Consider the following 135,902-nt stretch of genomic DNA (forward strand, 5'->3'; position numbering starts at 1 on the left):
TGTTTCATCAGAGTGGTTTTAAATTTTATCCTAATATGTTATAAACGTTCACTAAATTATTAATCTTATTATGTTATTTATAAATGACACAAAATTTATAAGGTCGATTGAAAGCATTCTAGACTATATACCTTTTAATTGAGGATACAAAACGTAAAAACCCTTTTAATATTATTACGTCAGTAAAACTTCATCGCAGAGATCGGCAAAGAGGATCAGTTACTATTTCATCAAACATGGTATATAAGCAAAGTGGATTTTTGATTCGACATCTTATGTACGAAAATTCAAATGAAATGTTTTATGACTAAGAGAAACATAATAACTTTTATTCATTTGATCATAGAAAATTCTAAGTAAATAAAAATTTCCTATGTTTAAGTGATGTTTTGAGATTAGTCAAAGATTTTTTTATATATTATATTATGATATCGATAAGGAAATGCAAATCGGGATAATAATATCTATAAGCACCGGAATTCCGCAGTATATTTTCGAGATTAATTTTGTACTAAAACTGTGCAGAATCCCAAGAGATTTGTAGGACTTATTTATGGAATTAGCATCAGTAAATTCTATAAATTATTTGGCACCATTTTTCTATCCGTACCCAAAAGGGCACAAAACGCCGCATTATATTATTTTTGTTACATGGATGGTAAGGTGATCAGTCCTACGTTTCAGGTGTAAGTCCAGAAATAATAAAATATTCCATTTCAGAACTATTTTAATACCATTGTTTCGCGTTCATCCTGCCAGATATCAAACCTAAGATTCGAAACAAGGTTGACAAACGCGCCAAACACTACTCAATGAGGCGAATTTATCTTCGTTCTATTTCCTTTTTCAGGTTTTTTTTTCTGAGAGTAGGTACTTATATTTTTTGTAAGTTCCCCCATGGGCGTATTGTAAAATAAAATTAATAGTATTGCAGTTGATACGAAATTTGATTTTCAGGTTGAAGATTGAATTTGCACGATTATGGAATTTGCCTCAGTGACTGTTAAGGCTGAACCCAGGACTGGATATGAGCAAGAAGATATTCTCCATACTGGAGAAGGGCCGCCTTGTCCCTACAGAAGCGGCGGGCCAGATTTCGCCACCGTGAAAGCTGAACCGGGGACCAGTGCCAAACAGCAGTATATAATAGATAGTGATATACTGATCTTTACGGAAATAGACATTGATTATCCTGATATAAAACAGGAATGTTTAGAATCCTCTACTAAAGGTGATTAATACTTTTTTCCACATTTATATTATGGTTGATGTTTGTTACCTACCAAACGTCGGATTATGTCGACTGCCTAGTAGGTTCTACATAAATTGCTAAATATTTATCTGCGTTGATATCGTTCCGTAAAAATCGTCTCGTGAGAACGTTTTTTACTTCACGCTCGTTTTGGATAAATCTTCAGACTAACATAGTATGTGTAACGCACAGATAGAGTTTTTACTCTGTATTGTACTTACAGTTTTATTATCTTTTATTAATACAAAAAATACAATATATAAACTTAACTAAACTTAAAATAATAGAGAATGGAAACACTTAAAAATAAAAAGGAATCTAATTTGTAAAACGTAAAATAAAGCAGTTAAGAAAAAGTATGAAATCGTAACAATTAAAATTATCACCGAACACAGCCAAAACGTTTCTCCTCCTGACCGTCGCTCGGACCTGGCGCGCGACGTCGCGTGTGACGTCTATAGTTTTGCCACAATATTCAGAGATTCCACGCATTGTGGTTTGTTTAGTTAGTTTTCATATCAGTCTGAATTCTGAATAAATGAACACAGCTATTACGTAATTTAATATGCCACCTATAACGCCCTGTAATTGTTTTTACTTCAGTGCCCAAAGGCCTATTTCACATAGAACATGTTTCTGATTTTACTTCAATATCTTCAGTAGGGAAAGCTGCGTAAAACATCATATTCGCTTTAGGTCTGTTGGAATAAATTGTTTTTCTTTTAAGGTCCTAGGAGTGGAGGTCAACCTAAATATTCCGAAGACAGTAAAACACGTTCATCGCATGTTTCGTACAACACACCCAATACTGTAGAGAAATCACAACGTTTAAAGAAGCGTAAATTAAAAACCCGCATTCTCAGTCATGCTGGTGAGAAAGAGTTTTCATGTTCAGAGTGTACTTATTCACGTATTCGTAAAAGTAAATAGAAAAATCACTTTTTTACTCATACTGGCGAGAAACCGTTTTCATGTGCAGAGTGTAAATATTTATGTACTCGGCAAAATAATCTGAAACAACATATTATCACTCACACTGGCGAGAAACCGTTTTCATGTTCAGAGTGTAAATATTCATCTACTCAGAAAAGTCATTTTAAACAACACATTCTCACTCATACTGGCGAGAAACCGTTTTCGTGTTCAGAGTGTAAATACTAAAGAGTGTTAATATTATGAAAATACACGTTTTCACTCATACTGGTGAGAAACCGTTACGTTCACGTTAAAATGACTTGAAAATACGTTTTATGACTCTTCATCATCTACTGCGGGAAATAGCTCCCTCTCAAATGTGTAATAAGCTTTCAATCAAACAAGCAACACTTTAGGAAAAAAAATAGTAATGTAATTAAATTTGATGTTATATTCATGTTCATGTAAATGTCATCTGCAAACTGACCATGTATGATCGTGTGAGTTCTTTGTTACCTACCACCGATGGGACGTCGCGTAGTTCCTTCACCCAGGCTTCTGCATCGCGCTTCCAGCTGTTGTCTTTGAAAGCTGAAAAGGGGGCAATGCATCGTTTCACCGTCGTATGGGCAGCTGTCGATCTCGGATAGCTCGAAGAGATACAGGTAGCTCATGAACCCACCGTGAGTCGTAAGCATCTGGGTGAGCTCGTAGCCAGCATTCTGCATTCTCCTGAAATCATAGGCTGGACTGGCTTCAGGACCGAGGAGCAGATTTTCCGGGCAGCACAGGACAGAGAGACTTGGCGGAGAGATTGCCAACGTCGGGGATAGCTGACAGGGCTAGTGCCCTAGAGTAGCCTTAGTAGATAAGAAGAAAACCATCTTTATTTAACAGAATGTTTATTTCGATATGTGTAATTATTAGTAGGCGTGGGAATAATTTGACAAAAAATACATCAAATGAATAATTTAAAGAAAACTAGGACTGCATTTGATTATTTTTGAATCAAATCATTCGCACGACTCATAATGGGACTCAACATTTTCTAGACTCTACGACAGTATAATACATAGTAATGGCATATTATAAACGTATAAAAAAACTTACATCTACTTTCTATACAAATTATGATAAATAATTTACTTAACAACGAATATCATTGGTGTATTAAGTATTAACATTCATCTACTAGAGAGGCTTCTTGTAAATGCGAGATTGGTAGCCTCCTCAGCAGAGCCAGCGATAACTTCAGATGTACACACATCCAGAAAAGTGATAGTTACTTTGTGTTCAGTCATTCTGGGGCGTTCAGTTTCTCAATCACAAATAACTATCGACATGCCAATAAGCGACGTGATAACAATTTCTCACCATGGTTGTTTATCATATTCGCGATCACAATGGAACATCCGTGAACACCTAATATTAAATGTCAAAATATTTATGTTTCGCGACATATAATCCTGCTGCGCAAGCACATATTTGAATTTTACCCGTGTAAATATGGAAAATATTCCAAAACTGCTATTTTTATTTATTTATTATTTACCATGCTATTCATTGCATTCAGCCGGCTGTTGGCAAGCCAAATGTCTAGAAAAGCAGTCCCCGTAGCAATTGTAATTTAATTTTCTCTTTTTTGTATTAGATACTCCTTACTATTTTGCAAATACAATATATTGTATTATTTTTTATAGTAAACGCCGATTTTTCGCTAGTGAACTGTATTTATTTACGAGGAAAACAAAAAATAAACCAATACAAGCGTTGACTTAGAGATTACACACGCGTTGACTTATGACTGCGGTAACTTAAGCATTTTCATTTGTTTATTGTGATCGTTCAAATGTTTTTAAGCACGTATCACGAGTTTATTTGTGATTGAGCTACTGATGCTACGTTTCCTATCACTGTTGCCCATAAAGGGGTTTAAACTAGGTGATGAATTTATTTATTTATTTTATTTCTACTTCCCTTGTCCCTACCTTGTAGACGATGAGAGGGGGGTTTAGAGCGACAGTGAAAGTGATATTAAAAGTTGTAAATGTAAATATTTGTACGCGCTTTTCCTTACTGAATTTGGTTAGTAGAGGAAGAAATATGATCAACTCCATGAGGTGGGAACACTCGAGGTGGGCCGGCCATGTAATTAGAATGGGCGACGAAAGCCCCATAAAACGCCCAACTCTCCCTGCGTCACAAGGACGACGGAGACCAGGAAGGCCCGAAATGCGAGGATGGACTGCATCAGTGCAGATACGACAACGTTGGAAGTGAGGAGCTGGAGAAGAAGGGCAGCAGACCGGCGAGAGCGGAGGAGACTCCCGGTTCAGCAGAAGCCCACCCGTGGCTGTCGAGCTTATGAGAATGATATTCTTATTTTCTAAAAGTCATGAGATTAAAAAATCAGTATGCTAAGTTTGTTAAACAAATGGGATACTTATGTTAAATTTTACTGTGTAATTTTCACTACATTTATGATTTGTCATTGTTTGAGGAGTGTTTTATTTCGTAAGTTTATTTTAGAGGTTTTCAAGAAATAAATCGCCATTTGCAGGCTAAAATCTACACTTTTCTAAACATTCCCACAAAAACACTTTTAGCGTGTCTATGGTTGATGTTTTGAAAGAAAAATATTCATCCCTAACATTATTATTTCTTACCTCGAGAAATTCACATTTTTACACAAGATTTAAAAATAAAATTGCTTAGATATATCACATTTCAAGATTTTCTTAAAAGTATTCATTTTAAACAGAATGACCGAGAAATACTATTAATATTACACCGGAACCTTTTTTTACACTGAGGATAAATTCTACACAGTGCGGTGTTAATTTGTTCATGTAAACAGCAGCTGCAGTATGAACAAAATGAGCATTTGTAGTTGGTGTGCCTTGGCCGACCCTGGCCGACCCTGGCTGATGGCGGCGCTCCGATCGGTGCGACACAGTACTTAACTGAATTTTATCTGGCACATTTTTTAAATTTTATAAATAGCTACATTTATGATTTGTCATTGTTTGAGGAGTGTTTTATTTCGTAAGTTTATTTTAGAGGTTTTCAAGAAATAAATCGCCATTTGCAGGCTAAAATCTACACTTTTCTAAACATTCCCACAAAAACACTTTTAGCGTGTCTATGGTTGATGTTTTGAAAGAAAAATATTCATCCCTAACATTATTATTTCTTACCTCGAGAAATTCACATTTTTACACAAGATTTAAAAATAAAATTGCTTAGATATATCACATTTCAAGATTTTCTTAAAAGTATTCATTTTAAACAGAATGACCGAGAAATACTATTAATATTACACCGGAACCTTTTTTTACACTGAGGATAAATTCTACACAGTGCGGTGTTAATTTGTTCATGTAAACAGCAGCTGCAGTATGAACAAAATGAGCATTTGTAGTTGGTGTGCCTTGGCCGACCCTGGCCGACCCTGGCTGATGGCGGCGCTCCGATCGGTGCGACACAGTACTTAACTGAATTTTATCTGGCACATTTTTTAAATTTTATAAATAGCTACTCGCATATTTTACATTATTTTTTGTTATTGTTTCAATGAAATTTTAAAAGGGTAGGCCACTGCTTATGTGCCTATATGGAACGCACGCCAGTAGGAAACTCCAAGCGCATAATATTAACCATTGTTTATTATTTGTAACTGTGTAAAATAAAGATCCGGCGTATTCTTTTTACTAGATATTGTCAAAAAACATGCCTCCTGCTATTTTTATTATGTAATGTTATGGTTTTATAGCAATGTTTTAAAAATAATGTTTCAAAAATTGTAAAATAATTGCTATAAATATATCAAATAACCCACCTATAAATACGTACAGTAAAAATATTTACAAGTATTAAAACTTTGTACAATTATTATACAAACTAGTCTAATTGATTACAATTTACTAAATTAATAGTCACAGAGAAACATTTCTTTATTTCAAATAGTTTACTACGTACAAAACGTGGCACCACATTCAATGACAGTAGGACTCCGATTATCCGAATCGATTGGGACTGAACCCCATTCGGATAAATGTATTTTTCCCAAACACGGTCTATTTGAATTCATTTTGTCACATTAGTGGGTCAACGATCCACTGACTGACATTATACTGATTACGCATTTCGCGGAGGGGAGGATAATAGCGCGCGTAGACAGAATCATTATTTTGCAAACCACAGTATGTTTCCGTCTTAATTCTTTTTTTCTGGAATCCTGCAAGCGATTCGGACAGTCGTAGTTCGGATAATCGGAGTTCCACTACATTATTACTATTACTGCATTATTCATTACACTCTATTATTTACAGTTTACAATGTTGGGTGTTGACATAAATTCTCCCAATTTGTTTTCTCCTTTATTCTCTCGATCGAACGCGAACACTTCTTGTCTTTGTGTCTTTTCATCCGTGCTGTTGTATGGAGTGTAAGGTTGGATTCTCAAAATCTCACTGATAAATACAGTCGGTTGAACAGGAGAACTCTGCGTATCTCATGGGCTGATCTGTCTGTCTGTCTGCCTGAGCAATCGAGATACTGAATATATATACCACTATCAAAAGACGAAAGGCCGCACGCTTTCGCCACACGCTCCGCGGAGACACCTACGCCCTTCTGCAGCTCATAGCTGAAGGAAAGATAGAGGGTCGACGGCGTATTGGACGTAAACTGGCATTGTGGCTCGAGATTCTCGGGCAGTGGTTTGGAATACCAGCCCAGATGCGGCGATGCTCATCAGAAAGGCCCGGGATCGAGAGGGATTTCAAGTGATGATCACTATGAGGAGTTGACGCCATTGTGAGTAAGCTGACTGTTGCGAACGCTTCGTAGTGCTTGTTTGAAATGCCAATTGTGAGATACGGTCTGTAATTCGTTTCCTGAATGCGAAGTGCACAAAACCGGAGCACGTTCATCGAAAGATCTGTGGGGTGTACGGAGAAGCTTGATAATGTCAAAAAGATCTTTAGAATTTCTATCCCATTTGTAAATTCAATGAAGTTATGGTTAAGTACCTTAAAAAAAATTTAAAATGGCTGATTTGTAATACAGATTAGAACAATAAACACAACCTCCAAAATGCCACTGTAATCACAATATTAGTTTAATGCATAGAAGTAAGAATAGTCCAGAAACCGCATACGCACACCAAACAGAAGGCGACTTAACTACTCATAAATGAGTAGGTTTACGTTTTGACCCATAAGTTTCTTTGTAGACGTCGCTCAGTACGCAACTCCTGATTTGAATTCAACTATGCCGTGTTGTGTCCTTTCAAAGTGAAGAAATACTGCTAGGATCTTAAGAAAACAGGATGCAATCACATTTCATGTGTAATTTGCTAATGAATGTGAATATAACGAATGCATTATTAAAAAAAAAAAATATTTTTCCATCTGTCAGATTATCAAAAAAACAAAATGGAAATTTCGTTAGTGTTGCCAGGGTAGTAAATTTTTTTACCCTACTTTGCTCATCTAATGAGAGAATTAATGAAAATTGAATTTCGAATTAAACAACTTTGTGGTGGGCGTTTGACCGACATTATCTTCAAAATATCAAATATTAATTGACATGATATAAAAATATCAGTTTCATGTCAAATACAATTTGTTTCATTTTTTAAGTTTAAAGTTATAAGATCGTTTAATAATGACCCTTTACTTATCTACTCTGTTGTGTCAATCAATGTTTCCGCGTGCACAATAAAATTTTAGAGAAATTAACAGATTGCTTTTTTTTACCTTACATTTGTGTTATGGTTATATTCTTCGCGATCTGGCAATATTACACGGTGACTTCAAGTATGCGCGCTGCGAAAGTGTGTCTAAGTGGGGGAATTATTGGACACAGTTCGATGTATACAAATATGATTCTACGCTCCTTCTAGACTATTCTTAATTCTATGGTTTAATGTATCTCATTTGAGGGTTCAATTATTACACATTTCCATACACTCGTAATTATTTACACTCAACATACATTGGCAAATGTAATGACATTAAACTCGAGAGTTAAGGATTCATTTCTGTTGTATACTATGAACATTTCTAATGCGGGAATATTTCTAGAGTTTTATTTCATTTTTGTAGTTTAAAGTCTCCTACAACTATTGTTTCCCAAAAAATGTAATAAGCTTGGTCAATTTTAAAACAGAATTTTGATTGCGTAGGATTTCTTCTTCTTCTTCGTTTACTAATGGCCTTTTCAACTCTGCCTAGGATATAAAACTACTCGAAAGGTCAAATTTTCGTGAGCGGCGTTCCGGCTATGAAGGCTGATCCCGAGTGAAGTTGGCTTGGATTTGAAGACGAATTGGTCATTTGTCTGTTGGCGGAATATCCCTGGCGATTTTTATCTGAAAGAAATTACTATATATTAATTTAAAGGCCATTATTTGAAAAATTCTTTTTTTTCTTTTTTTTTTCTTTATATTTATAATTCCTCTGTAGGTGTGATCTCACCGTACTCCTAAACGGCTTTACCGATTTACGTGAGGTTTTCAGAGAAATATAGATGTTTGTGCTGTGCGTGTTCGTAGATACTATAAATATAAAATCTTCAATCGAAATTGTAAAAAAAAAGTTAGGAGCATAAATGTTTTATTCATCGATCTACCAGGGTTGCATTCGAGGAGAATGCATTTGCAAAAAAATGGAAAGATGTTGTTTTTTTGTGTATTAAAAAAAAATTTCTTTTTGACTGTTTACAAACAGAATTCGCTTTTTGTGGATCTCATCAGATCTTTTTCTTAAATTCCTTATAATTTCTACCCATTTATTTCTTTTTATTAGATTTTTGGTAACACTAAAATAATACCATTTATTTATTCATATTTTTTGCTTACAAACTATGGTTAATATTAAAAATAATGTGACCTCACCGGGGTTTCCCGTGCCAAGGACACTTAACAATATACTTTTTTAAAATTACATTTGAGAATAAACAAAGAAGACTAACTTAAAAAAACGACAGTTTTAAAAACAAGGTATTTATGTACTTACATCTATATTATTTATATTACAAAACACACACTGAAAATAAAAAAAACCTAACATGAGCTGTACACTCGTGGAGCAGTTGGTTCAATATTGGTATGGGCGAATGAGACAATCCATTTTACTTCTACCTAGCTCCACTATCCATTTTTTTATAGCCTTGTAAACATTTTCTCGTTACTAATTGTTTTAATAAATAGTGGAAGTAGGTTAGAGATTTTAATTGAATTCAATACATTTTTAAAAATAGTATTTCTACATAAGAACACCACTTTGTTGGTGAGTCGACCGGAGTTTGACGTTTGCAAAAAGAATGCCATATTTGAAAAAATATTTATTTTATGTTTTAGAATTCAACCATAAACAAGTACCCACTTAAATTCAATATTTTTTGAATATCAACAATTTTTAGTTTTGGAATTTAATCACAAACAAGTACCTAGATGAAAAGTATTTTCCAAGATGATAGCAGGCAAGCCAACGTTCGGGCAGGACAACGCCTGTCGTGTTCGCTAGTTTAGTATATTTTTTTACAAACATAATACAGTCAAAATCGGTTGTAACGATTACGGAAATGGTGAGGTCTTATTAAAATTTACAATGTTTATTGATTGATTTGGTGTTTATTTTGTAGAACTCCATATTTAAACTTATAATTAGAAATCAAACACTGAGTTGAGTCTACTGAACACTTTATTTTATTTTTACAAATATAAACATATAAAAATAAAAACTTCGTGACAATTGTTTCGATGTTTGAAAATGCCCTAATAAGGCGAAACAACTGTCACGAAGTTTTTATTTTCATATGTTTATATTTGTAAAAATAAAATAAAGTGTTCAGTAGACTCAAATCAGTGGTTGATTTCTAATTATAAGTTTACAATGTTTATATTATTTTCTTAAATTCTACGGTCAACGCATAATGAACATTACTAGTGGCTGATGTCAGATAAGTTAAAACCCAACAACATTTTGAGTTTGTCCAAATTTTTGCAGACAAGACTGGATTCAACTCCCTGGGCTGATAATATTGACCCTTTGAGCACTGGCCGAATACACATAGAATTCACTCTGTGCGTGCCAGGCCCATTTTTGTGAAATTTCATGCTTTGTGAAGGTTTCTTAAACGTGTCATAACTATAAAAATACTGAATTTATTTCAACAGAGGGGAAAACATTTTTGAGAAGGGAATATGGAAGTCTAGGCATTTACAGGGCTTATGACCTGTCATTGGCTGGTTTGAGTGGCCACTTACACGCTGTGTAACATTCTGCCCGTATTTGAACATCTATATCCCTTCAATTCTTTCATATGCTGATGTTTGTGAAGTTAAAGAGCTGAAACCTTTATTTATGCGGGTGAGATTCGTGTAATTGAATTGTTTTACCCTCATACTAGGCAACGCCTGAAAATTTTATTTCTACAAAAATTTTGACAAACTCAAAATATTGTTGATAAATCCACCTGGTCCATGAAGAAGAATCAAGGTAATATAGAAGTTTAAGCATCTACAGGGCTTAAGACCTGTCATTGGCTGGTTTAAGTGGCCACTTACACACTGTGTAACATTCTGCCCGTATTTAAACATCTATATCCCTTCAATTCTTTCATATGCTGATGTCTGTGAAGTTAAAGAGCTGAAACCTTTATTTATGCGGGTGAGATTCGTGTAATTGAATTGTTTCACCTACATACTAGGCAACGCCTGAAAATTTTATTTATCAAAAATTTGGACAAACTCAAAATATTGTTGATAAATCCACCTGGTCCATGAAGAAGGATAAAAATTGAAAAAATAACATTTCAATACAAAGAAATCCCCCGAGTGCGAGGTGCGCGCTGATATGACAGCCTTGTGAGGTTCCTTCTCGCGGAAGGAAAAACTCCAACTTTGCATGGATCAAAACCGTTTATGGCAAAGGTGCCATGGAATCGAACAAATGTGTTTAAGTGGTGTCGTGAGTTTAATGAAGGAAGAACGAATATTCATGACGAGCAAAGGAGTGGAAGACCTTCAATTGTGACCGATAAGTTGGTGCGAAAAACCGACAAAAGTGTTTGTGAAAACCGTCGATTGACAGTAGATGAAATGTCTGCGATTTTCCCACAAATTTCCAGATCTCTGTTATACAAAACAATTACAGAAACGCTGAAATATCGAAATTCAAAACAAACGGAGGGGAATGTTGACAAAGGGAGTGTGTTTGTTGCACGACAACGCTCGCCCGCACACGGCTAACGCCACCATGGCGCGTTTTAACTCGTTTGGTTGGGACATTTTGAACCACCCTGCATACTCCCCTGACTTAGCGCATTCAGATTTTCATCTTTTCACGTTCCATGAAGACTCCTTGAAAAAATTCTAACCGATGAGGAAGTAAAACAAGAGGTCTCGAAGTGGACGAAGGAGATTGCGGGAGAGTTCTACGAGGATGGCATCAAAAAGCTTGTTCCACGACTTACAACCTGCATAGAACAGGCAGGCGACTACGTGGAAAAATAAGTAATGCATGTACAAACTATGTACTGTAAACAAGCATGTTTACTAGGGATGGAATGACTGAGAAAGTATTCAAAAGAGGGTGAGTGCCGGGAACAGAGTAAACGGTGCATTTAAATCAACCTTGGCAAATAAATGTTTGAATAAATGTTATGGGAGCGAAGTATGGCTTTGGAAAAACAGGGATGAAAGTAGGCTGAATGCTGTTGAAATGCGAGCCCTCAGGCAAATGTGTGGTAAAACTATGTACGATAGATGCACAAATGTAGAGATCCGTACATCATGTAAGGTCGAGATAAGCACTATTGACAAAATCAAGAAAGGAGCTCAGCGTTGGTTTACACATGTAGAGCGAATGAACAGCGAAAGAACGGCTAAGAATACTTACAGTGCGAATGTTGATGAAAGCCGAAATAGAGGAAGACGGAGAAAGACGTGGCATGACCAAATCCGACAAATACTTGAAGATGGACATGTCAAAAGTCGGAATAATCGGCGCGCATGCATGAGATGATGTTTGAATTCATAAATGAATGAATTGAACTGAGTGAATTCATACATCTTCTCATGGATGTATGGAAGCGAGATCTGCATGCAAAAAAGATCTCATCTAACCAATATAAATAATAAATTCGGACGGATTTACCTCCTAATTTTTTCTTTTCGCTAGAAGAGTTGTATTCCTTCTTCTCGGAGCTCCTCGACCTCGAACTCTTGCCGCTCCCGTGGCTTCCCCGCGAGGAGCCCACCCCCGGACTCTTCCCCCTCCCGCTCCCGCCGCTCTGCGCCCTGGCGTTGGCGTAGTCGCTGTCCGGATACGCGGGGTCTGCGCAGTATTCCGAATAGTGCGGCCTGTTCTGGTCGGGCCTGTCACCGCCGTGGGAGAACTGCGGCTGAGGGGGAGGAAAGCCGTTCTGGGGAGTCAGATCGTCGAGGAATGGCTCCGGATATGGGGCTGTCGGCGTTAATTGGGAGCAGGGCATCGGCGATGGACACGGAAACTGTAATATAAAATAATAAATATTTTAATTTATTTTGGAAACCAACAGTTCACATACATATTTATACTAAACTGAGAATATGAATATGGATTGTTGTCTCACTGCTATGCAGATGATACACAGATTTTTTTATTGTAAACCGAGCGATAGAAATGTGCTCGTTAATTTGATCAATGGGCATTGAGAAAATAGGACACTGGATGGCTGAAAATAGACTAACACTTAACCCATCTAAAACGGAACAACTATGGATGGCTTCAGCCAGATGACAGAATTTGATTCAGGATACGGCACTGCCCGATGTAAGGAGTACCGCTTTACCCACCATTAAAGTACTGGGAGTCTTCCTTCATTCTGACCTTTCTCTTGACGCTCAAATTAGTAGAACGATAAGTTCATGCTTCTACTAGCTGAGACAAATTAAATGCATACGCAGAAATTTGCCAGTTGATGCTGCCCATCAATTAATAAATACGTTTGTAGTTTCTAGAGTCGATTATTGTAATGGTATCTACGCAGGTCTACCAACGAATAAAATGACTCGCCTACAGTCTGTGTTGAATGCCGCAGCGAGACTTATTTTTGGAATCTCTAAGTTCAGTCATATCACTCCACTACTTCAGAAATTATACTGGCTATGTTTTTCACAGAGGGTGGAAAAATTCTCTAGAAAAACCCTTAAGCTCTATTGCATAGGACAAAAGCGTTCCAAATTTTTTGGTTTGGTTTTTAGTTTAACAACAAACGTGTAATGGACGGTTTCGGTTTGTGCTCAAAATTCTCAACCCAAGCACCTACGGCGTGTTGTATTGCTGCGAACTGTAGCTTAGTTCGTGATCAATAATCATAGAATGGACCCTATCAGGTTATTACTCTAATGGTAAAACCATGTTCGACTATATTCTCATAAATCATCAAGTTTCCGTACCTGGTCCCCGGCACAACTGCTGCTGATGTCGCTCCCGGAGCAGCTGCAGTCGCACTCGTTGATGCTGAAGCAGTTGTTCTCACTCTCCCCTTCCAAGTTGGATGATGTGCAGTCCTGGAAAACATTATGTTAAGTTTTTTCTTTAATATAGTTCTTAATTAAAATTCGTATTGATTTTTGTGAGTACCACACCAGAGTATTGTTGTTTTGGTCGGTACTCTTCGAACGGTATATAAAGGTAGCACGAGGCTATAACGGTCTCTCTAATTCGTTTTTTCTCGAAGTCTTCGGTCATCACAACTCGTCACGAGCAAATGTCGCTAGAAGTCACTAGATCTTAAGTCGTTGAAAGTATTCATTTTTTACTTTGTCTGTGGCAGCCGAGACAAATAGGAATTATGTAGTTAGGCAGCTTTTTGAAAACTTAACTTAAGGCACATACTTGAAAATAAAAAGATTCTCATTTGTCTGAAAAGAAAAACATATGAATCATGTATACTGCCAGTGACTACATACGCATTAGAGAAAGATCCATACTCGGTATAAGCCTAAGAGACAAAATTAGAAATGAAGAAATTAGGAACAGAACCAGAATAACGGATGTCATGGATCGCGTGGCAGGACTGAAGTGGCCATGGGCAGGACATGCTGCGAGACAAGACCCCACAAGATGGACCCCTAAAGTTTTAAGATGGAGACCTGGGAGAATAAGCGAAGCGTCGGACGACCTCAAAAAAGATGGTCCGACGACATAGCTACTGAAGAGGCCTATATCCAGCAAGGACAGAAGGTTGCAGAAGATTGAATTTCGTCACTGTACCTGTGACAAACAGTCCTGCGGTTCCAATATATCTTGGTATTCTATCTCCTCGTCACCGGGCCCCCCATTCCTATCTCCGTAAGTCACCTTCTCGTGCTGCGGGTACACCCCGGGCTGGTAGTGCTGCCGCTTGGAATGTGACGGCGGGCCGTGGGACTGTGACGCAGTCTGGAAACTGTGAGGGAAGGAGGGAATCTGAAACAGGTTATTGGGAAATTAGAAATGACATTTTAATTAATTCACTACTGACATATTACAACAGAGATGAAGAACATTTTTAGGAAGGCAATATAGGCTGTCATTCGCTGGATTAAGTGGCCACTTTTCACACAGTGTAACATTCACCATTCTGCCCATATTTGAATACCTATATTCCTTCAATTCTTACATCTGTTGATGTTTGTGAAGTTAAAGAGCTGAAACCTTTATTTATGCGGGTGAGATTCATCTAATTGAATTATTTCACCTGCATACTAGGCAAGGCCTGAAAATTCACATCCACCGTTTTGTGTAATCGTATTTAATATTTAAGAAAACTGCGTCAAGTGCCCCTCCTTTCTGACCAAAGGATCTAATCTGATCCTGACTGCCGCGAGAAAGGTTCTAAATAATAAGGTGCCAGAACCCCAGTACAAGGTGGGTAATTGCATTCATTGTATTAGGGTTCAGTGGCAAATTAAATAAAGATAATGCATTCCGCGAACCTGAGCAATTTGAGCGTTCATCTGTCATCGGGCAAGTGGCGCGATCAACAGTAAAATTTTAACAAAAGATATTTCTATGTCAATTTTATCAAAACACACGCTGAACTCTCCTCATATAGCCCCGCCAAATTATGCTCCTTGCGCTGCTCATCACTTTGCTCCTCGCGCTGCCGCCCTCTCGCCCGAAGTTGCCCTCTCTGCCCACACACTGCTCCACTCTCGCAATTAATCGCGACGCTGCGCACTTGTCATTTGTCTATACAATGGACGATGAAACTGTGGCAGCGTGCGCGCTATGCAATTTTAGTATCAATGTCATACAAAGAAATATACATCATTCGAAAATGACGCGCGCGTCTTGTGTGAGCGCTCGATGCGTACTGCGACCGCACAATTATGTGGCCAGCTACTCGCGCTCCTTTGCCGGTCCTTTGATTCGCGCTCAAAAACCGACGAAATAGTAAGCGGTGGACACGACGAGGAGCATTACGAGTAATGTTGGTACACTACGTCTCTGCCTCCTTTCCTCGCTACTTCCCATGCCACTCATCGAGTGTGTGGGCAGGCCCAATAGAGAGGTGATACTACACGTATAAGTTTATGCAAATTGAAAAATTAGCCCTATGGCAAATAGAATGGTACTTGTGTATTAGATTTTTTAACTTACCGGTGGGGGTTGTCCCATAGGAGGGTTAAACCGACAGTTGAACTGCTGGTTGTCTTGTAAACTCTCTGCGATACTTTCCGCCATTTGCTTCTTGGCCGCATTCGGCGACAGCGGAAGAGGATTGGATCTTATATTGATGCTGCCACCTTGATTCTGCGCTGGAGATGTCTGCTCTAATCTCTTTCTGCAATTAGTAAAGAAATTATGCATTATTAACACGTAAAGCCCGATGGTCACAAAAATTACACGAGTGGCGATGTGGATACTTACAGACCCAGTTTAAAAAGTCGCGTTTTGGGCCTGTTCTGTGTTTTTTTTTACTAAAAAAAATTAATGAAAATGTACATTAAGGCATTGAGATGACATGTCATAAGTTTTTTTGTGATATTTCTCACGTTTTTTCTAATTATGATTAAAAATATCGAAGTGATGCAAATATCCTTTAAATACGTGCTATGCGCAGAGTTTTTCATGTCGGACTACCTCGTGCTGCGTACGGCGTGTACTGCTCGCCGCGCGCCCGCCCGCACCACCCCGCTCGTTGGACAGTAAGTAGATATCGTGTTATCTCTTGTCCAGTCGTGATACTTCCAAACCATCTGTCCATTATAATTTCTACAGGTACGTCTAATGAATGAATTCGAGGTATAATTGTTTTTACAAGTTGGTGTATAAAAAAAGGAATTTAATACGGTATAGCGAAGAGGACAACGGAAACCAATATTTTGTAAAAGATACGGCAAATCAACCATATTATTTAGAATTTTGAAAAGAAAAATTAAATCACATGTAAGATGCCTTTTTTGTAGTGATTCTATATTGAAATCAATCAAAGATCGCCGTAATTATTTTCCATGTTACCAAAACGATATTCCAGGCTCCTTATAATTTTTTTTTAGAGTTGGCACTAGAACTTCACTGTGAACTGCTGGTTTCGCCTCCTGCAACAAACATTTATTTGCCAATATAGTTAATATGATTTCAGCTTACCTATAATCAGCGCAACTTCCATACGGCTGTTCCGGCGGAGATGGCAAAATATCCCTTAAATTAATTCCACAATTTCGGTCCTTTCTGTACCCATCTTCTCTGCAGTCCAGTACTGAGGAGTCCGAGTAATGATTGGCGTAATTCGAAGGGTTCCCGGCGAAATTCCGCGCGTTGTAGTTCCTCGTGTCCAGACTCGGGTTGCTGAAGTTGTTCCTCGCGTCGTGGGGGAAATGCGATCGTTGCATCTCCAGATTCGGATGAGAAACGAAGTTGCCGAGGTTCGGATTGCCGTTGGGGTTCGATCGATCGTAACAGGAGTTCTCTCTGAAGTTTTCCTGAGAGTTGGCGTACTCCCCGTTGGGGATGTCCGCGTAGTTTCCGGAGTTTGAAGAGTTGTACGTGCCGGTGTTCTGCTGGGAGAAGTTCCCCTCCGAGCAGCCGTACTGCGGCTGCCGGCAGTTCATTTTGCCCGCGTCGTATGGGAGGGACGTCTGCTGAACGATGTGTTCGTTGTAAGGATTCACCGGGATGCGCTCGTGATACATTTGCACATTGTTAGGATTGCGGTTTTGCTGAAAGTAGAAAAAAATACAAAATGAGTCGAACTTGGTTATAACGATCACAAAAATAGCGAGATCTCGGATGTAATAACGAGGAATCATTCATTCCCTCTTCAATTGTTCAACCTTTTCCTTACTGTCTTAAATACACCCGTGCGATACGGTGCTGTGAAGTCACTACACATTAAAAAAATAAGAGATTTAAAAAGGGAAAAATTGAATATTTATAAGGAATGGCTTTAATTAACCATAATTAAGTCTAACTGTGTAAAATATAAAACTATGTAACTGTACTGTATGTTTCCTAAATAAAAGAAAATAAATATTTCAAATCTAACTGCTGAAAACATGAAAAAACCATTGGGTATCAGGAATAAAGTATATGAAAGAAGTGAGAAGTTACATCTATAATTCTTCCTTATGTAACACTGATTAAAAACATCGATTATATCTTTTTAGTGATTTATATATGTTATCTTAAAAATAATATTAATTAAAATAAAATAAACTATTGTAAGACGTCACTCCCCATTATGTACACAAGAATTGTTTATTTCTTTTACGTAATGGGAAACATTCATGTAAATATATGTATTTGATTAATGCTAAAAATTGTATTTAGTTGTAAAATTGTATTTTTATTTTTTATTAATAAAAAAAAATCTTGGCTTTGTGCGATGATCGGGATATGATGCAATAGGTGTACCGGTGCAAGAAATAAGTGAGCGAGTTAAACAAATAAGCAAATAATCAAATAAGCAAATAATCAAATAAGCAAATAAGCAAATAAGCAAGAAAGTAAGTTCAACAAATAAAAACAAAAATAAATGAGAAATAATACCATGGGTATAAGGTGATGTGTGGAGTGTTGGTGGGAGATGAGCAGTTCGTTATCCGTGTACTCCGAAGACGAAGGACTCACCGCTGACTTCATACATGAGTCGTCTGAATTTATCTGGTCCTGTGGAAAAGTTTATTATGCAAATTAAATTAAGAATACATTTATTTTTACCCCCTATTGGCACACGAATTGCAGCATATATTGATCATTTTCCAAACAAAAGGAAAGTATTTGACTTCTTTTAGTCCTAACACAGGAACAAAAAAAGTTGTTCCTCAATCCTCACACGATTTGATAGTAAAAAGATAAATAAAAATTAAAATAAAAAATTAAGCTTTCATAAACATTATCTTAAGAGTCCCAATCAGAACTAGCTCCCTCGGTATATTTGAAAATCCTAATGTAAAATCTATAAAAAAACTTTATGTAAAAGCTCTGTTACTATTCTCTACCTTCCATAACTTCTTTCACAAATAAAATAATTACTAGATACTCCACCCTGATGCTGCAAAAAATTTAAAAAAACTAATACAACCTTCGGTCAATTGGCCTACTACTCAGTTAAAATATACAATCTACTTCCATTATCCATAAGGACAATTAGTAAGTTCTCACAATATAAAATTGCTATTCAGAAATGATAGTGGAGGTGGGCTGCGCACGGATCGATGAATGGATCAAGCCAAATAGGTAAAATGTGTGTACTGTTTAAGAAATTTGGGATGGTCTATATAAATTGGTTATGTTTTTTATGATTATTTTAGTTTATTATGTTAATGATAATTAGATTAATTGGATTAATTACGTTTTTCTATTATTATTATTATGTTAACTCTGTAAAATAACTAATTTAAGGCATGTTTCACATTTTGTAAAATGTTTCCCTTGGCACAGACACACAGAGAGGGAACATTATTCTGTATAAAAAAAGAATACAAACAATGTATTAATTCTCAAACAAGAGAATATTTTCATAATTTAATCAGTGCATGTTTGTCCTAATCAGTGCATGTACTTATTAAAATGCACGTTGCGTTGGTTTCATATTTTTGTGCAACAACTATGATGAAGGTGTACAGTGGGTTTTGCATGTTGGTTTGCATGTTGGTTTAATTAATGTCCTGACGAAGAGACGGGCACGTCTCGAAACCGGTAGACACAGAAAAAGTCGGTACGTGGTTATATACAAATATTTAATAACATTTTAAAAATAATATTAAAAAACAATTATAATGAAACAAAACTACATAAAATATATAAAATATAGATACATAAAATAAAATTATCAGAAAATAAAGAAATGTTTTTTAAAGAAATAAAAGGTTTTTTTTTTGGTGCAGCATGTTTGCGGACTGGCACCTGAAGCGTAAGATTGAGCACTTTATCTCCATCGAACAGATTATCAAAATACGCTGCATTCGGTTTTAAAATACAGTGCCCTATGGACCGCTAGGTGTGGAAAGAGAGATGACAATGATGATGAGTGTAATGTAATATTTACCAGAGATTTGGGTCCTTGCATGCAGAGAGCGGTAGTGGCGTAGGGCTCCGGGGGACCCCTGGGCGCCCCTGGCTGTTGCTGGTAGAAAGTACTGAGGTTGACCTCCGCATACTCCGAGTTGTTCCCGTCGGCAAGGGGGTGCTGAAGACCTACAGAGAATATTGCAACCAATCAGTAAACCTTCAGTAAGAGAATATGCGGTGGGAAGCAGTTTGATGAATAAATATATTGATAAACTTTAATTTTAAAGAAATATTAACGTTCTTATGATTTACCCAAATATTAATTTTGGGGGCCATTTTCAACGAGTCATAAAAAACTCACTATTAGAAAATGGGAGTCAAGTTGGGGTTGAGCAGGATTCGAACCACGAACCTTTGAGCCGTGAGTCCGAGTTTAAAAATGTAAAAAAATAAGTTTTATTTCTCTATTATGTTTTTAAATGATCGAAGAGTTTTTGCTCAACTGTCGACAATATTTTTGATCGGTATGTCTAAGAAGTAGCTCGTTATAAAAGTGAATAAATGTATGGAGAAAACCATTAACTGAAATGTCGATGAACGTTTCCTCGTTACATCCGAGATCTCGCTATTTTCGTGATCGCTATAACCAAGTTCGACTGTAGTTACTATGAAACATCATTACCGGTGAGCTGCATAATCGCTTATATGGACATCGGTTACCTAAAGAGCCCTGCAACAGCTTGGTCTGGCAGTCCTTGTCGTCCAGCCGACTGGGCGTGTTGTCCCGCGAGCGCCAGCCGCGCTCCAGCCAAAGCGAGGACTCCTTGTTGAGGGCGCAGATCTCCGATGCTGTCACTACGGGGACTGGAAACATAGCCATTTATTAACAGGTTCCGAGGGAGGAAAATGTAATGTGCCACCGGTCAAAATCTAGGGAAAAGGTAAAGACGACTATGGAAGCTGTACTGTATGCGTTACCATTTGCGCTGGTTCGTCACCCGCGTCTGCCGCATTCAGACTTCTCGGCGTAAATGAGAAGCCACCCTCTCAAACAGAGTCAAAGACAAAGTCGGAAGGTAGGGGCACAACTGTGCCGACTGCAAGTCAACCTCAATAGCCCTGAAAAGAACTTTCCACCCAGTCCGAGTGGTGTAGAGAGGCGAAGGCAGTCAGCTCCTCAGTCGTTCTCACCTTGTGTTTACTGCTACTCGTGCTGCCATTTTATCTCTAACAGTTTTTTTTTGTAAGTTTACAAACTTTCTATCATAATTATTCTGACGAGTTTTCCACCTCGGTACCTTTAAAGGTTGATTTTAGCGATTTTTTTGTATTATTACAAAAGCTTATTCTTATTCTTAGAGGTAGGGGTCAGTGCTATTCAAGCTGCTGACCTCACTGTGACCTATGAAGATCTATTGTGACAGGTCCCAGTGAATAGTTCTCGCCTTCCAAGCCCGGGTCTATAAAGAGCCTGGCTACTGTGTGTAAGGTGAGAGCTCTCATTTTGCTAAATCTCGCCCTCCAAGCCCAGATCCGTAAAGTTCGGGCTATTAGGTAGGGGGCGAGCTCTTTAACATCCTCAGGTTTAACCAGTGGTCCCTCGAGGACGAGGCTCCTCTTATGATGTAAAGCATCACATTAACATAGAATGTGTATGGGTGTTTCCTCATCTGCACTGCAGAACCTACGCCTAGAAGTTTCGGAAAGGTTCATTCTAGCAAGGTGTTTGTTTAATCTGCAGTGCCCTGTTGGTTGAGCTTAATTAGGTCAAAGGCAAACCTTTGCGAGTACACACAAAAGCTAAGAGTCTGGCGTAGTTTTTAAAGCTACTCAGACATAAAGAATTGCCTTTTTAGATTTTAAATTTTGAGTTGAAAATTGACTGACTTGCTCGAACTTAAATTCTACATTTTAGGTCAAAACTTTTGTAGCTTTCATTAATGTAACGAAGCTGATTATTTTATGCGTGAAAGTATAATTGAAAAAAAATTAATTGCAAAAAAAAACCTCAAAAAACCTTCCACAAATTAATTTATATTTATTATAAACCGATTTGGTTGAAAATGTTCAAATCACATTAAAAAAAGCATAACTCGAAAACCACGCAAAATCACGCGACTATATGGGGGTGGTTCGGATACCCCTCAATATGAGGCACCTACATTTTACCTTTGGACGTCACTTCTCCGGTCACCTGTGCAATGAGCTAGATTTTATCTAGCACCGTTATAATTCTGACCAGAAATGTATCAACAATTCGCCGAATACCTAAAGCTGGCTTTAAATATAGTCCAAACTCACCGTTGAAATGTCCCAACTGCTTATCGGATGTGCGTCTCGCTTTCAAATAGATCAGCACCAACATAATCAGGATGATGATTATGGATCCACAGAGACATATAACCATGAACCAGGTTTCTCGGTAGACCTGATTAGTAGAACCACTCGGAGATGGGCCAGTTCTGCAAATGGAAAGCGTACTGAACTAGTAATCACCAAAATACATAGTAAAATATAATACCTTAAAGAAAATAAAAAAATAATGACAATCAAGATTCTTTGACTCGTACATTAGCTTAGGGGGGAATTTCTTCAAATTTGCCTCATGAAGAGGAAACCCCAGAGAGCTCATTCAGGAGAAGCTGGACTATTGACAGACATCAACAGACCTTCCATTCAACTTGGACAATGTACGACTTTAATTCATTTTATTTTTTAAGATAGGTTAGGTTAGGTTAACTTGTCTCGAAGGTAAGGTTAGCTTACTTAATTTGTAGTTATTCAACTACCAGGACAGTTAACTGAGGTTATTTGACTACCAAGACAGTAAGGTTAGGGTAATTATTGTCTTCTAGGACAGTCGGGTGAACTAACTTGACTTGGAGGTTGGGGGCCAAGTTGGGGTCCATGAGCAGCGTGGCCGCAGCACTGAAGGGGCCGGCTCCTCGCGCAGTGGCCGCCGCGACCCGCGCCCCGTAGCGCCCCCCCACCGACAGGCTGTTGATGACGACAGATGTCGTGCTCGCATTCAGAGACATCTGCCCCAGGATCTTTCCCGTGGAGTTCGACTTTATTTGGATCTGAGTAAACAAATACGTAAATAAGTCATGACAGTGAAATAAAAAGGTACATTTATGGTTGATATTGTTATTGTAGCGCTTTTATAAAATACTGATTCTTATTCTTAGTGATGGAGTCAGTGCTATGAAAGCTCCTGGCGTCACTGCGACCCGTGAAGATCTATTGTGAGGGGTTCCAGTGAATAGTTCTCGCCCTCCAAGCCCAGGTCTATAGAGAGCCTGGCTACTGTGTGGAAGGCGAGAGTTTACATTTTGCTAAGTCTCCCCCTCCAAGCCCTAATCCTTATAGTATCAGACTATTAGGCAGGGGGCGAGCTCTTCAACATCCCCAGGTTTAACCAGCGGTCCTATAAAGAAGGACTCCTTTTATGATGTAAAGCATCATATTCACGTATCATGTATATAGGTGTTTCCTCATGTGCACTGCAGAATCTACATCTAGAAGTTTCTCGTGAGTGTCTTGACAAAGAGATGGGTACGTCTCTAAACCAGTAGACATAAAAAGTCAGTAAGTGGTTAAATATTGTGTTCTAAAAATATAAAATATGAAAAGAAAACATAAATTCATGTGTGCATCCGGGCGGTTTTTGAACTCATCAACCGAGCGTGGGGCAATCACTTTCTCGGAAAGGCCATTTGCCAAAAGGCCAAAGCTCGGTTTATCAGGAAGTTTTTCCTGGGTTGAATGAGAAGGAGGACCCCTGAGACGGTGGTAATTTTTCACAGCAAACGTGGATTTGAACTTCGGTACATTATATTGCTCTGTTAGGATTTTGAATGTTTCAACCGAGTCATGGTACTGCCTGCGCTCTTCCAGAGAACTCAAACCGAGCTCTTAAGCGGTTCTTTAAAGAAACTACCAGTTATTAGATTACCTTATATCCGAGAATAACTCCGTTCTGGTGCTCGAGGGGTGGAGGTTGCCAGCGGACAAACGCAGAAGTGCTGTTGATCATTCCGACATGGACCTTGTCTGGTGGGGCGGAGGGCACTGCAAGGTAACATTATATTATTACAAATTCTGATATTTGCCCAACCGACATCCCCTGATGTCTCCTTTTGCGAGACAAGAAATAAGTATTTATCCCATCTGCTAGTCTGTAGCACTAAATATGCACAACACTCTTTCCCCTATTGTTCTTGCTCAAACTATAATGCTTTTTTTTCATCTATTGATATACATACTCACTGAACAATTGAATATTATCTGTGTCTGGTATAGAAATTTGGTATTATACTTGACGCTAAACTTTATTTTACAATTCATATTGAACATGTTATCAATAAATCATTAAAACTCCTTGGATTTATTAACAGGGGAACAACTGACTTCAAAAATATCAATACCCTCAAAACTCTCTTCTGTTCCCTAGTTCGCCCGCACCTAGAGTATTCCTCTGTTATTTGGTCTCCATATCATGATGTTCACATCAAGAATATTGAATCAGATTTATAGGCTGGAGGTTGGGCTTGTCCATAGACCAATATACGTATAATGAGTTAGAAACTACCTTAAATATATTTTCTCTTCAAGACCGTCGAAATAAATCCGACCTTCTAGTCCTATTTAAAATTCTCAACTCACTCTTTGATGAGCCTGAACTACTGAGCTAAATAAAATGAAATATCCCAACTAGAAACCTCAGACAAAACTTACTCTTTCATACCGATAACCATAGAACTGACTATGGTTTTCATTGGCATAGGCCAAGAATTCTTAGGTCTGCCAACAAACATACCAGTCTTGATTTCTTTGATAAAAAGTTGTCTTCTTTCAAACGATCACGGAATCAAATTCAATTATAAACACCCCTCTCTCGCCTCCACTCCCACCGAGTCTACTATTTACCATTAAGTATTTCTACTTTCCTTTATAATAATTTTCTATGTATAAATATGTTCTTAAAAATGCCCATTGGGCGTATATATAAATAAATAAATAAAACTTCGTTTTTACGTTCCTTGATATTACGATTTCCCGCTAATTTACACCGAAATATTTAGGTCCCATTTTTCCATTCATTATCATTAAAATATCCCCCCAATTAACGTTTTTCATAACCCCGGTTTTACGTCGAAATTTTTTCATAACTCATTTGATTGATTCGAAAGGGATAGTAATTTATGTATTTTCTTAAAAAAATAATAAACTTCTAAATTTACTTTAAAGTTATGTTCATAATATCATGTTGGAGGGCAGCATCTTGTAGTAGAGCACGAAGAACAGCTCACACTCGGCGTTGGGGCAAGTCACTCGGTATAGGTTAGGTTAGAAGTCTTACCATCCTCCAGAGTCTTCCCAGTCCTGGCGTTGGAGGGCTTCCCTTGCAGCATCTTGTAGTAGGGCACGAGGAACAGCTCGTACTTGGCGTTGGGGCGCAGCTGCTGCAGCAGATGGCTCCCACTGCCGCCGTTGCGGGCGGCCAGCACGGCGTACCCGTCCCCGCCCGACGAATCGTTCGCCGGCGCCGCGCCGAGCGCCAGCGGGCGGTAGCGGATGTACACACCCTCGAGGTACTCGTCGTAGTCCACCAGTAACTGGAAATCAACAAAAAAAATATACCTTTGTTGTAGATTTAATAATTAATAAATAATTAAAATATTGTAACCTCGGTTACCCGGCACCAAAGACACTTAACAATATACTTAATAAACAGAGATAATTAACAAAATGTTCAGACAGTTTTAAACACTACGTATTAATGTTTATAATTAATTTATGTACATCTATATTATTTATATTACAAAACGCACAATGAAAGAACAAAAACATAACATAAGCTGCACATTTGTGGAGTCGCTGGCGGACAAAAGAACAATTTTTAATAACCGAACTGTCAGTATTCATGTGCTTAGATATTCTCACTTCACACCGCAATCGTGAATCAGTTACTTTTGCGATTAATAATTCATGTAATCCACAGTGTCGTGTAATAAGAATAATCAAGAAACCACGTCAAGTGCCCCTCCTTCATGACCCCAGGATCTGATCTACCGCAAGACAATTTCCAAACAATAAGGTACCAGGACCCCAGTGCAAGGTAGAAGTTGCATTCATTTTATTAGGGTTCAGTAGCAAAGCATAAAGATTCCGTGAACCAGACAATTCTCGATCGTTCATCTGCCAACGGGCAAGTGGCGCGATCAGATGCCTAACCACGGTAGATTAAAAGCACTAGAACTTACATCTTTGGAAGAAAGACAGAAGAGAAGGATATTGATAGAAACTTATAAGATACTCAATAGTAATTATTACTAGGACTGCCCCCTGTATGTATCAATTAAATCCCAACACAAATTTACGGCGTCATAACTGGAAGCTCTATCGTCCTCAATTCCACCTCAATCTCAAGAAAAACTTCCTTTACAGCAGGGTAATTTCAGACTGGAATAAATGCTAAGTCTAATTGTCCATTCCATTTCGGGCAACCAGTTCAAAAACCGTTTGGATGCTTTTTTGAAGGAAGAAGAACTTGGGGAAAAAGCAATTTATTTATTTATTTAATTTATTTTTATTTTTATTTCAGTACACGAGATATAGGCGCATCAGCCAAAGCGGCCTAATATTAACTCTTGTGTGGCTGTGTGTGACAACACTAGTCGACATAGGACACAAGACTTGATATATCTCTCTTATTTTTTTAAATGATGAATTCGTATTTTTTGTTATCTTCAAATGGACATTTTCACTCCTGATTTGGAAAATCAAATTTTTATAACTATGCTAAATGTTAATACAATGGATATTTATCCTCGCTACGCGAAGAATGAATGTCCGCTAATTCAGCAACACATCTATACAGATACACAAGAGAGAGCACGAAGATAGAAGTCATAACAAGGAAGACAGAGACGCTGTTCTGCGGCGGGTGTTGTCTAAAACAGATTCAGTCGGTTGATGACAGTGATGGGGAACGCACGCGCGTAACACGAGCGGCGTATTTAAGATTTTAAATTTATTTTGCTATAACAGGGCTAAATTGTATGTTTATTTGCATAAATTATGGAAAAGGAATGATTAAACAGTACGTCTCCATATTATTTTTTTATGTCTGAACTTTAGAATATTCAGTCTTTTACTAGTGGTAACAAGATGTTACATCACCGCGCGCAAAGGGATTATTTACCACAGTATTTTAGGAGTTAAGAACCTTTTACAAAAACTGTATTACAAAAATAATCACAACAGAATTGCTGGTGATACTGCCGAACCGCGTAACCTATTTTTTTTTTTACAAAGTAAACAGTTTAATAACTAATGAACTTTTAGATCACAAACTACGTAATTTGAAATAATCTAACTTACATCCCAGATAACTTTAAGTCCCGTGGAGCTGATGGCGACCACCTGCTTGAGGGAGAGCACATCCGAGTCCAGGAACTTGCGGGCCTCCACCAGCTCGTACTGCGTGATGGGCTGGACGTCCCGCGCCCGCGTCAGCACGAGGTCGGTCAGCTCGCTGGGCGCGGAGGCTCCGTGCTGGTTCCACGCGCGTATCGCGAACCGGTACAACTTCTCCGGCTGGAGATTGGAGATCTAGGAAAAAGGGAATGTACAACAACAACAAACCATCACGCCGTTTCCCCGAGAGGATAGAACGCCATATCACTCTGTCTTTGCATACAGACCTCGCTTCCTCTACATTCATACATCTTCTCATGCACGCACGCCGATTATTCCTACTCTTGACATGTTCATCTTCAAGTATTTGGTGACTCGATCGTGCCATGTTTTTCTCGGTCTTACTCATTTTCTGCATCCATCAACATTCGCATTGTAAATATTCTTAGCCGTTCTTTCGCTGTCCATTCGTTCTACATGTCCAAACCAGCGCAGAGCTCCTTTCTTGATTTTGTCAGTAATGCTCGTCTCAGCCTTACATTAGGTACTGATCTCAACATTTGTGCATCTATCGTACAAATAAAATATGGAATATAATGTAATATGTAAAGTTAAAAACGATGTAGTTTGTCATAAATAGATAAATCTAATAAATCTGTAAATCTATTAGATGAAATTTAAGATAAATTTTATCTTCCCACCATAATCTACACCCAGGTACGCCTTCAGTATTGTTTGCCTCTGGTAAAACAAGTATATATGGCGAAAATGAACGGTAACGTGAGACGGGGACGACCGAGAAAGATGTGGCATGATCAGATAAACCAAAATCTTAAGTCTGGTCATGTCGAAAGCAGGCAGAACCGAAGGGCATGTATGACAAGATGTCAGGATAGATGTGTGTGGCGGTCTATTCTTTGTGCCTACCTCTACGGGAAAATGGCGTAAATTATTATCATCATCATCATCATCATCAGCCGTCTCTTGTCCAATGGTGAACATAGGCCTCCCCCTTTAGTCTCCATATTTACATATCCTGAGCCAACCGCATCCAACCACTTCCTGCAACTCATCTTATGTCATCAGACCACCTTGTCTGAGGCCTGCCGACACTCCTTCTACCCGTTCCGGGTCGCCAGTCACCATTCCAGGACTTTTTTGGTCCATCTAGAGTCTGTGATTCTGGCTATATGACCAGCCCATTTCTGGTTGGCAGCCCTATGGGCCACATCGGCGATCTTTGTTCTCGCTCTAATCCATGTATTGGTTTTTCTGTCTCTCAACGAAATACCCAGCATTCTCTTTTCTCCTTTCCATGGTAAATTATTATTAAAAAAATATTTCTGTGTTTCTGAAATTTAATGTCTAATTATTAAATCAATTACTCGACCCGATTCTTAACTATTCAACCCCGCTAATATTGAATGCACTTACTATATAACTTTCTTCTGTGATTCCAGTGGCTGCTGTGACCCATCCCGTCTGAAGGCTGGAACTGAAGTATTCAACTGAGTAGCTGGAAAAAGAAAGTCACAAATTAGTTAGGTCAATAGATAATGATCGATGACACACACGTGCTAAATAATTTCACCTGAAATAAAGAGTCATGACTCCAAGAAGCAAGTCAGCGTTTTCTATTGAATTCAATTCATTTCATTATACGAAATCCGAGAGTGTCGTCCTGCAGTACATTAACATCTTCCCTACCATGGAGAAATGAACGAAATAGGAACGCGGCTTATAAAGAGACCACAGGGCGCAGTCAACGCCCAGTTCAGTTCAGATAGTCCAGCTCCATCAGTCACTCAGTTCCAGTACAGCCAGTTCAACTCGCCGTAACACTCGAGCGACATGATTTAATATTTATTTGCCATGGAATAAATACGCATTAAACAGGAATCTCGTATCTTTTCTTGATCTTTAACTGAGGTAGGAGCTCTACCAATCCTCAACAATCAAAACAATTAAAAAGCCTACAATATAAAACCAATTGAAGTAGTATAAATATGTAATAAAAAAAATTATTTAAACACCACAGGCACGTAGGTTTTCACGGTCACTGTTATCAATATATTTTTTTTTTTGGTAAAGCCGTGTAAGTTGGATTCGTTCCGACGTTTCGGCTATCATTGTAGAATCCATCTATTACACAGTTTACCTTGAAGATGGCTCCTACAATGGTGGCTGAAATGTTGGAACAAACCCAACTTGCACGGGATCTATGAGCCTTTCTTTAGAAAGCACTCACCTTATACTGGGGCGAGCGAAATTGCGGACTATCGCGACATTCGACTAACCTGGTTACGCTGGGGTGGCGCTGCCAGGCCAGCGCGACGTCGTGGGCCGAGGCGTTGTGGACCGTGGGGCGCGCGGGGCGCGGGGGCAGCAGGGCGGGGGGCGCGGCGCGGCGCGGGGGGCCCGCGGCGCCCACGGCCAGGCGCGCCGCCCAGCGGGAGCCCCCCGCGGACGGGGCGCGAGCCTCGCACGTATACACGCCGGAGTCGGACGCCTTTAAGTCTAGAAAGGGAAGCATTTGTTACGCGATGGGCAGTTTTATGCTTATAATGATTATATTAAAATTACGTCTTATCTCCATAACGTATTTTTACTACAGTGTATCTTGATTATTTAAAACACGAAGGCAAGATGCTTGGTCTTACGCTTCAGATCCAGTACAGGGACGATGAAATACTGAACCACCTGACCCCGCCGTGCGTAGTTTGTTGAAGTGAGCAAGGTGCGCACTTCTTTTTCCATACATATATTATTTACATAGAAATATAATTACAAAAATACATCTTGGAATTAAGGTATAACATAAATTGGAAAAAATGCCCACAAAGACTTCGGCGTCTGAGAGTGGGCCATTCCTTTTTTAATTATTAAAAAGTTTATAGCATATAAATATGGTTTGACACGAAAAGAAAAGAAGAGAAAAACAATATTTAAAAGAAAAACCAAATTAACATATTTTGAGTGACTTCCACTTGTTTCCAAAATTAAAGCAACACTCGGGTGGACAACGTTTCGAGACTGATAAAAGAGTGCAGGAAGCGGTCACCAAATTCCTCCACGGACTGGCGGCGGACTTCTTTGAAGCTGGATTCCAATAGTGGATTAGTCGTCAAAAAAAAAATCTGGTGGTTACGTTGAAAAAAATTGTTAAGAAAATAAGCTTTCTAATGATGTATTTTTCAGTTCAAATAAAAAATGCCTTAAACCTGAAAAAAAATTGAGAACCTTATTTTTTACACAACCCTCGTATTTCGTTGCTATGTAATTATCCTTTATTTTTTTTAATGCTCTGTTTTACCTCTTATGTATATTGTAAACAAAACAAAACAAATGTACAGATGAAGATAGCGTTCATAATCAAGGCCCTGATAAAAACTGCGTCGTCTAGTGATTGGAGAAAACCTAAGAAGATTTAAAGCACCGACAATGAATACATCAATCAGACTACGCTCCAAAACATCACACAACAAATAATTACCGTCGATATAAAGTGTCCCGTTGATGGCAATGGTAACCCTTTTGTCTTCGTTTCCATCCTCAAATTTAGCGCCACCATCTGGATTCGGAACGATGGCTACTCCATCTTTGTCCCAGTGTACCGAAGTCGCTCCGATGGTAGAGCACATCATTTGGGCGTTGCTTTTTAACGGAAGCGATTGATTGGACGGGCCGAACTGGATGATCGGTGGCGGGGCGTCGTCTTTGGTCAGCACCTGAAAAAAAAAATATGAAAATAAAATTGAGTTATTAGTGTTATTCTTCAGCCTTCTGTCCTCCACTGCTGGATATAGGCCTCATTCATATTCTTCCATTTTTCTCGGTCGGTTGCCACTTGCAGCCAATTTTTCCCCCTGTTAAGTAAATAACAGCATTTATCGATAATATTCCTGGCCGATTACCTTTCGTTCCCACCCTTCTTTTGACCCATCCTTATGGTACCTACCTAACATCAAGATAGAAAATATCAAAAATTAGAAAATTCGAATTTAGAACAAAAACAAAACAACATTTTTGACTTGACATAGAATCGGATAAAAAGTGGTTGGAATCGTCGCGCGTCGTGGAAAACATTGTTATATTTTATAGTTCATTTTGTGATCCAGTACCAAAAATTGAAAAACATTCAGATCATATTAAAGGTAGGTATCCATTCCATGTTCCTATCCTTTCTCAAATATTTCCCAATCACAAAACTGAATGAAATTCGATTTTCATTTACAGTCCGCCTTTTCGTTAACAACACTGCACCTACTTTAAATTTAGTTTCACAAAATAATTTACATATTTTATTTATTTGTCTCAATTTTACTCTCCATTCACGCGTTGGCTCGCGGTTCGAATGAGTTTTGAAAAATTTTCAACGTAAAACCGGGGTTATGAAAAACACAAAAACGCAAATTGGAGGCAATATCAGCAGGAGGCAGTAAATGACCCTTTAATGATTATTACCTGTAGCATTATCCTGTGTGTGGCGCTGCCGGCCGCGCTGACTGCGGAGCACGTGAAGTACCCCTCCTGGGAGCGTCTGGCGGCTGCCAGGTGGAGGGTCCCATCCCCGGCTACCGATATTCCTCCGTCGGCGTCCAGCTTCCCGGGGAACAAGAGATCCTGATAACAAAATCACTCCGTCAGTTTGTGGTAAAACCATCCGCACAGGGCTTGCGCAAAACTATTCATTAGTGACCTACCGAAACCAGATTTCAGCCGCTCGAAACTCGGTCCATTAGTTTTTTAGTCTATGGCGGACACATATCGCACGATCGGCCCATTTCACGCCACGGCAAAAATCTACAAGGCATGATACTCGTAAAATACAACACGATGGATAGATATTTATTGTTTACAATTATTTATTTATTTAATGCCTGGCAAACGCAATAACCAGTACACCATGAGACCGACTAATCTCCAGTCGATTTCCTTTTGCAGGATTTTTGACTGAGAGTACTTGCTAAATTCAAATAATGGTCTTGATAAAATTATCCAATCAATTATGCCAATCAATTTTAGAGTACGATATAATCGGATGGGGTGGTGCGAGTGACACAGTTTTAAATAGTTTATTTGTTGCAAAACAATCCATAATTAAAATAACACTCACGAGTCCTGATACAGACATCTACTGAAGAAATATTACACAAATCACAACTTATGACACCAATGCAATTATACGCTAAAACAATACTCGCTTACAGATTAAAAAACTACTCTTACTCAAATGAAATACTTAACCCCTACAATACATCACCTACAAATAATGTAATCACTAGATCCTAAACAAAAAAGCAACTTAAACAAATACAAACTAATACCACTTTCGGACAAAGGGATTTTGAGTATTATGCAATTAAAATCTATGACATACATACTTCCACTATCTATTAAAACAATGAGTAAAGAGAAAATGTTCAAAAAGGCTATAAAAAATGGATAGTGGAGCTAGGTAGAAGTAAAATAGATTGTCTCATTCGCCCAAACCTATATTGAATCAACTGCTCCACAAGTGTATAGCTTATAATAGGTTTTTGTTCTTTCATTGTGCGTTTTGTAATATAAATAAAATAGATGTACATAAATTTGTAGTGTTTAAAACTGTCTGAACATTTTGTTAATTATCTCTGTTTATTAAGTAAGTCTTTTTTGTTTATTCTCGCATGTAAAAATATTTTTTAAAAGTATATTGTTAAGTGTCCTCGGCACGGGTAACCCCAATGAGGTCACATTATTTTTATTATTAATTATAGTTTGCAAGAGAAAAAATATGAATAAATAAATAAAAATAAATATTTTGATAAGTTTTACTTGAAAGGAGAGTGAATGCGGGCAACAAAATGAGCGGCTAATAAAAATATGTCAATCGAAGCTAAACTGGCAGTGCACAACGGAGTTTTATTCCCAGCACTTATGTATGGAAGTGAAACATGGAACTGGCAGAGGAGGGATGAAAGCCGAGTGAACGCGGTTGAAATGCGATCTCTTCGACGAATGTGTGAGAAATCTATGTATGACAGGATTACGAATGATAAAACCAGGCGAGAGTGTTAATCTAAGTCAAGTATTATTGATAAGATTAAGAAAGAGTCTCTGAGATGGTTTGGTCATGTACAACGAATGGTAAAACAAGTATATATGGCGAAAATGAACGGTAACGTGAGCCGACCGAGAAAGACGTGGCATGATTAGATAAATAAAAATCTTAAGTCTGGTCATGTCAAAAGCAGACAGAACCGAAGGGCATGTATGACAAGATGTATGAATGTGGAAGAAGCTGGGAATGTATGCCAGGATAGATGTGTGTGGCGATTCATTTTCTCTGCCTACCCCTACGGGGCAATGGCGTGATAGTAGTAGTAGTAGTACTTTATTATTTGAATCAGGTTGTGGTCCCGTGGCTAGTGTTGCAGACTCACGGATCAGAGGTCCAAAGTTCAAACTCCACTCTACCCCAACTTGATTTCCATTTTCTAACAGTAAAACTCGTTGAAATTGGTATAAAAATTGAAATATTTGTGTAAATTATATATTAAAAAAAATGTGTTAACCGAAGCGTTTTAATTGATATTTTTACTAAAAAATATTGACTATGGAGTTTTATAAAAAAAAACGAAAAATATAAATATGTATCGGAAAATTTACTCAAAAAACATTCTTAAATAATAAATGGTTTAAATTAATATTGTATCGCCTCTCAGATATGGAATCCTAAGTATGCCATATATATAAGTAAAATAGAAAATATTCAAAACAAATTTATAAAGTACCTTAAATACAAAACCGGTATTTCTTATGTATCTACTCTCACTGCCTCCACCTTCCATGGAATCATTTCTCTACAATACCGCAGAGTGTGTGCGGACCAACTACTGCTTTACAAAATTATGACAGGAATGGTTGACTGTACAGAGCTGCTTGGTTTAATAACAATACATGTGCCAGCCAGGATTTGTAGACGGTACCACCTGTTTCATGTACCAATAAGTAAAACATCGTATGTTAAAAATGCTTTTTTTCGTAGGACTTTTTCAATTTACAATACAAAATTTAAAAATATAGATTACAAAAACTCTGTCAGCATTAAAATTTACACTAAAAATGTATTATGTAACTTAGTAGACATTATAATAATAAATATGTACATCTCCCCTCCCTTCCTTATCCTCTCTTCAAGCATTCTTGTCCTTATCCCGCCCAATTTACAGTAACTTAATGTTCTTAAAATAAATACTAAAAAATCTTTGATTATTGAGTACATGAAAATAGCATTTTTATATGTATAAATTGTATGTATTTATTTGATATGTAATATATTTTCTTTACTAACTTTATATACTATGTGGAAATCTGTTATTAGTTCTGAGTTTATACACTATATCTGTTTGTTTACTAAAAATATGTATGTAGAACTGTTGATTTCCCAAATAAAATAAAATAAAAATAACTGTATAATAAATTGTTTATTTTGCATAAAAATGTCTGCCTTAAAACAGGTTGTACCTAGTCAGGCAGACTAGACATAATCCAGAGAAATCTATTACCTAAGTATGTATGTAGTAGATACAGAAATTGTAATTTTTTGTTAATAAACCATTATTATTTTTATTATTATCAAATTTAAATAGGTACAAACGAATCTAATAAATTTCAATTCACTAAAGTCTTTCCGTGCCGTTTTGATTAAAATTATATATGTGAAATAGGCTATTCTCCGTCGGATATCACGCTGCTGGTTTGTTTATTTGGAAATGTAATAATGAAAAGATTTTAGTGTAAAAACACATTTATAAAAACATAACAATAGGGTATTATCACTCGAGAGGAATATCGGATTTAACCTACTCTACAAATAAAAGATTCTCCTAGTGTTTATATAAGCCCTTATAATAAATATTTTCATTCATTATTTTCGTGTGGAAAATAAGGTCTTTCGAAAACGATCGTTTCGTTAGTTGGTAATAAATTTTGTCACCTAAGTTCAAGAGTAATGCATTCATTTTAATGTTGGTAATGCCGCAGGCCACAGATAGAAATATAAGAAGAATTGTCTATGCATGTTATCTTAAGCCCCCCCTCCTTACCCACTTCACGCTCCAGTTCCAGGCACTGACAGATGAAAGTGAAAACGGATTACATCTTTTACATCTCGAATTTCTTATATTATTTTATGGTTTTCAACCTCTTCTAAATTAGTGAATCGTAGCGTTTGATCAGAGACAGGACGCCGTAAATGTAAACAAACGATACATAGAAAAAGGAAGCCATCTACAATACTCTATAAAATCCATGGACATTGATGAAAAAAATCCGATAACGTCACAAAACATCCGAAGACGTCATACCTGATGACGTCACGAATTGTTTGTTTTTTGGCACCATTCGAATGACTAGAATTTAATCCTTTATATCTCCCTTATTTCCAAAGAGATTTTAATAAAAATAGTACCGATCGGCTAGTGATTAATTAAGATTAATTTATTAGCTAGTAAAAAAATCCATGATAACTGCCCATTCGCTTTAACCATGTCGAGAATCAAACCCGAGACCCTTTCATGGTAGGCAAACGCGTTAAACCCCTGACAGAATCTTAAGAAAATTGATGCAACTGAAGTCTTCAAAGTCCTTTCAAGACCCCCCCTTTTGATATGAAGTGAGTGGTCCTCATTTATCACCGTTAATTGAAAAGTCGATAAGCTTCTCGACAACTTCGCCTCCCTCGCCGGATCTACACTCCGAGTAGCCGTATTAATATTATTTAATGGCGTTTCTGGAAGTTTTTGATCAATTTTCAATCAAAACATTTCGAAAGGGATATTAAATTTACATCGATCTGCCACGCGCAGGACGACACGACGCGACGCCGACGTTTAAATCAATATACCAAAATAAAACATCTCATTAATATATAAGACGGTCATAGAATTAAAACAGACCAGAAACCGCATACGCGCGTCAAACTGAATCCGACTAAACCACTCACAAACGAGTAGTTTTACGTTTTGGCCATTAGGTACTCTGTAGACGTCGCTTAGTACGCAACTGCCGATTTAAATTCAATTTTGCTGGGTTGCGTCGTTTGTAAGAGTCAAAATACTGCTGTAGCTCAATTTCAAATAGCTATCGACGTGCTAATAAGCGACGTGACAACAATTTCTCACCATGGTTGTTTATCGTATTCGCGATCTCAATGGAACATCCGCGAACGCCTTGTTAATACATTTAATAATGCCAATTTTATAATGTCAAAATATTTACGTTTCACGACGTATAATCCTGCTGTGCAATCACATATTTGATTTTCACCGGTGTAAACATTGAAAATGTTCCAAAACTGCTATTTTTTTATTTATCATGCTATTTATTGCATTAAGCCGGTGGTTGGCAAGCTAAATGTCAAGAAAAGCAGTCGCCATTGGGTTTTTTAATTAAATTTTCACTTTTTTGAATTAGATACTCCTTACTATTTTGCAAATGCAATATATTTTTTATAGTAAACGCCGATTTTTCACCAGTGAACTGTATTTATTAACGAGGAAAACAAAAAAATACTTACACGAGCGTTGACTTAGAGATTACACACGCGTTGACTTATGTTGCTTTTCATCTCTGTTTTTCCAAGTCCATAACTCGCTCCCATACATCAGAGTCGGGACCAGGACTTCACTGTGAACTGCTAATTTCACCTCTTGCGACAAACATTTATGCACAGTTCACTCTGTTCCGGCACTCACCCTCCTTTCAATATCTTTCTCAACACTATTTATTTAATAAATAAAAAAAAGATAAAAAGTAGCCCGTATCAACTGCCGGCCATGTGCAAAATAAAACGACCATCCGTTTGTCTATAACGACTTAAAATCATTATTCTGTTTAAATATCAATACACTTTTTCCATTCAGAGTTTTCCAGAGGGAGTGATATTTTTTTTCGGAATGAAAATTAGCTCGAGAAACTTTTCAGCTTTCCGGCTATTCCTACGCATTAAAAAAAAAGTTTTCAGTTGCTCCGTTGTGACGTGATGGACACATAATCAAATAGACGGTGGCCTCCGTGGTGTAGCGGTTAAGACGCTTGACACACACGGAAGGTTCCGGGTTCGATTCCCGGTGAGAACACAAAAATTAAAATGTGATTTTTCTCAAGCCTAAAAAAAAAAATACCGCAAAAAAAAAATATAGATAAATACACTTTTGCGTTAATTCGAGTAATATTAGTATCAATTAAACTTATGTGCGTGTGCCAAGTGTTTTATTTATATTATATTCAATATTTCACGTCCGCCCTGCCAGGAATCGAAACCAGGATCGCACGAATGGTAGGCGAATGTGCCAGGGGCGAACCGTGTATAGAAGTGATTAGGTGCAGCTTACCATTATATTTGAGTAACCATAATAATGTTTTATTGTAACTTTATTTACAGAAAAACAAATAAATAATTAACATTTATTTTAAATCATTTCCACCGTTTGTATTTTTATCCTAATAAAAATATTAATTTTAATAAAGCGCGCCCAGCGCCTGCGGTGAACCAAGAAACTAGCCGATTATTCCAGTTTTTTTTTTTAACAAATAAGTATACTATATTTTGAATGTGCGTGCGGGGTGCGGGTTTTTTCTCCTAGATTAAACTGGCAGATTATACAAATTATTTGAAGATTCTTGAATTGGAAAACAGTATTTCAAACATTGTTTCTTAAGGACTATTTTTCTTTGAGATGGTACTTTTGACATAAGACCATAATTACTTTCATGCGTCATATTGCAGGACATATAGCGCACCACGCGGTCGTTTTTAGTACTATTAATTACTAGAACAATGCGGCCAGTTGATATTTCAATTGAATACCTAATATCGACTGAATTCACAGTGGTATGTTTTATTTATTTTTTAATGAATTATATATTAAATTAATGTATAATATATATAGATAATATAATATATCACGAAGTTATATCGTTTGAGTTGATTTCATGGATGAGAGTTGTCGTATCACACAGAACAACAGAAAAATATCAATTTATAGATTACTTACATTATATTATGTACTATGTACATACGTACAAATAAATGATATTTTTTATAGTTTACCTGTAAATAAAATCACCATTCGCCACTGGAATGTGCCAACCATTTTACAACTAGACGGACTTAACTTCACTCGGTTCTCTTACTCATGATTTTTACCTAAGAGCAGCCGTCGAGTCGAAAACACTCGTCTAGAGTTCTGGTTCTATTTCACGCACATAATAAAATTCTTCATCTGCCTAGACTAAGCAAAAAATAATAATACAAGCCTAAAAAACTAATTTTAATAATAATTCCAAAATCGTAGACTTTGATTTTTTTCAATAATACGGGACCATAAATTTGGACAAACGCAAAAATATTCTTGATTAAATCAACTGGTCCAAAAATTATGCGTATAAAAAAATATTTTCAGGCCTTGTAGGTGGCTGAAAAATAATTCAGTCTTTCTTAATTTTAAAAATAATACGGCGCCCTGGAAACGGTTGTAAGTCATAATTTGCCGTAAATTTTATTTAAAGTTTGTCAAAAAATGAAAATGAAAATTTTTCTACCCAATAAATTTGCGAGGATACCGCGTTTTAATTTTCGATGGAGTAGAATTTAGCAAACTTTCTTGTAATTTTTTATATCGATTTTTAAGAAAGATATGCTGGAGGTTGGGCTTATCCAGAGACATACGTTAATGAGTTAGAAACTACCTTTTTTTTTTTTTTTATTTATTTATTTTATTATGTACATACAATATTACATTTTAGTTATTTTAAGACATTTTTGACATTTTTTTTTTTTTTACAGGACTCACCAAGCCAATGATTATGGCTTGTCGGTAAAGATCCTTTACAATTAATCATATGATAGTCCTACATGGTTTTATAATAATAATTACTACTAACTTAGATATAGGGATAAATATATCTTCTCTTCAAGACCGTCGAAATAAATCCGACTTTCTAATCCAATTTAAAATTCTCAACTCACACTTTGATGCGCCTGAACTGCTGAGCTCGATAAAACTGAATATCCCAACTAGAAACCTCAGACAAAACTAACTCTTTCATACCGATAACCATAGAACTAACTATGCTTTTCATTCCCCTATGCCCGGAATTCTCAGGTCTGCCAACAAACATACCAGTCTTGATTTCTTTGATAAAAAGTTGTCTTCTTTCAAACGATCACTGAATCAAATTCAATTATAAACACCTCTCTCCCGCCTCCACTCCCACCGAGTCTACTATATACCATTAAGTCTTTCTACTTTCCTTTATGATAATTTTCTATGTATAAATATGTTCTTAAAAATGCCCATTGGGCGTATTTATAAATAATATTATTTTTAGTGATGTGTTTTTTGTAGATAATAGATAATATTTTAAAGGAGGAAATATGGAAGTCTAGGCATTTACAGGGCTTATGATCTGTCATCGGCTGGTTTAAGTGAACATCCGATTGTTTTCAATTCTTTTGTTGATTTTAGTAAATAAAAAGCTGAAAATTTTATTGTTGTGAAGAGATTCATCTAATTTAAAACCATTTTCCAATTTTCAATATTTTTCTTGGTTAGTTATGTTTAGTTTAGGAACAGCATTTATCGATATTATTCATGTAGCGTAATCACAAATAACTATCGACGTGCTAATAAGCGACGTGATAAAAATTTCTCACCATGGTTGTTTATCGTATTCGCGATCACAATGGAACACCCGTGAACACCTAATATTAAATGTTAAAATATTTACTTTTCGCGACGTAAAATCCTGCCGCGCAATCACATATTTGAATTTCACGGAAAATATTCCGAATCTGCTATTTTTATTTATTATTTATTATTCTATTTATTGCATTTAGCCAGCAGTTGGCAAGCCATAGTGATTGTAATTTAATTTTCACTTTTTTGTATTAGATACTCCTTTCTTTTTTGCAAATGCAATATATTGTATTATTTTTTATAGTAAACGCCGATTTTTCGCCAGTGATCTGTATTTATTTACGAGGAAAACAAAAAACAAACCGCTAAGAGCGTTGACTTGGAGATTACGCATGCGTTGACTCATGACTGCGGTAACTTGGGCATGTTTATTATTGTTCATTGTGATCGCTAAAATGCTTAGCGTGTTTTTAAACTCGTCGATAGTTATTTGTGATTGAGCTACTGGCCGATTACCTTTGTTACCCATCCTTCTCTTGACCCGTTCTTTTAATACCTATCTAACATCAAGATAGAAGATCGGTACATTTGGATTTGGAACTATATAAACAAAATTTTGACATTGTATAAGAATTCTTGGAATCATCACGCGTCGTTGTGAAGGCGAACTTTAATCATCCAGTTCCTAAAATATATAAACATCGTCATAGCATCAAAGGTAGGTCTATTTCCGTGCTCCATTCCTTAATTCAAATATTTCCAAACTTTTACAAAACGTCAGCAAGTTAGTTTTTTGGCTACGGGCCGCTTTTAGTTAACAAATTTCCATATTTTACGTATTTTTTACAATTTTTACAATTTTTTTACAATATTTACGAGTACGTACAAATGTTTGTCAACCAGCATTATTTTAAGGATAAAAATAAATAATTAAATAGTCAGTGCGTTATAGGAATCTTCAGGACTGGATTCGAAGATGCCTACTCAGGCGAAAGCTCTCCTTGGTCAAATTAAACAAAGTAAAACTTAACATAGGTATTTTATTAATATTTTAAACCTACGGAGTTTTATCAAGATCTACGAAAAACATCAATATTAGATTGACATTGCTAAAGCTAAGAACGCTTTACAACAGATACTTTCACGTGTACCTTAAGGAAAGTACAAGAAAGCGGAAAAATCCCGCGTTTTTCAGAAATCTGACTCTTGAAAAGGCGCGAGTTAATTAATGTCTTTCCCGCCAAAAATGCTGTCATTTCGCTATTCAGAAAAGTGGGGTAAGTCGTGACGAGGGGGCATTATTTTAGTACCTACCTCGCCACTCCGCGGATACTTATTCTCCCGAGGAAATGGGGTTAGATGGTAATTTATATGAAAACAGAATTAAAAACTGAAACAAATAAAAAAACTGAAATACGAGGATGATTGATATTTTCCTACTTTATGGCCATTTCTCCGCTGCTGGATACGGGTTTCTTCTAGTATTTTCAATGATTGTCTATCGTGTGGTTTCCTGGAGCAATTTCTTCCCGCGGCTGGGATCGCATCATCTACCCATCTTCTCTGGGGTCGCCCTGGTCTTTTCTTTTCCCGCGTTCCCCATTTCAGAACGTCCGTCCAAGAACGGGTGTCCATCTCTCGTTTCCCTTTCTCGCAACCTGACCCGCCCTTTGTCATTTTGATTTAGCCATATGGTCTGCCATGTCGGCGACCGTTGTTCGGCGTCTGATTTCTTCATTTCAAATTTTGTCCCTGGGACTTATTGCTAACATTTGCCGTTCCATAGAACGCTGCGTGCACTTTAATTTATGTATTGTGCTGGGAGTTAATATGATCGTTTCCAACCCATATGTTACCACCAGGAGGGTACATGTATCGAAAACTTTTCTTTCTAAGTTTATCGGAACTTCCTTATTTTTGAGGATGTGATCGAGTTTACCGAACGCTGCCCAGCCTAGGCCAATTCTTTTAAATATCTCTGATAATTGGTTCTCTTTCCCCAATTTGAATGTCCAAGTTATACATATTGTTCAAAAGCTTTAAATAATCTTAGCTTTTATTTAGCTTTCATATGCATGGCATATGATGTTAATGACTTTATCTCCCTTAGCGGATTCACTCCTTTTTTTTATACTAAAAAGCGTTTACTGGGTCACGTTTAGCTATGTCCGAAGAACTGCAGAATACGTTGGCAGCATATGGCCGATAGGCAAACTTTTACATTGAGTTCCTCCAGCATAGAGACGTTTGTTCTTCTGGCTGTCCATGGTATTCTCAGAATTTGACGCCAACACCTCATCTCGAAGGCATCTATTCTCTCTTGCTCGCGTGTTTTTTTAACATACTCCACCTCTGACATATTTAGAAGTAGGTGAGAAAAAGTTTTTATACCTTTTTTTCGTCGTAGTTCCCCCGGACGTGTGTACACTTCTTCCAACGTTGCTCCAACATTTCCATAGATTCCTGGTAGATCGTTTGTCCGACCCCTGCCAACAACTCATCTCCATGACACATGACCTAGTTGTCGAGTAGTCACTGTGGTGTAGATCAGCTGAATATGAGAGGTGTTCAACCAATTCAACCATTATTGTCTGAGTATTGTCCAGCATTTTGCAGTGGTCAGCGGCCTGTTGTAACTAAACTGGTGCAGGTTTCACCATATTATACTAGATACGAGTATTATACTACATACCATGCTTAAGGTACATTTTTGGTCTTAGGAATTATGACCACATTTCTGATTATCGTAGGCAACTGAAATGGCTCAAAATTAGACAGCGGAGAGACTATCACTCCCTCTCACTTCTGTTCAATGTAAATCATAGTCCTAACGCTCCTATATACCTGCGTGAAAAATTTCAACACTTATTAGTTCATGGTTTACCTCTTTGTTCTAATTCTCAAGGCACTCTTTTTTACCCATCCATAATTCCTCTTTCTTCTCTAACTCATATAGTGTCCATGCGGCTCGACTGTGGAATCATCTCCCATCCACCATCAAAGATGTTACTACATTATCTCTGTTTAAATCACATCTGAAGAAACATCTCCTTTCTCTTCCTTAATCTCCCCTCCTTTCCTTTTTTCCTCTTTTTTCCTTTTCCCAATGAGTAATAGTTTCGATTTAAGGTAATTGTGCAATACTTGTGGAAATAAACGGAAAGCATACTTCTAGCAGTAAAAATCATTTTTAAATTTTTACCATTCCAGGCATGTGCACTGACGACATGGTTGCAGCCTACATCACTCTTTGAAATAAATCATGATTTGAAATGAAAATGCTCAAAATATTGTCTGTTCTGCATACATACATGCCTGTAGAGGAACAGAAACCGGAGCACCCCACACAGAACTGTATCCATCACCTGGGAAGACTATGCGTTCTTATTCTCAAAACACTCTCTTAATTCCCATCCACAATTCCATTTTCTTCTCTAACTCATGCAGTATTTATGCGGCTCGATTGTGGAATCATCTCCCATCCACTATCAATATTTCTACAGTATCATTAATTAAATCACGCCTGAAGACACATCTCTTTTCTCTTCCTCAATCTCACCTTCTTCCCAGAGAAGACTGGTATCGATGTGTATTCATTTATTGGCGGCCTCCGTGGTGTAGTGGTCAAGACGCTTGACTCACGCACGGAAGGTTCCGGGTTCGATTCCCGGTGAGAACACAAAAATTAAAAATGTGATTTTTCTCAAGCCTGGGTGTTCTGTGATGTAATTCACCACTGTAATTGGGCCTCCTGGTCTGTTGTGGTGCAAAAATAAAAATAAAATAAAATAAATAAAAATAAGCGCATATTGCAAGTTCTATTATTATATCTGATTTGCTTTCTTATTTTATTTTATATCGAATACTTTTTGAACCTTAAATGATATGCATAACACTTTTTATTTCATTAGTTGATTGGAAAAAATACCATTGGGCACTATCATCATTCCATGTCCGATCCCTAGTTGGAGCACATGGTATCCACAAAGAGCCTACATGCATCTCTGTCGGCCGCCAACTTCTTTGCGTCCTCCCAAGTCAGGTTCTCGTCCCAAAGTTCTGACATAAACTGCCGGCGAACTGTCAGCAGTGGACGTCCAGGACGTCGAGAACCTGATGCCTCGTAAAGTAGGCAAGCGTGGTTAAGGCTCTCAGGAGGCATCCGCCGTTAATGACCTAGCCAACCGTATCGCCTCCGCTTGACGACAGTTGTCACCGGAGTTTGCTGCGTCCGTTCTCTCATTACCTCATTCCTCACAAAGTCAAACTGCCGCACACCCGAGATTCTTCCGAGACACCTTTTCTCAAAACTAAGTATTTTGCTTTTTTGGGCCCTAGTGAGGTGCCACGATTCGCATCCGTAGAGGAGAATAGACGTTACGCAGGCGTTATACAGGCGACATTTGATTTTCACTGAGTAAATATCCGATCTCCAGACAGCCTTCATACTGTCAAATGTGGCGCCTGCTACTCCTAATCGCACTCCTAGTTCTTTTTGAAAGCTGTCATTTGGCATTAAGCCTGCCAATATACAAAAAGTTAAAAATAAACGAATGAAACATACTTTAAACCTTATTTTACGAGGCGAACTTATCACCACATAATTTTCTTATCGGGGTTTTCACCTGAGAGTAGCTATCGAGTCGAGAACGCTACCTACAATAAGTGTCAGATTTCCTACTCCAGGGAGTCTTCCAAAACCCTGTACTCGTCTACAAACATTTTGATATGCTCGAAAGATCCTCGAAACAAACACTATTATGTGAAAACAATTAACCTCAACAATCCTCTCTAGAAAAGTATTTGAAACTTGTATTGACTTCAGGTTCTTAGTAGGGAGATGGGCATAAAGAGCCCCGCGGGACATTAAGCTCTGCTGAAGTTTCAGTGCACTTAAGGCTTTAATAATGCGGGGTCGAGCACCCTACACCCACTTGGTGGCTGTTAATGAACGGAAATAAGAGAGGGGAGGAATCCGAGGATAATTAAAAAAACTCTAGTTGCCTCGCCGGTCACGCGCTGTTACAAGTGGCTGGGAAATATATTCAGAGCAAAAAGAGAGAATTGAGCATTAAGATGCTTCGTCAGAATCAGAAATTGTTAGAGGAAGGAATAAATGGGTGCTAAGGTTTAAATTTATTTCAACAGAGAGGGAAAACGTTTTTGAGAAGGGAATATTCAATCAGTTGGTTATTGGCTGTATGCGAAAGTGCACGCTAGTTATATTTAAAGTAAAAAAAATGTACTATCAATCAGACCCGTTGTCTTGTTTCGTAAGAAAATAAATTCTTTTGGGTAAAATGTATTAGAATATGGAGATTACATTTTATTCAAATTGAATCTGTCAAAAGCCCGACACTCCATGCGCCAGTGGCACCTGGTGATCGATTGCGGAACATCTTAGCTTGTTAAACTTTTCTCGAGATGTCACTGTCAAACCAATATCTTGAAAGCCGTTGTTATTAATAACCTTAGAACAAGTTGACAACGTTTGAAATACTTATGGAGCTGAGAGATTTTTAAGTTAATTTATTTCCAAATGAAAATATCTGTCTAACAAGAGAAAACCTATATTTTTTTAATTGTATACCTTAGTAGAATTGAAAAGGAGTATTGTTTGACTCTTGTGTGGCTGTGATGTCACACTAGTCAACATACAAAACATGACTTGATAATGTATCTCTCTTATTTTTTAAATGATGGAGTTGTATTTTTTGTAATCAATCAATCAAATGGACATTTTCACACAGGATTTTAAAAGTAAAATTTTCCAAAATTATGTTTTCATTAAAGTTATTGATTTTGTGAACGAATAATAATAATAATATTTGGCTGATTTATTCACCTCAAGGGTGCTTTACAATTGTGTACGTAAACTTTACATTCTAACTAAGCTAAAGTGACATATTATATTTTCTGATTTAAAATTGAGGGTATGATAGACTAAAGAAGTGAGATTTTAGTTGGGATCTGAACTGACTGGGACTGTCGATGATTCGTAGGTTTGAAGGCAATTGGTTCCAGGCAGAGGGGCCGGCAACGGCAAAAGCACGATATCCGAATCTAGTGTTTGGGGAGCGCCGGATTTCGACAAGTTTTCCTCTTCCTGAATCAAATGCTGACCTAAGAGTAGATTTTCTTTGACATGTATTTTCCCTAATACAAAGGTCCGATAGGTATTTTGGAGCCATTTCATGAAGGGATTTGAATACTGTCCAGCAAAGCTTGTATTTTTTTCTCTCGGGCTTTTTAACCAGTGCAAATCTCGAAGATGTGAGATGTGAGAATATACTTTTACTCCCGTACTAAGCCTCGCTGCTGCATTGAAAACAGATTGAAGTTTATCGGTTTGGTATTTTAGGAGATTTGCGTATATTCCATTACAGTAATCTAGACGCGAAACGACATTTCTCCGTACGGATTTGATTTGTCGGACATGGAAAAAACCAGCACCCATAGTTTTATTGACTTGAGAATGAAGAGAAAAATGTGAATCTAAATAAACACCCAGTAGTTTAACATTTATACTATGGGTAAGATCGCAACCTGTGATTGAAATTAGAGATCAGTCCAAAAGGCGCTGTCACTTTTTTGTCGCTGTCAATAGAAGCTCAGTTTTGGATGGATTGAGTTTGAGTCTGTTTGATGACATCCAGTTATTGACGGTTTGGATGCATTGGGAGAAGTGATTTTTCAAATTATTTATATCTTGAGGAGAGCAGTAAAAATAGATTTGTTGATCATCTGCATAACAGTGAGAAAGTAATCCGAATGAGTGAATAATTTTGGACACATCGTTGATGAACAGTGTGAAGAGTATAGGGCCAAGCACGGAACTTTGTGGGACGCCAGATTTAAGAAGGGTAAATGAAGACTTTTTACCTGCAACTTGAACTGATTGCGTTCGCTTCAAAAGATACGATTAGATCCATGCCTTAGTGAGCCCATAAATTCCAAAAGTTACTTCTAATCGTTCAAAAGGAAAACTATGGCCAATTATGTCAAATGCTGCACTCGCGTCATAGTTAATAAATTACAACAAAGATGGAGAATATTTTAGAGAAGGAAATATGGAATTCTTGACATTTACAGGGCACATAACCTGTCATTGGCTGGTTTAAGTGGCCGCTTTACACACTGTGAAACATTCACCATTTGTTAATTATATTTAAGTTTGAGTATATTTTACGCACGATATACTATGTACGATAGATGCATAAATGTAGATATAAGCACTATCGACAAAATCTAGAAAGGATTGGACATGTAGAGCAAATAGACAGCGAAAGAACGGCCTAGAATATTTACAATATGAACACTGATGGATGCAGAAATAGAGGAAGACCGAGAAAGATGTGGCATGAGCGGATCCAACAAAAACTTGAAGATGGACATTAGAGTGGGCCAATGATGTATGAAGTTTTATTTTATTTTTTAGATATCAAAGTGAAAGGGGCCTAAAAAGTTGCATTTTGGATCACATTGAACGTAAAAATTATTTAAAAAAATATTTCATACTACTTTTGGCCCTTAACCAAGGTTTGAAGTTTATCGCTGTCTGAATTTGTTAATTCTCTATATTGATAAAATGATTTTTGTTAGTAAAGATATAACGTAATGAAAATACAAATTCGAACGCGTTTTAAACTACCGAAATGCAAAAAGTTTACACTCCGCGGAACTGATTCCGTTGAGCGCCTGGCTAATATTGACGAAAAAAATGGCTCAATAAAACAATGCTACTTATTTATTAAAAATAAATCGCAACCCACGCTTTTAGATGCTTATTTCATAAGGTTAAATAAATGCACATCATTCAATATAATTAAACTGATTTTCTAACTTAAATACGAAATGACAGGCGGTTTAGCGCATAAATCTAGTTTTTCGAAAACTTCATGCTCTGGTTGCGGGCCAACAGTAGTGTCGAATATTTTTTTGATATTTTTAGCATTCCGAATAATCCAAAAGGCAACTTTTTAGACCCCTTTCATTTCGAAATTCGGTAAAATAAATTATCGGCCCACCCTAATGGACATGTCAAAAGTCGGAATAACCAGCGCGCGTGCATGAGAAGATGTATGAATGTAGAGGAAGCGAGATCTGTATGCAAAGATAGAGTGATGCGGCGTGCTATCCTCTCTGCCCACCCATACGGGGATACGGCGAGATGGTTTATTTGTTTGTATATTTTTCATCGGAAATGGCTTCCAAAATTATGTTTTTATCTGAATTTCAAGCGCCGCGAATTGAAGACCGTTCCAACAGAGCGAAATATCTACAAAACGTAAATTTTTCGGGAGAAGGTTTTTTCATATATTATGTATCTTTTTTGGGTGATACCGTGTATGTTGGATTTGATCCGACGTTTCGGCTACCATTGCAGGAGCCATCTTCAGGGAAAACTGTGTGTTTTATAAAGAAATGTATGTGTTTATGTACTAGTAATTTGTACCGTGTCACAGTCAGCAGTAGGCACATTTCTAGTTTTGTAGGAAAGAATAATTATGTTTATGTACTAGTAATTTGTACTGTGTCGCAGCCGGCAGTAGGCACATATCTATTCGTTTTTGTCATATGTAGTGCTGGGAACCATGTTGAATTTAATTTAAGCCCGTCGTCATTGTTTATATTATCTGGATGTCTGTGTATTTCAATTGCCTCTTTTATTATTCGTGCACTATAATTACGAGGTTTATGTAGAATTTTTGGTTGAAAGGCGAAAAAATGTCCTGTGTCTATAAAGTGTTCCGCTATTGCGGATTTGTCTGGATGCCCAAGTTTACACGCTCTTTTGTGTTCGTCAATTCTCTTCTTTGCTGTGCGCCCTGTTTGTCCAATATACACTTTATCACATCCTTGGCAACTTAGTTTGTACACGGCTTCAGTTTCTAGAGGATTTTTATCTTTTGGGTTAACTAAATGGTCTTTTATTTTTCCCACAGTCCCAAACGTTTTCCCTGAAGATGGCTCCTGCAATGGTAGCCGAAACGTCGGATCAAATCCAACATACACGGTATCACCCAAAAAAGATACATAATATTGATAACAGTGACCGTGAAAACCTTCGCACCTATTTAGGTTTTTTCATGTTAAAAATAAAATTATTAGGATTTTAAGTTCGAAAAAAATAAAATTTTTATAGATATATAAAATTCTCACACATGTACCAAAAATCAACAATGTAGAATCAGTAAAATTGTATATAAGAATGTTTAAATAATTTATAAAATTCACGAATTTTCACAAAAAATAAATATCTACATATTTTTGCGATAGGAATGTATGGAAAATTGATTTATGTTGGGAATTAAATAAGTTTACTTTTGCATGAAGTCATTTTAAACTGATTTTTTGTAAAATTATATGTTTACTGACATATCTAAATACCTATGTAAATATACACATTTAGGTATTAACCTCCTATATATTTTTTACATACATAATAGCAAAAAATAAAATGATAACAAAATATATTTCAAATAATATTATTTTATAATTATTATTAAACTTTTTTTTCAAGAAAATCGAAATCGTGTTTTGTTTGTGATTTTTTTTTTCGATTTAAAAAAACTTAACAATTATAATATTATAAATCAAACAATGATTTGAGTCTTCTGAACACTTAACTTTATTTTTACAAATATAAAAACAAAAATTTCGTGACAATTGTTTCGCCTTGTTAGGGCATTTTCAAACGAATGTGAAGATTAGATGGATTGAATGTCCTTATATAGTTATATAATTCAAGGTACTTAAGTAGAAAATAAACATAATATTACGAACTATAGCGTGTACATTAATCATAATTGAGGGAAAAACCAATGGTTAAGGGCGACGCTAAGTGTTTAATAGGTAATGGGGAATTTAGGTATTTATATTTGAATTTCGGGAAAAATATAACAAAGTAAGTATTTATTGACATACAAGTATGTATTGTGAGATACTTAATGAAGCTTTATGGTTTTATAACTTTAGATAATTGTTGTCGAAAATATATCAATAATATTATAATCGGTTGCTGTTCATTTTAATTTTAAAACATGATGATTTTTTTTATTATTTTTTTTTATTTATTTATTTATTTATTAGTTTATACATACAATGTTACAAAATGGCACAAAAAACACTCTGGCAAATTCTGCTAGTACTAGGAGTAGGCTCAGTATATGAAGGGTCGGCAAGCCAGAAATATTAATACGCCTAATGTTGCAATCGGTTCCTATATGGGCAAATGCCTGTTCTAAGAAACCGATTTGTTGCGGCAAATATGGTTTACGAATATTTTTCCTATAAATAAAAAACAATATTGAAGAAATAAAAAAAAAAACAAAAGAGAAGAGAAGAAAAGAGAAGAAAAAAAAATTAAGTTTACATTAAATGTAAAAATACAATTAAATACATAAATATAAAGCATACATACTTCGTACATACATATACACATACATACATATATACACACATATACATACATATATATACACACATTCATACACAATATATATGCACATGCGAAAATACAATAAATTTATATATGATTCAATGGGATAGCATAATATTTAGATTACTATCTTCAATAAATTCTCCGATTCCTTACTTCCAATGTCTGTCAACCAAATTTTTAAATTTCTCTTCAAAACTGATGGTTTATCAGATTTCCAAATTTAAAACCTAACAAGGCGAAACAATTGTCACGAAATTTTTGTTTTTTTTAATTTTTTATATTTGTAAAAATAAAATAAAGCGTAGACTCAAATCAGTGTTTTATTTCTAATATTATACGTTTAAATATGGAATTCTACAAAATAAACACAAAATCAATTAATAAAAACATAACATCCCAAAAAAATATGTAGATATTTCGCTTTGTGAAAACTCTATGTAGTGTAGTTATTTCGTTTTGTAAAAATTCCCGATATTTGAACCGCTACAACTTGGCACATATATCGCGTTGTTAAAGTTTTATTTCACCAATCGATAAAGCTCACGTGGACGAACCCATTTCAATAAAAAAACGCATTTGGTTTTCTGTAGAAATTTCGCTTTGTGAAAACGGTCCTCAATTGCAAAACGCAGTATTTGAAAATGGCGAAGTCGTACGATTTCCTTACTTTTATCAGACTACAGCCTTAATCTATGTATTTCCAAATTCCACTCAGCTTAAATTGGACCTTTCCTAGAATGAACATCCCCTTCCAACGAATGAAGCATCCCTTCAATAATCTCCCTCGATAATAGATCAAAAACAACTCCCGAATTATGGCACTCGTTCAAATTTGATACGAAAAGTTTTGAAGTTGTAAAAGTCACTCCATTGCACGTCTATACTAATATACAGTGAATTTACACTGTACTGACTATACGATTATACTTTAGGGTGTAGACTCCTGTACGCTCGTTTACCAAAGCCATCAGCAAACTGCCATGTAACTTTACTAACGATATTTTAAAACTAAATCATTTGAGAAAGGAACATAAAAGTAGCTTCATCTCTGTTGAAAAAATATCTTAATCCTATTAGAAAAAATTCAAATTTTCTTTTCAAATATTTAGATATTATAGTTAGTAAAGATAATATTTATTTATTAACGGACATTGTCCATCTAGACAATTTGTAGGGTTTAAATATTACAATAAAAGAATAGTTAAAAACATTTTTAGAAAAAGAAAAGAAGCATTGACAAACATAAGGGACATCGAGACAAGATCTGGACTATTTATTTAGTGCTCGTTTAAACCGCTGTGAACTTAAACCAAAAAAGTCCAGATGATCTTGTCTCGAGTTAACAAAACGACAAAGACGAGTCATTGGAGAATTAAGGCCATAGTTTGTTCTATGCTGATCGATGAACAGCACTTCATTGTTTCTCAACCTCCGAGTCAAAATACTCCGAGTCAAAATATTGAATTTTACTTGTCCCAGGAATCGATGGAACATCGATTATACCATTTAGTATGCCGAACATATACATGGAATCAATATTAGTTCTACGATTTGTAGACTAGAAATATTTAACATTGACTATATCAGCATGAGAATAATTACCTCTCTCTAGTCTAAGCATCCACGCTACTTTTCGAAGCGAGCGACGTTGGACTGATTCAATGTGATTTATGCGATTTATTTAAGAATAATTGAAATAATAAAATTGAAAATAAAGAAACAAAGTATTTTGTCTCGTCCCACGCTGTCTCACATAAAAATTCCCACAATTTAAAAGTTCGGGACTGTCATGAACATTATTTAATAACATAAAAAGCGGCGCTAAATCTGAAATTACCCTTCTATCACTAATAAATATTCATTTTAACTGCTTCATTAAACATTTATAGTTTAGCTTTTCAATTGGAATATTTAATTTGAAATTCATAAATCTTAAAAACTTGTGTTGGACCTTCTCCACACTGTTTATATGGGTGACATAATGAGGACTCATTTTCTAACTGGCTTCTTGCTACTACTAGAAGCTGGCTTCTTAGTCTTAATATTTTTAATGCATCAACAGACTTAAGGCTGTAGTCGGGTAAAACAAACGCAAAATTAGGAAATCATACGATTTTGCCATTTTAAAACGAATGTTTTTATTTAATCGAGCAATAATAAAAAAAACAAAAAAACATAAATTAGATAAAAATAATATTTTTAAAAGGTATTTCTGTTAAAAAATATACTTAAAAGTATAATTTAACTAAAATGTAATTACTTTTAGACCGGCAGATTACGCCATTTCAAATTGAGAATAAACTTAGGTATCTGGGATCTCAATAAAGACTAAGTATTGAACAAAAATTTTTAATAATAATTTGCAGATAATACATTTAACATACAAGTGGCCGCGGCTAAATTTTAATTTTTTGTTTTTGAAAAAAGGTGCAAACATTTTTGTGACTTTTTTTTTTCTACTTAAAATTATGCCTTCGATAATACTTTTTAAAAAAATATATGGAAATACTTTAGTTGAAACCTTTTTTTATAGGATTGAATTCTCTTTTTTTGAAAAAAGAAGATAATTCTGGTTGTAATATTCAATTTAAAACAAAGCCCTTTCGAAAGTGATTAGGGCTGGTCTGAAGGTCAGTCTAAAAGTCAATAATTGTTTTAAAAAACATTCGTTTTAAAATGGCAAAATCGTATGATTTCCTAATTTTGCGTTCATTTTACTTGACTACAGCCTTAAACTCTCTCGTAAAATAGAGTTTAAAAATATTGTATAGAATCATTTACTATCTTCTCTATGTCTACCGGTTACGAAACGCGCCCGTCTCTCCGTCGGGACACTAGTCAAACTAACAATTAAAATGGTTTACCTGAGCTCCTTCTCGTGCCCAGTAGAGCTGGGGGGTGGGGGTTCCCGTGGCGGCGCAGGGGAGGGCGGCCGGTTCCCCCTCCCAAACCGTGACGTCACTCGCCACGCGGGACCACACAGGTTTGGCTAGAAGGAAAACACACAAGATGAAACATTTTTTAACTCTTAAAAGGCTGAGGTAAATAATTCCTTCAACATCGTGTTGCCACAAGCAAAATACGGAATTTTCTAAAGTTCAGACATGGAGACATACAGTTAAATAATTGATTTATCTTAATTTATGAAAATAAACATATAATCAAGAACTGCTTGATAAGATTAACTCCGTCCGGTGAACGTTTTGGTTTAAATATTAATGGAAATAAAACTAAACTTATGGTTTTTAGCCGAGAGACTCATCTAAATGTAAATCTCCAACATAAAGGTATCAATATTGAGAGAGTGAAACAGTTTAGGTACTTAGGCGGTATCATCACAGAAAATCTAGACCCCGACATTGAGATAAAATGCAGAATAGAAGCAGCCCGAACAGGATTTAACAAAATGAAAAATCTTCTTTGTGAGGATAATATAAACCTTTAGCTGAGACAACGAATGGTCAAATGGTATACATGGTCTGTCTTACTGTACGGTGTAGAGGTGTGGACTCTAAAAGTTAATATTGTAAACCACCTTGAAGCATTTGAAATGTGGATCCACCGTAGAATGTTAAGAATATCTTGGACCGATATGATAACCCACAATGAAGTATTACGTAGAGCCAATACTAATAGAGAATTATTCACCACTGTTCAGCTCCGTAAGATTTCATATTTTGGCCATGCGTTGAGAGGTGATAAATATGCCATACTTCAGCTTGTCACGAAGGGGAAAATCGGAAGAAAATAGTTTTTCTGGCTTCGAAACATCCGAGCATGTACCAGGATCAGAACTGTGGAGGAGCTGTTTCGCACTGTTCAGGATAGGAAAGCATTTTCTCAAGTGATCGTCAACGTTGGGGGGACCCGACATGACACGTGAAAAAGAAGAAGAATGCATATGTTATTTTTAAATAAATGAACCAAATTAAATAGAACGTCAATAAATAACTGTATTCATTTAAAAAATTACTACTTGAGGAGGTACGTGGAGGGTGAAATTTAGTTTGAAGTTCTTTTTCCCCTTAAATATTTATTTCTTGCAATATGTAAATTTAACAATTTAATTTTTAATTTTTACTATGGATTGTTTAAAGGATGGCAAGCGGATGTATAATTTGTATCATATATTTGCTTGCTATCTTATTTCAGTTTTTATGTACATATTATTACGTACATGTTTTTATGTTTTTCATGTTTTTTTTTTATGTACATGTTTTTATGTACATATGCATCTAGAAAGGGACAGCTTAGAGAGGGAACAACAGCTGCAATATGAAAACATTGAGATAAGCGGGTTACCGGAATCCGGCAATGAAATACTTTCTGACCTCGTCAGTAAGATCGGAGCGGCATCCGGATGTACAATAAAAAAAGAAGATATTATTAATGCCCATCGCGTGACTCGTAGACCTGTAGAAAAACGGAATATATCGAAATCTTTCCCCAGAAACATTATCGTGAAACTCGTGTCGAGAACTAAAAAAGACGAGCTACTTGGAGCCATCAGGAAGAAGAAGGGTGTATCGCTGGAAGAAATCGGACTGTCGGGTGCAGAGAAGTTTTATGTTAACGATCACCTAACAAGGAAAAGTAAATCACTTCTGAGGTCCGCTAAAGAAATTAAAATTAAACATAAATTCAATTTTTTGTGGGTGAAAAACTCAAAAATTTACTTACGAAAAAACGAGACTTCAGAAGCGATTTACGTTTACTGCACAACAGTGTTAAAAAACCTCACCGAAAGGTTGTAATTATTTTTAACTTTCTCAAATTTACTTATAAACTTATTGGCGTTTTAGCCGGCGCTTGTGTCACCGATTGTAACTCACTGTCATTTGATACTCAAATACACATTATTATACACTACACTACCAATTTCTTTTTCTACTGTAACATAAAACACTCTTCCAACTTGAATATGTTTATGGCTGAGGTTTTTATTTTCTTTTTTATTTTCTTTATTCTTTGTCGATTTATAAATTCGATCTCATTTTTTCTAACGGGCATAATATTACCTGTCTTAGTTATTTTTTATTTTCTTTTAATAAGTATACACCGCCTATATTATAGTACTTTATTACAGTATTACATGCTCATATGTTTTAGTCATAAGGAATTTTACTTACCAATATTTTTATCGTCAACTGATTCCACTTATATCATTGATTTTCATTATTTTACAGAATTTAGATACACATATGTTATACGTTCTAATATTATATGTGTGTTTGAATCTGAGTTAAATACTTCTCATTCGAATTTCAATATTTTAATACTGCTCATTTTCGTATTTTTACTTCAGACATTGTTTATCTTATTGTATCCAAATATTACTTATGCCTGAGTTACTTACAGTCTACTACCAAAACGCTAGGGGACTCAGATCTAAAACGCATGAGTTCCTATCCAATGTTCTAATCAACAACTTTGATTTTATTTTAATAACAGAAACTTGGTTAGTCGAAGGAATAGCCGACGAAGAGCTATTTGACTCCCGTTACCATGTATATAGAACTGATCGTGACATTAATAATAAACAAGGTAAAAAAAAAGGAGGTGGAGCATTAATTGGGATCCTTAAAAATCTCAATGTTCAATCACACTCATCCTGGAATTCGGATGCAGAGGATGTATGGATTTCTATAAACTTAAAAAAACTCAACCAATCTAACTTTCGACTAAACTTGTGTTGTGTTTACTTACCGGGTACTGGCCCCAAACTAACTGCGTCTGAAAGACTTGCAATATTCTCAAGCCACACAAACCAAATCTGCGAACTTACCTCTAAATTCCAAAACGATTTATTCCTAATAGTCGGTGACTATAATGTACCTCATATCCAATGGAATATAATTACTGATGGCCCATGTCATACCGACGACTCTTTCAGTCAACCACTCGCGCGTAATGATCTATGCGCAAGAGCGTTGACTGATTGTCTATCCTTCTCTAACCTCAAACAGTTTCATGATATCAAGAACTCACACGGAAACATACTCGATCTCGTCATTAGTAACTTTCCTGTCTCAATTGAAACATCGGATTTTCCTCTCGTTCCCGAAGACGCTTATCATAGCGCCATCCTTATAAACATCGAGTTTCCAAACCTAATCAAACCAAAACCAATAAAAAAAATTGTAAAACTTTACCACAAAGCAGACTATCAAGCTATCAATCAGTCTCTTAAAGATTCTGATTGGTCACTAGTTATAAATGCCCCAAATGTTAACGCAGCTGTCGATAATTTTTACCAAATCATTGAGGATGTCATAGAAAATTATATCCCAACAAAAGAAATATTAACAGGAAAATTTCCTGATTGGTATTCTCCCGCCTTAAAAAACGTCACAAAAGAAAAGCTAAAGTTTCATAGAAAATGGAAGCTTTCCCGTAACCCATTAGATTATCAATCATTTTCTCTGTTACGAAATAGGCAGAAAAAAATATCAAAGTCAGATTATAAAAAATATATTGATTCAATTGAACTCGGTATCCAAATGGATATTAAAAAATTCTGGTCCTACGTGAAATCAAAAAGAAAAACCCCAACAATTCCCGATCACATGACATATAATTCTATAACAGCACAAGATAACACTGGGGTAGCGAATCTTTTCTCGGACTATTTCGGATCGGTATTTTCAAATCCAACGGCAACACATTTTCGTAACAATTTTATTGATTCTGCATCTATTGAAATCTCTACAATCAATATTAACAAAAATAACACGCTTAAATATCTACTAAGCATAGACCCAAAAAAGGGACCTGGTATAGATTGTCTGCCGGGTATTTTCATACGTAACTGTGCTCATAATTTGACTCCACCCGTTTGTGCAATATTTAAAAAATCTATAAAACAAAGTTGTTTCCCAGATAGGTGGAAGACAGCCTTTATTTCTCCAATCTTTAAGAGTGGAGATAAACACGACGTCACTAACTATCGACCGATAGCTAAATTGCCAATATTAAGCAAAGTTCTAGAAAGGATCGTCTACGACCAATTATACTCAGTTACAAGTTCACTAATTGTCCCTTACCAGCACGGTTTTGTTCGTTGTAGATCAACAACATCAAATCTTGCAGTATTTACTGACTTCCTGCATAAAAATATGGATAAAAGACAGCAAATCGACACAATTTACACTGATTATTCAAAAGCATTTGACCGCGTTAATCATAACATCCTGATCAATAAACTTTCTTCGTTGGGAATACACGGTGACTTGAAAAGATGGATAAAATCTTACATAAGTAACCGCAACCAAATTACTATTGTAAATGGTGTTAAGTCTAACCCTGTCGAGGTAATTTCAGGAGTGCCACAAGGATCCCATCTGGGCCCTTTACTGTTTATTTATTATATCAATGATATTTCCAAATGCTTTCTTCACTGTAAATTTAGTGTATATGCCGATGATATGAAAATATACTGTTCTATTAATTCTATTTCTGATTGTGATGCCATGCAAAACGATTTAAACCGGTTTTCAACTTACTGCCAAGAGAACGACCTAGCTTTAAACGTTTCGAAATGCCATAAAATGACATTTACTAGAAACAAAAAAACAATAACTTTTCCCTATAATTTTAACAATATTAATATCCAAAAAAAAAACAGCTGCAGGGATTTGGGAGTAATTTTGGACACAAAACTTAATTTTAATACTCATATAGAGGCTATTCTATCTAAATCATATAAAATGTTAGGCTTCCTAATGAGAGTTTGTAAACCATTCAAAAATCCAAGCACGACCTTGGTACTATACACCTCATTAGTCAGAAGTCACTTAGAATACGCTTCCTGCATTTGGAATCCCCAATACAACATTTATATAAATTTAATAGACAAAGTACAAAATAAATTTCATAAGTACATCCAATGTAAATTCCCTAATGTCAGTAATTTAAAGTTACCTTGTCTTCATAAACGGCGTATGATTGCGGATCAATTATTTATTTATAATTTGCTAAATAATCGGATTGATTGTGCCGATTTGCTGTCTGAAATAAACTTTAATACTCCTATTCGTCGCACTCGACATACTGTATTACTGAGCTACAACAAATGTAACACCAGAGCAGCTCAAAATTCGCTCTTAGGAAGAGCAGTTTGTAATTTTTCTAAAATTGAGAAGATGTACAATTTAGACATCTTTAACGACTCAGCTCTCTGCTACAAACGGAAACTGAGTCTTATAGACTTTAATGTATAGTATCACTAATATTATTATTGTTATTATTGGAGCACATAAGGGAATTTGCTTATGTGTGCCCTACTTCAATGTTTAAAGTTACACAAATTCTTCTTACATCTTGTTGTATTGTTAGATAGTTATTTCATATATTGTGTTGTGTACGTAATTGGTGCTGTGTTAGGTTTAGTTTTTGTTTGTAATATTGTCTAGATTTATATTAACATAGCACTGTGTGCACAACATTAAATTTAAACAAATAAACAAATAAACAAATTACTTGTTACTTTATTACTATTTGTTGCTATATTATTGTTTGTTAACATACCTATATGTAAATATTTTTCTGTCCCAAAATGAGTTTGCTGTAACTCCTGGGAGTACAAAAAATTTTTCGTATGATTTAATAAATAAAAAAAAAATTAAAAAAATTTAAATGTTATTTTCATAAAATAAATTAATTTGAATTTGAAATTCGAATTTGAATGTATTACCTCCCCCTCCCCAATTTCGATGTAAAAATTCAAACAAAAACGGATCCTTTAAGCGCACGTTTCCGGCCATTTGACACCCCGCGTATCATTTTTCTTATGAATATAAAAGCGGAGAAAAGAATTCCCTTATTTCGTCACTAGACTAACCTAAATTGGTACCCCCTTGTAATATTTTCTATCTTCCCTTTAGACACAAAGGAAACATCCCCTATGTGACAAATTTACTCCAGTTTCGGGACACACTTTTCCCCAATTTGCATATCAAGGGACGCGCTGGAATACATGCATGCGTGGATTTAGTATTTGTTACATAATACTTGGATACAACATACACCGCAAGACAAAAAAAAATACGAGTTTACCTGCTACCGCGCCCCTTGACTTTACTGAACCCTTTTTCTAAGAAATCCTTTATCGATACCTCTTTCTTTTGTTTAATAAATTAAGGACACTATGTGTCACCTTTCTACAATATTTACATTTTAAAATGTCTCAACAGTCTTGTTTTACCCGCGTTTGAGTGAACATAACACAACAATCATGGAAAGTGCAAAGCAAATGTCGATTGCGATAAAATCCAAAATAATCACATTGTCGCAAGAAAACATATCTAATTGTGAAATATCTCGTCGAGTTGGGTATTCAGAAGGTGCAGTGAGGTTTTTATTTAAAAAAATCCAAGAAACTGGATCCATAGAACGGAAAAAAGGAAGCGGACGGGGGCGCGTGACATCTGCCCGAGATGATCGCTTAATAAAAAAAAATGTTATGCGCGATCGATTTTTAACGGCACCTGAAATACACGCAGAGGTGCAGTCTACCAGCACATCAACATTTTCAGTAAAAACAGTGTCCAGGCGGCTGTTGGAGCATGGTTTCCAAGCACGGAGTCCCGCAAAGAAACCATTACTCACGGACAAAATGAAGAAGGCTAGACTGGATTGGGCGAAAGAGCACCAGAATTGGACCTTGGAGGATTGGCAAAATGTTGTTTTCTCTGATGAATCAAAATTCAACCTTTTTGGTCCAGACGGCAGAAAGATAGTTCGACGAAAACGTGGGGAAAGATATCATCCGTCGTGCGTCACTCGAACCGTTAAACATTCACCCTACGTGATGATTTGGGGGTGCATGACAGCATACGGTTTAGGACCTCTAAATTTTGTACAGGGTACGATGAATGCCATTCAGTACAAAAAAGTGTTAAAAAAACATATTATTCCAACAATCGAGGACATTACGCAGTATACCGCGGACCCAATTTTTCAGGACGATTCTGCGCCGTGCCATAGAGCCCGCACTGTGAGTACAAATATATATATTTTTAAATGCATTTTGTGACCACATGATAAATAATTTATTGTTTTTTTATAGATCAATGAATTCAAGGAGAAAATTGGCTTAAAATCGTTGACGTGGCCCGGGAATAGCCCTGATTTGAACCCGATAGAAAATTTATGGGCGATTATGAAAAAAAAAGTCGGGAAAAAAAAATCAAAAAACATTGAGGAATTAAAAAAAAACTTCATTCAAGTTTGGGAAGAAGAAATAACATCAGAAATTTTAGATTCGCTTTACGCTTCTCTAAATAATAGAATTTTACATGTTATAAAAAATAAAGGTGAATTCACTAAGTACTAAATATTTTTAAATGTTATAAATATGTTTAAATGTAAAATACTTTAATTTAAAATAAAGCGATAAGAACCTACTTCTTAAATATGAATTAAAAAATAACATGTCTTTTATTATTCCATCACAAACACTCGACCATAAATGAACCGTTATGGGTCTCTAAGGTTCGGGTAATCTGATACCTGATATATAATGGCAATTTCTAAGTACAATTCATGAGTAAGATTTTTTATTTTAACCTTGAAATAACGAGTAGTCATCACATATGTCAAACAATATAAAAAAAACTAATTAAATATCAAGAATAATTCATTATATGTCAATTTTAGTTTTTTTTGAGAACTCGTAAATTTATTTGTCTTGCGGTGTACATGTCGATATGCGAGAGGTAAACTACGGCAACTCCAAATATGTTTAATGAAATAGAGTTATTACTAGTTGGTTACGCGTGAAAGTTTACTGCCGTTTATATGTTTAGGTTGTCAGCTTTTCCTAGAGAAGTGGGAACCTGAGCAGCCTGGCAGTACCTACCGCATTTCAACAATTTAAAAATTCCACATTCAAATATCAAACTGACAGCTGTACTTTCCTGAAAAAACAAATGAATGTCGTCTGTGATCCGCACGATAAACTAACAACTAAAAATAATATTCCTACCGCTATCTATATATAGTTAGCGATAAAGTGTCAATAGCATTATTATCATCACCGCATCCAATATCCAATCCTGATACGCAAAGCTGAATTGAGGAAGAATTAAACATCCGCATCATTCCCGCAAATAATATCTGGTGGAGCGAGGGGGAACACTCCAACACAGGTCAGTCGATTTACATTGTATATTAAGTAGCAGTAAACGTCCTTAGTAACGCGTGTGTTGGCTGACCTTGGTGGACCTTCGTGGATTAGTTCATGCGCTCTCTAGCTATCGAGGAAATAACTTTCGCGCCTCTCTCTCGCATCACCACTAGTGGTGCAACAGACCTCTGCTTCTGCTTCTGCTTCCACAACTGCGGAAGTTGTGCACGGTTTGTGACATACATTTTTGTTTCTGTTTTCGCAACATTTATAACGGGAATTCCAAAGAAACTTTACGCGCGAAAGGGGTGTTCCAGGCGTTCCAGCCAACCACAAGCAAGCCGGGCGCGTGCTTTCGGCACTTGTCGCAACGCGTTTGTTTACATACTAACATAAGTTTTCTTAACGATACCTGATACTTCAGAACAATTTCAAAACTCCCTAAAAAGATAACGTGATGAATTGAAATCAAGCGCAAAATTTGGAGAACTGACCAAAGACGACAAATACTCAATTGCGACGTATTTAGATTCGTGACATAAATCTATTTTTTTCCAGCATCACTACGGAGCAGGTTGAGTCTAAAATATTAAACATGACGCTCAGCAGAACCAGAGAATCCAGAGAGTCCACTTATTCTACTTGTGATGACGGCACACCTTCCCTCAAAAGGTGCCCTACTCAAAGTGAGAATGAATTCAATTAATTTATTAAAAATAATACATACATGACAAACTAAATTTTAAGACGTATATATTATAAAATTTAAAAAAATACACGAACGAGACAATTGAAAAAATTAGTATAAGAATCCTGCTTCGGAAAATCCTTTCGGATACATGGAACTGATCAAAATCCATAGCGATGTTGTTCAGCGTAGCTGTAGCCCTTCCAACAAGCATAACCATCGGCAGATTAGTCCTGTATGTTGGAATATGAAACAATCTATGCTGACGCTGTCTTAGGTTAATTATCAGGAGCATACAAATCAATGCTCATCATAATCTTAGAATTATCGACCATACCGCGCAACAATCGATAACAATGTGTAGTCAAATACACATTCTTTCTAGTCTCTAAATTGTTGTAGCCGAGCGTACCCTGGAGAAACTCGGTCGGGTAGAGCCAAGAATAATACCCGCACTCTCTCATGTAGAGATTTCTCAGATATTTCTTTAGGATTTTCTCTATCATAAAAGAGTACTTCAGTTCATGTGCCCCCAAATAATAGAGCCACTCTCGAGTCTACTTCGCACCGAGGAGTTGAAAAGAGTTCTCAGTACGCGGGTATTTTCGAAAAACCTGGCAGTACGCAGAACGAATCCTAACATCTTCAATGATTTACCACTGATTGCCTCTATGTGATCATGGAATGTCAGGATGCTCACAAATCTAACGCCCAGATTATTAGCATTTGATGTTCGTACCAGATTCTGGTCGTTCATTTTGTAGCGAAAAAATAGAGTTTTTTAAACCCCAGTTAAAGACGTAACTAAACACTTGGAAACATTTAACCTAAGTTTGTTTCGCCTTCCTCATTCACATATATTAGATATATCCGCTTGGAGAAGACGAAAATAGTCCAAAGTTGTCACCTTTAAGAAAAGTTTTAAGACTTCCGCAAATAACAGAAAACGCAAGTTCGAAATTACATTTTTCATATTACCAATAAAGAGAACAATGGATTCAGGTTAGAGCCTTGCGGGACTCCCGAAAAAATATAGAAATAAAATGCGAACAGACCATAGGAGGCATATTGGCTTCTATTTTGGAGGTAACCTACGTCGTCATCAATGATGAATTCATCATTACAAATGTTAGAATCCATGTTAAGTATAAATAAAGACCAGCAAGACTCGATTACAAATAACGAGAATGACAATCTATTTTCGGAAACAGTCAGAACTTCAAGGTACAAAAATAAAAAACGACTGCCTTTACACGACGATCCCCTTATCTGGTGGAAATTAAATTTATACTAATATTTTGCCATTAGTGCCCCAATATTTATCAGCTCCTCTCAGCAGCTTCGCCAGTGAGCGAATACTGAGCGGAGCTGGTCTTATATGTTAAGAACACTAGAACAGATTATTAGGTGTAAAAGCGGCCAAAATACTTTTCATGAAAAAAGACTTACCACTATTTAATCTTTAAATAGTGGTATTTAATTTTTAAATAGTGGTAGTGGTTTAACAGCAACTAAAACACTTTTTGAACAAACTAAACAATTAAATATAAATGAACTCTTTAAACTAGAATCCTTAAAATGTATTAATAAATTAGCCACTGATGTAATTGTAGACGAAGAATTAAAACTTGAAAAAACTGTAGTAAACATGAACACAATACGAGAATATCAGAAAAATATCATATACAACCTTTTAAAACGAGAAAAGGACAATCGAGACTAATAAACCTTGGACTGAAATTATACAATAAACCACCAAACAAAACTAAACAAAAGACTCAGACAACCTTTACAAAAGATGTCAAAAATATTATTATTAACAGTAGAATGTGAATTTTAAAAGTAAAAATATTTTGTTAAATATTTCTAACCCATAAGGGTTTATCAATGAAATTTAAATAAATAAAAATAAAAAATAATAATAAATATAAAAATAAAAAAATAAAAAAAAAAGTTAATTTTATTAAAAATCGTACTATTTTTGTTTCCGCTAAAATTTACTTTTTACATGAGTCGATTTGATTTATCCTTTTTTGACAAAGACAAAAATCGCGTTAACTGAACCGCTGGCCACAACAGTATGCGTATATATGTACATATATTAAAAAAATATTAGTTTTTCATGCCAATGCATGTGTATGATAGACTCAAAGGTTTGAATTGAATAAAAAATTTAGAAATTTGTCAGTTTTTGTGATGTAATTATGTTGGGAATGTTGAATAAGAATATTCGCGAGCCTAAATGGGTCGGCTGAGATATATGGCGCAATATAAAATAACTGTTTGGTAATAAAGATATCCTTACAACTCATAACGACGCTCTAAGGATCTAAGGCCGGGCCCACAAACGTCAATATTTCATACACATATGTATATTCATTCATTTCGGGCGGTTTTTAAGCATGAAACAACACATTTTATAAACAATCACGACGTTTCCCAATAGGGGTAGACAGAGAGGATAGAACGCCACATATTTGCATATAGATCTCGCTTCCTCTACATTCATACATCTTGTCATGCACGCGCGCAGATTATTCCGACTTTTGACATGTCCATCTTCAAGTATTTGTTGGATTTGGTCATGCCATGTATTTCTCGGTCTTCCTCTATTTCTGCATCCATCGACATTCGCATTGTAAATATTCTTAACCGTTCTTTCGCTGTCCATTCGCTCTATATGTCCAAACCAGCGCAGAGCTCCTTTCTTGATTTTGTCGATAATGCTTGTCTCAGCCTTACATAATGTACGGATCTCGACATTTGTGCATCTATCGTACATAGTTTTACCACACGTTCGCCTGTGAGGTCGCATTTCGACAGCATTCAGCCTACTTTCATCCCTGTCTTTTCAAGTCCATACTTCGCTCCCGTACATCAGGGTCAGGACCGGGACTCCATTGTGAACTGCTAATTTTGCCTATTGCAACAAATCTTAGTAATGTTGTATATCATTTTAAAAATATTCTTGGTAACAAAGGTCTTGAGGAAATGTGGATGTTTAAATATAGGCAGAATGGTGAATGTTACACATTGTGTAAAGTAGCCACTTAAACCAGCCAATGACAGGTCGTAAGCCCTGTAAATGCCAAGACTTCCTTATTCTCTTCTCAAAAATATTTTCCCTCTCTGTTGCACCAAATTTAGGTCTATATAACTCCCTAGGCCGGAAATCCTGCATGTCTGCAAACATTTGGATATGCTCTAAATGTTGTTGTCTTTTTATTTTTACTTCATTCAGATATCTCTCCATACATTTTCAAACCTTTATACATATAGAATTCTGAAATTCTGATTTTTTAAAATGGCAGCCTTTTATCTTTATTTCTAGAAATATGCTTTTGAAAATTTTCTCGCTACTAACGATTGTTTGAATGGACAGTGGAAAAAGGTTCAGTTAATGTTCAGACAGTTTTAAACACTACGTATTTATCAACAATATTTTGAGTTTGTCCAAATTTTTGTAGACAAGGACTGGATTCAACTCCCTGGGGAGCTGTTTATATTAACATAATACAACAGAGATGAAGAACACTTAAGAGAAGGTAATATAGAAGTCCAGGCATCTACAAGGCTTATGATCTGTCAATGGCTGGTTTAAGTGGCCACTTTACACACTGTGTAACATACACCATTCTGCCCATATTTAAAAATCTATATTCCTTCAATTATTTCATTTGTTTATGTTTGTGAAGTTAAAGAGCTGAAACCTTTATTTATGCGGGTGAGATTCATCTGATTGAATTATTTCACCTACATACTAGGCAACGCCTGAAAATATTATTTTTTCAATTTCTATACTTCTTCATGGACCAGGTAATTTATCAACAATGCCTAGTATGTAGGTGAAATAATTCAATTTGATGAATCTCACCCGCATAAATAAAGGTTTCAGCTGTTTAACTTCACAAACATCAACAGATGAAAAAATTTAAGGAATATAGATGTTCAAATATTGGCAGAATGGTGAATGTTACACAGTGTGTAAAGTGGCCACTTAAACCAGCCATTGACAGGTCATAAGCCCTGTAGATGCCTGGACTTCTATATTACCTTCTCTTAAATGTTCTTCATCTCTGTTGTAATATGTTACTACGTATTTATGTTTTTTGACTATGACTTTTTGATCATTTTCTCATTACTAATGCTTTTAATGGACAGTGGAAGTGAGTTATAGATTATACTTGCATAATACTCAAAATCCCTATGTCCGAAAGTGGTATTAGTTTGTATTTGTTTAAGTTGTCTTTATGTTGATAATCTAGTGATTGTATTATTTGTATGTGATGTATTGTAGGGGTTATGTCTTTCATTTGAGTAAGAATAGTTTTTGAATCTGTAAGCGAGTATTGTTTTAACGAATAACTGCTTTTGTGTCATAAGTTGTGATTTGTAAAATATTTAAATTTGCTGCAACAGAGAGGGAAAACATTTTTCAGAAGGGAATATGAGAGTCTGGGGCATTTACAGGGCTTATTACCTGTCATTGGCTGGTTTAAGTGGCCACTTTACACACTGTAATATTTACTATTCTGCCTATGTTTAAACTTCTACATTTTCTCAACTATTACATCTGTTGACTTTTGTGAAGTAAAGTGAAGGCATCGAGACAACACTATTACGCAGGCAAAAAAGTCCATAACCTTTTGCCAGAATCGTGGAAAGACGGGAGTGTTGTCAAGTTGCGGAAGGCGTTGACCTCGCTCCTTAGTGACGTTGGTCGTAGGGATTCAGAAAAGTTGATGCATGCCGCGGATTGGAGATTCTTACTGGATGTCGAAAATAAAATATAAAAATAAAGAATAATTTAAAAATACATGAATACAAATGGCAACCATGAAGTTTCGCATTATGAATAAATTGTCTATGTTTTATGAATGTATGGATATGTATGAGCATGGGTGTAAGTACGTGTGTGTGTATGTGGATGTGTATATATGTATCAAAATGTGTATACGAGTAAGCTTATATTTTATTAGTATGTGCTCTCTATTAATTTGTTAACTATTATAATATATTAGAATGTAATTGTCTAACTTGGAACGGGGTATGTACTCTTGTTAGCTGGGCAAAGTGAACGTAAAATTGTATTTTTGATAAAAGGTGTAAATAAATAAATAAAAATAAAGAAATAAAAAAAAGAGCTGAAACCTTTATCACGTGGGTGAGATTCATCCGGCTGAAACAATTCACCTAATAGGCAACGCCTGCCAGCCAATGACAGGTCATAAGCTCTGTAAATGCCCAGACTCCCATATTCCCTTCTTTAAATATCAACAAAATTTAACTATGTACAACTCTCAAGGGAAAAAATCAAGCCAGTCTGCAAGCATTTGGACATACATGTTGATGTCTGTATCGAGATTCTAAATATTTTTTTTTTGTTTGTGAATGTATTTTCCAACTAATATGTAAAACGCACTATGCTCCGTTTATTTGAATAAAACAAAAATTAAAAAATAAATAGAAAAAAACTATTGTAAATCCGGCTCGAAGGACCAACAAATAGCAAATCCGTCACAATTTCGCGCGGGATTTTCAAAAGAATATACTATCGCTACTTCCGACTTCCTATGGCAGTTCCCGCATTCCGCGTTCCAATGTTATATTCAAATGCCCCGTTTCCCGCCTCCCGCATCTGACGTAGACTTGCCACTTTCCTGGCGCCTTCGTACTTTTATTTTCTCTTTATGGCTGTTTCCACTCTATTTTCTAGCCAGGTCAAGGTTTAAATAGCAAAAGAGAAAACAGATAGGCTTACAAAAGTATAGTATTCTGACTATGTAAAAAATAGTAGGAATTCCAGATTGTTTACTCAGTTCGTTGGATCTCGGGCTGAGAAATGGGAGATTCTCGGGGGTGCCCCATAATATAGTGACGATACTTGTGAAATTCTCGTCTTTGAGAGAATGTGCGTAATGGAGGCTTGTAAGCAAGTGGGAAAGGGGGAATACGGAAGGAGGTAATTAAAAATACACCACAACACCCTAGACCAATTGAGAAAAAATCTTTCTCGGATTTTTTTCTTGCAACTGGCAGGAATCGAACCCACGACGCCAGTTTCACAGTCAACCGTCTAAGCAACTGCGCAACAGCGCCAGTCATAAACTGAACGAATATTTTGTGTCGTCTTTACCTTTCGTTAAAGTAGTAGTTTTATCTTTATGTTTTTACATTTACCAAAATATTTCAATTTTGGTGGCCATTTTCAACGAGTTGTAAATAACTCACTATTAGAAAATGGAAATCAAGTTGGGGTGGAGTGGGGTGCGAACCTCGGACCTTTGACCCATGAGTCCGCGACACAAAACCCGATTCATTAGATTAAATTAGAATCGCGATACAGCTTGCTCACCGCATACCGCACACCGCACCTGAGGACATAAGTCTCCGTGTAGCTCAATCACAAATAACTATCGATGTGCTGATAAGCGACGTGATAACAATTCACCATGGTTGTTTATCGTATTTGCAATCACAATGCAACATCCGTGAACACCAAATATTAAATGTCAAAATATTTACGTTTTGCGACGTATAATCTCATATTTGAATTTCACCGGTGTAAATATGGAAAATATTCCAAAAGTGCTACTTTTATACATTTATTATTTATCACGCTATAATAAAGCATTTTTCCGGTGGTTGGCAAGCCAAATGTCAAGAAAAGCAGTCTTCATAGTAATTGTAATTTAATTTTCACTTTTTTGTATCAGATACTTCTTACGCTTTTGCAAATGCAATACATTGTATTATTTTTATAGTAAAAGCCGATTTTTAGCCAGTGAACTGTATTTATTAACGAGGAAAACAAAAAACAAACCGACACGTGCATTGACTTAGAGATGACACACAAGTTGACTTATGACTGCGATAAATTAAGCATGTTCATTATTGTTCATTGAGATCGCTCAAATGCTTAGCATGTTTTTAAGCACGTCGATAGTTATTTGTGATTGAGCTACGGCGGTGCCCACATGCACGGAAAAGTTGCTTATTCATTTATGACATACGCCAAAATTTGCCGGTTGATGCCGCCCGTCCATTTATAAATACGTTTGTAGTGTCTAGAGTCGATTATTGTAATGGTAAGACGCAGGTCAACCAATGAACAAAATCACTCGCCTACAGTCTGAATTAAATGCTGCAGCGAGACTTATTTTCGGAATCTCTAAGATCAGTCATATCACTCCACTACTTCGGGAATTACACTGGCTACGTTTTCCACGGAGGGTGGAATACTAACTCTGTTAGCATATGTATAAATCACTGCACAACTCTGCTCCGGAATACCTAAGGGAACTCTACATTCCAGGTGAACTAGCTGACAGGCGTCTAACGCTTAGATCAGCTACGTCTACTGCGAGAGAAAAGGTTATTATACCTCTACGCAAACAGCACACTAAATTCAGTGCACGCGCATTTGCGGTCGCAGGCCCTGTGGCATGCAGGTCCATGCATGAGCATGGAATGCTCTCCCAGCAGAGGTGCGAGGCTGTGAAAGTGAAGTGATGTTTCGGAAAAAAACTTAAAACAGACTTGTTCTCTAAATCATTTGAATAAATCCGTAGCATGTGAACAAAATATACTGTTTTTATTAAATTGCAAATTTAAAAGTTTCAATTAAATTTATTTATCTATAGAATCACTATGTAAAGCGCCCTTGAGGTATTATATTACAAAAATGGCGCTATATGAGTTATCTATAATAATAATATAAATTTTATAGATTTTATTCATTTTATTTAATTTAGTCATAATATTTAAAAGTTTACAATTGGCAAATAAATGTTTGTCACAAGAGGCAAAACTGGCAGTTCATAACGGAGTCCTGGTCCCGTCCCTGGTGTATGGGAGCAATGTATGGACTTGGAAAAACAGGGATGAAAGTAGGCTGAATGCTGTCGAAATGCGATCTCTCAGGCGAATGTGTGGTAAAACTAAGCACGCTATCTATATGCACAAATGTTGAGATCCGTACATTATGTAAGGCTGAGACGAGCATTATCGACTAAATCAAGAAAGGAGCTCTGCGCTGGTTTGGACATGTAGAACGAATGGACAGCGAAAGAACGGCTAAGAATATTTACAATGCGAATGTTGATGGATGCAGAAATAGAGGAAGACCGAGAAAGACATGGCATGACCAAATCCAACAAATACTTAAAGATGGACATGTCAAAAGTCGGAATAATGGGCGCGCGTGCATGAGAAGATGTATGAATGTAGAGAAAGCGAGATCTGTATGCAAAGATTTAGTGTTGTGGCGTTTTATCCTCTCTGCCTACCCTTACGAGGAAACGGCGTGATGGTTTGTTGTTGCTGTTGTTGCATTACAACAATGTTTGAGTATGTCCAAATGCTTGCAGACTGGCTGGATTTCAACAGAGAGGGAAAACATTTTTGAGTATGAAATTTGATAGTCTAGGCATTTACAGGGCTTATGACCTGTCATTGGTTGGTTTAAGTGGCCACTTTACACACTGTGTAACATTCACAATTCTGCCTATGTTTGAACATCCACATTTCCTTAACTATTCCCTCTGTTCACTTTTATGAAGTAAAAGAGCTGAAACCTTTATCACAGCCAATGACAGGTCATAAGCCCTGTTAATGCCTAGACTATCATGTTCCCTTCTCAAAAATGTTTTCCCTCTTGTTGAAATAAATTTAAAAGTTGCATTACTCACAATATTTTTTACTCCCTTATTTAAAATTTAATTTTGTGAATTCTCTGTTCTGAGTTCTGATGTTTACCTTGACGCAAAGACAGAGTGATGTGGAGTTCGATCCTCTCTGCCTATTTCTCAGGGAAACGGCGTGATAGCTTGTTTATTTTATTCGTTCAAGCGGACAAACTCAAAATATCGTTTTTTCCAGATTAAAAATATTTTAAAGATTTGTCACGAGCCTTTCCAAGTATGCTCGCGGGGAGTTGGGGCCATTTGAGGTGCTCCAGTTCCTCGCGGTGGCGGTCGGCCCCCGGGGGCCATAAATCTCCGGGAACAAAACCTCATTACCAACATGAACCCATTTAAATAACAAAACCGTCCACTTTGGTCACAACGACTTCTTCTGCGGCCTCGGGCGCCCGTTTGGCAAACTTTCTCGGCGAACGGTGAAGAGCGTGCGAGATTTTACACTTTTGATCATTAATTCTACTTATGTATTTATTTCGACGGCTTACGCCTTTGACAAAGTATAAAATAATATTGAAAAACAATTATAATAAAACGAATCACCTGAACACGGTATGAAAATATAGACACATGAAATAACATCAGCAGAAAATAAGGAAATAATAAAGAAAAAATAAATTAGAAATTATAACATTGGTATGCAGCAAAGTAACAATAAATAAAGGGTTTAAATATAAAAAGTATTAAAGTAACAGAGGCGATGTATCATAGCATAAACAGTAAAACAAGTATAACACTTAGTACATTTTTATAATTTAGAAAAGAAGTGATTAAAAAGTATTGATTTTAATGTGTATAAAGAAATGAAATAAATATGTTTCCATGTTGGTTCGCTAATATGAGGAGCCGTGGAATAGGCGAGTATTTAGCATAGTTTGAACTATGCAAATCAACAGCAAAAGAAGTATTTTGTATCGTCCCACGCTTTGTCACATAAACATTTACACAATTTGACAGTTTGGGACTGTCAAGAACATTATTTAATAACTTGAAAAGCAGCACTAAATCCGAAATTTCCCCTCTATCACTAATACATCGTAATTTTAAATGCTTCATTAAACATTTATAGTTAAGCTCTTCAATTGGAATATTTAATTTGAAATTCATAAATCTTAAAAACTTGTGTTGGACCTTCTCCACCCTGTTTATATGGGTGACATAATGAGGACCCATATTCTAACTGGCTTCTTACTAGGGGCATGTATAATATTTCAACAATTTCAGTTACATTACAAATCCCCGAGAATCGCTTAGATATATTTAAAAAAATCAATATAAAGTAGCGAGCCTGAAAACTTTCCAACTATTAAAAAGGGCTAATGCAGGTATAAATAAGTTCTAAGAACTAATTACCCCATGCCTTAATTTTTTTCTACCTGAATTGGGTTTTACTCAAATAATGAGACCAGTTTATTGTGAATTTCAACGTGTTGACATCAAGTATTAATACTTTTGTGAATTATGGCAAATTTTGAGCAATTAAGCGTTTTACAAAAAAATACAACTTTAAATTTGGCGACGCAAAAAGTGAGTTCTAGAGGTAGCTCTATGGAGAAGTTCGGATGCAGTCACACTGAAGTGTTAGATTGTATAAAAAAATTAAAGGTTCTGCAAGTCTAGAGCGAAAAAGGGTACTGGGACTGCTAAAGCAAATCCGTTTGGAGAATCGATTCAAAAGTACCGTAGATTTATAAGGACAGAATTCATAAAGGCCGGTGGGTGTTCACAAAGTACGCCGAAGACTCGGGGGAGCGGCTTTTTTGCCAAGAGGCCTTCAAAAAGCCACTACTGACCGAAAAAATGCGCATTTCCCGATTAGAATGAGCTAAAAAACATAAAACTTGGACTGAAATCGATTGGCGACGAGTTATTTTCTCCGATGAGAGTAAATTTAATTTGTTTGGTTAGGATGGAATTCAGTACGTGAGACGAAGATCTGGAGAACGTTTAAGTGATGAGTGTCTTAGACCAACAGTAAAGCATCCTGCTGGACAAATGGTCCGGGGATGTTTCTCTTTTTATGGAGTGGGGCAATTAGCATTCATAAAAGAGGTAGCTCATTCCAAAGTCTAGAACCTTGAAGAGAAAAGGAATAGCTGAAACATGATGCGCTATGCCGAGGAATGCTATGTGTAGCCGCACTCCCAGTTTGTTTTGTTTTTGTTTATTTTGCTAAACGAAAATGAATATTCCTACAATGTTGTGAAAGCAGCGTGATCGGGACTTATAAAAGTGAGTAAGTCTTCAGATTTGCAGTACCTACCTTTGTACGCATCATTTTGCATACCGCCGCGGTGAGGCGACAAGCTTAGCAGTACCCGTAATGGCGACCGGTGACGCAACAAGATGGCGGCCGCAGCCGTGCGCCTTATTTGGCGGGAAACAGTCAGTCAAATAAGTGCGTTTTTGTACTTATTTCGAACCGAAAGTGCGTTTAACAACGTGGCGCATCTCCCGAAAACAATTAATAGACGTTTTCTGTATTTTCTCCCTGGATTATGGCATTAGAGCAGTGATAATTTTACAAAGTATAGTGATACACGAATGTGTGGGAAATAAATTTATGACAGGGTTACGAATGATGAAATCAGGCGAGAGTGTAAATCTGAGTCAGGTATAGCTGATAAGATTAAGAAAGGGTCTCTGAGATGGTTTAGTCATGTAGAATGAATGGGCGACGAAAGAATGGTAAAACAAGTATATATATCAAAGATGAACGCTAACGTGAGACGAAAACAACCGAGGAAGACGTGGCATGATCAGATAAACCAAAATCTTTAGTCTGGTCATGTCAAAAGAATCTTCTTCTGCAGCCTTATTCTCTCCACTGCTGGATGACGGCCTCTTCCAAACGTCTCCATTCCTTCCTATCACCCGCTTTCATCATCCACGTTTTACCGGCAATAAAGACAATGTCGTCGACCCATCTTTTCTGTGGCCTTCCAACACTTCTTTTGTTTACCCATGGTCTCCGCGTTATTATTCTGGGTGTCCACCTGCCATCATTTTGTCTCGCCAAGTGCCCTGCCCCCTGCCATTTCAATTTCACTGCACGATCCATGATATCCACGACTCCGGTTTGGCGCCTTATTTCTTCATTTCTTATTCTGTCTCTTAGACATACACCGAGCATCTGTCTTTCCATGGATCGTTGCGTGCATTTTAATTTCTGGCTACTTTTTTGTGTTATAGACATGGTTTCTAGTCCATATGTTGTCACCGGCAATATGCACGATTCATATTACTTGACTTTTCAAGCATATAGGGACTTGTAACCGCTAGAGGACGCGTCCTCAGGTGGTGGATAGGGGAACACTCGGCAGATATGCAGGGTAGGAGGGAAATAAAATACCTCCCGTGAACCAAACTGGCAGTGGCGTCTGACCCATATTGGGCGGCTACAAACAGCGCTGCTCCTTATGTTAAGGGCGGCTGAATTCAAACTCACCAACCCGTCTGGCAAGCGTGGTGTTTAAATGCCAAAAACCTCCAAACAAAACGAAATGAACTCGAATTTTAAAACTAGATTACCCCAGGTGAGTTGACCAAGTCAAAAGAATACTGATCTATAATTTGGAACATTCTGAATCAGACCACATCCTTAAATTGTAAAGGCGCAAAAGCGATTTTTGCGATACTTGTATCTTAAAGGAAATGATGATCATCCATTCTTGTATCCATCACTATTCCTAGCATTCACATTCACTAATTGGCTGGTTTATGTGGCCATATTGTGGTCCATATTCCCTTCTATAAAATGTTCTCCATCACTGTTTTAATTTGGTAATGATCTATTGTAATTATAACAGATATGAGCTAAATTACAACACGTCTTGCAGCTACAGAGCGCATGGACGATTTGTAATCTAGCCTCCATTTTCATAATGTTTTAATTAGACAATGAAGTTTAGTGTTTGAATGATATTAAAATAAAATAAAACTATTAAAAAAAATATGAATTCAATTGTAACAAGTCTAGCAGCTACTGAGAGCATACATTGTTGAAATTCGAAACCCCATTTACAACATTTATGTGTTTTTGGTTAATACCCTTTACATATTGAAGCAAGATTAGCAATCGTCCCGCAGCTACAAAGCGCATGAACGAGTAGAATTCTAGCAACTCAAAATTAAATAAATAATTTTACGAAAAAAAACATGAAAATATGAAACATTCTAGTAGAAAAACACATAAAAACATAAATCAGGTCAACCATGCCAGGAATCGAGCCCGGGACCTCTCGTATGGTAGACAAACGCGCTGACTACTACACGAGTCGGAAAAAAAAGCAAATAAATTATCAAAATCTTTATGCTAGAAAAATGCTTATAAAAAAAGTATTTTGTTTGTTTTGAGTTAAATTTAAGAATAAACTTTTCAGTTTGTTACGTCTTGTAAGATTGTCAATATAATCAATTAGTGCCAAAAGTTCAATTGAATTAGGATTCTTAAGCCCCCGTAAAGTATAAAAGAAAGAAGTTTGAACCTTAATTTAAATTTCTTTAAACACGAATTTATAAAACGATCGCAACAAAAGAAAGAAAACTTTTTTCTTCTCAAAAAGTTTGGAAACATATAATTTGGAAGAATTTAAAATCTCATTACAAGTTGCCCCGAATCCAGCTGCGAGGTAGGCGCTGTTAATTTGAATATTTGGACATTTTAATGTTGGCAACATTAACGTTGGCGAGAACAGTAAGTGAGCACGTTCGAGGAACGTAAATTACCTTGAGCGATCAGCCGGCGAAAAACATTTGTTAAAAAGTTTGAGATATTGAAAATATTATAATTTTACAATACCCAGTAAAAATACAAACACTTGGTTTTTAACCACTTATTATTATTTCAATAAAAAATATATATTTGAAGCAGTAAATTTGTGGTTATTCATTTTTTTGTTTTTATTTTTTTTTTAAGAAGGTAAACATGAACAGAAAAATATAAAAAGGAAAATTATAAAACCCGCTAAACCGCGAAACCGGCTTGCCAGCAGGTTTCTTATATTTTCTTTACAAAGAAAAACGTTAGAGAAATTATATAAATTTAAAAAGTCATATAAATTTTTTTAAGAACTAAAAGCATACGTATTCTTTACACAAAATTAAAAAGATGACGATAAAATAATAATCAATATGAAGTCGTGTTACATATAAGCCAGTTAATTATTTTTTTCTTAAAAGTTTCTTCAACATTTTCTTTTAAGATCTGCTGAAATAATAAAATGGTAAGCTGTGCATAATCGCTTAATTTGACGATTCGCCCCTGCAACATACATGTATACAAACACAGTCGTGCATACACATGTATAAAAATACACAATATAAATATTTGAGTACAAAAAATCAAAAAGGAACATATTTTACTAGCAATTTAGCTGAAGTTATCAAGCCATCTCTTTCCTTCCCATTTCTTCTAACGCAATAAATATCGGAGAGAAATAAATACAAGTCCGCCTCCACACCGCACTGGCGCTGCACCAATTCTTGACAGATATCGCCATCTTTAAGATTTACGCGGGCTTTTTCAAATCGTTTGTGCATTTCGAACAATGGTGAATCATTCGTTCGAAATTCGAACGTCTCGGGACTGCGTTTACAAAACAAAAGCAACCGTACCCGGTATTGGCAACCGCTTTATGAATAAAGCCGCTCCATTTTCTGCGTGAATTTATTTGAGAGTAATGAACGGTGCATGGTTCTAAGCAATAATTATCATCATCATTCCCTTTTTGCACCTAACGGTGCATAGGGCGCTGCATTGGTACACAAATCGTAGCGTATCGTGATCATTTTTGTTACATGAAGGTAAGATGATCAGTCTTACGTTGCAGGTACCAGTCAAAGGACTATGAAATATTGCCCGAGTCTGGATTGACAATGAGGGACTTCAAGTTGACTATTCAATCTTTGAATAGATCTATTATTTTTTTAGGAAATAAATGTTGGCGCATGAAAACATATTTTAGACATTGCTGGCAATAGATTTTTCGTATCTTCAAAAGTTCAGCTTCCTGAATTAATATTATATGGGGCCTTACTTACGAATCGGGTATAAAGTTCAGCTTGAGAATAGTGGTAGAATAATGATGGTATAGCAAAAAGTATTACTTATAAACCTCGCATAGAGTTAAACTCGGTTTAAATCTAGGATAGCGACGTAAGTATTATTTAAAGTATTTACATGTTTTTATACGTATTTAATTTGTCATTGATCACGGAAATGCTGACATTTTGAATAACCTAAAATTTATTTCGTCGCTACACTATCGATATATTGTACTTTTCCACGTTCATAGAGAGTATTTTTATTTATAAAATGAGTCTCGGATCATACCTGAAAACTTGCTCCCACAGAAATACACATAAACACACCTCTAAACGAGAGTAATCTCATACAAATACACATAAACACACCCTTTTGTTGTACCACAATTTGATATGTGTTATTTAAAAACTTTGCTGGTCTGTCAATAGACCGTATTTTATTAAATGTTACATTGTCGTCTGATTGTTTCTTTAAAATAAATAAATAAATAATTGGTTGGAGGGATAAGTTGAATTTTTACGAACGTTGACTTTTTTTATATTTTTATTTTTTTTTGTTTTTTTACAATAAACATAATGATAAAAAAATAAAGCGTAATTACATATCAATGAAATACATATTAATAGAAAAATAGCAAACAAAAAAATCCCACAAAGGCATGGCCTGTTCGTGGGTATAAAAGAAAATGTTAATGTATTTTTGCTCCTATAATAAATAATAGACAGTTATCGGGTTGTGGTCCCGTGGCTAGTGTCTCGGACTCACAGACCAAAGGTCCGTGGTTCGAATCCCACTCTACCCCAACTTGATTCCATTTTCTAATAGTGAGTTATTTACAACTCGTTGAGAATGGCCCTCAAAATTAAATATTTGGGTAAATTATAAGAACGCAAATATTTCTTTTAAAAAAAAATAATATATATATATATATTTTTGTAAAACATAATAAAGAAAAAATGAAATATTCCGTAAAAGATAATATGTTTTTTTTATTTATTTAGCAATTAAAAAAGGAAATAAAAAATATTTTAAAAAACACAAAAATATTCCAAAGGGCAACAAAATAAGTCATAGAAAAAAAGAGTTCAAATCTTTAGTTTGAATCCAGGATAGTGCATGTTTTCTAAAAGAAGGAAAATTTTGAAAGTTTGGAATCAATGAAATATTATCAGTAAAAAAGAATTAAAAATTAGTTATCTTAATTCATTCAGCGCCGGCACGCAATGAACAGCCTAGCCGCTCAATTGAGTGGCTGATTTAACAATTTGGCGCCGACATATACACATATAAATTATATTTGTTTCTGCATTAATTACTAAAATGAATAATGTGCAAAATGGCGTATTATCGTTTTCAGCAGACACTGGTTTACTTTGAAAGTAAAATTTTATATTGTCATTATGCAAATTCGCTTCCTCGCTGTAGTGCCGACATATACCTGGCCGCAGCGACAACCGCCAGGTAACTTGATTATGTGCATTAGAATTTACAAACACGCTAGGGGTTGATATCCATAAAGTAAAACTGTTTCCAACTTAAGGGTAGAAAACAAAGGACGAGGAATCTGACCAAACATGATAACATTATGATACAAGTTGTTAGTACTAGTATTATTCAATTCTTTTTTTATCGGCCTCGTGGTGTAATGATCAGCGCGTTGCCCACCATGCAAGAGGTCTCGGGTTCGATTTCCGACATGGTGATATAAAAAAATATTTTAAAAAGTGTGTTTTCACACTAGAATATTTCATAGTCCCTGGACTGGTACCTGAAGCGAAAGTGAAATTATCAAGATACGCTGCGATTGGATATCAATGCAGTGCCCTATGCACCATTAGGTGCGGAAAGGGAATGATGATGATGATTATTCTATTTTATTTATTTAGTGTACAAAGTGATGTACTGGTTTTAAATTTACTTATTTCTTTTATGTTGGTAGGACAGAATCTAGCCACATTATTTTTTTGCATCTAGGCGTTCGTTTTTCAAACCGACAGTTATGTGGGAATTTAATTCAACTTCAAAATTTACTTGTTTCTCTCTCGTATTTTTAATAGGATTTTAAAAAAAAAAGTGCCAGCCTCAGAGCGATTAAAAAATGAAATAAATCGTAAATAAAGAAAAAATCGCTCTGTGGAACATAATTTTTATCACTTTTAATGCGTAGATAAACGTATCGAAGTGTTCTAGACCCGTCGGTACAAACCGATGTACTTACATCAAAACTTGATGGTTGGGGGCATCGGTAGTGTATTTTCGTAATCGGTCGAGAGATTTTTATTTTCAACTATGACGTCACTGAAGCTATGTCATTTTAGTGCGTAAATAAGTTACCAGTTAAATTAATGTTGAAACAAGTCACTCCCTTGCTGCTAAATAATCATAGTGATGAAATAACTTTTATGAATTTGTTTATATAAATATGTGTACATGCTTTTAATTTCTTTATTTATTCATTTTACTCTTTCAGATATATTAAATTACACATTGTAACAAGTAAATTACGAGTTTTTGAATTACTTCTACCATAACTTCTTAATCGTGTTTTGATCAACTTATTTTTGTAATAACAATATTTTGAGTTTGTCCAAATTTTTGTAGACAAGAACTGGATTCAACTCCCTGGGGAGCTGTTTATATTAACATTTTACAACAGAGATGAAGAACATTCAAGAGAAGGTAATAAAGAAGTCTAGGCATCTACAGGGCTTATGACCTGTCAATGGCTGGTTTAAGCGGCCACTTTACACACTGTGTAACATTCACCATTCTGCCTATATTTGGACATCTATATTCCTTCAATTCTTTCATCTGTTGATGTTTGTGAAGTTAAAGAGCTGAAACCTTTATTTATGCGGGTGAGATTCATCTGATTGAATTATTTCACCTACATACTAGGCAACGCCTGAAAATATTATTTATTTAATTTCTATACCTTAAACCAGCCATTGACAGGTCATAAGCCCTGTAGATGCCTAGACTTCTTTATTACCTTCTCTTGAATGTTCTTCATCTGTGTTGTGAAATGTTAATATTTTTTTAATCTCTGAACTCGTATAACTGCTACTTATTTTTGTTTTTTTATTACTTAAATTTTTCATTGATAAACCCTTTCAGGTTATATACATTTAACAAAATATTTTACTTTTAAAATTCACATTCCACTGTTAGTAATAATATTTTCAACATCTTTGTAAAGGTTGTCTGAGTCTTTTGTTTAGATTTGTCTGGTAGTTTATTGTATAATTTCAGTTCCTGGTTTATAAGTCTCGATTTTCCTTTTCTCGTTTTAGAAGGTTGTGTATGATATTTTTCTGATATATTCCTGTATTCATGTTTACTACAATTTTTTTTCAAGTTTTAATTCTTCGTCTACAATTACATCAGTGGCTAATTTATGAATCAATTTTTAGGATTCTAGTTTACAGAGTTCAGTTACATTTAATTGTTTAGTTTGTCAAATAGTTCTTTGGTTGCTGTTAGATAGGGTAGGTCATACACTAACTTTAATATTTTATTTTGCTGTCTTGGTTTATGTCATTATGATTTCCTGTTCCCCATAGTAGTTGCATATAACATATTTCGGTTATTTAAACTTTATTATGTATTCTATAAGCAAATTTGTATTGTAAAAGCCCTGTGGGCGTTTAATGTTTAAAAATAAAATATGTGTACCATGACGTACGCTTCCCTTGTTTTTTTATCGATGTACCTACCCAAAACTTGATGGTGAACATGAACTGAAGTACTCTCTTATCATAGAGAAAATCCAAAAGAAGTTTCTAAGATATCTCTACACGAGAGAGTGCGGGTATTATCCTCGGCTCTACCCGGCCGAGTTTCTCCAGGGTATGCTCGGCTACAACAGTTTAGAGACTAGAAGGAATGTGTATTTGACTACACAGTTTTATCGATTGTTGCGCGGTATTGTCGATAATCCTGAGATTATGATGAGCATTGGTTTTAATGTTCCTGATAATTACATAAGACAGTGTCAGCAAAGATTGTTTCAGATTTCGATATACAGGTCCAACCTGACGATGGTTATGCCTGCTAGAGAGGCTAACTGTTTCGGATTAATTTTCTTTTATTCAAGTGTCAAGCCCTTCCTTTGACTCCGGTGGTCCTTGTTTTGAATCCCAATGTACCTACTCCTCCCTGACGGCGAGTCAAGAAAGCAACGCGTGACAACACAACAAAAAAACCGTACCGCGAACAACAACGAAAACCGTACCGCGAGCGTGACAGTGATTTCGAATCACCAACATACAAGAAAGCGTGCAAAGTGACCAGTGCAAACGATAATGGTGTCTTTCTGGACCAGTGCCAAAGGGAGGAAACCGTAAGTCCTTACTCCTTTCATTAATTCCAGGATTGACACTGAAAACCATAACGTCAATTAGTTTACCTAAAATCAAACGTTCCCTGTTTTCTTCGAACACGCGTATCGCGAGAGGGCAGGCCTTGTTTACAGTCCCGAGGTCGAAGGTATCGAGCATCCAACACTAACGATATCCTGAACAACATCAGCTATATGTTTTCCAAGGGGTTTTCCGGAGCAGGATATTCCTACTACTTTGACATTAATCTCTTTCATGTATTTTTTTGCTTTTTTATAATATGTACGTATTAAATGTATGTTTGTAATGTATATGTTATATTTCAATAAATGAATTGAATCGAAATGGTGGGGGGTCGGTAGTGTATCTTCGTAATCGCTCTAGAGAACTAGAGATCTTCAACTATACCGTCATGGTAAAGGTATGAGTCCTAATCTTCCCATTGTAATCGGGGCCCTGGGAGTATATTTTACAGAAAATGGCAGCTTTTATACTTTTATCTTTTTCAAAAATCTCGATTTATCGACATTCTTTAGCAAATTACTTTTCTTGAATACATCGTAGACCTTTGTTACCAAGAACTCTACATTCTACATTACAAAATTGAATGGGTACCCATTCTCGCGTCAGTAACTCATTTTCGCGTGTCAATATCCAATTCTGTCCTTAATATTATCGTGTTAATTCCACTAATAACACTTTTAGTGTTGACAACAGTAATCTTTATCGATATACTCGGGAAGTGTATCGTTAAACGGGAAAGCCATACATTAGCGATTTTATCGTCGCGGCGCGATAAAAGATTTAACTTATTTGATAGCAAATTAAAAACTATGATTCATTTTAAATTCAAACCGCTGCGCGCAGGCGCAACAAGTCATGAAAGAAACATAAAAAAATGCGATTTTTTCATCAATACATTGTACTTTGATATATCACAACAGAGATGAAGAACCGGTATTATGAAACTCTAGCAGAACAACAAACAAACGAAAAACCATCACGCTGTTTCCCCGTAAGAGTAGGCAGAGAGGATAAACACCACTTTACTCTATCTTTGAATCGGGTTGTGTCCCGTTGCTAGTGTCTCGGAAGCGCGGCTCAAAGGTCCGCGGTTCGAATCCCACTCTACCCCACCTTGATTTCAATTTCCTAATAGTGAGTTATTTACAACTCGTTAAAAATGGCTCTCATAATGAAATATTTCTTTTAATTTAAAAATAAATAAAAAAACTTTGCATACAGATTTCGCTTCCTCTTATCTTTTTAAAATATTTTTTTTATTTAACTTTTTGTACAAGCCTGTTTTTGTACATTAGCGGGCATATTGCCAAATGGCAATTTCTTCCAACCAACCAATAAAATAATTGTTTCATTTTTATAATTCAAGTTACAGAACATATTCAATTGAAAATAAATATTAAAAAGCTAAAGATATATTAAAATAGAAATAAACGTATTTGTTTAAAAATTACCTTAAATCAATACCATTACTCAATGGGAATGAGGAAAATAGAGAAAAACGGAAAGGAGGAGAGATTAAGGAAGAGAAAGGAGATGATTTTTCAGACGTGATTTAAACAGAGATAATGTAGTAACATCTCTGATGGTGGATGGGAGATGATTCCACAGTCGAGCCGCATGGACACTATACGAGTTAGAGAAGAAAGAGGAATTGTGGATGGGTATTAGGAGGGTGCCTTGAGAATTAGAACGAAGAGGTAAACCATGAACTGATAAGCGTTGAAATTTTTCACGCAGGTATATAGGAGCGTTAGGACTATGAAGTACATTGAACAGAAGTGAGAGGGAGTGAGTTAGTCTCTCCGCTGTCTAATTTTGAGCCATTCCAGCTGCCTACGATAGTCAGAAATGTGGTCATATTTCCTTAAACCAAAAATTTACTTTATACATAAGGTTAAGGGGTGGGGAAATAGAGTAGAGGAGTGGAGGAGAGGGATTTTCATAATATATTTGACCTATTCTAAATTTTGATATCATAATAAAAAAAACATAATTAAAGAACATAAACTTAGTGCAGACTGACAAATGTTAATTGATTAAAATAAATAAATTAATTACCAAAAACTAGCAATTTTTTCAAAGTTCTGTATGGAATGAACCATCGTCATATAAATAGTTTGGAATTAAGATTGTCATAAATATTAAATTTGTTAAATGATTTCAGTAATGAAATAATGGTCGGGTGATTAAAATATATCAATCGCAAATAAAAATAATCATTAAATCGTTTGATTGGCCATAATTTAAGATTTGGAAATTGAAATAACTCTGAAGCAGTGATGGGGAACCTATGACGCGCATGTCAGAGATGACAAGCCAAGGTATTTTGGGCGACCCAAAATAGAGCCCATAAATTAATATTAAGTTCGATTGATTACAACACGTTACACGACAAGTTCGGTAAAAGATTAAATCAATAAAATCGTTAGAACAAACAATTAAAATAATTTACCAGGCGCCAATGAATCTATTTTACACCGTATGGATGGGTGCGCGTGGAATTGATTTGAGGTAAATGCTGACAGATGGATTACAATTAAAGTTATTTATTAAATAGATACACACGAGTTACATCCTTACAATTTTGTACAGAAGGAATTTACACTAGCGAACACTGGCGAGGAGCTGGTGGACGGGTGACACGAAATGTCAAGATGAAATGTGTATGTTCTTCCAATGCACGACGTTTAATAACTTGTCCGAGCTGACGTTGCATTGGGTTACGCGTTGCGGGCCAAAGCGGTGTTTGGCTATGCCAACTCCACGGCTTGTTGGTGGTGCCCTTCACATTACTGAACGCGAATGAAGCGGGGCATCCATAATTAAACATGCATTATTTATCCTTTTATTTTCTTGCATGGTAAACTGCAATCAGCAAACTTCCGTCGTCATCACCAAAATACTTTCGAAACGACCCAAATCTTTACCGGACACGGAGCTATGAGAAGTAACATATATTGGTTTAAATTAAGGAATGGATGACTATTGTCCATGCGATGATATTTCTTCACAGAGTATCGAACATCTGTTAGTTCAGTGCCTATTTTTCAGTTTACAACGCCATAATCTTGAAGCAGAATGCAGGAAAGATGGAATATCCTTAACAGATGTCGTTAAAAGTAGTTATCACGCGCCATTTATTTATTTAATAGTATAATCATAACTATTTTCAACTTAGAATCAGTCATGAATTTTTAAATTACGATTTTTTACTAAAAACATTAAATTTGTTAAACCTGAACGATAGAAGAAAAATTATAGACCTTTTAAATTTATTCAAAATAGTTGCTACAAAACGGTGGCACCTGTCTAATCATTCTTCCAGGCACCTGAAGTTGATGAGAGATAATAGTTCGGGGCAATCCCTGATAGATATTCCTAGATGTGACACGGCACCAGGGTCAAGCCAGCTTTTTCAAAATTTTAACAGGCTGAGCTAAAAAGATTACCCATCACTGTCTTAGTGTTTTAATAGCGCAATAAAAAATATAGCACCGAGTAAAAAACTGGTTAGTAGCCGAAGAAGACCGTAAAATAAATGTCATAATTAAAGCGAGTCTAAGCTACGTACATTTTAATCAATAACTTTGGATATGCAGGGCTAATGACATCTCATTGGCTGCTTTACGAGTACGCGATCTCTCTCTCATCTCTCCTTCCTAAAAACTCTGTAACGAGTATGCCGATGATGCGGTTATAATTGACGATTCAGTCGAGGGTCTTCAGGTCGCTGTGGATAGCCTAAATAGGTACTCCGCATGCATGGGTTTAAAAATCAATTTTGCCAAAACCCATGTACTGTGTAATACTTCTGCCTTGATGGTCAAAATCCCCTGACTTTAGTCAAACCGAATCGTCGAAAGGGTCGAGAATTTGAAAACTGGCAGCTTTTAAAACGAACTGGGCGCCTAAGAGTAGCAGGCGCCACATTCAACATTATGGAGGCCGTCTGGAGATCGGATATTTTATTCATTCATTATTCCATGTCCGCTTCCTAGTTGGAGCATACGGTGTCCACAAAGATCCTCCGAGCAGCTCTGTCGGCTGCCAGGTCCTGCGCATCCTCCCAAGTCAGGTTCGCGTCCCGTAATTCTGACACAAACTGCCGACGAACAGTCAGCAGTGGACGTTCAGGACGTAGAGAGCCCGGTGCCCAGTAAAGTAAGCAAGCGTGGTTAAGGCTCTCAGGAGGCATCCGCAGCACATGGTCAAGTCAACCATATCGCCTCCGCTTGATGACAATTGTCACCGGAGTTTGCTGCGTGCGTTTTATTATTACTTCGTTCCTCACAACAAAGTCAAACCACCGCTACCGCACACCCAAGATTCTTCTGAAACACCTGTTCTCAAAATTCAGAATTTTGCTATTTTGGGAAGAATCTTGGTTGTGCGGTGGTTTGACTTTGTGAGGAATAAGGTAATAAGAGAACATACGCAGCAAACTCCGTGACAACTGTCGTCAAGCGGAGGCGATACGGCTGGCTGGGCCATATACTGCAGATGCTTCCTGAAAGCCTTAACCACGCTTGTCTACTTGGTTCACGACGTCCGTTGCTGACAGTTCGTCGCCAGTTTATGTCAGAACTTCGGGATGGACTTGAAAGGAGTTGACAGCCGAAAGAGATGCATGGAGGCTCTTTGTGCATACCATGTGCTCCAACTAGGGAGCGGACGTGGAATGATGATGATCTCTCTCTCTCTTTTCCATTTCCGCTCCTGATTGGAACATGTGGACATCACCAGACGCTTCGAGAAGACCCTATCGCCAGCCAGCACTCTCGCCTCCTTCCACGTCTCATAAATTACTCGTAGGTAGGTATAAATTATGTAATCAAATCAAAATTTCTTCATAATAAGCCCATATTAGCATAAACCACGGCTATACAAGCAAGTTATCTCGGAACTTGTAGCTATCTCAAACGCGACCCGTTATTATAACAGTGTACACAAAATATTACGATAAAATATAATTCGGAGGTAGGTTTCCATTTTCCACCCCTGCCTGCGTAATTATAATTGGAAGGGTGTGAACTGGGACTCGGGAACTGGGAACCACCCTTAGCTAATTTACCCAAACGTGATACGATAGTCTACCTGGCTTAATAACACGCGAGATTGTTTGCGGTTCACGCACATTCTGATAAAGAAATAAGAGAAGAAATACATCAAGGAAATAATTAATTAACAATATATCTCAGCAGAGACGAAGGAAATAATTAATTATTTGGAAGACTGTCAGATATAAAGACAATAAAAAAATCATTAGTTTCGCGTTTAGTAATAATAAAACTGTGGGATCTTCATTGTCCAACGACACACAGACCTGCTGAATGATATCCCCTGAAATACAGTCTGTAAGCCTTTTAATAATCCACAGACATTAACACTCAATTTTGCACATGTACGCAGTATCCTTGAATATTGTTCCACTGTCTGGTCTCCTCAATATTCCAAATATATTTCAAGAATCGAAAGAATTAAAAAAATAATGAAATCACCTAAACTTTCGTCAATATTAACATTTGAATAACTATGAAGAAGCTGTATAGCACAAAATCGATACCTTACAATCTAGAAGAATCATCGATGATACCGTTGTCCTTTACAAAATATGCAATAACAACTTAGATTGCCCTCAACTGCTTGACAAAATTAAAATTCGTATCCCCAACGCACAACTCGGCTGCAACAATTGTTTCATGATGGTATTTCAAGCACGAATAATAATAAGAATTAATTAATTAATTAAGATTTACAATGAGAGTGTTTTTTTTTTTTGCACCACAACAGGCCAGGAGGCCCAATTACAGTGGTGAATTACATACAGAACAACCAGACTTGAGAAAAATCACATTTTAAAATTTTTGTGTTCTCACCGGGAATCGAACCCGGAACCTTCCGTGCGTGAGTCAAGCGTCTTGACCACTACACCACGGAGGCCGAAGAATGCATCTTTGCCCAGAATTTTAAATAATTATAACACGTTTTTTGCTGAAATAGATATATATTTCCTCACTTTAAACGAATCTGAAGAAAATGCTAGAACCCTAATTAAAAATAATAATTTTAATTTAATCGAACTGTACCTACCTAATATTTTATTTTTTTGTACACTTTAATATTGTAATTGTTTTTTTATTTTATTTTATTTTATTTTATTTTATTTTATTTTATTTATTTCGAATACAAACAGATGTACAGGTTAAATGAATATTTTTTAAAAAAAAATTATATAAAATGTATACATAGTAGGGCCTGCCATCCAATTATATGTATTCACTAAATACTACTGTAATAAAGCGACGACGGCTTGAAGTTTAAACTATATAAATAATAAATATACTATATACTCTCGTTTGGAAGAAGAAAGAAGGGAGGACTGATAGCTCCGTATTATTCCGTATAGATCCGCCGGCGAAAGGATTTTTAAGTCCAAGTAAACAAAAAACTTTTTTCTTTGTTTAATTATTATGTAATATTTTATTTATTTTTTACGTGTGGAATGATGCGGAGTGGCTATTTCAATGTACGCGTTTTTTTCTTCTTTTTTTGACATTGTATTTGTAATGTATAGAAAACTATAATTGGCCTATAATTTATTTGTTAATAATATTTGTTGGCCCTTAATATACCTGGCTACCGCACCCGTCACACGAATCTATCTCTTTTCTATGTACCTACAGTTCGCACCAACTATGCACAGAACTCTCCTCTGATTCGCTTGATGCGAAATTTTAATGTATTTTTCAATAACATAAACGTATTTAACTGCAGTAAACTCACTATTAAAACCAAAATTGAAAAACTATTATAGAAAAAAAATTATGTTTCTTTCTAAAAAAAATAATATTTTTTACATTATAAATTTAAGTTGTTTCTATTCACTCATATCAAACACACTCACCCTGTCCATAAACCTACCCTCACACCCATATACAATCACACACTTATTCACATACCTACCAAAACCACACTCCACTTTTTACACACGCATCCTCACACAAAAAAAACTCGCACACATGCACTTCTATGAATTAATATCTAACTGAATTGGATTTTTATAATTGTATTTATGTGAAAAACTGATTTGGCTTTATTTTATGTTTTTTTTTTATAATGTTGTGTATATTTTTTTGTATTGCTGTTGTTTTTCTTAATAAACAAAAATAAAATTAATTAAAAATTTATTTTTTTGTTTTAATGGCTGTTGTTATCTTTTAATAAATAAAATAAAATAATCTTGTATTCTAAACTTTTTTATTTTTTTAGTGTTTTTTTTTAAATTTAGATTTGGTAAGACTGTAAGAAATTGCTAGTTTTGCGGACTTATTGCGAAGTCCGCCATTTGACCATATATACCTTGTTTCATATTTTTGTATTTGTCACATTGTATATTATATTAAGGAGCTATTTTAGGAAATAAATTACTTAACATTGGCAGTTATATTATTAATGAAATAAATTGAAAAAGACAATTGTTTATTTATTTTACTGTGTAAAAAAAATAAATATTGACAATTTCTTTGTATATTACACACACATGCACACACCAAAAAAATTGTTTACACTTAAGACTATAACTTAAATTACGTTTAATATAAAAAATATATAAGATAAGACATAAAAATTATACATCTAATGATTGAAAAAATGACTTTTAAGATTGTAATAAAACTACTGCAATGATTGTACTCACAGTAGACGGCCAGCGTGGCGTTCGCGGTCGCGGTGCCGGCCGCGTTGCGCGCCGTGCACGCGTACACGCCCGCGTCCGCCGGCTCCGCGCGCTGCAGCACAAGGCGCGCGACGGCCGCGCCGGCCGCGGCGGCGCCCGCGCCGCCCGCGCCGCCCGCGCCGGCCGCGCCGCCCGCGCTCGCGTCCGCGCGCCCCGCGGGCAGGCGCCCGTTCAGCTTGGACCACGACACCTCGGGCAGAGGGTCGCCGCCCACCTGGAAGAGGGGGGTGTTCAGGATTTCGGCATCGCAAAACCGAGAGGTGATGATGGTGTTGGAATCAATTCAATTTAATGCAGCGTATCTTGATCCTTTTTTGTTACATGATGTAAGATGATAAGTCTTACGCTTCAGGTGCCAGCCCAGAGACTATGAAATATTCTAGGGTAAGAACACTCCATTAAATAAATATTTCATGTTAACCATATCGGGAATCGAACCCGAGATCTCTGGCATGGTAGGCAAATGCGCTGACCACTACACCACGAGGCCGACAATTTTAGTTTACAGTCCCGATAAATTAAAAATTTGGTCCATCGAGACAGATTTTATCAGATTTTGCCAATTTTCATATTCAGTTTTATAGGTTGAAGGATAAAAATCTTTTACTGAAAAATATGTGTTAAAGTGTGTATGCCCATATATTTGGGAGTCAGTCGCCCGCCTGGCACCTGAACTCGGCTATTTTACATAACGATTAAATTATTTCTTCTTCTATGGTAGGCAAACGTGCGAACCATTTGATAACGAGGAGGATCAAGATATGCTGCGGTTGGTGGTCGATGCAGAACTCTATGCACTATTAGTTGCGGAAAGGAATGATGGTAGAAAAATGTGATGACAAATATTATAACCACAACACCCAGACCAGTTAAGAAAAAAACTTTGGTGGATTGTTTTCTTGCAACTGGCAGTTATCGAACGCGCGACGCCAGTTTTACAGTAGGCCATCTAATTACCTGCCCAAAGTGGAAAATAATTCACAATTTAATAACAGCACAAGTATAATTTAGGTTAATTATCCAGATTTTTAAACTGTTTGGTCTTCGAGCCGGATCCCATCAGGTTTAAGCGATAGTTTCGAAAGTCGGAGTGAGACTGCTGTTTGCGGAAATGACAATGTTTGGAGAAGTTGTCTACCTGGCACCGGAACTCGGCCGTGTGGCCGACGAGCGCCGCCTGCGCCTGCGGCCGCACCACGAAGTGCGGGCGCTGGAGCACGCTCAGCTGCGCGGGCCGACTCTCGCGCACGCCTACGACGGAGTGCGCGGCGCAGCGGTACGCGCCCGCGTCCGCCGCGCGCACGCCCGATATCATCAGGCTGCCGCCGTCCACGAGGCTCATCCTGCGAGGGTAAATAATGAATTAGTGACAACGGATATTTTCAATAATCATAATAAAAAACATTATCGGTTAAAGTTTACTGTGTTTGATTTTGAGAATGATTACAGCGGTCGTTGGTCAAAATTAAACTAAACAACTTCCTTAAAATACAAAATTACCAGGTATTTTTGATGGCTTACTGTCAATAATGAAAAATGTATTTTTTTGATTTTCAAAATTTTTATGATAAAATTTAACATAAAATTGGAGTGTGACATTTGTCACATTGTGTTACAATGCCTCTAAGTATTTTTAAGTTTCAAAAAAGTATAAAATATTTAAAACCGCGTAAACATATTCTTTTGTTTGTTGATTTTTCATATATTTCAAATACGCGTCCCAGTTAGTTTACGGTAAGTGAATCTCAAAATTAATTTCTACCAGCAACATCATCATGTAACCATCTGTTGATGAGAAAATGTACTTTGATCACATTGAATGGTGTCTACCTGTGGTGCGAATTTGATTTTAAATTAACTTTATTTTGATGTTTTTTTAAATTTTTTATTTGTAATGTTTATTTTGGATTTTGTAAGCACTGAAATGGTTTGTAACAGAACTGTCAACCAAATAATTTTATTAGTATTTTTTTATCAAAATCATTAACCATTTTGTTCAGTTCATAGAACAACAGTTTTCCATAGGAGATTTATCAAGAAATGTCCATGACAAACATGGATATTTTTAAGTCATTTACCGGAGAAACATATTAATAACAGCATGCAAATTGACACTATTGACAGATACTGGAGTGTCTGACCGACAATCAGTTCTACATAATAAAATTCTACATCCTTAACATACAACTCGGCTGCAACGGGTGTTTCCTGTATATCAAGCACAAATAATAATAAGAATGAATCTTTACCCAAGAATCCTTCATTTTTATAACCATGAGCAGCTTACATCAGCTTGTTTCTGGTACTTACCATGGAAGAAATTGTTTAAAGCTGATTGACCACTGGCAATAATTCAGTGGAACAGGTCATGAGTTTCGGATATCTGGGAGTAGAAATCTCAAGTTAAGAGATTTGTACACGAAGTCCGAGAACATGTCAACAGAGCATCAACTGTGTCGGGGTGTCTGAGGAACGTAATATGGCAAAATAAGGATACGCGTATCGATAGCAAGGTCAGAATATTAAAGACATATGTGAGAGCCATCATGACGTATGCTGTGGAAGTGCGGGCTGATACTGTTTGTACCAAAGTGGTACACAGAACTGCCGAAATTAAAGGTCCATTACTGTATCGTGCGATAGAGCTGATTCAGACGAAGATATTGGAGAGACGATGTGGACAGAATGAGCAGCGGTAGACTGGTGTACACTGCAGCTAATGAAATCATATCTGGACTTAGTCCGCCTGGAAGACCATGGAGGAACAGTTGGACGTCATCAAAGGTGATTTGTCATTGGTAATGGTGTAAACTATTTTCCTGGGAAGTGTCAAAGGAACAACGTCGCGTGGACGTCAACCGACAAGATGGAGTGACCTTGTCACTGAATTATCACTGACGAATGCCTATAGAAGAGCGCAAGACCGTTCCAGATGGAGACTGTTCACAGACGAGCCATGCCTGGAGTCAGGCGTAATCACCATCCTCAGATATGAGGCGCGGATTGAAGAGAGAAAAAATTAAGAGAAATTGGAAAAGTTACCTTGTGTTGGACTCCATATCGATGTTTTGTCCATTTTTGGTCCAGTAAACTGTGGGTTCGGGGTTTCCTTTCGGGGGACCGCACTCGAGTAGCGCAGTCTCTCCGGCCGCGACCCTCGTGTCGTGAGGCTGCGACTTAAAGTCGTCCCGAAGCACTGAAAACAAAACAAATATTTATTATTTTGACGGACAGGAGGTTCAACGGAGACAAAAAAAATTTCTGTAAAGAGAAGATTATTTATTTATTTATTTATTCATAAATAATATATTTGTTTAAATCTTAAAATAGGGCACACATATCATACATATTGTTATGTGTGTTCTAATAATAACATTGCAAATATATTTAATTTATAAATTGTTTATCACATATGTCTTGACCATTATTTTAAATTTTGATATGTTTTTTATGAACAAGTAGATATTAACATTATCAGAAAAAGAATCACATACTGTATTGGCATATGGGTGTGAGGCGTTAACATTGACAGTAAAGATGGTTGAAATGTCCAGAGATGAAGAACATTTAAGAGAAGGTAATGTAGAAGTTTAGGCATCTACAGGGCTTATGACCTGTCAATGACTGGTTTAAGTGGTCACTTTACACACTGTATAACATTCACCATTCTACCCATATTTTAACGTCTATATTTCTTCAATTCTTTCGTCTGTTGATGTTTGTGAAGTTAAAGAATGAAGATGAAGAAGTATAGAAATTGAAAAAATAACATTTTCAGGCGTTGCCTAGTATGTAGGTGAAATAATTCAATTAGATGAATCTCACCCGCATAAATAAAGGTTTCAGCTTTTTAACTTCACAAACATCAACAGGTGAAAGAATTTAAGGAATAAAGATGTTCAAATATGGGCAGAATGGTGAATATTACACAGTGTGTAAAGTGGCCACTTAAATTAATTAATTAATTAATTATGGATAACTTGTATAGCGCCATTTTCGTAATAAAATACCTCAAGGGCGCTTTACATGGTGATTCTATTGTTAAGTTAATTTAATTAAAGCTTTTAAATTTGTAATTTAATTAAAATAATTTATTTTGTTGTCACGTGCTACGGATTTATTCAAATGATTTAGAGAACAAGTGGGTTTTAAGTTTTTTCCGAAACATCACTTCACTTTCACAGCCTCGCACCTCTGCTGGGAGAACATTCCTTTGACCAACCATTGACAAGTTATAAGCCCTGTAGATGCCTACACTTCTATATTACCTTCTCTTAAATGTTCTTCATCTCTGTTGTAATATATTAATATAAACAGCTCCCCAATAGAGTTGAATCCAGTCCTTGTCTACAAAAATTTGGACAAACTCAAAATATTGTTGGTAAAAATATAAGTTAAAACATCATTTATTCTTTATACTGACACGTATATTTGTATGCGCAGTATTTTAGTCAACATTGACGGGTTCAGTGGGAAACGAAAAATGCCATTTCATAGAACAAAACAACCAATTTCCTTCGAGTACCTATTAGAAAACTCCAAAACTGATGTAGTCAAGTCCATCAGAGATTTAGGAGTTGTTTTGGACTATAAACTGACATACAACGAGCATATAGATAATACAGTAAATAAATCACTGAAATTACTTGGCTTCATTAACAGAATATCCTCTGATTTTACTCATGTCCGTATAATCAAAACTCTTTATTGCTCAAATGTTCGCCCTCTTCTAGAATATGCCTCCTAGAATAGTGGTCTGGTCTCCATTCTATGTCAATCGCATAAATCACATTGAATCAGTCTAACATCGCTTGCTTCGAAAAGTAGCGTGGATGCTCGGACTAGAGAGAGATAATTATTCTTATGCTGAAATAGAGTCAATGTTAAATATTTCTAGTCTACAAAACGTAGAACTAATATTATCTCCATATATATGTTCGGCATACTGAATGGTATAATCGATGTTCCATCATTACTGGGACAAGTAAAATTCAATATTCCGACTCGTAGATTGAGAAACAATGAAGCACTGTTCATCGATCAGCATAGAACAAACTATGGCCTAAATTCTCCAATGACCCGCCTTTGTCGTAGTTTTAACTCAAGACAAGATCTGGACTTTTTTGATTTAAGTTTACAACGATTTAAACGAGCACTAAATAAATAGTCCAGATCTTGTCTCGATGTCCCTTATGTTTGTCAATGCTTCTTTCTTTTTTTTAAAATGTTTTAAACTATTCTTTTATTGTAATATTTAAACCTTGTAAATTGTATACATGGACAATGTCCGTTAATAAATAAATAAAATAAAATAAACGAGGCTGGTGTACTAATAATTCCTGCACAAAGTAACGACTGTGTGTGCCATTGATGTGTGTATAATATGCGCATGTGTGTGTGTACTAGGGGTACCGAAATAGCGCAAACCAAACTCGATTTATGTTCCGACACTGAGTCTACCCGAGAGTAGCTGACGGCACGTTCAACTGATGTGTGGTTCGCGTGCGCATACCGAAAGCAGCCAGTGTGAGTTCACAGTTTATAGCTTTAGATCCTGTTTCCGTTTTTACCTTTTTTTCTTTTTTCTGCTACCTAATGCAAAACCATGGCAGCTCAAAATTATTTATTTTTACATAAACTGCATAAAATTATTTATTTTTACATAAACTGCATAAAATTATTTATTTTTACATAAACTGCATAATATTATTTATTTTTACATAAACTGCATAAAATTATTTATTTTTACATAAACTGCATAACGAAGTTAGTCGTAAACTTTATAGCAGTTTGCACTCACTTAAAAGACTACAGAATTTCTAACCAATTAATGTTAAGCAAACATTAGTCCAGAGCTTACTTCTTCCACTCCTTGACTACGCGGATGTATGTTATCCAGATGCTAACTCTGAATTACTTGATAAGTTAGAACGATTGCAGAATATTTGTATTCGTTATATCTTTAATCTTCGCAAATTCGACCACATAACCGAGTATCGCACGCAACTACACTGGCTCAGTATCAAGCATAGAAGAAACATTCACATTCTATCACTTCTTCACAATATTTTAAATAATTCCACTTCGCCTGTTTATCTGAGAGAGCTCATCCAACCTCTTTCACAACGCGGACTATCTATTCGTTCTAGTAACGAGAAAACCCTTTTAATACCCTGTCATCGCTCTAATTTTCTTGCCTCCTCTTTCGCAGTAGTAGCCGCTCGATTGTGGAATAATCTACCCACTAATGTTAGAGACGCCCCTTCTTTATTTACATTTAAGTCCAGTCAATTGTTCCTTTATCCTTCTTCTTTCCTTCCCATCCCCTCTTCTCTCTTCATAGTATAGTTTTAATTTTTTTTTTATATATATATTTATTTTTGTTAATATTTGCTTTTAATTTTTGTATAAAATTGTAAGATTCAATATGTCCATGTACTTGTAATTTTTTCAAACTGATCGGTTTGGGTAGGTAGGAAGAAATTGCCTTAAGGCAATATGCCCGCCCTTATATGATGTATATTTTTTTATTTATTTACAATTTTTAAAAACCCGTTAGGGTTACATTAGAAATTTAATATTGTCTAGTCATTTTATGTCTCGCCTTGTCTAGTTAGTTCTAGTTATATATTGTACATGTATATAAAGTGTCAAATAAATAAATGAATTGCAACAATGTATAGTATTAATTGTGTATGCAGACAATAGTGAAATATCACATAATACGAATACCGATAAAAATACATGAAATAGATTTAGAATAATTAATTGTAAATACAATTTAAAATCTATATGGATATTGCGGAGAAATGTTTTCATACATAGATGCAAAAATGAAATTCAATAAAAATGCTAGAAAAACGCGTCGTGTTTGGCCTTGGTTGTTGTGACGTGATAATGTTCTAAACAAATTTCAATGGCCAGGAAAAAATAAACATGAATCGTGACGTATTGGGGGCGTGGCCAATGGAACGACCGTTTTTGCGGGAATTCAACATTACAAATTTAAAAGTATTTTTTTTGCCACTAATAATTAGCAAAGAACTATTTTTTTACTGGACAGTTTTCATAGACCTTAATTAATAAAACAATGTAAAAATAAACGTGATATTTCCCTATTGGTTGAATTCACATTAAATTTGAGAATGTATCCAAAATAAAAAAAACGTTTATTGGATTTTAATTCTACTAATTTTTTTAAAATACACAAGACGGTATATTGTGACGCTAATATTTAAGTTAGTTTGAAATTGTCCCAACAAGACGAAACGCGTCACAATATACCCTTTTGTATGTTAAAAAAAATGAAGAAGTATTCAAATCTATTAAACGTGTATTAAACAATATTTGATTATGTCAAAATGCCTGCAGACCGGCTGGATTTCCTCCCTAGGGAGTTGTTCATATTTGAATAAAAATCAAATCCAGCCGGTCTGCAGGCATTTGGACATAATCAAACATTGTTGAAATACTACATGGTAAAAGAAGAAGTATAAAAATTGGAAAATTGTTTTCAGGCGTTGCCTAGTAGGTGATTTGGTTCAGCCGGATGAATCTCACCCACGTGATAAAGGTTTCAGCTCTTTTACTTCACAAAAGTCAACAGATGGAAGAGTTGAGGAAATGTGGATGTTCAAACATGGGCAGAATGGTGAATGTTACACAGTGTGTAAAGTGGCCACTTAAACCAGCCAATGACAGGTCATAAGCCCTGTAAATGCCTAGACTTCCATATTCCCTTCTCAATTTTTTTTCCCCTCTCTGTTGAAATAAATTTAAACGTGTATTATTTTGGATAGATTACCAAATTTAATGTAGAGTATGTCCGAATGCTTGCAGACTGGCTGGATTTTTTCCCTAGCGAGTTGTTAATATTCAAATTTGTTGCAACAGAAAGGTAAAACATTTTTGAGAAGGGAATTGGTTCAGCCGGATGGATCTTACCCGCATGGTAAAGGTTTCAGTTCTTTTTTTATATTTTTTATTTATTTATTATTAATAAAACATTTAATACTAAAAGTACATATTATACTCCCAGTAGTAATTAAAGAAACTCATTTGGGACCGTACATAAGAAAAAACATTTTTTTGACTATACATAATTTTTTAATTTTAATTTTTGTTTATTAAGAAAAACAACAGCAATACAAAAAAATATACACAACATTATAAAAAAAACATAAAATAAAGCCAAATCAGTTTTCCACATAAATACAATTATAAAAATCCAGTTCAGTTAAATATAATTCATAGAAGTGCATGTGTGCGAGTTTTTTTTGTGTGAGGATGCGTGTGTAAAAAAGTGGAGTGTGGTTTTGGTAGGTATGTGAATATGTGTGTGATTGTATATGGGTGTGAGGGTAGGTTTAAGGACAGGGTAAGTGTGTATTTGATATGAGTGAATAGAAACAATTTTAAATTATAATGTAAAAATATATATATTTTTTTTATAACGAAACATATTTTTTTTCAAATAATAGTTTTTTAATTTTGGTTTTAAAAGTGAGTTTACTGCAGTTAAATATGTCTATATTATTGAAAAATAAATTATATTTACGCTTCAAGCGAATCAGAGGAGAGTTCTGTGCATAGTTGGTGCGAACTGTGGGTACATAGAAAAGAGATAGATTCATACATATTAATACATCCGAAATAGAAAGAAAACTTTATTGTATAAGAAATATAAAACACCATATTTTAACTTCACTAAAGTCAACAGATGGAAGAGTTGCGGAAATGTGGATGTGTAAACATAGGCAGAATGGTGGATGTTACACAGTGAGTAAAGTGGTCACTTAAACCAGCCAATGATAGGTCATAAGCCCTGTAAATGCCTAGACTCCCATATCCCCTTCTCAAAAATGTTTTCCCTCTCTATTGCAACAAATTTAAATATGAACATAGAATTGATTGACCTTACTGGACCCGATGACACCAATATCTTATTTTTTTCGAAATTGCGGACTGGCTGCTTTCTGCATAACCTACGGTAAATCGTGGTCTTTTGATGTATGAATATTATTGTTTATTTTATTTTATTAACTTTTTATTTATATAAAAGGTAATATTCGTTAGTGTGTCCTCGACGTACTCAATAACTAACTACTGGACCGGTTTACGTGCGGTTTTCAGCGACATTTAGATCTTTGCCATGGGCATATTTATAGCTCTTAAAATCTTCAATTTATTAGGTAGAAAAAAAGTTAGGAGCGTAAATATTTTTTTTTATCATTCACCAGGGCTGCGTTCGAAGAGAATGCATACACTCAAAAATTGATTGGATGTTAATTTTGAAAAAAGTTTGCATTTGAATGTTCACAAACAACATTCGTTTTGTATGACTCCCAATCAAATGCTTTCCTTAAAATCCATATAATTTCTACCCTTTTCTTATTACTGGATTTTTGGTAGTACTAAAATAACACCTACTACACTTTGAAAAATCGTATTCTTATATAAAATGCACCCCTGTTGGTAAGAATAGCAGAGTTTGATATTTGCAAAATAATTCTTCATTTAAAATCTTATTATTTAGGTATTTATTTACCAATGAAAAGTTACATCATCTTTTTTAAGATAATTCGTTCATCATAATAAAATAAGGTTTTGTAAGTATACTTCATAATGTTTAATCTTCAGAAGAAACGCTGTCAATGTTTCTTCATACAAAAGTATTCTCGGATTTCTCCCTAGATTATGGACTAGAAAAGCATAATACAATTGGTTCAGTTTTGAGGTGCGGAAAATGGGACAGCGAAACGTTGATTTTGTCTATCTAAGTTAAACATAACATAATATTAAACTTCCTACAACATATTATTATTAATTAAACATATTATTAAAATTCCTAAATTCCACACAAGTCATGGTCAAAATAACTTTGTCTTCAAAGGTGTAAAAAATTATAATAATATTCCTAATGAACTAAAAACTATTAAAAATAATATATCAATAAATAAATTTAAAGTAAATCTAAAGAAATTTCTTAACACGTTTAAAAGCTACATTAAATTTTAATTAGTATGAATGTATTATTGTTTTATAATTTTTCTTTATATATCCTATGTTTTTATTTTTTTTTCATGTACTCGTTTTTAAAATTATAAAAACTCTTTTAAATAAACAACTAAAACAGTGTAAGTCACTCTCCAAGCACAAGAGTTAGTCTCTTTTTTTGGAGAGTCACAGTGATAACATTTAACTTTCATTTTTACTTTCTATGTTTATTCATTTACATATGTTTTTTTTTTCTTTTTAATACTAGTATTTTAACCGTATCTTATTTTAAAAAAAAATTATAAATGGTATATTCTGTAATTTATTTTTGTTCTTCAATTTTTATTATTATCGGTATGTTTTCCAATTTATATTTTTGTTTAATTTCTTAATTACTAATTTTATATTTTATAATGTGTATTTGTGGTTCAATTTTAATTATTATCGGTATGTTTTATAATTTATAATAATTGTGTCTCATTTATTTACTATTAATGGCATATTTTCTAATTTATTTTTATGATTCAATTTTTATTATTATTACTTGCATGTTTTCTAATTTATATTTATATTGATTTTTTCTAATGTTATTATTATTCTTTGAATTTATTAAGCATCATTTAATGAAATTAAAAATAAAAAAAAACACATGAAAAAAATAAGGTCCTTCCTAAACACAGGAATTTCCTAGCTAGTCGGGACCTGAAACAAATAAACTCTGTACACTTTAAAACTGTGAAATACTAAATAAATAAATAAAATAAAAAAATTACTAGATGTGTAAAAGTAGATATGTTTAGAATTTCACAAAAACATGTACTTTTATGAAATTTATGAATAAAAATAAAATAGGCATAAATGGTCCGACTTGCGATTGCCTTAATCACAGAGTATCGAGAAGGTGTTTGCAAGACAGTGAAAGAAAAAATTCTTCAAATACCTATTTATCGTTACAATTTATGTAATCCGAAACAAAAAAATCACCGTTTCGATTGTGTTCATTTGATCTATATACGAATATATACTCAAAACTAGCAATAGCAAAGCGTTGCCGGATTCAGCTCGTACAATATATAGAACAGAGACTTAACATAATCGTGTGTGATATTTTCTTAATGTTAAATGATTTAATTCGTTCATCAAAGGTCATACACGCGGTAACACTCGTAAACCTTCACTGAAATGTTCGTACAGGGAGGAAAATATCGCATCCGACCTGGTGGTCATCAAAGCGAGGATAAATATTTGTATAAGACACTTTGATCTTCAGTAACGCAGCCAGGGTACACGGTGAATGAAAAAAACAAAAAGATAAAACATAATGTAGATTTAAAAATAAATACAAAATTGAACATGTTAAATATTTAGGACTAACAATAGACAGACAATTGACATGGACAGCTCAAAAATTTTGTTCCAAAAATTGAAAAAAATCTTATGTATGAAGCCTATGTCAAATCTAAAATATTTATTTATTGGACACTTTATATACATATACAATATTTTAAACATGGAACTGGCAGAGGAAGGATGAAAGCCGAGTAAACGCGGTTGAAATACGATCTCTTAGACTGATGTGTGGGAAATCAATATATGACAGGGTTACGGATGATGAAATCAGGCGAGAGTATAAATCTGACACAAGTATAGTTGATAAGATTAAGAAAGGGTCTCTGAGATGGTTTGGTCACGTAGAACGTATGGACGACGTAAGAATGGTATACATATACAATATTTTAAACATGGAACTGGCAGAGGAAGGATGAAAGCCGAGTAAACGCGGTTGAAATGCGATCTCTTAGACTAAAGTGTGGGAAATCAATATATGACAGGGTTACGAATGATGAAATCAGGCGAGAGTATAAATCTGACAAAAGTATAATTGATAAGATTAAGAAAGGGTCTCTGAGATGGTTTGGTCACGTAGAACGAATGGACGACGAAAGAATGGTAAAACAAGTATATATGGCGGAAATGAACGGCAACGTGAGACGGGGACGACCAAGGAAAACGTGGCATGATCAGATAAACCAAAATCTTAAGTCTGGTCATGTCAAAAGCAGACAGAACCGAAGGAAGGGCATGTGTGACAAGATGTATGAATGTGGAGGAAGCTAGGAATGTATGCCAGGATAGACGTGTGTGGCGGTTCATTCTCTCTGCCTACCCCTACGGGGATATGGCTTGATGGCAGTAGTAGTAGTACAATATATATAAACATGAAACGGCGGGCATATTGCCTTAAGGCAATTTCTTCCTACCTACCCAAACCGTTCAGTTTGAGAAAATTACAAGTACATGGACATATTGAATCTTACAATTTTATATAAAAATTAAAAACAAAGATTAAAAAAATAAAATTGACACTATACTAATGAAGACAGGAGAGGGGGTGGGAAGGAAAGAAAAAGGATAAAGGAACAATTGAAATATTTAGAAAGTGACATTTAAATCTTGACTTAAATGTAAATAAAAAAAGGGGCGTTTCTAACATTAGGGGATAGATTATTTCAAAATCGAGCGGCTACTACTGTGAAAGAGGAAGCAAGAAAATAAGAGCGATAACAGGGTATTAAATGGGTTTTCTCGTTAGTAGAACGAAGAGATAGTCCGTGTTGTGAAATAGGTTGGATGAGCTCTCTCAGATAAACGGTAAAATATGTTATATGCAACAAATATGGGGAACAGGAAACCAAATTGACATAAACAGACAGCAAAATAAAATATTGAAGCTAGTATATGACCTCCCTTATCTAACGCCAACTAAAGAACTCTTTTAAAAAACTAAATAATTAAATGTGAATGAATTTTTTAAACTAAAATCTTCAGGAGTCACTAAGATTAACAAATTTCAACAGGAATGGAGAATACCTTAAATAAGGAAATATGGAAGTCTAGGCATTTACAGGGCTTATGACCTGTCATTGGCTGGTTTAAGTGGCCACTTTACACACTGTGTAACATTCACCATTTTGCCTATGTTTGAACATCCATATTTCTTCAATTCTTCCATTTGTTGATTTTAGTGAAGTTAAAGAGCTGAAACATTTATTGTTGTGAATAAATTCATCTGACTGAATTATTTCCCATACTAGGCAACGCCTGAAAACAATTTTCCAATTTTTAAACATCTTCTTGGACCAGTTGGTTTCATTACAATATTTGAGTTTGTCCAAATGTTTGTGGACAAAAGACTGGATTTCACCCCCTCGGGAGTCATTAAGATTAACAAATTACAACAGGGATGGAGAATACCTCAAACAGGGAATATGGAAGTCTAGGCATTTACAGGGTTTATTTATTTACATTGAATAAAATCAGCAGTTTACAAAGTAGTTTAAATACTCTACTAAATCTATGTTCGGGGATAGAAGGGTAAATATATTTTTTTCTATGGTTACCACTGCATTTTTAATATATTTATCGAATAATTATTGATAATAAAGGTTAAGGCATGCTCAAAATATATTTTGTCGAATTCCAATAAGGTTTTTTTTATGAATTAAAAATAAAAAATTTTTAACAAAGCGAACGGTATTTTAAGTCACCCAGTATGGTTAATTTCAGCCAACAGAATAAAGACATTATTAGCACAAAGCATCAACATTTGATTCTCAAGTTACCGGCCGCACTAGACTTGTTTTATTTCCGTACCACCATAATGGATTCTTAGAACCAACTCTAAATTATTCTTTGGTCTTTCAGGAATCAAAAAGCAATTACTTACAATTCATTAGCATTTTTAACAGTTGACGGTTTATCTTATGGCCTATATCGCATGTATCGAGGAAATCTAAATACCGATATACTGATGGGTCTATTGCCCCACGGTACAAATATCTACGCACTAAGAGTGACAAAAATTTGGTTCCACCGAGCAGTTTTTGCTTCAATTACAGTTTTTTTTTTCAAATCGTTCTGAGGTGGCTAGATTTTTTCTTAAAAGCATTTTTTAAATATTTATTTATTTTTATTTATTTAACTTTTGTACAAAGTGTTATTTGTACATTGGCGGGCTTATTACCAAATGGCATTTCTTCTAACCAACCAGTAAAAAAAAAGTTTTATTTTTATAATTCAAATTACCGAACATATTCAATAGAGAAAAAAAGATTAAAAAGCTAAAGATATATAAAAATAGAAATAAACGTATTTGTTTATAAATCAACTTAAATCAAAACAATTACTCAATGGGAAAAAGGAAAAAAGAGGAAAAAGGAAAGGAGGAGAGATTAAGGAAGAGAAAGGAGATGTTTCTTCAGACGTGATTTAAACAGAGATAATGTAGTAACATCTTTGATGGTGGGTGGGAGATGAATCCACAGTCGAGCCAAATGGACACTATATGAGTTAGAGAAGAAAGAGGAATTGTGGAATGGTATTAAAAGAGTGCCTTGAGAATTAGAACGAAGAGGTAAACCATGAACTGATAAGCGTTGAAATTTTTCACGCAGGTAAATAGGAGCGTTAGGACTATGAAGTACATTGAACAGAAGTGAGAGGGAGTGATAGTCTCTCCGCTGTCTAATTTTGTAAAAATACGAGAGAGAAATACAAATATTTTGAAGACAGGCGCCGTGGCGCAGTCGGTTAGACGGCCAACTGTGAAACTGGCGTCGCGGGTTCGATTCCTGCCAGTTGCAAGAAAAAAATCCAAGAAAGATTTTTTCTCAATTGGTCTGGGTGTTGTGGTGTATTTTTCGTTACCACCTTCCATATCCTCTCTTTTCCACCTGCTGACAAGCCTTAAAATAGAGGCCTAGCGGGTTATTCTCTTAAAAAAAAAAAATCCTGACATAACAGTCCGTTTTGAATCTGATCGACTAGATGCTTTCCTATCAGCATATAAAAGCATCTAGCCGTAAAAACAATGTCACCTTTTTTTTGAGAGACTTAAAGCGACTTGATTTATTAGTTTAATTGGCAACATTCTGATAAAATAAAATCGGAAAGAATTCATTAGTTAAGTAAACATTAAGAAAAAAGCTTGTTTAGCTTTGAAACCAGTCGGTGGAAAAAAATAGTGCTTAAAAACAATGTTATTTTATTTATTTTGTTAATTTTTATTTTATTTTATGCATAAAAATGTTGATTCCGTATCCGGGCAGATGAAGACTACATTTCTGTGTATGAAATAAAACAGAACGCTTCCAACGTTACCGCAGTTTAAATATTTATCCATAAGGTGTTTCGTTGCAATGTTACGTTGTCCCTGGACAGGCACCTGAAGCGTAAGACTGATTAGTTTACCTTCTTGCGGCGGATGATCAAGATGCGCTGTATTTGGTCAATTAGTGTAGCGTTTTATGCACCATCGGGTATTAGGGTATGAACTTGAAAATAAAAAACGTCACAAGGGCCGTGCTTAAAAAATAATAATACTTTATATACACCCCTACAATTAAAAACTTAGAGGAAAACCTTTCTAAATTAAAAAGACAAAGGTTGGTAGAAGACGATTATTAAAACCAGCCAAGAGCCGTTTGTATCAGGGCCGGACATCCGGAGCGGGGAAACAAAGGCTGCGGGGGGCACTTCCGGTTCGGGCCGGAAGCGGCTTCCGAGGACTGCAGGAAGTGGCCCGCCCGAACACCTTCAAGAGATAATGAAGTTATTTGGGGTTTCAGGTTCGGATCTAGTCGGATAATGAAGGAAAAATCCTTAATGGAAACAATTGGCCATCGTTTTTTATTTTCAGAAAAAAAATTGTTTTATGTTTTGTATTAACGGCGCTATGATTTTTTAAAGTTGTGTGTTCCTAAAATTACTCCACGTGTGGCGTCTCAGATTCTCATCCGCTTCTTCTAGGTCAGTTCTGCCGATTGGTCCGTTGATCTACCGTAAACTGGGAATCTTTCACAATTCTCTTATCAGTGGTTGATTCACATGAACTAGTGACGTCAACGATATTAACTCTTGCATAACACCTATTCTCCTCTACGGATGCGAATCGCGGCACCTCCCCAGGGGCCAAAACAGCAAAATACTGATTTTTGAGAAATGGTGTCTCAGAAGAATCTTGGATGTGCGGTGTTTTGACTTTGTGGGGAATGAAGTAATAAGAGAACAAACGCAGCAAACTCCGGTGACAACTGTCATCAAGCGGAGGCGATACGGTTGGCGTGGCCATGCGCAGCGGATGCCTCCTAAGAGCCTTAACCACGCTTGCCTACTTTACAAGGCATCAGGTTCTTGACGTCCTGGATGTCCGCTGCTGACTGTTCGTCGGCAATTCATGTCAGAACTACGGGACGCGAACCCGACTTGGGAGGATGCACAGGAGCTGGTAGTCGACAGAGATGACTGTAGGATCTTCGTGGATACTTTATGCTCCAACCAGGAAGCGCACATGGAATGATGAGGAGTGACGTCGTTCAAATTAGTCCATTTTATTAATTTCTTTTACATTAAGAACAAAACATTTTTATATAGAATTTCCCGTAGGGCTGAACTTCCTCATTGAACATTATTTTTCCGTCACCACTTTCTCGATCGACAAAGTCGACGTTTCGCTGTCCCGTATTCCGAACCCCAAAACTGAACGGATTTTGTTTTTTTTTTATTTTTAGAAAGTCTCTTTTTTCATCATCATCAGTGGCGCTACAGCCCGTTGTGGGCCCTGGCCTCCTCCAGAATTTGTCTCCATTCCTCCCTGCACCCTGCGGCTCTTCTCCAGTTCGTCAGGCCAATCGCTCTAATGTCACTTTCCACATTATCCAGCCATCTAAATTTTGGTTTGCCTCTGCTTCGTCTGCCTTTCGGATTGTTATATTTTTTTTTTTTGTAGTACGGTTATCATTCATTATGTGCACATGGCCCAACCATTGTAATCTTCTTATTTTGATGAACTGTGCAATGTTGGGTTCGCCATACAGTGCCTCTAATTCATGATTAAACCGTCTCCTCCACACTCCGTTTTGGTTGACAGCACCAAATATCTTTCTTAATATTTTTCTTTCAAATACTAATACCATATTTTCATCTCTTTTGGTCATAACCCAGCATTCGGCACTATATGTAATGACCGATCTGAGGAGAGTTTTGTAAATAATGGTCTTAGTTTTTCTAGTGAGCAATTTGGATCCCAGATGTTAAAACAAGCCATAATAATATATGTTTGCTGCCGATAGCCGTGCTCTAATCTCGGTACTTTAATTGTTATATGTCTCTTTTTTGCACATTCAGTTTTTCTGGGTTGTTATACCGTACACAATATATCGTTTGTGCCCTTTACGGACGTTTCAGGTCGCATTATAGCGTCCATCATCAGGGTTGCCCCTAAACATAAACATCATCAATCAAAGGAGTGCCTATGCAGTACCCTATGCACCACCGGGTGTGGATAGGAAAATTATTATTTAAAAAAATAAGGTTTTTAATCGAATTAAAACACAAAACTGTGTTCTTCACCCGCCAGGACACAGAATGTTACATAAACAACTTAAATAGGCTAGTGTTTTAAATAGAAATCTTTCGGCCACATCCGGTCATACATCAAATCCCCCTTTTAACCATAAACTGACCATAGCCTAAGGGTGGATTGGAATAGACAATTTCAGTTTCCACCCTCCAAGGCAGAATATTCAGTTACTGTCGGAGCTTATTTAGGGGTAATTTCTTAATTAGGGAATATTTGGTGAGGATTGTTCGCGGCGGTGAAAGCGATCCACCCTAATTCGATTTGCTTCAGGCGAACCGAATTTGGAGAGAGACATTAATGTGGTGTGTAGTAATATTTATTTATTACCAATCCTAATATTATAAATGCGAAAGCGTGTTTGTCTGTTTGAGTTTTCTTCACGACGCAACAGAGCGGCCGACTGAGGTGATTTTTTTGCGTAGGAATAGCCGGAGACCAGACAAGTGTCACACACTTTTTTCTCTAGAAAAAAATATAATTCACCCAGAAAAATTATTAGTGGAAAATTGATTTTTATAATTAAAACATAATAACAATGCTACATAGCCATAGACAAATGGATAATAGCGATGGTTTGAGGATCGGCAATCTATCACAAATACCCGAGAGGTTATTTATTTATTTATTTATTATTATATATACCAGTGGCGAATGGTGATTTTATTTACAGGTAAGCTATAAAAATTATCATATATTTGTACCTACTTAGGAGATACATAATATAATGTAAGTAATATATACAATAAATTGATATTTTTCTGAGGTTCTGTGTGATACAACAACTCTCATCCATGAAATCAACCCAAACGACGTAACTTCGTGATATATTATATTATATAGATGATATATTATCCATTACTTTAATATATACTTCATTCAGAAATAAATAAAAAATACCATTATGAATTCAGTCGATATTAGGTATTCACTTGAAATGTCAACTGGCCGCATTGTTCTAGTAATTACTAGTGCTAAAAACAGCCGCGTGGAGTGCTATATGTCCTGCAATATGACATATGAAAGTAATTATGGTCTTATGACAAAAGGACCATCTCAAAGAAAAATAGTCCTTAAGTAATAATGTTTCAAATACTGTTTTCCAAATCAAGAATCTTCAAATAATTTGTGTAATCTGCAAGTTTAACCTAGGAGAAAAAACCCGTACTGGGATTAAGACTTTCAAAATATAGTATACTTATTTGTATGAAAAAATAAGCTGAAATACTCGGCTAGATTCTTGGCTCACCGCAGGCGCTGGGCGCGCTTTATTAAAATTTATATTTATATTAGGATAAAAATACAAATGGTGGAAATTGTTAAAAATAAATGGTAATTATTTATTTGTTTTTCTGTACATAAATTTACAATAAAACATTATTATGGTTAGTCAAAGATAATGGTAAGCTGTACATAATCGCTTCTACGGACGGTTCGCCCCTGATATATACGGCCTAAGCCAATTACAACAGTTACATGAAGAAACATAAATACAAGAAACTGATCAGGAAGAACATGAAAAAGACAAAAGGGAATACAATCATGGTATACAATAAATTTGTAAAAACGAAAGACATAAGACTTGGTGCTAAACCATGCCAATCCAACTTCATCCCACACTGTTTAAGTCTGCGAAAAGCCGGAAGATCTATCCCAAAGAATTCCAAGTCGTGTGATGAATTGACTAATCTACACATTCTGGACATTGGGGCATAAAAACAAAAGTTGCTCTTAGAAGATTTAATAAATAGCAGATTTTGCTTCTGGTGATACGATTGGGAACATGAAAAAAAATTGATTACAACAGAGATGGGACATCACTTTTAGCATTAAGTATTTTGAAAATGCATATAAAGTCCATCTCAGTTCTACGTCTCTCCAACGAAGACAGATAAAAAGATTGCTCTATTTCAAAATAGGAATAATTACCCCTTTGTAATCCGAGCAACCATGCCACTTTTCTTAGAAAACGGTGTTGGACAGACTCGATATAGTCAATATGAGTCCTGTAGAATAAAGACCAAATAAGAGAAGCGTATTCTAGATGGGGTCGAACTAGTGAGCAATAAAGAGTTTTGATGGTATTCATATTTTTGAAGGCCGTCGTCGTTCTATTGATAAAACCGAGAAGTTTGAGAGATTTGTTTACAATATTATCAATGTGTTCACGATAGGAGAGTTTACTATCTAAAGTAATGCCAAGATCCTTTATTGACGAAACCATTTAAAGGGAAGTATTTTTTAGTTTGTAATTGAATTGTATAGGTTTTTTTCGTCGCGAGAAAGATATTACCAATTAATTTACTTTTCTTTCTTATACCTCCGTGGTGTAGTGGTTAAGACGCTTGACTAACACACAGAAGGTTCTGGGTTCGATTCCCGGTGAGAACACATATTTTTTGTGATTTTTCTCAAGTCTGGTGTACTGTGCTGCTGTGTGCTGCTATATTAAATATTTTTATTACATATTTTTAAATTATATTCTTTATTTTATCAAAAAAAATGACACTTGAAAATCCTGATGGACTACAAATACATTATTAATAAAATACAGAAAAAGCTTTCACTTTTTCTTAAAAGTATAAATTTATGTAGAGTGGAACTGATTTTTTGCTCTCCTGTAAAATCAATAATTTTGAGTTACAACATAATTTTACTCAGTGTGCGAATTGTTAAACATTATGACTTAACACGGGCACAGCCTAAAAAGCCATAATATGTTGGCAAATTACACACGTGATTTGAAATGAATAAATAAATTACTGCAGTTTTATTTTTGATATTTTGCTTAATTAATTTCAAAGGAAACTGAAGTTTATGGAATAACTTAAACCCTTAAAAGTTCTACAGAAAAAAATCATTAAAATAATACTTTATAAACCTTCCTTGTTCTCAACTACCGAACTGTTCATAGAATTTAATGTTTTAAGAGTGAGGATATCTACGGAAAGTGTTGTATGCTCCAGGTGCATAAGGAGATCCTCCCATCAGACCGTATTACGGGAAGGTTAAGAACAGGGTGCGTCGCTCTACAGAGAATTAAAACTACCACGGCCAAACATCATTATACTTACATAGGACGGAAGCTTTTCAATAATTTACCACAAAATCTACGTCAAGAAATAAATTACGAAAAATTTAAGGATAAATAAAAGAAAAGCTTCTTGACATGATTAACATTAACTGTATTTTGAAAATAGAGATGTATGTTTTATATGTGCCTGTGTTTATAAATTTATAAATTTTGTGTTTTTATTTAATATTTTTTAGTGTTATATTTTCTCAATTTTCAAAAGCGTTTAATTTTTTATTTATTTTATTATTTTGTTTTGCATTTTTTGTTTCTTTTTTATGTTATTTTGTAAACTTGCCAAACACAAGAGCCAGACTCTTTTTTGGTAAGTTCAACCTTAAATATTCCATTTTTTTACTGAATGTATTGTTTATTTATGCTAATAGAGGTTTTTATTAAAAATAAAAATAAAAATCTTGTTTAAAAAATCATAAGAACGATAATTAAATGTGGTTACACTGCATTCATAATTGAAAACAGCCAAATTTAGACATAAGACAGTGTTATTATGGGGGAGCGTATACATACATATAGCTAGTAGGGACGTTTTCCTAAAAAAATGTCTACTTAAGGTAGCTGCGAGCATGTATAGATTGTTTAGTGAAATAATTATCGGTTATGTGTCTATCCCATGGTTGAGACTGCGCCATTACGCGTTTATGGGGTGGTTCATCCCATCAATTACCGATACACTGCGTGTCCGGCGTCTGTCTGCGGATTAGGGGTGCATTGTGACCCGTCAGGCGTGGGAGGGGCTGCAGATTGTCTGTCGGTGGGGTGTGGGGGACGCCAATTATCGAACACTGCGCAAATAGATGCAAAGTGTATAAATGCAGATGGAATTTTGATGCTCGAGTCGAGAGAACATGTGACTTTGTACTGGAGATGTTGGGTTTGATTCTCAGAACTGGCGGGGTTTTCAATAACCTCCATACACTCAGAATCTTGTATAACTCGTTGGTTTGGACCGGGCTGAGATATTCCCTCACGTTGGAGAGGGTTCAGGAAAAAAATGAGGTATCTCAGCATGAGGGAGTATGGGAGTCATCCGTCGCTCTATCCCACATTCCTTTTGGGTATGCTGGGGACAAGCTTAGAAGGGATGGGTTCACACTGACCCATTTCGATAAGAGGTTTAATCGAAAACTCAGCCATTTTAGAATGTCAACTAATATGTTCCTGTGCCTCAATTGAGGCACAGGAACATATTAGTTTATAACATATTAGTTTAGAACATATTAGTTTAGAACATATTATTAATTCATAATTATGAATGCTATCTTCATCTGTACATATCTAGACGGTATACTTAACTTCTGTACTATCTGTATCTACCTCGGTATGTTCTACCTACTTGCCATATGGACATCATATGATCGAAACAAACCAATGAATGTCCGCAAAAATTAGTCCGCGTTCCTTACTTCATAAAAATTGAAAACAGTTCTCATTTATATTTTCAATAGGCTTCTGGGATAAAAATTGCCCACTTTAAAGCGATTAAAAACTCCAACAAATCTCAATTCAAGCATAAAAGCTCGCTGGAACATGATTTTAACATGACTTTTGACAATTACTAAGACGGTTCGCTTAACGATCATCTGTATTTATCTACCGATTGATTACAAAGCCGGCTCCTTTAACGTCTCGATGCGTACACTCAGAAAGATAGTAAAGCAGATGGAAAAATATAAAAACCAATTAGTTATGTAGTGGCAACATTTTTTACGCCTGGATACTCTTATATCTTAATAGGACAGAAACTGGCCACATTATTTTTTGCATCTAGGCGTTCGTTTTCCAAACTGACAGTTATGTCGGAATTTAATTCGACTTCAAAATTTACTTATTTCTTTCTCATATTTTTAATCGGCTTTTAAGAAAAAAGTTCCAACTTCAGAACGATTAAAAATTTTAATAAATCGCAATTAAAGGAAAAATTGCTCGGTGGAACAAAATTTTCTTCTCTTTTAATGCGTAGATACTTATCGAGCGGTACTAGACCCGTCGGTACAAACCAATGTACTCACATAAAAAATTGACGGTGGGGGGGATCGGTAGTGTATCATCAAGACTTGTAAATAATAACTCATGTAAATAAGTTTCAGCTTCGGTTTCAGCTAAAAATCTTGTTTCGGTTGGTCATTAGTGAATTAAAGGTAAAATGGCGTATCGGTTTTGTAATGTATTGCAACTTCTTCATAGTATTTAAAGCGCCTATACATTTTGTCGATAGTTTCAACAAATCCTCAAAACTCCTCGGATTTAACAGAAGCACAACTGACTTCAAAATTATCAAAACCCTTAAAGCTCTCTTCTGTTCCCTAGTTCGCCCGCACCTAGAGTATTCCTCTGTTATCTGGTCTCCATATTATGATGTTCACATCAAGAATATTGAATCAGTTCAACATCGATTTTTAAGAAAGATAGTCTGGAGGTTGGGCTTATCCAGAGACCAATATACGTGTAATGAGTTAGAAGCTAGCTTAAATTATATTCTCTTCAAGACCGTCGAAATAAATCCGACCTTCTAGTCCTATTTAAAATTCTCAACTCACTCTTTGATGCGCCTGAACTACTGAGCTCAATGAAATAAAATATCCCAACTAGAAACCTCAGACAAAACTTACTCTTTCATACCGATAACCATAGAACTAACTATGGTTTTCATTCCCCTATGCCCAGAATTCTCAGGTCTGCCAACAAACATACCAGTCTTGATTTCTTTGATAGCAAGTTGTCTTCTTTCAAACGATCGCTGAATCAAATTCAATAATAAACACCTCTCTCCCGCTTCCAGTTCACAAAGTCTACTAAATACCAGTGTGTCTTTCTACTGTTCTTTATAATAATTTTCTACGGATGAATGTGTCCTTAAAAATGCCCATTGGGCGTATATATAAATAAATAAATTGAACACACATAAATTATTGTTATAGTATGTTCGTTTACGATCGCGTAATAAAACGAATTTGGTGTATGAAATCATTCCATATTAGACAATTGAAATGGAACTCCCAAAATATGTGCGCCTAACTGGCGTACACAGCGGTATCGAATGAAACAAATGTAGCGGAAAAATAAATTGTTATGGTGACTTTGTAAGTGATGAGATTGGCTCGACACTCGACATAAGGGTGGAACAGCACATTGCGTATTGAGATGTCACAAAAATCATATTTTGTTTTATTTATTACATATTATATATTTATGTATTTAATATATTTATTTATTTATTTAATTAATAATGAAATCATACAGTTTTTATATAAAACAAGGTACAAAAGAACAATTTGAAAAAGTAAGACCGATTACAGATTTCACTATCAGTGTTATCAGTTTCAGTATCAGTTTTTTTTTTTTTTTCGTTCTTTTCTTGAATTAATTTATAAGTAAAAAATATTTCTCTTTATCATTTTTTTTACATCATTATATATTTATAAACATAAACATATACTATTTACCTAAATATTAGTTTTCAATAATAATACATATATATATATTTTTTAATGTTATTCAAAATTGTTTTCTTAGTTTTTTTTTCCTGGTTCAAAGTATTTCAAATACCAAATTATCTTTTTTTATCGATAATTCTATAACTGGTAATATTTTGTTCTTTTATATAGTTTATATTTCTTAGACTTTCTAAATTAATAATATTGTTTTAAATGCTCTGTATTACTTATAATTATGCTTACATGTATGTATATTTAATTGTATTTGTAACTAATATGTAAAAGGCACTAAGTGCCGTTTATTTCAATAAAAAATTAAAATTTAAAAAAAACACAGGGAGTTAAATCCAGTCCTTGTCTACAAAAATTTGGACAAAGTCAAAATATTGTTTACGATTCAACTAATTTCAAACGTTATTTTCTACTGTTTGTCGCATAAAACGGATCATTTCTTACAAAATTTTTAATAAGAAAAAACAGATTTTATTTTTTTAGAAACCTAACATGCTTTTTGTGCCGGCTCCGAGTCGCATATAACGCGGTCGGAGGCTTACCTGAAGATAAATTTATATAATTTTTGAAATTAGGATTTATCTGGAGCCTAATTTTTGCGCCAAATTTCGATGACAAATCAGAAAGTAAATTCGCGCGAGATTGCGACTCGCGCCGAACATGACTTCGCTGCAAATATAAATAACATTGTCTGTCTCGTGTTTTCCTTCGCCGCTGTGTTCTTTCGTCCCCTTTGCGCGGTAAAACAGCAAAAAACTAACATTGCGGTCGTTTTCCGGAAAAAGGCGGGCTTTTAGTATAATTACATTTCTGTGTTTTTCTAACATTTGAGACATTGTCTTGTTCCGGATATTTTTACTATTTTTGCCACTCAGCTAAAAGCAATTTGAGTCAAGCATTTGCAAAGAATAACAGTTTGATCTCCAGTTTATCATTTTTCATCATCATATCGCTTTCACATCTGATTTAATTTAGCGATCGAACATCTATATCTATATATATAAAATTAAATCGCCGTGTTGTGTCTCGCAAAAACTCGAAAACGGCTTGACAGATTTACGTGCGGTTTTTTGCAAAATTTTCTAATTCACGTACTCAAGGTTTAGAAACAATATCATCTCATATATTTCTTAATATTTTTCTTTTTTTACTATTTCTTTTTCTCATGTATCTCTTTAATAATGTATAAACTTATATGTATGTATATGTATGCGTGTATGTTTTCATATGTAAATTTTTTAAATATTTTTCTATGTACCATATACCTATGTTGGTACATTTCCTGATTTTTACTTATTATTGTATCTTTTGGCTTTTCTTATGTTATCTTTTATTTTTACCAAATTTACATACTTATGTTTCACTGCTGCACTTAAATGTAATTTCTAAAATATGTAAAAGCCCATTGGGCGTGTAAATCAATAAATAAATAAATAAATAAATAAATATATATTGATATTGAGTAGAAAAAAGTTAGAAGCATATTTGTGTTTTCATCGATTTTACAGGGTTGCATTCGACTGAAATGCATATTCCAAAAATTTTAAGAATGTTGATTTTTTGTAAATTAAAGTTTGTATTTTAACGTTTACGAACATTAATTATTTTCAATGGATACTGAATTGATTAATTTCCAAACAATTTATTATTTTTTCTACATGTTAACGTATTTTAAATGGATTTTAGTAATGTTTGAAAAAATTTAACCGACATTTGAGACATTTTTGAAAAACGTATCTTACACAGAATGCACCACTGCCGGTAAGTGGCGTATAGTTTGACATTTGCAAAAAGAGTTCTTTATTTGAAAAAATATTATTTCATGTTTTGGAATTCAACCTCAATCAAGTACCAAGGTACCTACCTATGTAATTAAATCCAATATTTGAATATTAAAAATGTCTAGTTTTGGAATTCAATCATAAATAAGTACTTGGGTACACATATTAATGAAAAGTATTTTTCCTTTTATCTGGAAAGTTTTTGCACGTTTCCACGATACAGTCATTTTTCTTTTATTATTATTTATTTATTGACGGACTTATACAGTCCATTCCAATAATGGGAAACACATTTTCTCGTACTTAATACAGGTACAAATGAAATAAAATATAACGAAATCAAATTAAGGGTAGGACAAAAAGAATACTACCTCTTGTCTTGACAAGATCTGGTCTATCTGAGTTCTTTCTTTTCTTTTGATTTCGAATTAAATGTCAAGGTCACGTCAAAACACGGCTGACGATTAAATAATTACTAAATTTGCGTTGGGCATGGGTTGAGTGCCACAATTTTAGAGGGCTCAGGGTAAAACGCTGTCCGAATTATCTTCATCAACACGCATTCACGTATTTTCTCCATAGATTGTGGCACTAGAATCGTGATTTTTGCACGATTTGACACGAGCACGATGAGGCCTCTAAGCCAATCACACGTGGAGATAAAGCAAAAAACAAACCCTTATTACGAATACATAAATAGCTTGTAAAAGTCAAAAATAAATAACGTGTTTAATTAATAACGAAGAAAATGTTTGTTGCACCAGCTAATAGCAGGCAAGCTGACGTTCGGGCAGGACAATGTCTGTCGGGTCCGCTTGTAAATACATATAAATGAATCGCCTTTATTGGTCTCGCAATAACCGGAAAATTGCTTGACAGATTTACGTGCGGTTTTTTGTAAAATGTTCTAATTTACATCCTCAAGGTTTATAAATATGTTGAATAAAATTTTCAGACAGGTTATAATAACTGTAGATGCCTAGACTTCTAAATTATCTTCTCTAAAATGTTCTTCATCTCTGTTATAATATGTTAATATTAACAGCTCCCCAGGGAGTTGAATCCAGTCCTTGTCTACAAAAATTTGGACAAACTCAAAATATTGTTTAGTTTTGTCGATCAGTATTATTTGAGAATGTTATTATGTTAGGTTTCCATGGTGGCCGACAGTCAAGTCACAGAGAATCGATCGTCGACAAGATGAATATGCAGAAGCATATATGTGCATACAATATGCACGGACATACACTAATCGATTTGGTACTCCGCGCGAGGGTGCGCCGTGTCCGAGCGGCCGAAGACTACAGTTCTGTATGAGAAATAAAACGAGAATCCCGGACGAGTGTTTTCCATTTCGACTGCTGAGTAGCGAAATCGAGTGGGAATATGGTCGCCTTGACGTGTAGGGGTTCGTCTGCCGTTCTTGAGGTCCTGGATTCGATGTCTGGCAGGATGGACAGGATGGATATTGATACAAAGGGTTGTTTCAGCTGCAATCTTTCATTGCTCCCGGGCCGCGATTATGATGGGAAGCTTAGGACGTCATACCTTCACCGTGACGGTAAAGTTGAAGATAAATTCATTCGAGCGATTACGAAGATACACTACCGACCCCTCATTACAGGTTTGGGGAAGGTACATCGATATGTAACAAGGGGAAGCGTACGTCACGGTACGCATATCTACGCATAAAAGTGACAAAAAATTTATTCCACCAAACAATTTTTCCTTACATTACGATTATTTCAATTTAAAATCGATTTGAGGTTGGCCCTTTTTTTCTTTAAAGCCTACTAAAAACGAGAGTCTAGGCATCTATAGGGCTTATAACCTATCAATGACTAGAATCAGTTTCAGTGCTGCAGAGCAGCGTTTATTTTATAATTAAAAAAAATAATATAAGAATTTGTTACCCACTAAGTCTAAAGACTTTTCGGTGGGACACATTTTTTTTATTTTTATGACAGGTTTATATTACATTTATTTTATCTATATTTTACAGATTTATTTATAAACAGGCACTATAAAGTATCTAGAAGATACTTCAGTTCTTTTTTTTTCATTTGAAGATTTTTCATGTTAATGATGGTTTGTGGGAAATCATTGAAAAATCGTTTAATTTGTAGTATATCATAATTTTAATTTTTCTGCTTTTGTAAATAATATTATAGTTTAAAATATAAAAACGTCTTTAAATAAATATTGTTATCTGTATGTCCCTAAATGAGTTTTTTTTTTAAACTCCTTGGGAATATTGTATATAATTATGTATAGTATGTTTTCAATTTAATAAAAAAAAAATTTAAAAAATCTTGGAACAACGCAATTTAATGTTCGCTCTCCGAAGTAATTTGTAATTCGGGGAACAAACAGGGAGCCCTTAGTTTTTAATCTAGTGTTGTGAGTGTGGGAAACTCTTTTTTTATATTCCGGATCAACAAAGTGATCAAAAATCAATTTGTAGTCACAAAGTTGTTTTACCGGCAGGACATTACAGAATTTAAAAAAAAAAAAAAATATACACCTTCGCTCATATGTTTCACCTCACGGATTATGCTATCCGGTACAATCCCCCTCAACAGTCTCACCTGAATATCATAAATTGTACCCGATGAGACTGGAAGGTGAGACCCCAGGCCCAGACACGCACTCCGTAAGATATAATGGATTCAATGAGTGAGGTATATATGTATCTTAACGTTTTGAAAGGTAGTATGCTTTTAATTTCATAAATCACCTTAAGCCAGTACCTTGATCTGTCGCAGATTCCATCAATATGAACACCCCAGCTAAATTTAGAATCAATAATTAATCCTAAATATTTATGATTATTTACAACATCTATAATAGGAAAATTACATTTATCTGATTCTATATTTAAATTTGAAGGAAGGCAAGAATTTACATGAGCTTGTAATTCTATTTCAAATTCACATTTAGTAATATATGGTGAGGATACATGGACAATTTTAGTTTTATTAGAGTTTATTTCTAAGCCATGGTCATGCGCCCATTTAATGAGATTTGAAAAATCTTCTTGAAGCATTTTTTGGCCAGTTTTTATATTTATGTGGTAGGTTTAAGTGGTCACTTTACACACTGTGCAACATTCACCATTCTGCCCATATTTGAACATGTATATTCCTTCAATTCTTACATCTGTTGATGTTTGTGAAGTTAAAGAGCTGAAACCTTTATTTATGCGGGTGATGCCTAGACTTCCATATTACCTTCTCTAAGGCGTTCTTCATATCTGTTGTAATATGTTAATATAAACAGCTCCCCAGGGAGTTGAATCCAGTCCTTGTCTACAAAAATTTGGACAAACTCAAAATATTGTTGATAAATCCACCTGGTTCATGAAGAGGTAAAAAAAATTAAAAAATAACATTTTCAGGCGTTGCCTAGTATGCAGGTGAAATAATTTAATTAGATAAATCTCACCCGCATAAATAAAGGTTTCAGATCTTTGACTTCACAAACATCAACAGATGAAAGAATTCAAGGAATATAGATGTTCAAATATGGGCAGAATGGCGAATGTTACACAGTGTGTAAAATGGCCACTTAAACCAGCCATTGACAGGTCATAAGCCCTGTAGATGTCTAGACTTCTATATTACCTTCTCTAAGGTGTTCTTCATCTCTGTTGTAAAATATTGTAAAATGTTTCCCTCGGCACGGGACACCCCAGGGAGGGAACATTATTCGGTACAAAAAAATAATACAAACATTGTAAAAGTATAAATAAAATAAAATAAATAAAAATGATACATCATTCAAGCTTTATTTTATTTTATTAGGTAATTCGACAAAGATACATACTAGAAAACATACAATTTAAAGCATTCGTCGAAATAATTTAACATGCATATATATCTTCAATTATAGAATTACACAAAATAGATTTATACGTTAAGTTGTAATACATATTTTTGTTTATACAGGATACAATGCAATAAAAAATAAGTTGTACGTGTGTACTTATTGAATAAGATTTATACCTAAGAGATTATTTGCTTGAATGTATGAGGTTCTGTATTAAAACATTTTTTTTTAAAAAGCTATATTCAAATTAATAAATTTACGAAATTAAAAATAAGTTAGTATTTATTTATTTTAATTTATTTAAGATAACTAAGTTCATGCTTCTACCAGCTGAGACAAATTAAATGCATACGCAAAAATTTGCCGGTTGATGCCGCCCGTCAATTAATAAATGTGTTTGTAGTGTCTAGAGTCGATTATTGTAATGGTATCTATGCAGGTCTACCAATGAACAAAATGACTCGCCTACAATCTGTATTGAATGCTGCAGCGAGACTTATTTTCGGAATCTCTAAGTTCAGTCATATCACTCCACTACTTCGGGAATTACACTGGCTACGTTTTCCACAGAGGGTGGAATACTAACTCTGTTGGCTTATGTATAAATCACTCCACAACTCTGCTCCGGAATACCTAAGGGAACTATGCATTCCAGATGAACTGGCTGACAGGCGTCTTACGCTTAGATCAGCTACGTCTACGGCGAGAGAAAAAGTTATTATACCTCTACGCAAACAGCGCACTAAATTTAGTGAACGTGCATTTACGGTCACAGGCCCTACGGCATGTAATGCTCTCCCAGCAGAGGTGCGAGGCTGTGAAAGTGAAGTGATATTTCGGAAAAAACTTAAAACCCACTTGTTCTCTAAATCATTTGTATAAATCCGTAGCATGTGACAACAAAATAAAATATTTTAATTAAATTACAAATTTAAAAGCTTCAATTAAATTTATTGATGTATATAATCACTTTGTTGAGCGCCTTTGAGGTATTATATTACGAAAATAGCGCTATATAAGTTATCAAAAATAATAATAAAAACTAGATTTCTGAAGGCATTAATCTTCCCATCAGCATCTATGACGTAAGATTTTTCTAGCGCTGTGGGTGTTGTTTGCAAATCGAGAAATGCCGTTTCTGTGCCAGACACTATTTTCAGAAGGTGATTATTAATTAAGGTGTTTTTTGCGACCTGGCTGTTTTTAACAAAGCATAGAATTGACCTTTTATCACCTGATAACCCCCAATATCTCATTGTTTCTAAATTGTAGACTGGCTGCTTTCTGCATACGTTTAATTATCATTGTAATCGGGGCCCTGCATCGGCAATTTATTTTTTGATGGTCATAGTTCGTGCCTTTTGCCATAATACCAGTATTAAAATCGCTTGCATAATTATAAATCCATAAACAGCGCGCTCCTACGTCATCACACGCATCAATCATAGTTTAGTGCACGACAGCTATGAATTGGGGTATTAGCGAACAATAGACAACCCCTTTATTCGCGTGTCAAGTAGATCTGGGCTATTCTCTTCATTCCAAAGCCAAATGCACCCTTTAATTAATGCGTCTCGAGGCAAACCTTTTAGGGCTGACATGGCATTAAGTCTAAGTTTAATGCAGTTTCGCAACAATAGTGTCCGAGTGGATTAGGAATACAGACGTCAAGATTCGTGACGAAGTTCTATTTAAATTTAAACATGGTTACAAACAATGTTCAAAATTTACCCGAATTGTGACGAATTAGGGGCGTGGCCAATGCAATGGACCGTTATCAGGGGAATTATTTGATTAATTATTTTATTTGACCGTTATCACGGGGTATTTTTGGATCAAAAATTGTCTTTTGTATATCATGTCAATGAAATTTCAAGCAAGGCATTAAAAATGTTGGGCTTTATTTTGAGAAACACAAAAAATTTCAAGTCCATCCGATCCTTGAAAATATTATACTGTTCTCTTGTAAGAAGTAATTTAGATTTTAATTCATCAATATGGTCACCCTGCTATAATGTTCATGTTTATAATGTAGAAAACGTTCAACATAAATTTCTACGATATGTAAACTACAAATTAAACATTCCAATACAAAATGTATATTATGACTATTTATTAACACTGCTTAACCTAACAACACTTTCTGAAAAAAGAACTATTAATGATCTCATTGTACTGTATAAAATTGTAAACTCTCTTTTTGACGTACCAAAAATACTTGAATTGATTAATTTTAGAGTACCTGCTGTCAACAATAGGAATACTTTATTGTTTCATTGCTCCAGTACTTCTTCCAATCAACAAAACAATTCATTGTTACCGAGACTGCATAGGTTAGGTAACACTTATGGAACGGCTGCAGACATTCTGTCCAATTCTTTATTATCTTATAAGTCCACAATATCAAGTTTATTTGTAGCTGCTCGTCAAATTATTATTGACAATTCAATTCAATAAATTTAAAAATATATATTTTTATTTTTAAGTTTATTTTTATTACCTTATACTTGTTTTTTTATTTTTTACTATTATATCGAATTGCATTGCAGTATTGGCAAATACGCATTTTATATATACATATTTTTATTTCTTCCTTTTTCGCGATAATATATGCTTGCTTGTTTATTAATTTAACTTAAAAATGTCATTCTTGCTTACCGTAACAATTTATTTACTGTGTTTGCTTTACAAAATTTATTTCATAAGCTTATATATTTGCATTTTTTGTTTATATGCTCACTGTTTTTTCTTGCATACCTTTATTTTTATTATTATTTTTTTTACTTTGTAAAACTTTTTATATCCTTTCAAACAAATTTCACATATTTTTTCTGTATATTCTGTATTATTTAGTATGTTAGCGTGTATTTTATTTTTTGTAAATGCCTTTTGGGCGTTAGTGAACAAAATAAATGGATAAATTATAAATTTAAAAACATTTTTTATGCTACCATTAAGTACAAAAAAAAAATTTACTCATCATTATTTCATAGACCCTTATTAATGATAAAGTGATATTTCTTCAGTGCGATTTACAAAAATATAAATTGTAATATGCGAAAAAATATTTTACCCTTAAATCCATGACGACATTTTCTCGGCGACGTAACAGTGTGTGTGTGTGTGTGTGTGCGCATGTATTAGTGCATGTACGTGTTTACACGCCTCCCCCATAGAGAAATGTACGTTTTAATAACTTGTATAAAACATAAAGGCACAAAAGTGAATGGAGAGCTTTGAAAGAACATTTTTCTCATTTTTTTTTAATATAGCACACTTTCATACAAAAGCCACCCCGTAGCGCTGTTCTACAGCTATTCTCAAACTGTGGACGAATTAAAAAATGTATATCTGTATTTTACTCATTTATACATAGAAACATATGGATAGATATAGATAGAACGCCGTATCATTCTGTCCCTGCATACAGACCTCGCTTCCTCTACATTCTACATGCGTAATATCTTATTTTTTTAAACTAGTTCCGACGTATTTCGATCACAAATGTTTATGACTGCCAACAAATAATAAAAAAACATACTAAAATATTGAAAAAAAAAAAAGTTCCGAGTGCTTGAAGTTCAAATTTTGGAAAAATCTCAATGAAGTAAAAAATTAACACATCTCTCAAACTATAAAACCTCAGGTAAGGAAAGTAAGGTCTTCTTCCAAGTTGGTCCCTCAATGCTGAGGATCGTGATCACCGTGAACACTTCTGATTAGTCTGTTCCATTCCAGTCTGTCCTCAGCCCGACGAACTGACTCATCAAATTTTAGCCTCGTAGCCACATTTATTTGGTCAGTCCATATATATGGAATTCTACCCAGGCTTCTCGTACCTTCAACTCGGCCAGACATTGTTTTCTTTTTCTAGATTGTCTAGCTCACGTCTAGCAATATGTCCAAGAAGACACCTATCCTTCTCAAACACACCACTGATAGACGAGTTGTAATATGGAGCTCTTCCAGTGTCGCTGCATTCGTCCTTCTGGCTGTCCGAGGCACACGCAGCAGCTTTCGATCCTCTTCCTCGTGTGCATGCATTGTCCACGTTTCAGCCCCATATAGGAAAACGGAGAATAGCAGGGCTTCCATCAACCGCTTTTTTGTGTTTATTGATATACCCCGATCTCGCCAAATCTTCTCCAAACGGTTCATTGCTTCTTTGGCCATTTGAATCCTGCGACCAGTCTCAGGTCTGCAACTGCCGCTGTTGGAGATAAGCGAGCCGAGGTACACAAAGTCATCTATCAGCTCAAGGTCTTGCATCTGTCTTGTCTTAGGAGACTGCCAGCTCTGTCTACAATCATTAGCTTTGTCTTATTATTATTTATTTACAGACCCAGAGACTCACTCTTCAACTTTATCCGTTTGAAGGCTTCAGCTAGCTTGGTTCCATCTTTGGCAATCAGTGTCGTGTCGTATAATAGTAAGCAAATGGCCTCCTTTTTATGCAAATTTGCTATGGCAGGTTCAATTCCAGTCACCTGTATGTAAACTATATTTAAAAATAAAATTAAAATAAAGTAAAACATCTCCCTCTCTAAGCACGAATTTTCACTCTATTAGAGAGGTAGAAACGTTATTATTAATTATGTACTAGTATGCACAAACCATTCGTAATTTAATACTTATTTTGACAAAAAAAAAACAATTAAAAAAATAAAAAAATAACTCAATCTGTTGTATTATGCAAATATAATTTATCTGTTGTATTTCTTATGTATCTACTCTCACTGCCTCCACCTTCCATGGAATCATTTCTCTACAATACCGCAGAGTGTGTGCGTACCAACAAAATTATGACAGGAATGGTTGACTGTACAGAGCTGCTTGGTTTAATAACAATACATGTGCCAGCCAGGATTTGTAGACGGTACCACCTGTTTCATGTACCAATAAGTAAAACATCGTATGTTAAAAATGCTTTTTTTCGTAGGACTTTTTCAATGTACAATACAAAATTTAAAAATATAGATTATACAAACATCACTCTGTCAGATTTAAAATTTAAACTAAAAATGTATTATGTAACTTAGTAGACATTATAATAATAAATATGTACATCTCCCTTCCCCTCCTTATCCTCTCTTCAAGAATTCTTGTCCTTATCCCGCCCAATTTGCAGTAACTTAATGTTCTTAAAATAAATATTAAAAAATCTTTGATTATTGAGTACATGAAAATAACATTTTTATAAGTGTAAATTGTATGTATTTATTTGATATGTAATATATTTTCTTTACTAACTTGGATACTATGTGGAAATCTGTTATTAGTTCTGAGTTTAAACACTATATCTGTTTGTTTACTAAAAATATGTATGTCGAACTGTTGATTTCCCAAATAAAATAAAATAAAATAAATAAACAGCTCCCTAGGGGGTTTAATCTAGTTCTTGTCAAAAAAAATTCGGACAAACTCAAAACATTGTATGCATGCTTCCACTTTCCATTATTTATTTATTCATTTTAAAGAAACAAACAGTCAACAATGATATAGTAACATAAAAAAAATACAGTTTAAAGACAGACCAGCAAAGTTTCTAAATAAGAATCATACATATTATTAAATTGTGTTACAACAAAAGGGTGTATTTGTAAGAGAGTAAGTGTAGATGTGTGTTTATGTGTATTAGCGTAGGAGTAAGTGTTCAGATGTGTGTAAGTGTGAGCATCATTAAATAGTAAGTGGGATCGTATCGCAACCAGAAATAAGGAGTCTTAATTTATTTTTTAATAAATTAATGGGCATTTAAAATATATATATCGATGAAAAAAAGCATTTGAGTTAGAGCAAAAACGATAGAGGAAAGAGAGTTGTGCATAGTTAGTGCTACAGACTGGGAGATGGAACAAATACTTATTTCTTGTCACGCGAAAGGGGACATTGAGATTAATTTTGGAGAGTAGGTTAAAAGAATCTACTTTATTATTTAATAATTTATTTATTTAATTTTATTATTATTTCATTTAATTACAAGGGTAAAAAATCATTATGTTGTATCCCAACTCAGCACATGGCTCTTGGCCTCATAGAGTTAAGGACACGTTATTATTTTTTAAGTTATATGCATTTCTGTAATATATATAATGTTTATGGCAGGAGGCTAAACTAGCAGTTCACAATGAAGTTCTAGTGCCAACTCTTATGTATGGGAGCATAGTATGGAATTAGAAAAATGATGATGAAAGTAGGTTACATGTTGTCGAAATGCGATCCTTCAGGCGAATATGTGGTAAAACGATGTATAATAGGTGCACAGATGTCGAGATCCGTGAACTGTGCAAGGCTGAGACATGCATTATCGACAGAATCAAGGAAGGGTTGCTGCGTTGGTTTGGACATGTGGAGCGAATGCACAGCGAAAGAACGGCTAAAAGGATCTACGATGCGAATGTCGATGGATGCAGAAAACGAGGAAGACCGAGAAAGACATGGCACGATCAAGTCCATCGAATACTTGAAGATGGAGACGTCAAGAGTAGGAATAATCGGCGTGCGTGCATGTAAAGATGTATGAATGTAGAGGAAGCGAGGTATGTATGCAAAGATAGAGTGATATGGCGTTCTTTCCTCTCTGCCTACCCCCACGGAGAAACGGCGTGATGGTTTGTTTGTTCGTTTATTTTGTAGTATGCATCTTTATGTGAATAAATAAATCAATTGTTTTTATCGCTAAGATTGAGAAGCCGTGTTATATTCCAATCGGGAAACTGCTCGCGCATATCGCTTGGAATGGGCTCTGTGGTTCAGGAGAAGAATGCTTAATATTAAAAGCCGAGATTTTCAACCACAGGCTAATCTATATAACTGTAATAAGAGTCCTTTATGCGAAAAAGACAGGCCATAATCCTTAGCTGCTTACTTTTAGAATGAGCAAACAAAACAGGATTTTTTTTTTTATTTGATTTAATAGCATAATTATACATTTTTACAATTTAAAAAAATTTCACTTGTTATATTTTTACTAAAACTAAAATCCCACCAAGCCACTTTTTGTAGCTTGTTGGTGAAGATTTTATTTATACTGACATAATAATATTATTTACATTTATAAAAACAATGAATAACATATAAAAATTAACAGCCGGAGAGATCAGAATAAACATGTTTGTACAAATAATAATTTATAAATTTATTTTTTAAATACAAGAAAATATATGAAAAAATAAAATATTTACACCTTAGCTACTATTCATATATAAACTCTTGATCGAGTAGCCACTCTCTTATTTTGCTCTTGTTACAATGTGCGTTAAATTTAAATTCTTTTGGTAATAAATTAAAAATTCTAGGTACTAAATATTTGAGAGTTCTATTTCCATATTTATTACATACTTTTGGTACTACCAAGCCATCATTAGACGTGAAGCGTGTATTATGGTTATGTTTGAGAGGAAACTTGAATGTATTACTATGAAATTGTTCCAAAATGATTGTTGTCCCAGATTATTTTTTGTTTACACCTACCAGCCTTTTGTTTTTTTTTTAATATATGACGAAACTAACGAAACCGGTAAACACAGAAAAATCGCTAAGTGGTCATTGGCTGGTTTAAGTGGCCACTTTACACACTGTAACATTCACCATTCTGCCCATATTTGAACATCTATATCCCTTCAATTATTTTATTTGTTGAAAAACTTGAAAAAAAATTGAAAAAACAAATTGAAAAAAAAACGAAATTTTTTTTTTATAAAAATATAAATTTTCAGGCGTTGCCAAGTATGTAGGTGAAATAATTCAAGTGGATGAATCTCACCTACATATATAAAGGTTTCAGCTCTTTAACTTCACAAACATCAACTTTTCCATATGTGAACTTCGCTTTTCTCACCAACAGGGGTGCACTTATGTAGGAATACGATTTTTTTTAATGTACTAAATGTCAGTTGATATTATTTTAGTATTACCAAAAATGCAGTAAAAATAAATATATGGGTAAAAATTATAAGGAATTTAAGGAAAGGTTTTGATTGAAATCCACAAAAAACGAATGCTGTCTGTAAACATACAACAACAAACTTTTTTTATACAAAAATATGTCAATCGTAGCTAAACTGGCAGTGCACAACGGAGTTTTAGTCCCAACACTTATGTATGGAAGTGAAACATGGAACTGGCAGAGGAAGGATGAAAGCCGAGTGAACGCGGTTGAAATGCGATCTCTTAGACGAATGTGTGGGAAATCAATGTATGACAGGGTTACGAATGATGAAATCAGGCGAGAGTGTAAATCTGAGACAAGTATAATTGATAAGATTAAGAAAGCGTCTCTGAGATGGTTTGGTCACGTAGAACGAATGGACGACGAGAGAATGGTAAAACAAGTATATATGGCAAAAATGAACAGCAACGTTAGACGAGGACGACCAAGGAAGACGTGGCATGATCAGATAAACCGAAATCTTAAGTCTAGTCATGTCAAAAGCAGACAGAACCGAAGGGCATGTATGACAAGATGTATGAATGTGGAAGAGGCTAGGATTGTATGCCAGGATAGACGTGTGTGGCGGTTCATTCTCTCTGCCTACCCCTATGGAGAAATGGCGTGATGGTAGTAGTAGTAGCAAAAAAAAAACAACATCCTTCCATTTTGTATAATATGCATTCTCCTCGAATGCAACCTTGGTAGATTGATGAATATAATATTTATGCTCAGTAACTTCTTTTTTACATATCAGATTGAAGATCTTAATATCTACGAACACGTGCAGCGCAAAGATCTATATTTCACTGAAAACCGCACGTAAATCAATTAAGCCGTTTAGGAGGAGTTCAGTGACATCACCCGTACAGAAGAATTATATTTATAAAGATTACGGAGAATACATTATTGACTGATTTGTTTTCTTCATTTGGAAAAAAACCCGATATTTTTTTATCCATTAAGAAAAACATATCTTAACGAAACGGTTCAAAGCAAACATCACTAGCCTCCTAAAATGTTTACGATTTTTAAATACGTGCTATTATTAACACAAAAATGTTCCACGTTCAAATCAACGTCATAACAAAACGCGGGAACAACATTCCTAAAACGAAAATCAGAAGCTCGTTCCATATTTAAAAACAGCTTTCAGCGCGGGACGAGTTAGTTTGTCATAGACAAAAAAAACAACCATAGGTGATGACACTGAATAGATACGGAGTTTGTTTTTTAGGGTGGTATAATGCATTACCAAAGAATGAACCCGCGTAGGTACTAAATATTTTTTTAACACTCTGGCGACGAATGAAATAATTTTTGATTTTTGATTTATTTTTAATAAATAATATGTGGTTAGTGCGCACCACTTTGTGACAGTAGAAGTTGTCACTGGGTTACTGCGTCCGCTGTTTTAGATCATTTTTTGTTGCACGAAGGTAAGATGATCTGTCTAACGCTAAAAGGAAAGGCGGTCTTACTCTACTTTATTTACTTATTTATTTATTTTAAAGAAACTAACAGTCGTAGATGACATAATAACATTTTTAAAACATACAGTTAAAAAACAGACCAGCGAAGTTTCTAAATAAGAATTATACATATTATTAAATTGTGTTACAACGAAAGGGTGTGTTGATGTGTATTTGTATGAGAGTAAGTGTAGATTTGTGTTTATGTTTATTTGTGTGGGAGTAAGTGTTCAGGTGTGTGTAAGTGTGAGCATCATTAAATGGTAAATGGGATCGTATCGCAGCCAGAAATAAAGAGTCATAATTTATTGTGTACAGACATAGTCCCGTATTTTCTCCAATATGCCACTAGAATTGTGGCAAGAGCAATGATTTTGAAGAATAACCAATCGCCATTCTAGAACCTGGAACACGTGACCGTGTTCTCTCTTTGAATCAGACAGCTGTCAATTTTTTATTTAGATACCTCTGTAGTCATTTTTCTTTTGTATGTATTCAAAATTTTCAAAGAGATATCATTCGCCGGTCCAAATCGTCAATTTAATATAAAAATGTTGGTGAGAGAATTTTCCTTAAAGGAATCGCGGACCGACTTTTTTCATACAAGCGTATTACCGTATTTTCTCTCTAGATTAGGGCAACAGAGCACTGCCACCTCTTCAATCGTTCGTTATAGCTCGCTCGTTATAAGAGGCACAACAGCTGGAATGTTTTTTAACTTGACAAATGATAAATGATACCTCATTCATACTTTTGTAAATACTAATTATATATGTACAGTGCGGCAAGCAGTTGCGGTAAATTGTACATTTAATCAAGTACGAGGGTTGTCTGAAATGTTTCCGAACTCAACATGAAGATGGCAGCACTTGTCAACGAAAATTGGCGAATGAGTTTGCGCACGCATTGAAAGGTACCGATTGTCCGTTTTGGCCGCGCAGTTATTTTTTGACAGTCGTTGGAGTAAGTTTCTATGAGTGTTTTTGTAAAAATGGAAAAATCGAATATCGAGGAGTTATTAAATATTTATTTTTGAAAGGCAATACGCCTACGGAATTGGAAGACGAGTTGTACACTGTGTACGGGGACTCCATCGTTTACAACAGTAAAATTTTGGGCAGCTGAATTTATACGTGGACGTACTAGCTTGGATAACAATAAAAGTTTGGGAAGATCAAAATCTGCAACCGCTGAAAACAACATTGCCAAAGTTCATTAAATGGTGCTGGACAACCGTCGGATCAAGGTTAGAAATATAGCAGAGTCTATGAAAATGACCAATGAACGTATTTGTTCCATATTGAAACAAGATTTAGGCATAAGAAAGCTGACCGCGCGTTGGGTGCCGCGTTTGCTCACTGCGGACCAAGAACGTGTTTGAATGAACATTTCCACCTCTCTGTTGACGCAGTTAAGGCGCAATAAATCAGACTTTTGGCGCCGATTCGTTACGGCAGATGAAATTTGGATTCACCATGCTACTCCAGAAACAAAAAAGGCAAAAAGCTGTTCCATCGGCTGGAAAAGTGATGGCGACGGTTTTCTGGGATAGTCATAGAGTTATCTTCATCGATTACCAAAAAAAAGGAAAAAATATTACGGGAGCATACTATGCATTATTAATTGATAAGTTGAAGACAGAAATCACGGAAAAACGCCCACATTTGAAAAAGAAAAAAAATGTTTCACCAACACAATGCACCTTCTCACACCTCAGCGGATGCCATGGCAAAAATCCAGGAATTACGGTTTGAACTGCTTGACCACTCTCCTTACTCACCAGATCGAGCCCCAAGACACTTTTTTTTGTTCCCTAAGCAAAAAGTTGCGCTCGGAGAACAGAGATTTTCATCTAATGAGGATGCCATCACCTTCGTTAACGACTATTTTACAGGGAAAGACGCTTACTACTATTCGGTTGGGTTGAAGAGAAAGGAGCATCGCTAGAAAAAGTGTACAGATGTGAAAGGGGACTATGTAGAAAAATATAAAAACAAATTTGAATAAATATGACTTGTTTTATTGTTAGGTCGGAAACATTTCAGACAACCCTCATAAATTAGTTCTTTTTCTTCTGCAGCCGTATTCTCTCCACTGCTGGATAAAGACCTCATCCAAACGTCTCCATTCCTTCCTATCACCCGCTTTCATCATCCACCTTTTACCGGCAATAGAGGCATGTCGTCGACCCATCTTTTCTGTGGCCTTCCAACACTTCTTTTGTTTGCTCCTGGTCTCCACTTTATTATTCTGGGTGTCCACCTGCCATCATTTTGTCTCGCCAAGTGCTCTGCCCCCTGCCATTCCAATTTCGCTGCACAGTCCATGATATCCACGACTCTGGTTCGGCGCCTGATTTCTTCATTTCTTATTTTGTCTCTTAGACATACACCGAGCATCTGTCTTTCCATGGATCGTTGCGTGCATTTTAATTTCTGGCTACTTTTTTGTGTTACAGACATGGTTTCTAGTCCGTATGTTGTCACCGGCAATATGCACGATTCATATACTTGTCTTTTCAAGCATATGGGGACTTGTTTATTTTCAAAAATATATTTAAGTTTGCCAAAAGCAGCCCAACTTAGCCCTATTCTTCTTGGTAACTCCGCTATCTGGTTATCTTGACCAAGTTTGACTTGGTAAATTAGTCACTTTGTTTAAATATAATAACGTACATCAGCGAAGAGGGTTGAAAAGTCCCGATGTAGTTTTTTAAGACGAATTTAAGATAAATTTCTCGGTTTTGACAACACGTGCGCGCGCAGGAAATTGCCGATGAATATATGTCAAAGTTTTGACAGTAGTCGTCGGGATAAAAATATTCCCAGACACCCCTCGACACATTACCGACATTTATCTGGCTGCATATTATAATACATTCATTTTAAATGTATTACGGGAAACGCTCAAAATCTTGCCAATTTACACCAGAGCCGCGATTATGAAGGCTATCTTCGCCGGTACATATCGAGACGGTATGAATTAATACCAAAATTTTAGTTATGTGTATATTTTCATGAAAATTCAAAGTATCTTTGTAGGCAAACTGTAATTGAACATAGTTAGATATCTAGATATTTTTGTTTTTTTCATTACGCATTTTTGTATTATTTAATTTGGTACTCACTCTTAAATAAGAGCCAAAAAGTAATAAATAATATGCCAAATGACATATTATTTATAACTTCTATTTCTTACTATATTATATAGAGTGAGTTTCTAGAAACCATATCTAATTATCATTTCAATTATGTTTATATATATAAATTTATATTCTTTTTTTATTGATTTCAATGATACTATTATTTTTTATATTTGATTATGTATGAATCTAAATTTGTATAATTCATATTTTAATATTTAAATCTGATTATCTTTTTTACGTTGTATTCTTTGGAATTTTATTATTTATTACTTATACCTTGTTTTTCTATATTGTTATTCTACTGCATCACAGTCATTATAATTTCATCTAAATAATTTTACTTTGTATTTTTATTGTAATTTATTATGGCTTGACTCGGGCACAGCCTAAAAAGTCTTGATAAGTTCATTCATAATATAATAAATAAATAAATATTTATAAATAAACAAATACATACTAAAAAATGATAGTAGATATAGTGACAATATAGTCAAAAACATAGTAGAATACATACTAAAAAACATACTTAAAAATGTAGAAAAAGAAACAGTAAAAAACATATTTAGAAACCCATTAAAATTCATAGTAAAAACAAAATACGTATTTCATTTCATTTATTATTCAGATATTTAGAACATTACAGAAAAAAGACCCAATTCATTCTTAATACAATAATAGATCACAAATTACAGTAGATAGTTATGATATTAAAATAATATAACAAAATGTAAAAAGAAAAATTAAAAGTTAGAAAGTGCTTTCCTAAGGGAAGGCCCACTGTCGTGAAATATGTCGACATCCGAGGCGATGCGATTAAGTAGCAAGATTGCTCTACCAACCGGCATAACCATTATTAAAAGATATATATAAAATAAAATGTAAGTACATATTATAGTAAAAAAAAACATTGTTAAAACAGAGCAAAAAGTAATGAGGATCTCCAAAAATTCAATCAATAAAATAATAATATATATTTTCAATTATGTGATCCTTTACTCAGACGCTGTAGTCTTTGGGGGAATTTTTTCCAATTCATGTTATAGCTTAATTTTAAGATGTATTTTTCTCAAGTGTATTTTTAAAATTATATTCCTACGTAAATAATATGTGTATGGAAAAAAAAGTACCCTAATTTAAATACAAAATAAATACAAAGAAACCCTCAACATTCAATACGGAAAGTCTATTTAAAATATTTAAGGTTCATACAGTAGACACTCTTTATAAAATAAATTCTATTACACAAATATATATAAAAGAAAAAACAAAAGAATTTGAGATGAATAAGTCACTCAGATACCAACATAATATTAAAATTCCACACAAGTCGTGGTCAAAATAGCTTTGTCTTTAAAGGTGTAAAAATATAATAATCTTCCCAATGAACTAAAAACTATTAAAAATAATATTAATTATATAAACTCTTATAAATAAACAACTACAAAAGTGTAAGTCACTCTCCGAGCACAAGAGTTAGTCTCTTTTTTGGAGAGTTACAGTGATAACATTTACTAGATGTGTAAAAGTAGATATGTATAGAATTTTTTAAAAACATGTACCTTTTATGAAATTTATTAATAAAAAAATAAAAAAATATTTATAAAAAATAATAATACGTTCAATACTTAATGACACAACACACGTCAGAGTTTTACTAGGGCTAGCTGTTTTTTGCAAAATGCACCTCTTAGGTTGTGTGGTCAACCAGACTTTAAAAAGCTGGTCAAATACATTTAAATTCTTTCTTGAATTGAAAAAAAATAATGCATGCATTATCTATCATTTGTCAAAGTTATAAACATTCCGACTGCTGTGTGCATTAGATGATCAACTATTTTCACAAAAGTGCTATTATTAACATATTACAACAGAGATCAAGAACATTTAAGAGAAGGTAATGTAGAAGTCTAGGCATCTACAGGGCTTATGACCTGTCAATGGCTGGTTTAAGTGGCCACTTTACACACTGTGTAACATTCATATTCCTATATTTGAACATCTATATTCCTTCAATTCTTTCATCTGTTGATGTTTGTGAAGTTAAAGAGCTGAAACCTTTATTTATGCGGGTGAGATTCATCCAATTGAATTATTTCACCTACATACTAGGCAACGCCTGAAAATATTATTTTTTCAACTTCTATATTTCTTCATGGACCAGGTAATTTATCAACAATATTTTAAGTTTGTCCAAATTTTTGACAAGACAAGAACTGGATTCAACTCCCTAGGGAGCTGTTTATGCGCTTTCTTGTATTGCGCATATATAAACAGCTCCCCAGGGAGTTGAATCCAGTTCTTGTCTACAAAAATTTGAACAAACTCAAAATATTGTTAAAATGCTATTATCTCAGTTTCACTTTTCTATGGCTATCTGCTTTTTGAATAACTACGTCCAGTTCTACTGTTTTTTTTCATCTCTGTTGAAACATCAATTGGTCTTGAAAAGAGCGGATTAAAAACCCAGTAACTATTAGTCTACAAAAAACTGGTCGCACACAAAATGTTATTGATAAAAACGTGTTTTTTTTAGTCAAAGGAAAAGAGAGAAAAAGTGGGGATTGTGCTTATAATTCCATTCCAATAGGAAAGCGTTATCACAGTTTGTGACAGTGATTGAATGACGGAAGAAGCGGGTGATAAGATGTGGGAATTGGAAGACGAAAAAAGTATTTTCTGTTCTAGCAATTGGACTTGGAACAATGCATCTATCATCTCACGGAACATTCGATAAGCTAGTGTCATTAATCTTGGCGTGAGAATGCGTTTGTACTGTGTCCATTTTATTAGAAAATCAGGTACCTAATCGGCTAAATAATTTTATGAAGAGTTACAATAACAATATTCTGAGCCTATATATTTTTTTGTGGACAACTGGCTTGATCTCCTTGGGAGTTATTGAAATTACTATACAATGTATACATTTAAAAAAAAAAATTCATATGAAGAAACATATTTTAAAAAAACGTATCCCTAATTCAACGAGGCCAAGTCAATGTGTTGAGTTTGGATACAACAAAATAGAAAGTGGAAGCATTTTAATTATTAAACAATACTACAAATATTTATTTGACTTGTTTATTTAATCTTATATAAAATACAAATACATTTTAAATGTTTTTGTATTATTAAAATATCATTGTGTCCTTAAAAATGCCCATTGGGCGTATATAAAAATAAATAAAAATTATTACATCCACATAATCAGTATATACGCATATTATGTAAATGTTTATAATACATCCCTGTGAATATAAATTAATTTAGTTTTTTTTATTTTCAAAAGTGTTATATCTTTTCAATTTTCATTTAGTTATTTACTTAGTACCTACTTTGAATTTTTATTTTGTTATACATTACTGGTTCTGTTTTTTTTAAAATATATTATTTTTAACACTTGCCAAACACAGAAGCCTAGCTCTTTTTTGGCAAGTTACAACCTCAATTGTTCTATTTTTAATTTCTTTGTTTTACAAACAAACCATCGCGCCGTTTCCCCGTAAGGGTAGGCAAAGAGAACAGAACGCCAAATCTCTATATGTTAGCATACAGACCTCACTTCCTCTACATTCATACATCTTCTCATGCACGCACGCCGATTATTCCTACTTTTGACATGTCCATCTTCAAGTATTTGATGGACTTGATCGTGCCATGTCTTTCTCGGTCTTCCTCGTTTTCTGCATCCATCAACATTCGCATTGTAGATCCTGTAGATCCTTTAATCTTAAAAAACTCTCTTACCACACAAAAGTCAACAGACGGAAGTCGAGGAAATGTTGATGTTCAAACATAGGCAGAATGGTGATTGTTACACATCGTGTTAAGTGGCCACTCAAACCAGCCAATGACAGGTCAGAAGCCCTGTAAATGCCTAGACTCCCACATTCCCTTCTCAAAAATGTTTTCGCTCTCTGTTGCAATAAATTTTAATATGAATAATTTCCTAGGGAGGAAATCCAGCCAGTCTGCAAGCATTTGGACATACATAACATTGTTGAGGTATTAATAAATTCAAAAAGGAAATTAACGACAGTATACAGGCATTAAACTCTTGTATTTATCCTTGCTTAGAAGCCAATTAGAGTACAACTCTACTATATGGTCCTCTTTTTACAAATTTCATATAAATAATGTTGAAAGAGTCCAACGAAATTTTTTAAGATACATTAATTTCAAACTGCATATTCATATAGAACAAATTAACTACATGTTTTCGTTAAACTTTTTGAATTTACCTACTCTGGGGGATTGCAGGAAAATAACTAAAAATAACAAATGAAAATTATTATTTCAATTTATTTCAACAGAGAGGGAAAAATTTTCTAAGAAGGGAATATGGAAGTTCAGGCATTTACAGGGCTTATGACCTGTCATTGGCTGGTTTAAGTGGCCACTTTACCAGCCAGGAAATCCAGCCAGTCTGCAAGCATTTGGACATAATCAAACATTGTTGAAAATTATTATTATTATGTGATGGCGAAAAAACGTGTACAATTATTACAGGTCGATAACATAGAACACCTGTGCTCTGTTTGTTCGAAGGTAGACAGCTAGCTTCTTCTACTTTGTATGAATAAACAGACATAATATTTCTTACAAGTCCACAAATATTTCACAGGAATAAGCTCCTTTCTCTGTTGGCGAGTTCAGTGCACACAAGCCGAACTTATTTGTCTCGGCAAACTACGAGCCTACCGTCTGGGTCTGTTTGTCTTACGTAGAACTAACATAGGCAGACATTGTGTCCAGATCCCGTGTAGAGTGTCTGGAGGCAGCAGCGGTCCTCAAAATGTGACCATTAAAATGACCAAGTAGGTGAAATAATTAATTCAGTAGCAAAATTTGAATTTGAATCGGGTTGTGGTCCTGTGGCTAGTGTCTTGGACTCACGGACCAAAGGTCCGTGGTTCGAATCCCAC

At 35.3% G+C, this 135,902-nt stretch overlaps 1 protein-coding gene across 1 annotated transcript; it reads right to left on the reverse strand.

The window, feature by feature from the left end:
• Positions 1–8,258: 8,258 nt before the first annotated feature.
• On the reverse strand, positions 8,259–92,067 carry LOC148275641 (roundabout homolog 3-like; the record flags this gene model as incomplete). Its single annotated transcript, XM_088235410.1, has 22 exons — positions 8,259–8,543; positions 12,334–12,688; positions 13,617–13,730; positions 14,437–14,631; positions 15,808–15,991; positions 16,798–17,369; positions 18,199–18,318; positions 19,700–19,848; positions 20,383–20,526; positions 21,964–22,124; positions 22,537–22,742; positions 23,618–23,733; positions 25,025–25,280; positions 27,049–27,279; positions 28,519–28,600; positions 29,382–29,601; positions 30,578–30,812; positions 31,549–31,707; positions 53,079–53,203; positions 88,833–89,085; positions 90,010–90,214; positions 91,914–92,067. Coding segments are annotated over 22 exons (4,352 nt in total), but the record flags the coding sequence as incomplete, so codon positions are not given.
• Between the last annotated feature and the right edge of the window lie 43,835 nt (positions 92,068–135,902).

The sequence above is a fragment of the Micrasema longulum genome, unplaced genomic scaffold, assembly GCF_059751315.1.
Source record: "Micrasema longulum isolate JH-2025_06_02 unplaced genomic scaffold, ASM5975131v1 h1tg001372l, whole genome shotgun sequence".
NCBI lineage: Eukaryota > Metazoa > Arthropoda > Insecta > Trichoptera > Brachycentridae > Micrasema > Micrasema longulum.